Source organism: Dipodomys spectabilis, unplaced genomic scaffold (genome assembly GCF_019054845.1).
Source record: "Dipodomys spectabilis isolate Male_0828 unplaced genomic scaffold, ASM1905484v1 ptg000092l, whole genome shotgun sequence".
Classification (NCBI taxonomy): Eukaryota; Metazoa; Chordata; class Mammalia; order Rodentia; family Heteromyidae; genus Dipodomys; species Dipodomys spectabilis.
Genome location: NW_024870769.1, coordinates 4,281,140 through 4,423,968, shown reverse-complemented (window position 1 = coordinate 4,423,968; position 142,829 = coordinate 4,281,140). Strand labels below are relative to the sequence as shown.

Here is a 142,829-nt window from a genome sequence, read left to right as displayed (position 1 = left end):
TTTTTTTTTTTCTTTTTGGGTCCGGTAGTGGGGCTTGAACTCTGGGCCTGGGCGCTGTCCCTCAGCTCTTCAGCTCAAGGCTAGCGCTCTACCACTTGAGCCACAGCGCCACTTCCGGCTTTTTTCTTTTTGCTTATGTGGTGCTGAGGAATCGAACCCAGGGCCTCATGCATGCAAGGCAAGCGCTCTACCACTGAGCCACCTTCCCAGCCCCCCACCAAAGTTGTAAAGTTTGTTTTTGACATAACAACTTGTACATATCATTGTTGCAATGGGTCCACCTGTATCCCTATTTAAAGGATTTGTTTTTTCCCTTCCCCTACACAAATTATACCAACATCAAATACAGTGAAAGCAGGGGTTATACCGTGGGGGAGGGACATACAAAGCAATAAAGAAATAATCTTATAAATGTGTTAGAGGACTGGGAAGGTGGCTCAGCGGTAGAGTGCATGTCTTGCAAGCATGAGGAGGCCCTGGGTTCGATTCCTCAGCACCACATAAACAGAAAAAGCTGGAAGTGGTGCTGTGGCTCCAGTGGTAGAGAGCTAGCCTTGAGCTGAAGAGCTGAGGGACAGCGCCCAGACCCAGAGTTCAGGCCCCATGACTGGCAAAAAAAAAAAAAAAAATTAAAAAAAAAGTGTTAGAAACAATCTCATGAAAGGAAAAAAAACATTTGAATACATATCTTAGGGTTCATTTCCCTAGCATCACCTTATCTGGCCTTTTCTGCTTGACTCAGACATATACTAGTTATTGCAAATAAGGGAAACCATGGGACCTATGTTTCTTTGGGCCTGGCTTACTTCACTTAATATAATTTTTTCCAAGTCTTTCCATTTCCTAACAAATGGGGCCATGGCATTCTTTCTGATGGAGGCATAGAATTCTATTGTGTATATATACCACATTTTCTTGATCCATTCATCTACTGAGGGGCATCTGGGTTGGTTCCATATCTTAGCTATGGTAAATAATGCTGCAATAAACATAGTCATGCTGGTAGCTTTAGTGTGATCTTGTTTGTGAGTATTTGGGTAAATGCCCAAAAGTGGGATTGCTGGGTTATAGGGGAGCTCTATGTGGAGTCTTTTGAAGAACCTCCACACTGCTTTCCAAAGTGGTTGAACAAGTTTACATTCCTATCAACAATGCAGTAAGGTTCCCTTGTGTCCACATCCCCTCCAGCATCTGTTGTTATTAGAGTTCTTGATTATAGTCATTCTAATTGGGGTGAGGTGGTATCTCAATGTTGTTTTGATTTGCATTTCTTTTAGGTCTAGGGAGGTTGAGCATTTCTTTATGTCAGCATGGTTTTCTGACTGAGTCTAATTTACTCTAACAGACAGCATCCAGATCCTGCGTTCAAGCCCTAGAATAGGCACACACACACACACACATACACAGCACTCGCTCTCTCTCTCTCTCTCTCTCTCTCTCTCTCTCTCTCTCTCTCTCTCTCTCTCTCTCTCTCTCGTCGGTTGTGGCCTTGAACTCTGGGCCTGGGCGCTGTCCCTCAGCTCTTCAGCTCAAGACTAGCTCTCTACCACTTGAGCCACAGCACCACTTCCAGCTTTTTCTGCTTATGTGGTGCTGAGGAATCAAATCAGGGCCTCATGCATGCAAGGTAAGCACTCTACCACTGAGCCACCTTCCCAGCCCTGCTTTCTCTTTCTTTAGTAGACTCTTGGCTTACACATTACATTTGTGTGTATGTACTCATTTGATTTTTTTTGTTGGACTTGCCAAGACTGATGGAAAATGACTTACACTAAAGCCATTCACCATTCCCCCCAACCATGCTTCCCACAGCCGCATCTTAGAACTGTCCTTGCTTTCAGTCCTCACTGAATCGTCTCCTCTCCTCTTCCCCTTCCCCAAACACATTCTGCGGCTGAGGGACATACTGTTAGTGGACTTGTCTGCGGAAAAACAGATCCTGAAAACAAAACAAAAAAAATAACCCAAAAAACTAAAAACAAAACAAAAAACATTCTTTCCCAATAAATCAAGATACTATTCCATCTCTGCACAGAGAGGCCCTTTCCCTGGTCCCATCCAGCCCCCTTCCATGACAAACTACCCCAAACTCCTTTCCCAGAAAATGCGAAACCTCTCTGCCTAATAAAAAGAGACCTTAATTGTAAGAACAAGCTACTGTCTTGACTCTGGCATTCTTCTCAGGCTTTTACCCCCAAAATAAAAGTCTGTTGGTCTGTTGGGTTCACTTCCTTTCTTTATTCTGATACTCTCATGACTCATTTTACTTACAAAGACTGGAACTTCCACCTCCACGATCACTTACTGATAACAGTTTATTCACTACCTAGTCAGGTTTTTATTCTCAGCAGTTTAAACCCAGCCTTTAAAACCAGCTCAGTCTTTTTCAAACTAATTTTGAATTCTTTTTTTTTTTTAACCGGTCTTAGGACTTGAACTCAGAGCTTCTTTGTGCTCAAGGTTAGAGCTCTATCACTTGAGCCACAGCACCACTTCTGGCTTTTTTTTTTTTTTTTTTTTTTTGAGTAGTTTATTGGAGATAAGAATTTCACATACTTTCCTGCCTGGGCTGGCTTTGACCACAATCCTCAGATCTCAGCTTCCTGAGTAGCTAGGATTACAGGTGTGAGCCACCAGCACCTGGCTTTGTTTTGAATTCTTGATGTTCTGGTCAGTTCTCAGTTCCCTAACTGGTAGGCAAAGAAAACTGAGAAGGACAAGAAGGTCTCATACACCTAAGTAAATACAGAGTGGCCGCCACCCACACTCAGTGCTCTCCACAATGAACCACTCTGCTAGAGGATAATGTTGTAATGGCAGCTCATATTCCTCCTCCTCTCCCATTGTGACTTGTCACCCTATCCTACCCCATTTAAGCAAAAATCAGAAATACCAGTGCATCTCCTGGATTCCGTTTCCCAAATCTTAAACTCACTTAAAGGAAGCTAGAGATCTCCAAGTCAAAACACCAACAGGAGAAAGTGAGACTTCAAAGAAAGCCCTTAACCCACACAATAGGTTTAATAGGTTTGGTTTTGTTTTCTCCTCACCCTAAGTCACTTTGCTTTTGACTCCAGGGCTATAGGACATTAGAGACCCGAATCAGGCGAAACCTATTGTGTAGGGGAAAGTCTGCCGTAGTCCCACCCAGCTACACTATTGCCCACAGGCTAAGTCTGTAAGCCACAGGGCCTCACGCACTAATCTCCCCTCCCAGATTCAAAGTTACAGCCACCACCTCTTGTGCAGATTTTGGTCAGTACACATCTCACAGTACAGCCCTCATGCAGTAGGTCAGGAGCTGAGGACCCTGATCCTGCCCTTGCCCATTGTTTCCCACATGGAGTATAGTGCAGTTGATCACAGTGGAATTTTCCTTGATATTTCCATCTTTCATTGACTTTTTCCCTTTTTCTGTCTCACTTTACTCCTCTACCATTGTCTCCTAAGAACATCTTCCCAGGGCTGGGAAGGTGGCTCAGTGGTAGAGCGCTTGCCTTGCATGCCTGAGGCCCTGGGTTCGATTCCTCAGCACCACATAAGCAAAAAGAAAAAAAAAAGCCGGAAGTGGCACTGTGGCTCAAGTGGTAGAGCGCTAGCCTTGAGCTGAAGAGCTGAGGGACAGCGCCCAGTCCCAGAGTTCAGGCCCCACAACCGGACCCAAAACATAAAACAACAACAACAAAAAAAGAACATCTTCCCAGTAAATTTCTGAACAAAAGTCCTGTATGTGTCTGTCCTTGAGAAACTCTGACTAAGACAAAGAGCTAGCACCCATAGCAAAGCAGGCTTTCCCTCTCTGCTGTCTTTATTTTTTGTTGTTGTTGGTCGTGGGGCTTGAACTAGGCTTGGGCACTGCCCCTGAGCTCTTTAGCTCAAGGAGAGCACTCTACTACTTGAGGCACAGTGCCACTTCTGGTTTTCTGGTGGTTAGTTGGAGATAAGAGTCTCATGGACCTTCCTGCCTGGGCTGGCTTTGAACTACAATCCTCAGATCTCAAGACTCCTGAGTAGCAAGAATTATAGGCGTGAGCCACCGGTGCCCAGCTGCCTTTACTTTTGACTGGAAAGGGAATTGGTTTTTGTTTTTTTTCTCAAAGCTCTTGTTCAGATGCCTCTCACAGCTTACTGACCCAGCTTTGATTGTGAGTCAACCTTGGTGGGAGATGAGGAAGAAGAAAGAGGTTGGATTTACCCAGTGTACTAGTTATGACTAAATGATGAAAGGGATAACACCCCAAAATGAAATATGGATACTGGGTCTAAGTAACGCCGTGTTGTCCTCACTCTCATCTTGGCATCTGAATAGATGATGACGACTTTTCACTCAGTTCCAAAAAGTGCGGGTGTGTCCAGGGTCCTTAGGATTTAGGAAAGTCTTGCTCCAGGGAATTCTTGCCTTGGATTGACTGATGGTTCCCTCTAGATAACCTTTAACTAGCTTGCTTTACTTCTGTAAACACCCTTTTTCTAGGTTTAGTTCTTGATACCAATCATAGGATTTTTGCCCTTATAAGCTTTGTATTAACTGCATTCAAGACTGTGAGTTCTTTTGAAACGTGAGTCCACTCCTTTTTTTTTTTTTTTTGGGTCCGGTCGTGGGGCCTGAACTCTTCGGCCTAGGCGCTGTCCCTCAGCTCTTCAGCTCAAGGCTAGTGCTCTACCACTTGAGCCACAGCGCCACTTCCGGCTTTTTTCTTTTTGCTTATGTGGTGCTGGGGAATCGAACCCAGGGCCTCATGCAGGCAAGGCAAGTGCTCTACCACTGAGCCACCTTCCCAGCCCCGAGTCCACTCCTTTGTAATAAGGACAACCAATTCAACCTTTCAAAGTGTAGCTTCTCTGTATCTCACTGATCAAATCCCTGTATAACAAAATAAGTGTGGATTGAACAAGAAAGAAGTGTTTATCACTCATAAATACTGAGGTGGGCCCTGGGGATGTGGCTTAGTGGTAGTGCTTGCCTAGTATACATGAAGCCCTGGGTTCTATTCCTCAGAAAAAGCCAGAAGTGACGCTGTGGCTCAAGTGGTAGAGTGCTAGCCTTGAGCAAAAGAAGCTCAGGGACAGTGCCCAGGCCCTGAATTCAAGCCCCAGGACTGGCAAAAATAAAACAATAAAATTAACTGAGATGGCTGGGCTAGGTAACATACACTAGAATTTGGAAGGCTGCCAGAACTTGTCTCAAAACAAAAACCAAGCCAGGTACTGGTGGCTCATATTTGTAATCCTAGTTACTTAAGAGGCTGAGATCTGAGGATTCTGGTTCAAAGCCATCATGAGAAGAAATCTGAGACATTAACCAGCAAAAAGCTGGAAGTCGAGGTATGGCTTAAGTGATAGAATGCCAGACTTGAGCAGAAAAGGCCAAAAGAAATGGTGAGGTGGGAGCTGGGAAGGTGGCTCAGTGGTAGAGTGCTTGCCTTGCATGCATGAGGCCCTCAGTACCATTCCTGAGCACCACATAAGCAGAAAAAGCCGGAAGTGGAGCTGAGGCTCAAGTGGTAGAGTGCTGGTCTACAGCTCAAGAGCTAGGGGATAGGGCCCAGGCCCAGAGTTCAGGCCCCACAACTGACAAAAAAGAAAGAGGAAAAAAAGAAAAAGAAATGATAAGGTCTTAACTTCAAGTCCAGTGGTGGCACAAACACAAAAAGCAAAACTGGGGGCTGGGAAGTTGGCTCAGTGGTAGAGTGCTTGCCTAGCATGCTAGCCTTGAGCTGAAGAGCTGAGGGACAGTGCCCAGACCCAGAGTTCAAGCCCCATGACCGACAAAAAAAAAAAAAGATGCTGATCACAAATATGGTATATAACATGTGAACACTGTTATATATTACAGACTGTGGTAGACAATTTGCTCCAGGGAAGTTAGAATGAACTTGTGACTTTGAAATTATGTAATCATTTAATCACAATCAAAAAAAAAAAAAAAAAAAAGAACCTCGGGGAAGGGAGGGAGGGAGGGGATGGTAGGGGGAAAACAATGGAGGGGGTAACAATGTTCAAGAGGAAGTGTACTCATAACCTCACTCATGTAACTGTAACCCTCTGTATAGTAGCTTTACAATAAAAAAAAAAAAAAAAAAAAGAAAAGAAAAGAAAAGAAAAGAAAGCAAAACTGTTAGTATTTTGCTCACCTTTGGTCCTCAGCTTCCCTCAGACCTGAACCCCTCCCATCCCTGGAGCTCCTGACATACAGCTGGCGCCTCCCTCTCTCTGCCCAGACCCACCTGAAATCCCATCTACCTTACTTCCTACCCCCAGACTCTGCTGTTACCTGATAATGGAGGTCGCCATGTGCTCTCTCTTGGGGGAAATATGGCTCCTCTAACAAACCTTGTAATAATCTTTCTCCTGTGCCTGCCTGCCTCTGCATGGTCCCCTGGGGTGGATGTGACCGATCCTTTAAAAATGAAACTCCTCAAACCTGAGAGGTGATTAATAAATGAAAGATGGACTATCATTCAAATCTTAAAAGTCCCTCAGAGGCCCTTGTCTTAAAAGCTAGGTCCCTGGCCTGGAGCTATGAGGAGATGGGGCCTAGTAAGAGGTCCTTAAGTTATTGGGGACCCACTTGTGAACAGGGTATTGGGACCTCAGCCCCTCCTTCCTCTTCAGCTTTGGCATGAAGCAAAGTAAGCACTAAAATAGCCAAAAGTAAGCCGGTCGCCAGGGACTCATGCCTGTAATCCTAGTTACTCAGGAGGCTGAGATCTGAGGCCTGGGCAGAAAAGTCCATTGGGGCTTATCTCCAATAAACCACACAAAGAAAGCCAGAAGTGGTGATGTGATTCAAGAGGGAGCGCATTAATCTTGATACAAAGAAGCTCAGGGACAGAGCCCAATCCCTGAGTTCAAGCCCCAGGACCAGCAAAAAAAAAAAAAGCTGGAGTTGTGGCTCAAGTGGTAGAGTGCTATGACAGCACCCAGGCCCTGGGTTCAGGCAGAAAGAAAACATGTTGGGTTGGGAGTGTGGCTCAGTGGTAGAGTGCCTGCCTAGTAAGCATGAAGCCCTGAATTCCATTCCTCAGTACCACATAAACAGAAAAAGCCAGACGTGGCACTGTGGCTCAAGTGTTAGAGCATTAGCCTTGGTACAGAGAGGCTCAGGGACAGAGCTCAGGCTCTGAGTTTAAGCCTGAGGACTGGCAAAGAAAGAAAGGAAGGAAGGAAGGAAGGAAGGAAGGAAGAAAGAGAGAAAGAAAGGACAGACAGAAAGAAAAAAAAACATGCTGAAATAAACTGTACAACTCATGGGTAGGAACAAGAAGGAAAAACTGGGAGAAAGTGAGGGAAAGGGTGACATTGTCCAAAAAGAAATATACTGTTTACCTGATGTAACTAGCCCCTCTGTGCATCACATTTATAGTAACAATTTTTAAAAAGCTTTAAAAAAAAAAAAAAGAAAATTTATCTTGAGGGGTGGGGGTGGAAAAACGCTTGAGAAAAATGTTTCTGCTTGGCACAAAACATGTTTGAAAGTACCTGTCTTGTAGGAAGCTTGAGGCTGAATCCATCCGTTGTTTGAAGTGATGCGTAAACATCAACAACCCAGGTTTAGGAAGCAGGGCAATCTTGAAGTCTGTGGGTCCAACTGATAAAATTATAAGAACAAAGGCTGGGACTGTGGCTTAGTGGTAGAGTGCTTGCCTAGCATGTATGAAGCCCTGGGCCCCATTCCTCAGTATCACATAAACAGAAAAATGCAGAAGTGGTGCTGTGGCTCAAGTGGTAGAGTGCTGGCCTTGAGCAAAAGAAGCTCAGAGACAGTGCCTGGGCCCTGAGCTCAAGGCTCAGGATTGGAAAAAAATATATAAGAAAAGAAGTGACAGAATGAACCAGGTGTCAGAACTAAAGGTTAACAGTCATCCTGATGTGAATTTGAGCCAAAATACAACCTACTTCAGTGATGTTCAAGTTCTCATTGCACCTGTTATCAGATTTGCCTCCGCTCATCTCTGGATAGTTTGCTATCTCTCTATCTTTTCTTTACTAATAAACATTCTTGGTGTCTACCTCTTTTATTTTCTGGTCTGGGACTTGAACTTGGGGCCTGGCTCTGTCCCTGAGCCTCTTTGTACTCAAGGCTAATGCTCTACCACTTGAGCCACAGCACAACTTCCATTTCTGGCTTTTTCTGTTCATGTGGTTCTAGGCATTGAACCCAGGGCTTCATGCAGGCTAGGCAGGCACTCATTCCCAGCCACATTCCCAGCCCTGTGTCCTCCAATTCTTTATTTTGACTCCATCATGAACTTGGTACCCAAGGGCCAGGCAGAGGGCTCCTCCCTTTTGGAGACCCTCTTTTCTGGATCACAGGCCACTGATTTGAAAGCACCTCCATTTGGCAGTAGGGGTACACATCATAGGATAAAAGGGAGAACAAGGCACTATGTAAAGGGAAGCAAATTTGCACCTAGCTGGCAGGGTCTGTGGGTTCATAACCATGGCAAGGTACAAAGCAGTCTACCCAGTGAGGATAAGTTAGATCCCTATGTAAACCCTGTCACACTGCTGATCATAGACCTGCATATGGAACAAAGCCTCTATTCTCCACAGACTGACTATATCTGTAGCTACTCACCCCTGCACCTGAATCATATCTCGGACCACTCACTTATATGTTCTGAAGCCTACTTGTCCCGACCCGCAGGACGTCAATGAGGGCAGTGAACCTAAGCTAGAAGGAATGAAGGGACAAGAGACACAAAGAATGACAGCAAGACAAGGATTCTGATCAAGCTGCCCAAGCTGCTGCTAAATTTTGTTTTTCACACAGCTGTATTTATATGCTTGGAATAAGGAAGCTTTTTCATTGGCCGAAGCAGCTGTAGGATGTTTGCTTAGGGCAAGGTGAAAAGGTGGTCTTTAGCAGCTGCAGGGTGTTTACTTAGGGCGTGGTGAAAAGGTGGGATTCTGTAAACTCAGCCTCAAGACGTTCTAGTGAGATAGTTAAACCTATTATGTTGAGAGACTCAACTTTTGGCTCCCAACACCTACTCACAAGCCCATCCATTCTGCAGGCCCAAGTTCAATGGATGCAGCTTCTCAAGGTGGCTTGTTTCTGCCAGTAGGAGACTATGGACCAACAGTCCTACTTCCAGGACCTCAACTACCCAGAGCAGAAGGGCCAGCCACTACCCAGCCTTGTGTCCAGAGGCCTGGCCTGGGTCTTCTCCCTGGGAAGCAGCAGCGGTGGCCTGTTCTTCCTACCACGGTACACACAGCCCCGCACTCCCACCTGGAGAATGGCAGCATATCTAGCTTCAGCTGCTATCCTAGCCACCACTCTGTATCAGTGACTGCCTGGACGGACAGCAGCTGCAGCAGCAGCAAGTCCTGCCAGGGTGACAGTTCCTCTAGTGACTGTATAGTGCACCACACTGAAATCAGCAACCAAGGTGTGTACAGCAGTTACCCCACCCTCCACAGCTCCCTCAGTAGAGATTATGACCCCTTCATCTACCACAATCAGAGCCCCTATCCTATTACACAAGAGACCCACAATTGTTTTTTGTTTTTTTGTTTTTGTTTTTTTTTGTTGGTCGTGGGGCTTGAACTCTGGGCCTGGGCGCTGTCCCTCAGCTCTTCAGCTCAAGGCTAGTGCTCTACCACTTGAGCTACAGCGCCACTTCCGGTTTTCTGGTGGTTTATTGGAGATAGGAGTTTCATGGTCTCTCTTGCCTGGGCTGGCTTTGAATCGAGACCCTCAGATCTCAGCCTCCTGAGTAGCTAGGAGTACAGGCATGAGCCACCAGCACCCGGCGAGGCCCACAATTGTGTCTGTAGGCTTCTCTACAACCTGAGGAGCTCCTAGCAGTCTATGGTCACTGTGCTGGGCAGGATCAGCCATGGCCAGACCCTAGCCTCTCCGTTGGGGGACCACCTGTCCATCTAGACCCAGTGCTGGGCACCCAGTGTCTCATTCCTGTAATTCTAACTAATCATAGCTACTTAAGAGGCTGAGGTCTAAGGATCCTGAGGGGTACAAAAGTCTTCCCCAGCAGAAAGCTGGAAGTAGAAGTATGGCTCAAGTGCCAGGCTAAGCAAGAGCTCAAGGCCCTGAGTTCAAGCCCCCACACACAAAGCAAACAAAAAAAAAACCTTATCATCAAATGACCCCCCTGGGTGATGGCCAGTACTTTGGTGAGGTCACAGCATTCAGAGTCTTCAGTCTAGATCTGTGACCCTAAAAGTTTGTTTTTCTTCATATTCCAGAACTAAGCAGGCAGACTCTGTGTGTGTGTGTGTGTGTGTGTGTGTGTGTGTGTGTGTGTGTGTGTTATGTTGATTTGCAATGGAATCAATGTCCTCTCACTATTTACTCATTTTCTGCCCCACACGCAAATATGCTGAACGAAAAGCTGCCAGGAAGAATGGAATTAGTATATGAACCACAGAGACTAGACCAAAAGTATTATTTAACACCCTCATACACTTCTGATAGGACCACAGAGCAAACCGCTTTTAAAGAGATGTTAAGAACAATCTATGAGGGCTGGGAATGTGGCTTAGTGGTAGAGTGTTTGCCTTGCATGCATGAAAGCCCTAGGTTCCATTCCTTAGGACCACATACACAAACAACGCCAGAAGTGGTGTATGGCTCAAGTGGTAGAGTGCTATAGCCTTGAGCAAAAGAAGCTCAGGAACAGTGCTCAGGCCAGGCATCAGTGGCTCATACCTGTAATCCAAACTACTCAGGAAGCTGAGATCTGAGGATCTTGGTTTGAAGCCCCAGCAGAAAAGTCCCTGTGACGCTCTTATCTCCAATTAACCACTCAAGGAACAGAAGTGGTGCTGTGGCTCAAAGTGGTAGTGTTAGCCTTGAACACAGAGAGGCTCAGGGACAACAGCAGGCCTCGAGTTCCAGCCCCACAACCAAAACACACGTAAAAAGAATTTCACTCAGAAAAAAATACTTTATAGCCAGGCACTGGTGGCTCATACTTGTAATCCTAGCTACTCCAGAAGTAGAGATTTGAAGATAACAATTTCAAAGCTAGCCTGAGCAGAAAAGTCTATGAGACTCCTACTCTAATTAATCAGCTGGAATTAGAGGTGTGGTTAAAGTAGTTAAGCCATAGCTTGAGAAAAAAAAAAGCCAACCTAGAGCAGGAGACCCTGAATTCAAGCCCCAGTCCTGGCATGCACTCATGTGCATGCATGTGTGTGTGTGCACACACACACACACACACACACACACACAATTTCTCTACAAGGAATATCAGGTACCACTTGTGAATAGAACATATGTCTATTGTTTGTTTTGTATACAACTGCCAGATGCTGATGGCTCACATCTGTAATCATATCTATACAGAAGGTTGAGATCTGAGGATTGTGGTTCAAAGCCAGGAAAGTCTGTGAGACTTTTTGCCAATCCTAGGGCTTGAACTCTAGGCCTAGGCACTGTCCCTGAGCTTCTTTTTAATTTGAGCCACAGTGCCACTTGTAGTTTTTTCTGTTTATGTGGTACTAAGGAATCGAACCCAGGGCCTCATACATGCTAGGCAAGCACTCTACCACTGAGCCACATTCCTAACCCCTGTGAAAGACTCTTAACTCCATTTAGCTACCAAAAATTTGGAAGTGGTCAGGTGCCAGTGGCTCATGTCTATAATTCCAGCTACTCAGGAGGCTGAGATCTGAGGATCACAGTTTGAAGTCAGCTGGGGCAGAAAAGTCAATGAATTCTTATCTCCAATTAATCACAGAAAAAGCCAGAAGTGAGCAAAAAAAGCTAAAGGACAGCACTCCAGGTGCTGCATTCAAGCCCCAGGACCAACACACACACACACACACACACACACACAAGTGTGCAACCTTGACCAAGCTATTCTCATTTTTAAAATAAGGATTACAAACAACATGTATTCATATTCAAAACTTTTAAAAGATTTGGATGAATTAATATATAGAATAATTTAGCTTCTGGGCTGGGAAGGTGGCTCAGTGGTAGAGCGCTTGCCTTGCATGCCTGAGGCCCTGGGTTCGATTCCTCAGCACCACATAAGCAAAAAGAAAAAAGCCGGAAGTGGCGCCTTGGCTCAAGTGGTAGAGCGCTAGCCTTGAGTTGAAGAGCTGAGGGACAGCGCCCAGGCCCAGAGTTTAGGCTCCACGACCAGACCCCCCCCAAAAAAAAGAATAATTTAGCTTCTGTCAAATAACTATCACTTTCAAAAAGTGAGCTGTCAGTATTAAACTTAGAGAGAAGAGAGAGAAAGCAGCCTTTCTAGGCATTTTAAGACTTGCTTTTCAGCCAGGCACTGGAGGCTCACATCTGTAATCGCAAGCCAGGCTGGGCAGGAATGTTTTATCTCCAATTAACCACTAGAAAACCAGAAGTGGCACTGTGTCTGAAGTGGTAGAGTACATGCCTTGAGCTGAAGAGCTCAGGGACAGCGTCCAGGCCAGAGTTCAAGGCCCATGACTGACAAAAAAAAAAAAGTCTCACAGACTTTTCTACCCTAGCAGGATTTGAACCTTGATTCTCTGATTTTAGCTTCCTGAGTAGCTAGGAATACAAGTGTGAGCCACTGGCACCCTGCTGATTTTTTTTGTGTGTGTGGGGGGGGGTCTGGTCATGGGGCCTGAACTCTGGGCCTGGGCACTGTCCCTCAGCCCTTCAGCTCAAGGCTAGTGCTCTATCACTTGACCCACAGCACCACTTCAGGCTTTTTTTTTCTTTTTCTTTTTTTTTTTTTTAATTTAATTTAATTTTATTTGTGAACATACTGTACAGAGGAGTTACAGTTACATGGGCAGGATAATGTGTACATTTCTTACCAAGCATTGCAGCCTCCTCCTTTGTTTATCCTTCACATCCCTTCCCAGCCTCCCCCCTCCCCCCCTAATCCCAATCCTTCTCCTTCCTCCCTCCCCCCAGCCCCCCCCCCCCCCACCAACATTGTAAAGTTCGTTTTGGACATGACAACTTGTACTTCTCATTGTTGCAACAGGTCCACCTGTATCCTTAAACAACTGGTTTTTCCCCATCTCTTCCACAAGTTATACTGACATCAAATATAGTGAAAGCAAGGGTTATACTGTGGGGGAGGGACATACAAAGCAACAAAGAGATAATCTTATAAATGTGTTAGAAACACATGCATGAAAGAAAAAAACATTAAAATACACATCTAAGGGTTCATTTTCCTGACATCACATTATCTGACCTTTTCCGCTTGACTCATACATATACTAGATATTACAAATAAGGGAAACCATGGGACCTACGTTTCTTTGGGCCTGGCTTACTTCACTTAATATAATTTTTTCCAAGTTTTTCCATTTCCTAACAAATGGGGCAATGTCATTCTTTCTCAGGCTTTTTTTTTCTTTTTGCTTATGTAGTGCTGAGGAATCGAACCCAGGGCCTCAGGCATGCAAGGCAAGCGCTCTACCACTGAGCCACCTTCCCAGCCCTACCCTGCTGATTTTTAAAAAATCTATATACATTATTTCTTTCAGGGAAAAAACTATTCTGCTGGAAAAAAAAAATTCAGCTGGGTGCTGCAGGGTCTTGCAAGTCTTAGGGAGAATGAACAAGTGACAGAGTGGAGATAAAAATTTAGGACTTTGTGTCACTTGCAGATTCCACCTTCATACCAGCAGACATCTCTGCTCCTGGCACATAATTACAGAACAGTGAATGACTAAACTGTTGTATGCAAACAACTGTCAAATGTTTTTTCAAAGACATTTTCTTTTTCTTCCTTCCTTCTTTCCTTCCTTCCTTCCTTTCCTTCTTTCTTCCTTCCTTCCTTCCTTCCTTCCCTTCCTTCCTTCCTTCCTTCCTTCCTTCCTTCCTTCCTTCCTTCCTTCCTTCCTTCCTTCCTTCCTTCCTTCCTTCCTTTCTTTCTTTCTTTCTTTCTTTCTTCTTGCTTGCTTTCTTTCTTGCTTTCTCGACTGAAACTCTGGGCCTGGGCACTGTCAGGGCTGGGAATGTAGTAATGTGCTTGCCTACGATGCATGAAGCCCTGGGCTCAATTCCTCTGTACCACATAAACAGAAAAGGCCAGAAGTGGTGCTGTGGCTCAACTGATAGAGTGTTAGCCTTGAACAAAAGGAGCTTAGGTCAGTGCTCAGGCCTTAAGTTCAAGCTCCAGGACTGGCAAAATAATAATAATAACAATAATTAATTAAAATTAAAATAAATAAATTTAAGAAAAAGAAAATCATTCTCCAAAACATTTCTAACATAACTTTTTCAATGACAAGGGTAGTGTGGTTCTTTATGAGGAAGAAGGAAAAATAGAAGAAGAAGAAATAATCAGAGCAAGATCATGAGTGGTTCAAGTCTGTAATCCTAGCTACTCAGAAGGCTGAGATCTGAGGATTGAGGTTCGAAGGCAGCCCAGGCAGGAAAGTCCATGAGTCTCGTATCTTTCCAATTAACCATCAGAAAACTGGAAGTGGCACTGTGCCTCTAAGTGGTAGAGTGCTAGCCTTGAGCAAAAAGAGTTCAGGGACAGTGCCCAGGCCCCAAGTTCAAGCCCTACATACACATAAAAAGTATAAATCTCAGAAATGGATTAAATCAAATAGGGCCAGGCACTGGTGGCTCACATCTGTAATCCTAGGTACTCAAGAGGCTGAGATCTGAGGGTTGCAGTTTGAAGCCAGCCAGGGCAGAGAAGCACTGAGTTTCAGTCCCACAGCCAACCAAAAAGAAAAAGAAAAAAACCTTTGTATCATGGTAGATTGAAATGAACTATCCAGCTGCAACACTGCAGGAGATCATTCATTCATTCATGACTATCAGGCCAATTTCTCTTTTCTCTCCATAGAAATGGTTGAATCTCAGCTGAGTGCTGGTGGCTCACTCTTGTAATCCTAGCTACACAGGAGGCTGAGATCTGAGGATCACAGTTCAAAGCCACCTTGGACAAGAAGTTGTGAGACTCTTATCTCCAATTAACCACAAAAACCTGGAAGTGGAGGTGGGGCTCCAGTGGTAGAGTGCTTGCTTTGAGCTGAAGAGCTGAGGGACAGCGCCCAGGCCCAGAGTTCAGGCCCCACGACCAGACCCAAAAAAAAAAAAAAAAGAAAGAAAGAAAGAAAAGAGCCAACTACATAGCAGGAAGCTAAACAAAAGTCACAAAAAAAAAAAATAGCCTGGATCGGGGCTGGGAAGGTGGCTCAGTGGTACAGCGCTTGCCTTGCATGCCTGAGGCCCTGAGTTCCATTCCTCAGCACCACATAAGCAAAAAGAAAAAAAGCCGGAAGTGGCCCTGTGGCTCAAGTGGTAGAGCGCTAGCCTTGAGCTGAAGAGCTGAGGGACAGCGTTCACGCCCCATTACTGGACCTCCCCCCCAAAAAAAAAATAGCCTGGAACATTCAGTGGTAGAGTCTGTGCCCAAGCCCTCCCTGGATTTGATCTCCAGCACCACACTAAAATTAGGAGGTAGTTAAATAAATTGTCATGTCTCTATGATGAAAAATGTTGCCATTGTATTTTCTGAGATTTTAAAGAATGACCCAGGCCTCCGGGTGTTTACTACAGGCTGTGTTCTTACACTAACTATAAAGAAAGAGGAGGCAGAGTAAACCTATTCCATATACATCTCAGCCCAGGCCCTGTGCCTGGTCTGTATTGTGAATGAGGAAACATGGGAGAGAGGAAGAAAGAAAAAAAAAAAAGAAAGAACGAAAGAGGGGCTGGGAAGGTGGCTCAGTGGTAGAGCGCTTGCTTTGCATGCATGAGGCCCTGGGTTCGATTCCTCAGCATCACATAAGCAGAAAAAAGCCGGAAGTGGTGCTGTGGCTCAAGTGGTATGAGCTGAAGAGCTGAGGGACAGCGCCTAGACGCAGAGTTCAGCTCCTACAACCAAAAAAAAAAAAAAAGAAGAAGAAGAGGGGCTGGGAAGGTGGCTCAGTGGTAAAGTGCTTGCCTCACATGTATGAGGCCCTGAGTTCAATTCCTCAGCACCACATAAGCAGAAAAAGCAGGGAGAGGCGCTGTAGCTCAAGTGGCAGAGCGCTTGCCTTGAGCTGAAGAGCTCAGGAACAGCGCCCAGGCCCAGAGTTCAGGCCCCACGACTGACAAAAAAAAAAAAAAGATTGGCCCAATAGCTTTGATGCTGGAAGCTCATAGCTCATGTTCATAATCCTTGCTACTCAGGGGGCTTCCTGGGCAGGGAAGTCTGTGAGACTCTTATCTCCAATTAAAGGCTGAAAGTCAAGTTGTGGCTCAAGTAGTAAAGCACTAGACATGAGAAAAAAAGCTTTAGGACAGCATCCAGGCCCCAGGCCCTGAGTCAAGCCATAGGACCAGCAAACAAATGAATAAATAAATTTTAAATTTAAAAAAGGGCCCAGCATATTCTAGAACTCCTTGTCATTTCCTTCTTTCCTTATTCAGTAGATGGTAATTACTGAATCTGTAGAAAAGAAAAACACCTTTAAGAGAATAATGTAATAATATGTTATAGTTCTTTTTTTTTTTGGGGGGGGGGTCCAGTCGTGGGGCATGAACTCTGGGCCTGGGCGCTGTCCCTCAGCTCTTCAGCTCAAGGCTAGTGCTCTACCACTGAGCCACCTTCCCAGCCCATATGTTACAGTTCTTGCACAGCCAAGTTTATATTTAATTCAATTCTGAGATTTATATTTTTTAATGTGCATATGGAGCTTGACCTTGGGGCCTGTAATCCTAGCTATTCAGGAGTCTGAGATTTGGAGAATCACAGGTCAAAAACAGACTGTGTTCAAAGCTAGCACTCTACCATTTAGAGCCACAGTGCCACTTCTGGTGGTTAATTGAAGATAAGTCTCATGGACTCTCCTGCCTGGGCTGCCTTCAAACCTCAATCCTTAGATCTCAGCCTCCTGAGTAGCTAGGATTACAGGCCTGAACCATTCGTGCCCTGATCACTTCTTCTTCTTTTTCCCCCTTCTTCCTCATAAAAAACCACACTACCTTTGTCACTGAAAAAATTATGTCAGAAATGTTTTGGAGATTACTTTCTTACTTTCCTTTTACTTACTTATTTTTGTGGTACTGGGGCTCAATCCAGGTATTTTGCTCAAAGACAATGCCCAGGCCCAGAGTTCAAGCTGACAAAAAGGAAGAAAGAAAGAAAGAAAGAAAGAAAGGAAGGAAGGAAGGAAGGAAGAAAGAAAGAAAGAAAGAAAGAAAGAAAGAAAGAAAGAAAGAAAGAAAGAAAGAAAGAAAGAAAGAAAGAAAGAGGCAGGAAGAAAAGAAAGAAAAAGAAAAAGAAAATGTCTGTGAAAGAATATTTGACAGTTGGGCTGGGAATGTGGCTTAGTGGTAGAGTGCTTGCCTAGCATGCATGAAGCTCTGAGTTCACATGACCAGAAAAAGCTAGAAGTGGTGCTATGACTCAGTGGTAGAGTGCTAGTCTTGAGTAAAAGACGCTTAGGCACAGTGCCCAGGCCCTGAGTTCAAGCCCCATGCTGGCAAAAAAAAAAAACCAAAAAACATTTGACAACTGTTTCCATAGAGTACTTTAGTCTTTCACTGTTCTGTAATTATGTGCCAGGAGAAGAGATGTCTGCTGGTATGAAGGTGGAATCTGGAGGTGACACAAAGCCCTAACTTAAATTTTGATCTCAACTCTGTCACTTGTTCATTCTCCCTAAGACTTGCAAGACCCTGTTTTCTTGCACAGACCTGGCAAAGTCTCACACTGATGAGAACAGGGCCAATCATATGGATAATGCTATTTAACAAGTCTTTTAGAACCTTTATTTAATTTGTGTGTGTGTGGGAGGGATGTGCATGCATATGCTCCTGTGTCAATCCCAGGCTTGAACTCAGGGCATGAGAACTTTTTCTGAGCTTTTTGTTCAAGGCTGATGCTCTGTCACTTGAGACACAACTCCACTTTTGGTTTTTTGGTGGTTAATTGGAGATAAAAGTCTCAAAGACTTTCCTGTCTGGGCTGGCTTCAAACCACAGTCCTCAGATCTCGGCCTCTTGAGTAGCTAGGATTCTTGGCATGAGCCACTTATGCCTGACTTTTCATTTCAAGTTCTTTTGTCTTTCTCAGTTACTTACCTATTCTCAGAACAAGGTAATTTATAGATGGTAAAGTTAGGAAAGGAAAAGATTAAAAGTTGACCAAGGGGGATGGGAAGGTGGCTCAGTGGTAGAGCGCTTGCCTTGCATGCCTGAGGCCCTGGGTTCGATTCCTCAGCACCACATAAGCAAAAAGAAAAAAGCCAGAAGTGGTGCTGTGGCTCAAGTGGTAGAGCGCTAGCTTTGAGCTGAAGAGCTGAGGGACAGCGCCCAGGCCCAGAGTTCAGGCCCCACGAACAGACGCAAAAAAAATAAATAAATAAATAAATAAAAGTTGACCAAAGTCCTTTCAGCTGGATAGACATAAAATGAGAGCCAATGGATTACACTTGTAATCTTAGTTACTCAGGAGACAGAGAACTGAAGATCATGGTTCTAAACCAGCCCAGGAAGAAAAATCTCTTTTCTCCAGTTAATTAGCAAAAAGCCAGAAGTGAAGCTGTGAGATAAGTGGTATAGTGCCAGCCTTGAGCTGAAAAGCCAAGGAAAAGAGAGAGAGAGAGAGAGACCCTGAATTCAAGCCCCAGAAACATATCCAGAGTGTCCAGCCTGGAACACTCATCATTCTAGGAAAAATACACAAGGAACAAGAATTTGTGAAGAGCCCCCCACGAGCAAGCCCAGAGGCAGTACAGTCTCACATTCCATTATCTATTTTTAATGTTTGCTATTCATAGTCTTAAAAAAATAGACCTTGGATTTAAACTCGGGTCTCAGGTTTGTTAGACAGGTATGCTTCCATAAGCCACATCCTCTTAGAAAATTGCTTTCTTTTTTTATTTCAATACTGGGAGTTGAACTCAGAGCCTTACACTGGCTAAGCATATTCTTTCCTAACTCTCTTCACACGTGGTGCTAGTGTGAGTTCCAGGAGGCAGTCATTAAGGGAGAATGAGGCTGGCTGCCTCAACACCAGACAATACCTCATGCAAGCCTTCTGAAGATGAGTAGACACAAAAAAAACAGTTCACTTCTAAACAAGGAACTTTCTACTTCTTCTCTCCAGGAACATCCAATTCACCCATGGTTTGCCAAAATCCTATGTAGTTTGCAGAGGTGTGGCAATTTCTCTGGTCTCTTGGTGGTATTAAGTTGGTATTTTGTCATGTTTTCTGTTGTGCTTATCTGACATCTGGTCATTGTCCACAATGTACTTTTTTTCGGGGAATGGGGGTGCCAGTTGTCGGGGTTGAACTCAGGGACTGGGTGCTATCCCTGACCTTCTTGATGTTCAAGGCTAGCTTTCTACCACTTGAGCCACATCTCCACTTCTGAACAATGTACTCTTGGTAATAGTTACTTCAGGGGCAGGGAAAGTGGCTCCGTGGTAGAATGCTTGCTTTGCATGTATGAGGCCATGGGTTCGATTCCTCAGCACCACATAAGTAGAAAAGGCCAGAAGTGGTGCAGTGGCTCAAGTAGTAGAGCACTAGCCTTGAGCTGAAGAGCTGAGGGACAGTGCCCAGGCCCAGAGTTCAGGCCCCACAACTGACCAAAAAAAAAAAAATTACTTCATTACAGGTTTTTATTTCCCCCACGGAAGCAACTAATTAACATTCTATCAGTTCTTTACTTAGGAGATTACTGGTGGCTTTTTTTTGGGGGGGCGGGGGGGGGGGAAGGTCCGGTCTTGGGGCCTGAACTCTGGGCCTAGGCACTGTCCCTCAGCTCTTCAGCTCAAGGCTAGTGCTCTGCCACTTGAACCACAACACCACTTCCGACTTTTTTCTTTTTGTTTATGTGGTGCTGAGGAATCAAACCCAGGGCTTCATGAATGCAAGGCAAGCACTCTACCACTGAGCCACCTTCCCAGCCCCTACTGGTGGCTTTTATATCAAAGGCTTTTCCCCCTAGAGGCCTGCCAACTTTATACTAAAAATTATGACAACTTGTTATAGTCTTTATTTTTCTGCAGGGTTCAACTCACATAGACCAGCAAATATTAGGAAAGAAACACACATACTGTTGTGAATATAAAAATGAAGCTATGTAATTTATATTTGCCTGTGCCTCAATAAAAACTTCCATTAGTTAAACCATAATTCAGTTTAAAAACCTGTGGAGGGCTGGGAAGGTGGCTCAGTGGTAGAGTGTTTGCCTCGCATGCATGAGGCCCTGGGTTCGATTCCTCAGCACCACATACACAGAAAAAGCCAGAAATGGCACTGTGGCTCAAGTGGTAGAGCATTAACCTGGAGCTGAAGAGCTCAGGGACAGTGCCCAGGCCCAGAGTTCAAGCCCCATGACCAACAAAAAACCCCAAAACAAATAAAATCTAAAACAAAACAAAGTAAGATCTTATTACTGACATCCTTTAGGGTATTATTTTAAAAAAAAAACCCGTGGATTACAAGTATTTTTAACTGATATTCTGCAAAAAATGATGAAAATATCCTGGAGAACAATTTCTGTTTTCACATTGTATTATATGGCCCTACTCATTCAATTTCTCAATAAGGGATGCAAATGCCTGGTGAAAGACTTCAGTTGTGCAGAACACCAATGGGTCACATCCATAATCCTAGCTACTCAGGAGTCTGAGATCTAGAGGATCACAGATCAAAGACACCTGTGAACAAAAATCAATCTCCAATTAGCCAACAAGGTAATGAACTGAAGGCATGGCAAGAATAGTGAAGCTCCAGTAAAATTAAGCAAGCCCAGCAAGAGTCAAAGCCCTTGAGTTCACATTCTACTAATAGTGTAAACAAACCTTAGAAATTAACTATAATGAGCAATGTTAGGCAATTGCTCTTTATGATTAAAAAAGAGCTAAGGAGAAATCAATACTTTTGGGGATTTATGGGTAAGTTTTATCTTGTTCTTCCTAAGATTAAAGCATGACTTCTTACCTTCTAAAGGATACTAATACTATATATACTCACTATGGCCAGACAGAAGGAATTTTCCTTTTTTGTTGTTGTTGGTGGTGGTGGTGGTTGTAGGGCTATGAACTCAGGGCCCGGACTCCAGGCTAGCATTCTACCACTTGAACCACAGCACCACTTCCAGTTTTGAGTGGTTAATCGGAGATAAGAATCTCACAGGGAGCCCGGCGCTGGTGGCTCACGCCTGTAATCCTAGCTACTCAGGAGGCTGAGATCTGAGGACCGCGGTTCAAAGCCAGCCTGGGCAGGAGAGACCATGAGACTCCTATCTCCAATAAACCACCAGAAAACCGGAAGTGGCGCTGTAGCTCAAGTGGTAGAGCGCTCGCCTTGAGCTGAATTGCTGAGGGACAGCGCCCAGGCCCAGAGTTCAAGCCCCACGACCGACAAAAAAAAAAAAAAAGAATCTCACAGGGACTTTCCTGCCTAGGCTGGCTTTGAACCACAATCCTCAGATCTCAGCCACCTGAGTATTTAGGATTACAGGTGTGAGCCACCGCTGCCCTGCTCCTTTCCTTGGTTTTTATGTAAACAGAAAAAATACTGATTTAATTTTCTTTCTTTCTTTCCTTTTTTTCTTCTTTTTAAAAATTATTTTATTGATTTTTTTTTTTTTTGGGGGGGGGGGGGCGGTGTCCGGTCGTGGGACCTGAACTCTGGGCCTGGGCGCTGTCCCTCAGCTCTTCAGCTCAAGGCGAGTCTACCACTTGAGCCACAGTGCCACTTCCGGCTTTTTTCTTTTTGCTTATGTGGTGCTGAGGAATGGAACCCAGGGCCTCAGGCATGCAAGGCAAGCGCTCTACCACTGAGCCACCTTCCCAGCCCCGGATAGGTGATTTTCTATACCCAGAAGGCAACTTAATCCAACTCATAAGGGACAAGAATGGAGAGGAAAAATTAGATTAACTATATGCTGAAGACACTATGTCTCCAGCAATTATTTATTTATCAAATATTTACTAAGCATTTGTTTGACCTGGTGCATCTGTCTGTTTGTCTCTCCGTATGTTTCTCTATATACATATGTTTCTTTCTTTGTGTGTTTTTTTTAATTGTGAAAATACCATACAGAGGGGTTACAATTACATGGGCAAGGTAATGAGTGCATTTCTTACCAAACATTGTTGCCTCCTACTTTATCTTTGTGTTTTTGAGGAAGGATCTTGCTGTCTATCCCAGGTCAGTCCTAGAACATACAATCCTTCTGCCTCAGCTTCTTGAGTGTTGTAATTCCAAACAGATGCCATCATCACTACCTGAGTTTCTTCTAGGGAATAAAAATATATCAATGAGGGCTGGGCATGTGGCCAGTGGTAGAGTGTTTGCCTAGCGTACACGAAGCCCTGGGTTCATTTCCTCAGTGCCACATAAACAAACAAAAAAAGCCAGAAGTGGCACTGTGGCTCAAGTGGTAGAGTGTTAGTTTGAGCAAAAGAAGCTGAGGGACAGTGCCAGGCCCTGGGTTCAAGTCCCAGGACTGGAAATGAGGAAATCAGCGAGATATGAGTGGAGTCTGCATTCTAGTAGAGGAAAGCAGATAACAAGTACAAATTATCCACCTAATGGAAGCTGCAGTCACCATCAGCTTTTGCATGGACACCTCCTCCAACTCAGGGCTTAGGAGCTTTCCTTTAGCTTTGTTCACTCAAGAGTGGTGTCCTTTCATTTGAGCCACAGCTCTACTTTTTGGTGGTTAGTTGGTCTCATGCATTTTCCTGTCCTGGCTAATTTTGAACCAGGTACCCAGATCTTAGCCTCCTTAGTAGCTAGGATTACAGGTGTGAGTCCAGCTGCATTTTGGTTTCTAGTGATTCCAACCATATCTCCCTCCCGAGTCAGTGCAATGATTAACCTGAAAATACACAGAACACAGAGATAGGAAAGATTTTAAAAATAAGACCTTTAAGAATGAATGAGATTGGATAATACAATCTCCAAACCCTATTTACTAGAGCTTAAAAAGCCTCAATAAAGATTTTTTTAAAGCCTTGCTAAAATGCTCTATGAAGAAATAGCAGTAAGCCATGGCACTCTTAGGCCTGTACCTAAAAATATTATATATTCAAATAATTCATCTTCCCTCCCAATCTGTCTTATTGAGTGGAATTTTTATAACTTTTTGAGCATCCATCTTATGTTTATAAATGACAGTTCTTCCTGAGCAATGATTTCTGTATGTAGGAACAAAAGGCCTGTGAGTGATTGAAATGGAGTCAATAATCACCAGACTTGTGCTTCCTCTGTTGCTATGATACAATAACACTGTGATACAAACGGACTATTGGAGACATTTAAAATATTATAAGGTGTCATATACATATAGGAACTGCATCTGCCTAGAACTGATTTGCAAAGTGAGTTGAATTCTTCTTCAGTGGTGGGTAAGATAAGGACATTGCAAAGAATGAACCTTTGAATTTAGGTGGAAATCACCTCAGGAAGCACATAGATTTGTGTAGAGATCACACAGTTAACTAGTGACTAGGGGACTTTTATTCAGCTCCTCATCAGATGGTTGATCTGAACCAGCTAGTAGTATGCCAGGCACATAAGCCCAAACAGGGAACAAGACAGTCCTTGCCCTAGGCTTTTGTCAGAGAGGAAGACAAGCAAATTGGCCACAATTAAATACTGTGAGGTAACAGATCACAGGCAATACAAGTTCATGGGAGAAAGTCTAACTCAAGCATTTCCTTTTATTTTTATTATTAATTAAAACAAACAGACTCACAGATGAACCCAGCCCTGCTAGCTGGGCCAGGGAGATAGGAATCTCCCAGGCAATCTCAGTCAGTCCTCAAACTCCAAAGGCTAAGGCTGACATGTTCATCTAAGAGACAACCTCGTTTCAGTTGATTGAAAGTGTATTTGTAACAGGTACTTACAATTTTTGCTGAAAAGCGCTGACTCTTTACTTGGACCCATGAATTAAAGGGAGAAAACCTAAGCATATCTGCCTCCATTTTGCATTTGCTTTTACTAAGTCACTCTCCCTATAATCAATGTGCAATTACCTTGGGTTCCATGAAAGAAAGGAGGGATCAATAACATCCTTATGACAAGGGACAGAAACTCCACCTGGGGAACAGTAGAGCCTTAGAGGACAAACCAGTCCCAAGTGAGGACAGTTACCTACAATGGCCAAGCTGTGCGCTGGAGCTGGAAAATCCTCTCATGGAAACCAGATTGCACTCTCTAAGTGATGACAGCAATAAAAACGTCTGGAATATAGGAGACACAGGTGACCAACTAGATCACACCTTTAGCTGACATTCTTAAACTATGTATATCTTTGCCCCCATCTCTTCCTCTACTTAAACCTAATGTTCATGCCCATACGCAAAAGATGGCCAAGGTGACTGGAGAGACATCCTCTGGTAGCATTTCTGGGCATCATAATAAACATTCTTTTTCTGCCCTTCATTATGTCTCTATTTGGTGTATTGGGTAAGTGCCTCCTCTCCCCCCCGCCCCCACCAACACATTCCATTCCAAATGCACCTTCCTATCACTTCCACTAGTTTTGCCTCTTGCCTGAACTCCACAAGAGGCAAGGACCCAGATAGATAGCCACACTGACTCTGGTATCAATCTCTCTTCCTTAACTTCAGGAAATTCCATTTTTTTCATAATGCACCTAGGAAAGTTTCTCTGAGAGCCCTCAGTCATATTTCATTCTATGTTAAGAGTAAGTAAGTGATGGCCAGGTACTGCTGGCTTGTGCCTGTAATCTTAGCTACTCAGGAGGCTAAGATCTGAAGATCAACGTTCAAAGACCGCTAGGGCTGGAAAATCCACAAGATGCCAAGGAGACTCTTATCTCCAATTAACCAGCAAAACAAACAAACAAACAAACAAACAAATGTAGAAGTGGAGCTATGGCTCAAGTTGTGGCAACCTTGAGTGAAAAAGCTAAGGGGCAGTGCCCATTGTTCAAGCTCTAGTACCAACATACACACACACACACACACACACACACACACACACACACACACACACACACACAGAGTAGTGGTAATGATGGGGTAAACTAGGCCAGGGGCAATAACCTATCCCAGAAGCAGGCACTAGAACCTAGGACTAAGCAAGTGTGGGAGGGGACCATCCATAGTGCCCAGGGACCTAGCTCTGCTGCTGCTGCTGCTACACCTGCCACGGAACAGGACAGAATCCACAGAATCCTTGACTCTGAGAGAGGCAGAAAACAGGACAGATGGATCTGAAGAATATTGAGGCTGTAGTGGATTCAAACCAACTTTTGATCAGTAATTAGTTCTTTGAGAATATGCTACAATTATGACGCCAGCCCCACCTCTGCAACGTTCTGTGTTAGGTAACTTAAATACCAGATCTCCTGACTCAAAGCACGGACTGGGCAGCCTCCAAGTAGTTTCATGGGCGGAGATCTTGGGCAGGGAATCCAGAGATGGAAGGGAAATCTCTAGAAGACGGGCAACTAAAAAAATAATCTCACAATTTCCTACTCATTGCTCTGCCAGGAAAGAGTGTATATGGTAGGCTAAAAAGAAGTTAAACTGTGTTGATATTGGCAGGCAACAATTCTTACCTAATCTTTTAGACTCCAGAGAAAAGGTTTATCTGAAACCTTAATTCTGTACAATAGGGGTTGTCAAGTTATATACAGTCCTTGAACCAAATCCAGATCTCTGCCTATTTTTATAAGATCAACTGCTTATATTCCTGTGAATGACAAGGTAAAAATGGTATTTTACTTTTTCTTCTCTCTCTCTCTTTCTCTCTCTCTCTCTCTCTCTCTCTCTCTCTCTTCTCTCTCTCTTTCTGTACTGGGGCTTGAACTCAGGGCTGTCTCTGAGCTTTTATGCTCAAGGCTAGCCTTTTACAACTTGAGCCACAGCACTATTTCTGGCTTTTTGGTGTTTTTAATTGGAGATGGAAATTAGATTTGGTGTTTTTAATTGGGGGGCTGGAAAGGTGGTTCAGTGATAGAGTGCTTGCCTTGCATACATGAGGCCCTAGGTTCGATTCTCAGCATCACATAAACAGAAAAAGCTGGAAGTGGTGCTGTGGCTCTAGTGGTAGAGCTCTAGCCTTGAGCTGAAGAGCTGAGGGACATCGCCCAGGCCCAGAGTTCAAGCTCCATGACTGACGAACAACAACAACAAAGAGTCTTAGGGACTTTCTTGTCCCAGCTGGCTTTAAACTGTCATCCTCAGAGTCTAGCTTCTTGAGTAGCTAGGATTACAGGCATGAGCCCTCCCTTCCTCCCTCCCTTCCTCCCTCCCTTCCTTCCTTCCCTTCCCTTTCCTTCCCTCTCTTCCTTCCTTCTCTCTCTCCTTCCCTCTCTTCCTTCCCTCTCTTCCTCCCCTTCCTCCCTTCTTTCCTTCCTTCCCTCTCTTTCTCCCTCCCTTCCTTCCTTCCTCCCTCCCTTCCCTCTTCCTTCCTTCCTTCTTCCCTCCCTTCCCTCTTCCTTCCTTCCTTCCTTCCTTCCTTCCTCCCTCCGTCCCTCCCTCCCTTCTTTCCTTCCGTCCCTCCCTCCCTTCTTTCCTTCCTTCTTTCCTTCCATCCCTCCTTCCTTCTCTTTTTGTTTATTTTTGTTTTTTTGTGGGGGAGGATCCGGTCATGGGGCCTGAACTCTGGGCCTGGGCACTGTCCCTCAGCTCTTCAGCTCAAGGCTAGCGCTCTACCACTTGAGCCACAGCATCACTTCCAGCTTTTTTCTTTTTGCTTATGTGGTGCTGAGGAATGGAACCCAGGGCCTCAGGCATGCAAGGCAAGCGCTCTACCACTGAGCCACTTTCCCAGCCCCCCCCCCCTTTTTTTTTGGTGCTGGGCCTAGGGCTTGAACTCAGGACCTGGAAGCTGTCCCTGAGTTGAATTATTTTATTTTATTTTTTACCAGTCCTGGGGCTTGAACTCAGGGCCTGGGCACTGTCCCTGAGATTCTTTTCTTTTCTTTTTTGATTGGTCGTGGGGCCTGAACTCTGGGCCTGGGTACTGTACCTCAGCTCTTTAGCTCAAGGCTAGCATGCTAGCACTCTACCACTTGAGTCACAGCGCCACTTCTGGCTTTTTTTTCCTGCTTATGTGGTGCTGAGGAATCGAACTCAGGGCCTCATGCATGCAAGGCAAGCATTCTACCACTGAGCCACTCTACCAGCCCCTTCCTTCTTCTCTTTCCCAGGGTCTGGCCCCATGTTGCCCAGGCTAGCTTTAACTCTTATATTCAAGTGATCCATCTAAGTAGTTGGGTTAACAGTCATACACCATCAACTCCCCTGGTTCTGTATTTTTTAATGGTTGGAAAAAATAACAGTAAACAGTAAAACAATAACATGTAAAAATTACATGGAACTAAAACTTAAGTGACATTCAACTTTTAGTGTAATATAGGCATGCTCATTTGCCTGTGGCTGCTTTTGTGCTGTGGTGGCAGAATGATAATGACAACAGAAACCTTATGAGGTACAAAAGGCAAAATATATGTCACATGGTAGTCCTTACGGAATAATAAACTCATAAGCATCAAAAGGTCTAGGTAAGAATGTAAGTTGTCTAGGTCAAATGTCAATGATATAATTATTATCATAAAAAGATATCGGGGCGGGGAAGGTGGCTCAGTGGTAGAGCACTTGCCTTGCATGCATGAGGCCCTGGGTTCGATTCCTCAGCACCACATAAGCAAAAAGAAAAAAGCCAGAAGTGGCGCTGTGGCTCAAGTGGTAGAGCGCTAGCCTTGAGCTGAAGAGCTGAGGGACAGCGCCCAGGCCCAGAGTTCAGGCCCCACGACCGGACTCCCCCCCCACCCCAAAAAAAAAAAAATATCACTTAATTTTTTTTATTGGTCAGTCATGGGGCTTGAACTCAGGGCCTAGGCCCTATACTTGAGGTTTTTTGCTCAAGGTTAATGCTGTACCACTTTGAGCTACAGCTCCACTTCCAGTTTGGGGGTGGTTAATTGAAGATAAGAGTCTCATGGACTTTTGTGCCCCAGGGTCTCTAGATCTCAGCCTCCCAAGTAGCTAGGATTATAGGCATGAGACACTGGCATCAGGCTGCTTAATTTCTTTTATGCCAGTTAAACAAGACACAGATTTTAACAAAGATCTAACTTACCATCGACATTTAGATTGATCCTTAGGAAACATATCACTAAAGCTAAGATAATGGAAAATATACAATAAATCTATTAATTGAAGGCTACTTTTTTTTTTTTTTGTCGGTCGTGGGGCTTGAACTCTGGGCCTGGGCACTGTCCCTCAGCTCTTCAGCTCAAGGCGAGCACTCTACCACTTGAGCCACAGCGCCACTTCTGGTTTTCTGGTGGTTTATTGGAGATAGGAGTCTCACGGTCTCTCTTGCCCGGGCTGGCTTTGAACTGTGATCCTCAGATCTCAGCCTCCTGAGTAGCTAGGATTACAGGCGTGAGCCACCAGCACCCGGCTTGAAGGCTACTTTTTTGAGTATAGGGGAAAATAAGTGATATAGAAGTTCAGATTTTATACTAGCACACCATAACTTCTATGCCTTACTAGAATTGCCCATTCAGTAGGTGGAATATATAGCCCTTTTGCTAAATTTTAGGGCAGTTGTAGTTAAAGATTAGCTAGTATCCTTTTTTTTCTATAAATAAGAGCACTGTGAAAATTATGGCAGTTTTTTATTTTCCAAGATTTAGCTAACCATTATCGTGGGAAAGTATTTACTATGAACATAAAATGAGACATGGCAAGGAAACTCCTGGAGGATGCATCAAGGAGGCAGAGTGGTTTGCCTAAGGATTTGTGTCAAGTGCTAGATCAGCAGCACACCCCTCCCCCTCAACCCTCAATTTTTTGTACTCAGTTCTAACGATTCTTTTAAGATTTACAATCTTCTCATTAGAGTCTTTATCCTAACGATATTTGTTTTGTGTATTTGAGAAATCAACTACTGGCTTTTCATTACATAAGAACAAGTTGGTGCCAGGTGATGACAGCTCATACCTCTAATTCTAGCTACTCAGGAGGCTAAGATCTGAGGATTGCCGTTCAAAGTCAGCCTGGGCAAAAAAGTTCGAGAGACTCTTAGCTCCAATTAACCACCAGAAAACTGGAAGTGGCACTGTGGCTCATACCTTGAGCTGAAAAGTTCAGCAACAGTGCCCAGGCCTAGAGTTCAAACCCCATCACTGAAGAAGTTGGTGTAATGGTAATCCTTCTGTACATTTTTTGTTTGTTTGTTCTTGTTTTGGTCAATCTTGGGGTTTGAACTCAGGGCCTGGATGCTGTCCCTGAGTTAGCGTTCTACCACTTGAGCCACAGTGCCACGTTTGTCTCTTTTTGAATGGTTTATTGGAGATAAGAGCCTCATGGACTTTCCTGCCCTGGCTGGCTTTGAACCAAAATCCTCAGATCTCAGTCTCCTGAGTAGCTAGGATTATAGAAGTGAATTACCGGCACCCAACTTTGTACATCACCTTTAAAATAACAGTTAACAAAAGAACAAGTTGGTAATAAGGATCACTAAAGACATGAAAGAAATTATTCTAAAACTTTACCAGTTTATCTTAGTAATTTATCTTGGAGTTTTATTTTAGTAATTTGTCAAGAGCCATCTGAGGCCATGCAAAATTATCAACACAGCAGATGACCAAGGGCAGTGGACAAGTGTCTGTCTTACTATGTACCAAATAATTTTCAGAGACTTTTTTTTTGGTCCAGTCATGGGGCCTGAACTCTGGGGCCTGGGCACTGTCCCTCAGCTCTTCAGCTCAAGGCTAGCGCTCTACCACTTGAGCCACAGCGCCACTTCTGGCTTTTTTCTTTTTGCTTATGTGGTGCTGAGGAATCGAACCCAGGGCCTCATGCATGCAAGGCAAGGGCTCTACCACTGAGTCACCTTCCCAGCCCAAATTTTCAGTCTTATACCAGCCCAAGTGCTAGATATTCCTTACTATTGCTAGAAACTTCTTTGCATTATGATTTTGGAATTTACTGACCATATTTTTTTCAGCAATGGGTGCAAGGAAAACTCAGTAAAACTCAATCAGTAAGCAAATCTTTAAAAATGAATTTTAACTACAATTTTGGTTTTACCCCCCACCCCAAACTCTGATTTCATACAGACAAATTTCTCTTGACTAATAGGTATATTTAACTACAACCTCAGCAAGGTTAGCCCCAAAATGACTTGGAAGCTGTAGCAAAGAATGTTAAAGGCTGGGCTGAGGAGGTGGCTCAGTGGTAGAGCGCTTGCCTTGCATGCCTGAGGCCCTGGGTTCGATTCCTCAGCACTGCATAAAGAAAAAAAAGCCGGAAGTGGTGCTGTGGCTCAAGTGGTAGAGTGCTAGCCTTGAGCTGAAGAGCTGAGGGACAGCGCCCAGGCCCAGAGTTCAGGCCCCATTACCAGACCCCTCCCCCCCCCCCAAAAAAAAAAAAAGAATGTTAAAAGCAAGGTGAGCATTGGCAGCTCACAACTGTAATCCTAGCTACTCAGGATCAAGATCTGAGGATCTTGATTAGAAGTCAGGAAAGTCCAAGGTATTCTTATCTTCAAATAACCATCATATAGACTTAAGTAGAGCTAAAGAGGTAGTGCACTAGTCTTGAGCAAAATAGCTACCAGACAGCATCCAGGCTCTAAGTTCAAGCTGAGGTTAGGGCTGAGAATGTGAAACAAAATGCAGAGTCCTCTTTTACCAGTACCTCTACATAGCACCTGCATTCCCTGGGGCACAAGCCACCAGAGAGAGGAAATTACATGCTGCCAATAATTGACTTAGAAATGTGGGTGGAGTACATTCCAGACTCTGGCCGTTTACCCAGTCCATTTCGTACCAAACTCTCAATAATTATTCTGTTAACTTTAAGATGGACAATGTGGTCATTTTGATGTTATATAACAGAAGTATGGAGGAATAAAAACCCAGATAGAATATTATGAAGGTCTCAAGGAGCTGACAGAAATTCTGGCATTCTCAAGGAGCTGACAGAAATTCTGGCATGATCTGATCAAAGGGTCTAGGGGAGAGAACAAGAACAGGTTTGGCTTTTTAATTTTTTTTTTTTGGGGGGGGGGGGCTGGTCATGGGGCCTGAACTCTGGGCCTGGGCACTGTCCTTCAGCTCTTCAGCTAAAGGCTGTACTCTACCACTTGAGCCACAGCGCCACTTCCTGCTTTTTCTGCTTATGTGGTGCTGAGGAATTGTTCCCAGGCCCTCATGCATGCAAGGCAAACACTATACTACTGAGCCACTTCTCAGTCCCCATGAGACTTTTATTTCCAATTAACCTCCAAAATTAAAAAAAAAAAAAACAAAAAACTTTTTATTGGCTGGCGCCAGTGGCTCATGCCTGTAATCCTAGCTACTCAGGAAGCTTTGATTTGAGGGTCATGGTTCAAAGCCAGCCAGAGCAGGAAAATCCATTCTTATCTCAAAAAACCAAAAAACTGCAAGTGGCACTAAGGCTCATACAGTAGAGCACTTTCCTGGAGCTGAAGAGCTGAGGGACAGTGCAGAGTTCAAGCCCTACCAACAAAACAGCAACAACAAAAAATCTTTTTTATTGTTATTATAAAGGTGATGTACAGAGCAGTTAGTTTATAAATCAGGTAAAGAGTATATTTCCTTTGTACAATGTCACCCCTTCCCTCACTCTCTACCAGTTTTTCCCTCCCATCCCTACCTACAAGTTGCATAGTTCATTTTCAATATAGTGTCTAGTGAGTACCACTGCTGCATTTGTTTACCTTTTGTCCCTCCACTTCTGTGCCCCCACTTCAATCCCAAAGACAGATAATGAATAAAACAAAAGGAAAACAAAAAAAAAAATAGAGAAAAAACAATAATAGAGAAAAAACCCTCTTGTTTTTTCCTGAAGTTCATTTTGATAAATATTATTTTATATGATTAGAGGCACAATGATATTGCACCTTTGTGTTCTCCTACGAATATCCTCCTTTGGTCTCACTATGTGTGAGTGCCTACAGTCTTTGTAATTTATCATGTCTCAGAGTATTTTATATCTACCTTCTGCATATGAGAGAAAATGTACCATTTGTCTCTGTGAGCTTGGCTTAAGCTTAATTATTAAATTATTAGCATATTCAGCACCTCATAATCTTTTTTTGGGAGGGGTCCAGTTGTGGGGCCTGAACTCTGGGCCTGGGCACTGTCCCTCAGCTCTTCAGCTCAAGGCTAGCCCTCTATCACTTGAGCCGCAGCGCCACTTCCAGCTTTTTTCTTTTTGCTTATGTGGTGCTGAGGAATCGAACCCAAGGCCTCATGCATGCAAGGCAAGCGCTCTACCACTGAGCCACTTTCCCAGCCCTGATACCTCATAATCTTAACATTTTTTTTGTGGCAAGAATACTTAAGATCTAATCTCTTAGCAATTTTCAAGCATATATACATTATTAACTATATAGCCACTATATCGATAGTAGCTTTTCAGACCATATTCTTCCTGTCTAGTAGTTTAACTGAGGGCTGGGAATGTGGCTTAGTCGTAGAGTGCTTGCCTACCATGCATGAAGCCCTGGGTTAAATTCCTCAGTACCAGATAAACAGAAAAAACTGGAAGTGGTGCTGTGGCTCAAGTGATAAAGTGCTAGCTTGGAGCAAAAGAAGCTCAAGGACAAAGCCCAGGCCCTGAGTTCAAGCTCCAGGACTTGCAAAACAAACAAACAAACAAAAAACCTTTCCATCCACCTATACCATCCATGATCACCATTCCACACTGCTTACACTATGTCCATCTTGATAGATTCCACATGTAAATGAGATTCTGTAGTATTTGTCTTTCTGTGTATGTATTTTTTTTTTTTTTTTGTCAGCCGTGGGGCTTGAACTCTGGGCCTGGGCGCTGTCCCTCAGCTCTTCAGCTCAAGGTGAGCGCTCTACCACTTGAGCTACAGCGCCACTTCCGGTTTTCTGGTGGTTTATTGGAGATAGGAGTCTCACGGTCTCTCTTGCCCGGGCTGGCTTTGAACCGAGATCCTCAGATGTCAGCCTCCTGAGTAGCTAGGATTACAGGTGTGAGCCACCAGCGCCCGGCTTCTGTGTATGTATTTTTTTTAACCTTAGCAGAGTGTTCTCCAGCTTCACCCACATTGTCACCAACAATAGGATTTTCTTATTTTTTTTCTGGATGAACAGTTTTTTTAATTACATGCACATCACTTTTCTTCATCCATTCATTTGATGGTCATTTAATGGTAATCCTGTATCTTGACTATTCTGTATAATGCAGCAATGAAAATAGGAGTATAAACCCTACTCAGCCTCTTGAGTAGCTAGGATCACAGGCATGAGCCACCAGTGCCTGGCTAGAATATCTTTTTTTTGGGGGGGGGGGGGGGGATCCGGTCGTGGGGCCTGAACTCTGGTGCTGGGCACTATTCCTCAGCTCTTCACCTCAAGGCTAGCGCTCTACCACTTGAGCCACAGCTTTTATTTTCCGGCTTTTTTTTTCTGCTTATGTGGTGCTGAGGAATCGAACCCAGGGCCTCACGCATGCAAGGCAAGCACTCTACCACTGAGCCACCTTCCCAGCCCCTAGAGTATCTTTTTTTTAATACCCAGTTTTCATGTAAAACAAAAATAATGCCTACTGTAGGGATTAAGCATATGGTTCAGATAGCCTCTCAATTTTAAGACACACAGAAATTTAAAAGAAAATTAAGTATTTGCGTTTATTAGTTGTAAGCCCAATAAGCTCCCTTGTGATGGCTTAGCACTCTCCTTCCCCTCTCCACAGCTTAGCATGCTCCTTTCCTAGGCAATACTAGGCCCATTTAGTAAAGGTAGTACATAATCAGCCTCCTACCTTCCTTTACCTTGAGATGGCAGTCCTCTGGGGCAGCTACCACCATATAAGACAGCAAGAGCCCCTTAGAGTGACCTTCAGGTCTGGGCAGCTGCAGCCCCTTATCTACTACGTGGGCAGCAGCCATAAATCCTAATCCACCATGATGAAGCCCCTGGTCCACATGTCCACACACACCTCCTAGCCCCTTCTAGCCCCTCCTAGTCTCAGTAGGTTATATAGGTCACTTCAGACAATAGCCAGCACTTCTTACTCTTCGTTTCCCTGGGGGTACATACCGGCCAATATGCTCTCTCTTTACCTGTCCTCATGTGCAGGTGCCTCATGGATCTGTACAACTGAGCATGACCTAGGGAGCCCATCCAAATGGCCGCTTAACGGCACCTTTAACCCTGTCATTATTCGGGATTTATACAACTCCTGCGAGTGCTCAGAAAATGGAGCACATCCAGGACTTCTCATTTCTTCTCTCTCTCTCTCTCTCCCTCTCTCTAACTACCTCCCGATAACAATCATCCCTCTCCAAACTAGAAATCATTTAAACTCTCCCTCTCAAGGACAAACTGTCTTCACACTCCCTCCTGCCTTCCCCGCTGCTCCCATCGCCACGGCCGCCATTGCCTCTGACTTCTCAACTCCTCCCCTTCCACCTTCGAGGGGTATCGGCCTGCACCGGCGGCCTCCCGGCTTCCTCCCCGCACGCCCGCACTCCAGCTCTCCCGCTGGCCCCTTCCTGCTTCCCTTCAGCAGCTCCTCCCATGGGCAGTAATTATTTCAACCCCTTCGCCCTCTTCACTTCCTGCCATCTTCTCAGCAGTTCCTCCTCCCCTTCAAGCTCTCAAGACCAAAGCCCTCCTCTTTCTCAAAGCTAACTTGTCCGTGGCCCTGCTCCTCAGGCCAGGCCTCGGCCACCCCTCCCCTTTCCAAGCCCTCCTATACTCACTGTACTTCAACTTTGTCCTACACTGCCCACTAAGTCCTCTGCTATAAATCTCCCCGCCATCTCCTCTAACTTTTCTTGTCTGGTATCAGCCCCCCCCCCCCTCCCCTCTCAGACTGGAGATCACATCCCACTAAATTGCCTCCACTCCTGCTGACAGCCATTTGACTTGTGCCCTGAGAGTGAGATGCAGGCAGGGTCCCAGGACACCCCCTTCCCCCCAGATTCCCTCTCAAGGGCTAGCCATCCTGGATCAGCCGTTCCTCTCGTACATTCTTCCTCTCTGTAGCCCGTTCATATTCTAAAACTAAAACTAAAACTGTTGGTCTACTGCAAACTTCTGCTAACCTCTGTTCCTGAATCCCTGCCTGCCTCTCTATGTGGGCATACATACATTTCCCAACCCCCTTCTCTGGCTAACACCTTCTTCCCTTCTAGACCCTAAATTAATGGGCCTCTGCCCTGTCTTTGTCGTTAATCCATTGCTGACAGTGGCTGGCTGGCTAACACACTGGACCAGCTTCTCTCTTTTACTGCTTTTCCTTTTACTGCTCTTTTTCCCACCCAAAAATGTCTCTGGGACTCGGACCATAATCCAATTATTTTCTCTTTCCTAAATCCACTCACTTTGGCATCTAAATTCTTAATTTCTCCCTTAAGCCAAACTCCTCTAGGAAGCTACAAAATAAAAATCCCTACCTTTCACCTCTTCCCTGTGGGATACCTCTATCCAATCTCCTCCTCTCATTACAAACTAGCTCAGTCACCCCTCCCCCAATTCTCTTTACAGACCTTGGAGACTGACACCTAGAAAGAGACAAAAGACACATGGTAGGTTTTCTATAACCCCCCATTCTAACACCAAGCTTATTCTTCTTCACTCTTCTAGGTGTTAAATGATCAATTCATAGTCTGATAAGCCTTGCTAACAGAATTACTGCCTCTCTTGCCATGTAAACTGAGACCCTAACATCTAATATATTTGTTAGCAAAGATGTCTAAATCTATTCTATTGTTGTTTCTAATTCTAAGTAACTTCTTGCAGCCATCCTGGTACCTCTTGCTGGCAAAAAAAAAAATCACCCAATCCTCTAATTCTACATTAATTAACTCCCTAAATGCCTAAAAATCACCAGCCAGTATACCCTATTTAGGCCTGGAACAGCTCAGGCACCAAGCCACCATGCTATGGTCTCCATGTTCATGTCCTGTGGCTTGACTCCTGGCTCATTCTTCTCTGGTCACCATGACATCCCACTTCAGCGCTCCATTTGAGTTGAATTGGTTTGTTGGTATTGTTTTTGTTCCTTCTATCCACTCTGGCCTATTTCTTAACTGTATTAAGTGTATCAATGGGCTCCAAGATTCAATTCTTCAAAATGTGGCTTCTTCTTTTTCCCATCTTATTATAGAAGTCCCACCCAAATCCCAATGCCAAGGTGGCCATCTGGGTTCCTTAAAGCCACTGGCAGATAACCTCAGTGGGCCGGCTGCCAGGCGGTGGAAATCCCTACAGGGGAGGTGCACCCTCTGACAATTCCAGGTCCCTGTGGTATTTCCACTGCTCCCACAGTCAGCTCATTGACATTAGACATGCCATCCAAACATCTTTTTGGAGGCACTCAAAGTCTTCCAAAAATCTGTTTCTTTGTTCTGTTTTATGTTTTGTCTAAAACTTAGGAATCAATCCTTCTGTTTGGACTTATATCTCTAGAAAAAAAAATCATAGTCTATTATGTGCTATGTCCCCTTCTGCAAGAAGGCAGTTGGGAATATGCAGGTAGCTGAGAACCTAATTCAAAAAACTAACCAAATGCCTTGTTAGCTGACACAATCAAACCCTGAAAAAATGAGCTCCAGCCAAAGTACTTTGTTAAAAAAAAAAAAGTTTTTGTCTTAAATCTTGGTCATCTACAAGAATATTATTGCCAAAAAAATCTCTTGCCACTAAAAATTATTCACAAGTGTGTGTACATATTCAAGATGGAAAACTGTCAGCCTGGTTTAAAAAAAAAAAAGAGGGAGTCCAACCAGCTGTGATTAAAAAAAAAAAACTAAGAAAAAATGTAAATCAAGAAGAAAGTTAGTAAAAAGGCCTTGGAAAGGGAAGCTGGGGAAACACCTTTGGATAAGAAAGTATTTGGAAAGTAAGAAATGTCTTAAATGTTTGTTCCAAAATGGAAAAGGTAAAAATTAAGACAAATTCCAGAAGGTTCTAGTAGGTGGCAGATGGTATGAGTATGTCATAAATTCTTACAAGATAAAGCTTATTAAAATTGTTATGTAAGTTAGCTATGACTTAAATACTGATGTAAAACCAGCATGTCATTTTTTTATGTCCATCTAAAGTCAAGTATCTTTAACTAGTCTATGTATAAATTTGTAAGCACCCATGGGCTAGGAGATGGCTCAGTGGTAAAGCGCTTGCCTTGCATGCCTGAGGCCCTGGGTTCGATTCCTCAGTACCACATAAAGCAAAATGAAAAAAGCCGGAAGTGGCGCTGTGGCTCAAGTGGTAGAATGCTGGCCTTGAGCTGAAGAGCTGAGGGACAGCACCCAGGACTAGTGTTCAGGCCTCACGACCGGACGCAAAAAAAAAAAAAAAAAAAAATTTGTAAGCACCCAAGCAGGAGATGTTACAATCCATCCGAGGGATGCGGTCTAACCCAGATTCTGCCTGGACCATCCTGACTACCTCCACCATGGTAAAAGTAAACTGGACTCCTGCCTGATTCCATCACTCCTGCTTAACTCTATCACACAAAGCTGATTCCTGGTGAAAGACTGTTTTAGATTTACAAAACTCTTGTGAACTTTGGTTGTCAGGTTTTCCAGGCAGCCAAGCTATACTATATCTATGCTAAAACTCTCACCCCATCTATTGAGTTTTGTCATTGCAGAGTTCTGGCAAGTATTTGTTGGTCAATCTTGACAAGGTGCAGGTAAGCTCTACTTATTTTCTATTTGATCTCCTTGTTGTTTTAATTGGAAATAATAAAGGGTTTTTATGGCAAAGATTGCAGTTCAAAGCCAGCAAAAAAAAAAAAAAAAAAATCCCTCTGAGAGTTGATCTCCTAACTAACCGACAAAGAGACAGGCTAGAGCCATGACTAAAGTGGCACTGTGACTTAAAGTGGTAAGGCACTAGCCTGAAGCAGAAGTGCTCAGGGAATGTGCCCAGGCCTTGAGTTCAAAGCCCGTAAATGCCAACTGGGATGAGTTATCCCAGCAACAAGCAAACGCAGGATGAGACCAGTCCTGACAACAAGGAACCATGGAGAGGAGTAAGAGGAGATGATGTCACATCAGCCACTTTGTGCCTGCCCTTTCAAAATTAACCAGAGCTGGGAAGTCAATAGAAATAAGTTAAGAAGCTTGTCCATCTAATGTCCATACCTGCCATCTGGACAGAAATTTACATTGTTGCTTTTGTTACCTGCTATTTAGGGCAGTTACCCTTGGCAGCTTTCTGGGTCCCTCAAAATACTCTCCAATTTATTAAGGCCAACATCTACCAAGGCCTCCCCTCAAGCCCCTTAACCACTCCAATCCAGCCCCAGCTTCTGACTGCTTGCCAGTCTATCCTCTCCTCTACCTAGATACCAGATGTCCAAAGTAGCTAGGGACATTTTCCACCAACTCCAGGACTGCCTGGAACACAGGAGATAAGAACTAGCAGATTTAGCCAAGTCATCCAATTTAAAATTTTCTGCCCCAAATCCTTCCTTTTGCTGTTTGTGTGCTCTCTAATATTTTTATTATTGCCCCACCTCTGCCACATGAGACTTTTTCCAAACTTCATTTAAGGACTCGTGTCTACCACCAAGGGACAGCTGCTGCTTGCTGTCTCCACCCAGAGGGGACCACATCTTCACATCTCTACCTTTTACCCCTAATGTCAATGCTCCTTGCCAGCAGAAAGAGTCTGTGTCCTCTTTCATATCAAAGGGCTGGAGATGTTAGATTCACCGGGAAGGGCCCTGGGTGAGTCCCTGTCAGTACAAGTCTAAGGCTGCCCCCCTACTGATTCCACCACCAGCCTAACCAGCCTTCTCACTTGTCTACCAGATCAGACAAGCCAACTTGGATTCATCCAGTTGCCCGCATGTCACAGAAATGTCAGGTGCTAAGGATATCGAGGGCAAAAACAACATCATCAGCTATCCTGTCCACCCCAAACAAGTAATCTCTAACCCATTTTTTCTTGGGGTGGGTTTAGAAACAGCAACCCTGACAGACTGGCCCATGTCTCATCAGGTATTGGCAACCTAAAATACCAATAGGGAGGATCCTCCTTCTCGGAGACCTTGCAGGACCATGTGTACTATAACAACTGGTTATCTCCTGTCCCAAACTTTTGTCTGAGGCAGGAACTGGAGATGGGACATGTGGTTAGGCCCTGCCTGCTTCTGGTTTGCAATCCTATGGCAAATATAAATACCATCTATGCTGGCTCCTAAAATAACACGTGCCCAGTTCAAAATTGAACCCATGTCTGTATAAAATTAAAAAGGGGCAATTTTACTTGTGCCAACTATGAACACATTTTATATGCAGAGGGCCATGTCTCCTTACCTAATGGCTGTTTTTGTTGTTGTTTAACCTGTAAGTTATATTTTTAACTATATCCCTGCCAATCTTCTTCATAACTCCCAATACTGCCTAGGCTGTCTAGCTGTTGTACAACCCCATAAGGAGCTCTTCCAGCTTCAACAACAAGAGCTCCAATGCTGGATGAAAACTGTACCTTGCCCTCACTTTCTTGATAGGGATACCAGGGCCAGTAGGAGCCTACTCTTATTCTACCACCAAGGGTGTGAGATTAAAAACATGTGCTGCTTTAACCATAGCAGCTATGCTATCAAGGAACAAGTCAAACATCTCAGGTCCAACAGAATGAAGTGGGATGGGACCTATTCAGGTGGCTTACTCCATTGGCGCATGCCTATCTTGAGTCCTTAAGTACAATTTTTTGCCTTATACTGATTGTGCCTTGCCTATTGAGGTCCATGCAGAACATCCTCATGAGAAAGAGGAGACATCACTAATTGGCCAGTCAATCAAATGTTCCTAGGAGAGTACCTGGTTGAGTGGTCCCCAATGACTACTTCGCACCCTTCTCAGCAGGAAGCAGCTCCAGAAAAAAGGACCTTCACCCATACTCCTGACCTGATGCTCCCATTCAATTATTAAACCAGAGAGTGGGGAATGTAAGCCAATAAGCTCCTTTCTGATAGTTTAGCACTCTCCTTCCCCTTTCCACAGCTTAGTATGCTCCTTTCCTAGGCAATACTAGGCCAATTTAGTAAAGGTAATAAATAATCAACTTCCAACCCTTCTTTACCTTGAGATGGCACTCCTCTGGGGCAGCTACCACCATATAAGAAAACAAGAGCCCCTTCAGGTCTGGGAAGCTAAGCCCTTTATCTACTATGTGGGCAGCAGCCATAAATCCTAGTCTGCCATGATGAAGCCCCTGGCCCACATGTTTACATATGAGGGTCTCCACTCCTAGTTGCTTCTAGCCCCTCCTAGTCTCAGTAGTTTACATGGGTCACCTCAGACAATAGCCAGCACTTCTCACTCTTCTTTCTTGTCGGTCCCTTTCCTGGCAATAAACCTTTTCTTTGTTCTTTGTACCTGGATGTCGGCATGGTTTTCTGGCAAAGTCTAATATGCTCTAACATTAGCCTTCTGGAATATAGTCATATGTGTAAGAATGGTGTGGCAAAGACATGTAGCACAAACCTGTGTATTCTTCATTCTGAATGTTGCAACCATTACCTAGGACTACTGTACTTTCCTTGATTTTTATTCTTTTCTACCACTGTCCATATTCTTTATCACACATAGGCCTTGTATTGTATCTGTCAATTAAGAACTTTAAAAATTAATTATTAAGATATTCATTACCTCATAATTGTACCACTTTATTTTTTGTAGTGAGAATACTTAAGATCTAATCTTGTAGCATGTTATCATGCCCAGTTACCAAAACCCATGATGCTTGCCTATAAATAAGGGGTATCTGCTGTTTTGCTGGTGGCTCATGCCTGTAATCCTAGCTACTCAGGAGGCTACTCTGAGGATTGCAGTTCAAAGCCAGCCTGGGCAGGAAAGTTGGTGAGACTCTTATCTCCAATAAACCACTCACAAAACTGGAAGTGCACTGTGGCTCAAGTGGTAGAGCACTAGCCTTGAGCTGAAGAGGGGAGGGACAACGCCCAGGCCCATAGTTCAAGCCCCATGACTGACAAAAAAAAGAAAAGCACAGTTGGGTGTTGGTGACTGTTACCTGAAAATCCTAGCTACTTGAGATTCGAAGATTGTGGTTCAAAGCCAGCCAGTGCAGAAAGTCTTATGAGCTCTGTTTAATTAGCCAGCAAAAAGTTGTTCAAGTGGTGCAGTACCAGATGACAAGCAAGCTAAACAAGTAGATCCTGAGTTCAGAACCTAGTACTGGGTGTATGGTCCACTCCTGGATGGTGAGCAGACTCCAACTCCACCCTTCTTGCAGCAAAGTCTCCGCCCAGTACCTGCATTACCTAGGCAACTGGCACACCTGGAAGAAGTCACATCTGCATCTGCTGTGGCCACACCTTTCTCCACCCATACCCTAGATAAGGACTAGCCCAGGCCCAGACGCTCTTTTTCCCAGGTCTTTCCCAGTCTCTTGGAGGGCCAGCATGGCCTGGTGCCAGCCAGAACAATGAATAAATCTACCTACCCCTTACCTGAATACCACGTGCGTGGTGTGGTTTTTACTCAGCTACCTCTTTTTAAAAACCTAACACTGAGGAAACAATGAACAGACATGCAGTTGGTAGCACAAGCTTCTAGAACAAATATGCAGGAAACAGAGGTTGGTAAATTCCCAAGTTGAGGCTAGCCTGGGCAAAAAAGTCCTCTTAATCAACAAGCTGGCTATGGTGATCCCATTCCTATGATCCCAGATAGGCAAAAAACACATACTTGAAGAAATCTTTGAAAAGCATAAAGTGCTGGAGGTGGGGCTCAAGTGAGAGGCTGCCTAGCAATGTGAAACTGAGTTCAAACCCTATGACCAGGAAACAAACAACAAAATTAGACATGCAAATAAAGGCAATATACCACTTGAAAAAATTTGTAAGACTTAGGTTATTAATTTGTAGTACTAATGAAGATATGAGAAGTGAAAGTAAAGATGATTGATTGATAGAAGTGTAAATCAGTGCACAACTTTCACTAAAGACTGAGTTCATCTACATCTACCCAGTGGCACCTTACAGAACAGTAGTCACATTTATCCAATAGCAAAAACTTTAAAATACACCAAGTACTCATTATCTCTACTCTACACTAAGAGATTAAAAAATAAAATAAAATATACTTCAAAGCCTGGTGCTATAGCCAATGCCTGTTATCCTAGCTACTCAGGAAGCTGGGATCTGAGTATCAAAGTTTGAAGCCAGACCAGGCATAAAACTCTGTGACTCTTATCTTCAATTAAGTAACAAAAAGCCAGAATGGAGGTGTCGGCTCAAGTAACAGAGCATTAGCCTTGAGCAGAAGCCAAGCAAGAGCTCCTAGGCCCTGAGTTCAAGACCCTGTACTGGCATTAACCTCCCCCCACCAAAAAAACCACCCAGTAAACCCCAAGCCCCAAACCCATACCTCTATCGCTATACACAAAGAGCTGTTCTAAGTGTCTCACATGTCCAAAAAGAAATGTACTCTACCTGACTTATGGAACTGTAACCCCTCTGTACATTATCTTTGTAACGAAAAAAAATTAAAAAAAACCTGTCTCAATAGTTATTCTGGGGGGAAAAAAGTATTCTTTTCTTATCTAACTGTAACTCCTCTGTATAATTATTTATGGCCAGGCATCCATGGCTCATATTTGTAATCCTAAGCACTCAGGAGGCTGAAATCTGAGGATCATGATTCAAAGCCAGCTCAGGTAGGGAAGGCCATGAGACTCAATAAGCTACTCAGAAAAAGCCAGAAGTGGCACTGTGGCAAGTGGCAGAGCAAAAAAGCTAGGGACATTGCCCAGGCCCTGAGTTCAAGCCCTAGGACCAGCAAAAACAAACCAACAAAAAACACCAACAAAGTTATCTTTATAAAAATGGGCTCCTATGGAAAAATTATTGGCTGATTCCTACATTGTTAGAAAATGTGTCAAATGGGCTGGGAAGGTGGCTCAGTGGTAAAGCGCTTGCCTTGCATGCTCAAGGCCCTGGGTTTGATTCCTCAGCACCACATAAGCAAAAAGAAAAAAGCCGGAAGTGGCGCTGTGGCTCAAGTGGTAGAGCGCTAGGCTTGAGCTGAAGAGCTGAGGGACAGTGCCCAGGTCCAGAGTTCAGGCCCCACTACCGGACCCAAAAAAAAAAAAAGAAAATGTGTCAAATGCTTCAGGGAGGTAATTTCCACTGAACCTACCAAAGTTAATTTCTACTTCAGGACCATCCACAGGAAAAAGAATTTTGCTATTAGAACTTAGTTTAGTGCTTCAATAATTTGAAGCATTTAAAAATGGCTTATAATGCCTTAGTAAAACCTAACTATTGTGTTCTCATAGTTCTATTTTTCTAATTTTTTCCCCCAAAATTCTTTCCTTATTAATTTTTTAGTATTTTTGAGGACAATAAATATATTTGTAATTAAAAATGCAGCTCACACCTGTTTTCCTGGAGGTTGAGAGCTGAGCATTGTGGTTCAAAGTGAGTCAATGCATAGAAGCTATGAGAATCGAATCTCCATTTAACCACTAAAAAGCTGGAAGCAGAACTGTGGCTCAAATAATAGAGCATTATCCTGGAGAGAATGGGGCAGTGCTGAGGCTGAGCTCAAGACTGGCACAACGGTGTATACACACATACAAAATTAAAAATGCACTTATAAGCTGGGCTCTTGTGACTCACACCTGTAAACCTAGCTACTCAAGAGGCTGAGGTCAAAGGATCACGGTTCAAAGCCAACCCAGGCAGAAAAGTCGCCCTGAGACTCATCTCCAATTAACCACTCAAAAACTGAAGTGGCACTGTGGCTCAAGTGGTAGAGCACTAGCCTTGAGCACAAAGAGGGACAGGCATCCAGGGACAGCGTCCAGGCCCTGAGTTCAAACCCCACAAACAATTAAAAAAACAACCCCCCCCCCCTTTATATGTAAGATGCAGGGGTGGCAAGTATATGACAGCAGATTCTTAAGTATCAAAACTTCGTTCTAATGAGGCAAGTACCTCTTAGGGAATCACATAAAACCAATTTTTATTTTCCCAGTAGGAACCATCTCTGTATAAACTCAGTAACTGTTAGGATGTTTTCCTGCTCATTATAAAAAAAAAAAAATCAGGTAGTATAAAAAGTCTCATCACATAAAGGAATATAAAACTATTTATTGACCACTGTTCACCATTATTTACAATAAAGTAAACAATATACAGTTGGGTAACATTCTGATTACTACAAAGTTGTTTCTCTGGCTTTTGTGGAACCAGTAACCCAATACTGAAAAAAATTGAACTTACATGTAAGGAATGAGTTGGGGTAAAGAAAAAGCATGCAGGTCAATAATTATAAAATTTTGATCATTTAGGCCAGCAGGTCCTAAATAGTTGAAATCCCTAACCAGTTGATTTTACATTTTCATGAGCTGAGACTTAGATCATGACCCATGAACTTTTAGTATACAGATTCCAATATTCTGTTAAGGAATGCTCACTACAGAAACTTTTAATGAAAGGAAATAAAAACGTCTTAGTTTTTTCATCTGGATAAGGAAAGTTGTTGGTAGTGATAAATTTTTTCCTTTCAATAAGTTTTGCAAACCTACTGCATTTGTATATCTATGGCAGAGGCAGGAGGACCTAAAGTTTGAGGCTAGCCTGGCTACCTAGTAAGTTCAAGGCCAGCCTGAGCTGCCTAGTGACCCTGTCTCAAAAAACAACAAAAAAAACTAAAACAAGGGCCAGGAATATAACTCAGTGATACATCATTTGCCTACATATGCAAGGCTCTGGGTCTGATGCCCAACACCTCTAAACAAGCAAAATCTCCAAAACAAAAAACTACCTATGTATTTTGTTTACACGCACACAAACACACACAAAAAAAATACAGGATGGTCCTTCAACATAGCAGTTAAAGACAAGCTGTTTTGATTAATGACCAAAAAAAAAATTGCCTAATATTAAAAAAAAACACAACCTGTTCCTGAATGCAGAGGAAATATACCATGGAATTAAATATTCTTTTCTGATAAAAGAAGCAACTACAGAAAGCCTTTATTATATTTGTTCAAAGTAACCAGTGCTATTGAGGAAAAAACCCAAAAAACTCAACAACTCCCCCAATACTACTTTCAAAACCATTATCAAACTTGATTTTTAGAATGTAGTTATTGTTTCACACCATTAATTCAAAAACCAAGACTCAGATTTTATATATATGTATAAATATATATAAAAAACAATGCAAACAATTATTGAGCTTCATCTTCTGGACAAGAATGCCAAGTTAGTCTCTCTTCATAAAATGCAATTACAATCTGAGGACATTTCATATTCGCCTCTTTTGCCAGCACCAAGTCAGCTTCATCCGAATCTTTCCTGTTGCAAGGAAAAAATAAAGTTAAAAAAATTAAAATTGTTTATGATAACAGAATCATTCACTTAAAATGGAAGTGGCTCTGTGGCTCAAGTGGTACAGTGCTGGCCTTGAGCTGAAGAGCTCAGGGACAGCACCCAAGCCCCAAGTTCAAGATCCATGACCAAGCAAAAAAAAAAAAAAAATTTTTTTTTTCATTTCAGAGTACTGGGAATGTGGCTTGGTGGTAGAGTGCTTTCCTAGCATGCATGAAGCCCTGAGTTCCATTTCTCAGAACCACATAAACAGAAAAAGCTGGAAGTAGAGCTGTGGCTCAAGTGGTAGAATGCTAGCCTTGAGCGAAAGAAGCTTAGAGACAGTGCCCAGGCTCTGAGTTCAAGCCCCAAGATTGGCAGAAACAAAGAATAGAAAAGAAACAATTCATTCAAAAGGTATTTAAGAACAAGGCATTGGTAGAATACACCAGTAATCCTAGTTGCTCAGGAGTATGAGCTCTGGAAATCATCAGCCTGAGCAGAAAACACTCTCCATGTGAGTTCACACCCCAGTTCTGCATCAGCCCAAAAGAGGGTGTTTAATCTTAATCCCTTTGGAAAAGAAATGTGGTTGGTGGCTGTTGCTTATGTTTTAATAAACTTTATTTCCTTTAATAGGCCATAGGTTTGCTGATGCTTGCTATAAAACACTGCTATCCAAACTAGAATTATCCTTTTAGCGCATGGTTTGTAGTTTCAATCTCCATGCCACCTCCCAGTCCTAGGACTTGAACTTAGGGCCTGGGCTCTGTGGAACCTCTCTGTGCTCAAGGCTAGTGCTCTATCACTTGAGCCACAATGCCACCTCTGCTTTTTCTGAGTTGTTTATTGGGGATAAGACTTGGGGCTGGGAAGGTGGCTCAGTGGTAGAGCGCTTGCCTTGCATGCCTGAGGCCCTGGATTCAATTCCTCAGCACCACATAAGAAAAAAGAAAAAAGCCGAAGTGGCACTGTGGCTCAAGTGGTAGAGTGCTAGTCTTGAGCTGAAAAGCTGAGGGACAGCGCCCAGGCCGAGTTTAGGCCCCATGACCTGACCCCCCCCCCCCCGAAAAAAAAAAAAAAAAGGAAAAAGACTTTCCTGTCCTTGGCTGGCCTTGACCTGCAATCCTCAGATCTCAGCTTCCCAAGTAGCTAGGATTAAAGGCATGAGCCACCAATGCCCAGCAAGTCTCAATTCTTACAAGAAAAACTACAAAACCTTTCAGACATGGCTCTACAAAAATTTACATGTATTGATTCTCATTTTAAAATAAAACTATTGCCTGAACACTTACCATTTCATGAGAAACATCAATTCTCCACTGCTGTCTGTGGCACCAATTATTCGTTCTGGATCTAGACCCCTGGCAAAACCTCTTGGTTTGTCAGCCTTTTTGGAAGAGGATAAGTGATTGCTTACATTAAGTGTTTCCATACAATTTTCCACACAGCAAACCTAAAACATTACTTTCTAATGTCTTCACAAGATATACCTTCATCAAGACCTTCCATAGTGAAACAAAAAGATGAGTCCTTATTTGGTACTAAAACATGTTGTCATTTCCATTAATTGTACAAGCAGAAAATCAAGTTTGATATTTAATGTAGAATGTTTAGTCCTAAAAACATCCCAAATTAAAGCAAATTTCCAATCTCATCATGGGCAAAATTATGTGAGATAATAGAAAATCTAATTCCTTTATTTCTGGTAATAAATTTTAAGTTTTTTTCTCCTCCTGTCAAGAGACAGAGCCTTATTACATATTGGGAGGTGGAGGCAGAATTACAGAAGGTAAGGCAGAAGGTTCAAGGCCAGTCTGTCATAGTGAGACCCTGCCTACAAACAAAAATCCAAAACAAAAAAAAAAAACAAGAAAATCAAGCTATTTCTAGGAATTAAGTCTAAATCAGTCACATATTTAAAAGCATAACCAGAATAAAGAAAAAATGTAGGTACAAAGCAGTGGTTCTCAAAGTATGGTCTGAGGAAAACTGACTGAGATCTTAGTCAGGGCTTGTAACAGGCTAGCTATTACTATCAAAAGTATATACCTATAAATGTGATTTCAGAACCCAATTTGTAAGTAGTTTTGTTCTTTCCTTCTATAAAATAGAAACCCTATAAAGATCCAATAAAGTATCTGTAAAGGTCTCATCTAGTTTAAATGACCAAATATCTAATCCATATCAAATCTATAATTCTTTACCAATATATATAAAACATACTTGGAGCTTGACCCTAAAAACTAATTCAGTACTAATTCAAAGATCTATCCCTACATTACCATGGTAGTCCAGTAGGAGGGCAAGTATAGTGAGTTTTTTATAGTCAAGGGTATTAAGTTACCAGACTTGTTCCAAACTATAGTAACATTAGTGAGACAAATACTAGATCAACATATAAACAAATCAAACTTTCTATTCACGTCAATAAATTATAAAATTATAATACTTCAAAAAATAAAGTATTTTTTGGTACATAGATCACGTGTAATAGGCCTGGTCAGATATCAAATCCAGGACAAAAATAGGACTAGCACATCTTAAGTGGCATAACTACTTATTGTAGTCACACAATGTAGGCTCAATCCTGCTTATCCTTTTTGCCGTGCATTAGCAAGTCATTTATAAAAGGCTTCCTAATGTTATTTTAGAAGTCTTAAAATTTGAATAATATCTATTAAAAAAAATTCAAGTCATCAATCTTTTTAGTGCCAATCTTCTTGTTGGCATTTTATACTTACAGTATCTCTTTTCTTCTTTGATTTGCTATCATCAGATTCACTGTCTGATAAAGATTTTCTTTTGGTACCATCCTTTTCTTTACCAGCTTTTTGAGAGTTAAGAAATGCTTCAATTAATTCTGGACAATCTAAATTTTCTTCAGGTTCCCAAGTATTATCAGCACTGTGTCAAGTAAAATACATTGATTCAGTTATACATGGTTCATCACCATCATCTGGAACTTTCGTAATTATCTGAAAGTAAATTTCCATTGTGCCTATATTCCCAGCCCTAAATGGGCAGTTTGTTATTTTCTCAAAGTTAACTGCACTTGACGACTTTGAAGGAGTAACTGAAGCTAACATCTCCCTCAGTTTAATAAACAACCTTCTTTAGAATGTGTTTAACTAGACACTATGTTGGAAATGAACCCTACAACTTGGGGGCGAAAAGACCCAGTGTGGGGGAAAGGTGATTTGAAGTGGAAGAAAATGACAGAGGGGCTAACATTGTTCAAAAAGAATGTACTCATAAATAAAAAAGAAGTATATTCGTTATCTTATGTAACTATAACCACTCTGTACTCCACCTTTACTGTGTGTGTGTGTGTATTTGCCTGTCCTTACTATGTATGTACGTGTGTGTGTGTCTACATATATTTACCTGTCCTCAGGGCCTGGGGCACTGTCCCTGAGCCTCTCTGTGCTCAGGGACTAGGGCTCTTCCACTTGAGAAACAGCGCCACTTCTGGTCTTTTCAGTGTATGTGGTACTGAGGAATCGAACCCAGGGCTTCCTGAATGCTGGCCAAGCACTCTATCACTGAGCTACATTCCCAGCCCCCTACAGTAATTGCTTTAAAAAAGAATGCGTTTAAAGTTTTTTAAAATTGTTATTAAGGTGATGTACAGAGGGGTTTGTTACATAATCAGGTAGAGTGCATTTATTTTTGGACAATGTCACATTTCCCTAATGTGCAAAGCTCTAGGTTCAATCATCAATACTGCAGAACTAACTCAGATTCTGATTTCCATTCCAAATTATTCCACACACATTATGCCCAGAGTTAGGCTAGTTTCAGATGTACAAGTGTTTTTGATTTCTAGTATGTTCTGAATTAGAACCAAAAGCCTAATCTAGCCTTTTGTAATGGCCTGTAACCAATGTTTTTTTATATGTTGTAAAGGATGGGGGGAAAATTCCAAAATAAAAATTGTATTTTAATTTCAGAGCTCAGTGTTGTCGGTATTGGGCACCAACAGCTCACACCTTTAATCCTAACTACTCATGGGGCTGAGACCTGATGATGGATCAAAGTTTGAAGCCAGCTTAGGCAGAAAATTAGAAGTATGGTTCAAATGGGAGAGCACCATCCATGAGCAAAAAAGATGAGCAATAACACTTTAGGCCAGAGTTCAAGTCTCAGTATTTGTGTACGTGCACATACATGCACAGACATCACAAACACAAAAGGAGTTAATGGAATATAGCCATGCTTATCTGCTTAATATATCATTTACTGCTTCTGTACTACATCTACAGAGAAGTTGTATAGATAGACCAATCATAGTACATAAAGACTAAAATAGTTACATATGATGTTGTAAGGCTGAGAGGATAATTGCCACGTTTTCTAGAAGAGCTGTAAAGATGAAAATGATCATCAATTAATAAACATCTTATACTGATTATTAAAAATTAATGGTCGTCCTGTATTAGTGATAAGCTTGACAATTTTCCCCCAAAGCCTTTTCAGAACTAGAATTATTTTAGGGATGTTAGGAAAGGTACTATTAACTTCATTGGTTGATATGCGGACCCTGAATGGGCAAACTTATAAGAACAAAGGCCTGAAGTTCTAATGTGCTGTTATTTTCAGTATAGATGTCTACATTATCTTGTATCTCCATTTAACTAACTCCCACAAAGCTTGATTCTTTGGGTGGGGATGGTGGTGGTGGGGGGGGGGGGAGGGAGTTCAATCCTGGGGTTTGAACTCAGGACCTGGAAGCTGTCCCTAAGCTTTTGTGCTCAAGGCTACTGCTCTACTACTGAGCCACACAGCTCTACTTCTGGTTTTCTGGTGGTTGACTGGAGATTAGGCTCATGGCCTTTCCTGCCAAGAGTATCTTTGAACCATGATCCTAAGATCTCAGACTCCTGAGTAGCTAGGATTTTAGGCATGAGCCACCAGTGCTGGGCTTTAAGTTGTTTCCTTTGAGACAGTTATTGTCTTGTGACCAGGTAGCCTGGAAAGTAATATCTTTCCACCTCAGATCCCCTAGTACCAAGGTAACGGGCACTGGAGGCGGCTTTAAAATTGTCAGCTGGGGAAATTTTAGATACCAAAAACTTAATTACTTGACAATAACATACCTACCTCCACCAACTATTGAATGCCACTAATTTGTAACTATCACTGACCATGGAGCTTTATGGTATAAAGCAGGATACAGTGTTAACACTTCTATTCAAGACACTCTTGTTTCAATTTTTCAGCTCCGTATTTGGAGGAAAAAATGTAAATATTTTGATTGCATTATCCAACTACATTAAGCTCTGTAATTTCATAATTTCCTTTTTAAAAAACAAACAAAAGGGTATGTATTGTTGGTTCACGTGACTGAAAAGTCCAGGAGATATGCTGGATCCAGCAGCATAAACATTGTCACTACAACTCAAGTGTCTCCATCTTTTGGTTTTTGCCCTCTGCATAGGCTTTATTTTCTAACAGACTCATTCAACATACTGATTTCAGTTTTTCATTCCAAAGCTAAAGCATTATCAGTAAAGAGAACTTTTCTTCCACAATTCAACAATTCTCCTAGGGCTGAGTATCACTAAACAAACTTCAGTCAAAATTTGGGAAGAAACAGTTGATGGAATGGATGCTGGGCAACAAAAAAAAATAATGTCCAACAAAAAAAAATAATGCTGGGAAGGAAGCTCAGTGGTAGAGTGCTTGCCTTGCATGCATGAGGCCCTGGGTTCAATTCCTTAGCACCACATAATCAGAAAAAGCCGGAAGTGGCCCGATGGCTCAAGTGGTACAGCACTAGCCTTGAGCTGAAGAGCTGAGGGACAGTGCCCAGGCCCAGAGTTTAGGCCCCATGACCGGCAAAAAAAAAAAAAGTCCAAGTTAAGCCTAGATACTGAAAAGGTCTAATATCTGATCTGATCATGAGATTTAGTGGTAATAGCTGGCATATTTCTTCCTTAGTACTGGAATTATGCTAAAAACAACTCTGAGGATCTCAGGAGTAGTACTCATGTCAGAGAGCATGGGAAAACACCATAGTGTCTCAGCACAAGCAAACACAATTGAGGATGAGAACTTGTCTTGGCATTGCAAAACAAGCCAGCCAGCCTTGGTGAATAGTTCTGAGGCTGTGTCAGTTGTAAATGGTATTCAGTGGAAACTTCCTTGTTCTCCTGCTAATCTTCTGCTGCCAAATAATTATATATATTTGTCTCTCCAGGGCTAAAGTCTAACTACCTGGTATCAATTTTATCCCAAGTCTTGGCCCTTTTTGAAAACCCCATCACATTTGGGGTTTGAAACTCATAACTGCAAACTTATTAGGCAGTCAGTTCACTGCTGAAGTATATTTGCACTAATTATTTTGAGACAGGGTCTCCATTTCCGCTGCCCCCAAGGCCATGAGTAGACCATAGTTCCTCCAATAGTTGGAAGACAGGTGTACGTCTGACTTCTTGCATTGAGCTAAGGTCTTGTACACTTTTTTGCCTGTGCTGGCCTGGGACTATGGTCCTCAGAATTTCAGCCCCCCCCTAGACAGCTGGGAGCCAGTGGTATCTGACCTATCCTTGGCCTTAAAACAGACTACAAAACAACCTAGAACTAAAGAAGTTTTAAAAATGTTAAGGTTACTGTGTGAAACTAAAGGTAAAAGACAAGTTTCTTACTCTGTAAATCCTTTCCACTTCAGGAAATATTCTACTTTCCCATTCACTACACGTCGGTCCAGTACTTTTTCCACAACAAATTCTTCAGGCTCTGCTTCTTCAACTTTTTTACTCTTTCCATTTTGTTTCTTTCCCATTTTTTGCTAAAAAAGAAATTAAGAAACATTTTTAAAAAGACTTGGAGTATATTTTAAGGGCCAAATCACATGTACTGTCACACTGTGTACTTATTTATAACTCAAAAGTATTAGGAAATGATAAAAAAAAATAGTAGTGACAAGTCTTACTACATATGAAGATCTAGTAAACAGGTTAAAACTAGCCCTAGGACACACATGCTTTCCCAATCCAAGCACGAATGTTAAAAGCCTCAAGGATATAGAAAAAGATTAACAGCAGAATGAAAACACAGGCTTAGAACTCTTATGATGTAGGGTTCTGAGAGCCAGCTCACCCAGGCAGTTAGGCTAGAGACCCTATCTGAAAAATAAATTACAAGTAAAATAATGGGGGTGGGGAGGAAGGATGGAACCACAGGGAGAGAGAAAATTAACTTTAAGACCAAAACTAACCATGAAGAAGCCATAGGTAAGTTAAAAACAGGACAAGAATATTATTTCATAATTTTTATCTATATATTTCTCTTGACCACTCAAACTGATAATTAGGCAAAAATTCTGGGTCCTTTTATTTCTTGAAAGTACAAGGAAAAAAACCCCCCACTTTTCTCCTGGTTACTGAAGAGACATCATGTAAACTGGTAGCCAAATAAGTTGACTTTAAAGAGGGGCATGTTGTTCTATTCCTTTTTGTTTTGGCATATTACTTAAGTAGGATCTTAAACCAACTGTTTCTAATAGACCAAAAGATATTTGCTATGGAAAGAATAAAATCAGGTAAAAAAATTAAAACCTGACATGGCTAATTCCCTAATACAATGTGCTTAGTCATCTCATCTAAGCCCTATTCCAAAAAATAAATAAATAAATAAAAATCAGGGGCTGGAAATGTGGCTCAGTGGTAGAGTGCATGCCTAACATGCATGAAGCCCTGGGTTCAATTCCTTAGTACCACATAAACAGAAAAAGCTGATAGTGGCACTGTGGCTCAATTGGTAGAGTGCTAGCCTTGAGCAAAAGCAGCTCAGGGACAGTACCCAGGACCTGAGTTCAAGCCCCAGGACTAGCCAAAATAAATAAATAAGAAAACAAAAACAAACAAAATAAAAGCCCCAAATAAACCTCCTAAATTGTAGACAGGAAAGCCACAGTGTGCAACCAGAGATTTTTTTTGGTATACTATTTTTGAATCAGGCTTAGGACAGTTTTCATTAACCAAGCATTTTAGGACTTAGCCTTCTGTCTCAATTTAGTACAAGAAAGGTAAGAGATAATGGAAGAACAAAGCAACTGGAACTGACAAATTTTTAGTAGATATTGGTCTTAAGTAAAAAAATTAGCTACTGTCCCTGAAGAGAGGAGACTAAAGGACTTTAAAAAAAGAAAATAAAAAAATAACAAAAACCACACATCCTTGAAGAAACAATGAAAAAAGTGACAAAAAATAATGAATTAAAACAGCAGGAAAAGAAAGGCTGCTTTTACTCCAGCACATTCATAAGCTACTTTCACTTTTTTCTCTTAAATGTATGTACTTGGCTCAAGCTTCATGCACGGGGTGGAATTCGAAGCCAAAATATATTCCAGTTCCTAGTTTAAAAGATACTCAGTGTCCTATTAAAATTCTATCACTAATTATTTTAAAATGAAGTTAGATTTGAGAATCTTTAAACGGGTCAATCTGTGATCCTTTAAACCAGCAAATAGACACAGAAGACTACCAAACAGTGTGCAAAAACAACTTAATTTTAGTGAGTTTCAATTGGCTTGCTCTCTGTATCTTCATGTATACTCAAAGCCTCATGGACAGCTAAATCCTTCCTTATCCAATACCTGAGTAATACTAGTATCATATAGTAAAGGCAATTGTCTTCAGTTTGTTTTGCTGACTGTGAAGATAAAGGTGAAAATCCTGAAGAAGCATAGAAGATGCTTGATGCCTTTTTCATTATTGATGTCTTAGATCTATATGAGAATCTACCAGACACTCATCAGACAGGCTTTAACATTACACATCCCAATCTGTTCTGCAAAATATTGGACTTCATGTATAATCTAAGGTTGGATACAAATAAAAATTTACCAACTTGTCCTTTTTAGTGTTAAACTCTGAATTACTAATACAATGTGGCAGAATTAAAAACTGTGAGAACCATACCTTAAGAATTCCATGATTTCCATGGAAATACTGATTTAAAAAAAAACAACTTTAAACTTGACAATGGAAAAGCATGTCACTATACATTTCTGTAATTTTTTAGAAAACTTTTAAAAAATGCAAACTGTGGTTTTAATAAAGTCCTGGAAATGAATTGCTCTGAAGACATAGATTCATTCTTTTCCTGGACACATTTGTGATTTTTGATGATATAACACAATAATATTTAAGGTTCTTCTGCAATTTACAGTAATGAAGTTTGAAGACAGGATAAAGGGGTCAAGGTTAGTAAGGCTTTTTAAAAATGCATTATGATTATTGACTTAGCTTAAGGCATTATTTGTCTCAGGTTTTTGTCTCTAATTTCCTCCCACCCCTCAAGTATTATGGGGGTAGCTTGGAAATACAGGAGTGCAAATTTCTCAAGAGACGTATTATAATTTCTGTCAAGAAAAAGAAAAAACCTCCAGTAAGGTCCTTATGTACTTTCATATACTTACCAATGTAGTTTTGTTAGAGGCCATTTTTAATTGTAGACTTGAAGAGCTATTACTAGAAAAATGCATGACAGTTAGAAAGTGTTCTTGACACATAAGACACAGCTAAATACAAGTACTGTTTGGATATCAATCTTCAGGCAGGGGGTGGCACATTTCAAACGGATACAAATCCGAAAGGCAGGTCTGACTTCTTGCATTAATCATTACTGTTATTAATACACCCAAGCATATATTATCAAGGGTTCTAAACCAACTTTAGACAACAAAAATGTTGTTAGGCGATTGAGATGCTATATGGCCCTCAAACGACAATCCTATTTGCAACGCAAATCTTGTTTATAACGAATTCAATATTCAATTAAAAAAAAAAAGGCATTTCGCTTCAAAACCAGGCACAATTACAAAATTAAAATCGGTGAATTCCCATGCATCTTTTTCTCTAGACTTCTGGACGAGTCGGAACTTCTCTAGAAAATTCCAACTTTATTTCTTTTCAGAAGCCGTCTCCCCCCCCCCAACCCCCCCACCCCTTCTCAAATCAGTTAATAATGAAAAGGTACCTCCCCCCCCCAACCCCGCCCTCCGAAGACTCGGGCCTCCCAGCTGGATTCCAACGCCTGAAACCCCGGGGCCTGGCGCCCGCCAGCGCGGGCCGCGTGGTCAGCGCCTCCGCGGGGAGAAACAAAGGCGGCGGCGGCGGGGGCTCAAGGGCACTGCGCCACAGGCCCGCGCTCCCCCTCCCGCCGCGGCCACGTAGCGGAGCGCGCGCCGCAGCCTCCGTCCGGGCAGCGGGCCGCAGGCCTTCCCCAGGCAAGGCACATTCCGCCCTCCCCGGAGGCCTAAGTCGCCGAGCCGAGCGAGGCGGCGGGGCGGGAGTGCCCCCCTTCCCGCCCGGGAACGGGGGAGGGGAGCGCCCGCTTTGTCTGGAGACGAGGCGGGTGTCACACCACGGCCCTCCTCCTCCGCCACAGTCCCCGGCCTTCCTCTCGGTTAACCGCCCGCGCGGCGCCAGGCCCGCCTGGGGGAGGGGGGGAGGAAAGCCCGCTCGGCCGCACAATTGTCCCTGCAGCTCCTGACACTCCACCGGGCGGGGACCGGAGGAAATCAGGGATCCCGAGGGGTGCAAGTGGCGTCTTAAAGCACGACCACCGAGCAATACGGTTACCAGAAACCAAAACACAAAAAACAAGTCACCGACTTCACCACCTCAGATGCTCCGGGTCGCGATCCTGCAGCAGCAGCAGCGTCTACGGCCCGCGGGCTTCCAGCTCCAGTCACATCCGAGGGGAGGGGGCTGGGGCGCCGCGCCGGCCGTGGTGGGGGAGGGGTGACGCCGCCCACGCCGGGCGGCCGCGAGGGGCGGGGCGTGGCGGCGGGCGGGCGCGCGCGCCGGTGGGCGGGGCCTCGCCCGCCCGTTGGGAGTCCGAGCCCGCGAGGGGTGGCGGCGACTGCGGCTTTTAGCGTTCGCGCCTCCGGGGTGTGGTACGGGTGGAAGGGGTCCCCGTGGGGAACGACCTGTGTGAGGAAAGAAGGGAGACGAGGGCCTCGGCCGGAGACCCGGACCGAGGATTCTAGGTGTCGCAGCCGCCGCAGCGACTGGCGCCAAAACAGGACTCCGCCCACTTCCTTGGCCCTAGGCTGGAGAAAACGGGGGGTTGAACAGTAGGGGGGCGGCGAGAGGGGCTCTCGACCGGGTTCGCCTCGGAGCGGTGGGCCCCGACCCGCCGGGCCGCGGGGACTGATTTGTTGACCAGAAGTCGCTCGGGGAGTGTCCGGAAGGGATAAGTTAGTCCCCTCGGGCTGGTGAGGTACTCAGAAAGGGAAAGGATTTTTAAGGCGGGAGACAAACGGGGGTAGGATTGTCCACGGCGTAGCTGCCGGGAGCCGCGTGGGTCCCGGGGCCGGACCTCGGGCTGCCGACTAAGCTCCACCCTACAGCGTTTTTTTCAAACTGCGCGACCGTTTCTCACCTGCCCTAAAGGCGGGGGCCGGACCCTATTCCTAAAGGAGTTAGGCGCAGGACTCGAGCTTTCCGCAATTCACTAGCCCGCGTTTGCGCAACTGACGTAGAGTCCTCTTGCGAACTGGGAACGGGGAGGAGCACGTAGTTGGCGTACGGAAGGCGCAATACGTTCCCGCCAGTGGCGGCGGTTAGGGCGTTTACGTAACGTCCTGACGTAAGACGCGTTGGTCGGGGGGGAAGGTTCTAGAAAAGCGGCGGCAGCGGCTCTAGCGGCAGTAGCAGCAGCGCCGGGTCCCGTGCGGAGGTTCTCTCGGCGGTGTTTCTCGAACAGCTGCAGTTCTCACTACAGCGCCAGGACGAGTCCGGTTCGTGTTCGTCCGCGGAGATCTCTCTCATCTCGCTCGGCTGCGGGAAATCGGGCTGAAGCGACTGAGTCCGCGATGGAGGTAACGGGTTTGAAATCAATGAGTTATTGAAAAGGGCATGGCGAGGCCTTCGGTGCCGCAGCGGAAGCCGGCGGGGCGCCTCCGCGCGACCGCGGCGGGGCGCCGGCCGCCCCGGGGCCGGTCGGCCCTGAGATCGTTTCGAGCGGGGTGGCGAGCGAAGGCCTAGCTGTGCAAGCGCCTTCCCCGCCCTGAGCCTCTGGGCGCCATTTCCCTTTCCCGGGGTGGGGGATGGGGAGTTGATCGGCGGCCGCCGCCGGCCCCGCTGTTTAATGAAGATAGGGTGTAACAGCGGGACATCGCACCCCCCCTTTTTAGAGCACGCTTTTTGGGGCGGGGGCTGGGGCGGGCGTCTCGGCGTCGGAGCGTTGCGGCGGGCACCGGGTCCGCGGGAGCGAGGCTGCGGAGCCTCCCCTCCCCCCTCCCGGGAACCGGATTTGGCGGCCGCCATTTTCCCGTCTGTCTCTCCGCGCAGCTTTTTCCCCTCTAACTCTCGGAATTCTCCTAGTTTTGATTCTTTCGTGGCAGCATCGAAGCGGATGACTATTTTTCTTTCTTCTCGGGCTCTTTTGGTATCGTTTCGAGGTGGATTTGGAGTGTTTTGTGAGCTCGGATCTTTAGAGTCCTGCGCACCTCGTTAAAGGCGCTCTGCCTTCCCCTCGATGAAATGGCGCCATTGCGTCGAGAAGCCACCCAGAAGAGGGAGGGAGGAGGGGGAGGGTTCCACCGCGCCGGCTGGCTCCAGCGGAGAAGGTATCGCTGCCGAAGGCCCGCGGCCGGCGTTGGCGCGAGCCACGTTGCTTGGAAAGAAACCATTTTGTTTTCCTGCCCCTGGTTCTTGTGATTAGCGGTTTTATCGGGGTCTGCCGCAGTTAAGCTAGCAGAGTTGCAGGAAGTTCAAGCGGGGGGAAAAGGGGGAGCCCTCAGTAGTAGGACGCCCCGGGAGGCGGGCGCTCATTTTTTCGCGCGCGCGGAGGGGGGGGATATTCGCAATATGCTGAATTGTGGATCTTGCTTAAAAATTTTTTTTTTACCAGGAAGCTTAACACAGTATAAGGCACGAGGAAGGCGAAATAAAAAAGGGCCCTGTCTTGCCTGTACTTTAAAACATGGCACGATACCTTACTACGTGTATTGCTATGTAAAAAACTATTGGGTTTGGGCCTACTACGTGTTTGAACCTTTGTTACTCTTGTTTGTAATCGTGGCTATTACATTGATAAATATAAGGTGTGAAGGGGGGAGTCTACCTGATTATTTTTCTGTGACTCTAAGCACACTTAAAAAATAACGATTGTTTATAATCGATAGTGGACATCGGTAAGTTTGGGAAAAAAAAAGAGGTAAGTAATGAGTTTTTGCTATTTGTTAATGATTTGTAAGAATTGTCTATATTTCTAATTGAGTGCTAACAAATTACCATCTGAAAAACTCGAGCTAGTTTGATAGTTTCAGTAGTATGTAAAAAATAAATATTAGACTGCCCGTTACTTGAAACGTATATTAAATTTTTAACAGTTGAGAACTCACGTTGAGGGATAATCTTTGGAGCTAGATTGAACAGCAAATGGCTTTACAATCAAGTGGTTTCTGTAGTCTTACAATTTACACTTCCAGTTTTATGCAGTCATGGCTGATAGTTGGGCCTTGAATATTATAGAAAGTTCTAGTCAAATTGAAAACAATGTTTTAGCCTCACTACCTGAAAGCCATATTTATTAGCCACTCACTGGCCCAAATAAAAGAGTTGGTTGGTTGCAGCATATTTGCTTGCTGATAGGCAAAAACTAAGACTTCAGAATTTTTTCTTTGTTTTTATCTGGGTAAAATTTGACTACTATGCTGTACAGTTAAGTAGCTTTGTATGATGAGAAACTTCAAAAGTGAGATGAGACTAGTATGTTGCTGTACATTTTGACCCCTGTAGATTCATCTGAATGGGATTTGAGTTTCAGACATTTATGCTTCAGATGCTGTTATGCTAATAAATCTGGGTTATATGAAAATGGTTTTAAGTTATTTTTATATATATTTTAAATGCTTAATTTCTTAACAGTTTCTTTGGGGGAAACGTTAGTTTTTTTTTTATTTTTTTGTTTTTTAGATAACTTTGAGTCACCTAATTTAAGTGAAACCACCAGAGGGGGCAGTAACAAGGAAGTAAATTGTCATTTCAGATAGTGAATCTTGAAATAGAACATTGGATTCTAAGCATAAGGAAACAAAACGTTTTATATTTTAAAATGCATAGTTCAAGTAACAATTCTGCGCTTAGGATATAGAATTGAATGAAATTTCTAGTAGATCAGTAAATATAGCCCTTCAGTGACCATGAAATAGATTTATTTTTATTTCTCCTCCAAAGGTAGTTTAAGATGATACCAAGTAAATTTAGATCAAATAGTAGTGACTTTGAAACTTGTATAGTTCAGCTGACGCGGTTTTTTTTTTTTTTTCTGTAACACAGCTATGCAGTTTTAACATATGGTTTAAATTTGATGTAAGTTTTTTTTTTCCCCCCAGAAAACTTTAGAAACTGTTCCTTTGGAGAGGAAAAAGGTACTCTGCCAGCAGGTCACCTCATATTTAAGAATTTAATTTCCTGTATACAGAGAGGAAAGGTAAATAAAAATTGAAATGGTGTTTTCCTTTACAGAGAGAAAAGGAACAGTTCCGTAAGCTGTTTATTGGTGGCTTAAGCTTTGAAACCACAGAAGAAAGTTTGAGAAACTACTATGAGCAATGGGGAAAACTCACAGACTGTGTGGTAAGTTGACTGATTACAGATTTTAGGCATTGAACTTTTGTTTACATTTTTAAGTAAATCAGCCAAAAATATCAGTGCCCATTAAAATTAGTTTTTATGTTGTTAGTGTACACAAGTCCTTCAAGATCTCTTTTGTCTTTAAAGGTTATGAGGGATCCTGCAAGCAAAAGATCAAGAGGATTTGGTTTTGTGACTTTCTCCTCCATGGCTGAGGTTGATGCTGCCATGGCTGCCAGGCCTCATTCAATTGATGGGAGAGTGGTTGAGCCAAAACGTGCTGTAGCAAGAGAGGTAAGCAAAACATGAGTTCTTTGTGGTAAACAATTTTTAAATTAGGTACTAGCTGAAGAGTTCTTGAGGTGTATTTCTAGTCTTATGTTTTTGCTTATTAAGATAAAGTTGGTTTACTGGGTTAGTTGTTGAAGGGTAGGTGGAAGCAAGAGATCGGTGGGAAGAAAATTTCAATTATGCCTGTTGCTACTGGGATAACATTTCCCCACTATATTACTGCAGGAGTCTGGAAAACCAGGGGCTCATGTGACTGTGAAGAAGCTGTTTGTTGGTGGAATCAAAGAAGATACTGAGGAACATCACCTTCGGGATTACTTTGAAGAATATGGAAAAATTGATACCATTGAGATAATTACTGATAGGCAGTCTGGAAAGAAAAGAGGCTTTGGCTTTGTTACTTTTGATGACCATGATCCTGTGGATAAAATTGTATGTAAGTGTCTACAGGGACTAAGTGTATGGCTCTACATAAAATTTGGGTATGTTAACATCTACAATATGAGAGAATTTCAAGTGGCTTTTTATCACTTAAGGGAATCTCATCTTTTCATTTCAGTACAAAAATACCACACTATCAATGGTCATAATGCAGAAGTAAGAAAGGCATTGTCTAGACAAGAAATGCAGGAGGTCCAAAGTTCTAGGAGTGGAAGAGGAGGTAATATAATTTTTCTTTTATCCTTTTTTTTTCTTCTTCTTCTTTCTTGTTGCTAACCAGACATTGTATTTCAGGGAACTTTGGTTTTGGAGATTCTCGTGGTGGAGGTGGAAATTTTGGACCTGGACCAGGAAGTAACTTTAGAGGTGGATCTGGTAAGTTCAGTTTTTTTTTCTTTTTGGCCAGTGCTTGCTTCATCTCAGGGCCTTGGCACTGTCCCTGAGCATTAGTGTTCTATATTAGTGTTCTGCACTTCAGCCACAGCTCCATTTCCAGCTTTTTGGACTTTGTATCCTGAACTGACTTGAAACCAAGATGCTCAGATCTTGGTTAGTTAGGATTACAGATGTGAGCCACTGAGAGCTATCAGGTTCAAAGTTCTGTTTGATGGTTGAAATGTGTTCAATTAAAACATGTGAATGGTTTGATTAGAGTATCCAGAATAAAAATATAAATAACTTTGATTCTTTTTCTTAGTGAGTTTTCCTGACTGGCTGGTTAGGAGAGTCAACTGATAATGTACTTAATTGTAATCAAGGATAATCATTTAAGGGTTTTTGTGTTAACCAGTTTTCAAAGTAGTCATATTGCAGCAGCCTTATAAATAAATGAGCTCCAAATAGTGAAATTACCCACAACCATTGCTTGTAGGCAATGGGTAGATCACAGAACAAAGGAAACAAAACTATAGCTTAAAAAGTAGCAGGAAGTATCCTGAGAAGGAACTATGTCTTCATAGGAGAGTGATATCTTGAGTTCAAACCCCATACCACCAAAAAGATGTGACCAAAAAATGGTTGAATTTTTCCTTTATGTCCTGGTGTATTTATCTGAATCAATGAGGTATGAAAGAAATGTCCTGGGTGGACCAGTGCATTGTCATTCCTTTGTGTAACAATATTTATAGGTTGCCATGTGTATAATTTAGTAATGTATATTTTTTAGGTTGCCATGTGTATAATTTAGTAATGTATATTTTTAAGGTCACTGATTATTACTTTGAAGTAATAGAGATTGGGGGAAATTTCAGTATTGAAAATGATGAACCAGGGGGCTAGGAAGGTGGCTCAGTAGAGTGCTTGCTTGGCTTACATGAGGCCCTGGGTTTGATTATCAGCACCACATAAGCAGAAAAGGCTGGAATGGTGCTCAAGTGGTAGAGTACTAGCCTTGAGCTGAAGAGCTTAGGGACAGTACCCAGGCCCAGAGTTCAGGGCTATGACTGAAAAAAAAATTGAACAGGGTATGCTTATCACACTTTCTTGTTCCTTACAGATGGATATGGAAGTGGACGCGGATTTGGGGATGGCTATAATGGGTATGGAGGAGGACCTGGAGGTCAGTTACTTTTGAATTTTAGTTTATATACTTAAGATTTAGTCATATTTTTCATTGTTCAATGGATTTATACAACACTAGACTTTCCATGAGGCTTTTTAAAATTCCAGTGGGTCAACTCTTTGACATTTTTGATTTCATTTTAAGTAGTTTAAGCTTTAGAGGTTTTAAATGAGATGCCATAATGGGTTTTACCTTTACTTAAAAAGGTTACAAGTACACAAGTATGCTTCTGGCTACAGATGTTATGAGCTGTCATTAGCATGTCAGATGTTAGGTTTTAATCATATTGGAGTAACAACTGAAAAATTATACTTTTAGCTTGAGACTTCCTAATAAAGGATTATTTGAAAATATGAGCTAATAGACCTGATTTTTGCCACTCATCAGGTATGACTTCTAAGTCTCACTGCTAGATATAAACTTGATTTGAAAGGTTTTTTTTTTTGGTGCTTTTTGTTTTTGGGTCAGTTGTGGGACTTGAACTTTGGGCTTATCAGCTTAGTGTTCTACCACTTTGAGCTCAAAGTGGTGGTTTGGAGAGTCTCCTGGACTTTGCTGCTCAGGCTGGCTTCTGAACTGTGATCCTCAGATGTCAGCCTCCTGAGTAGCTAGGATTACAGGCATGAGCCACCAATACCCAGCTCAAATTTAAGTTTGAGTTGGGACTTATTCCAAAGGAAAAATTATGAACCACAGTAGTTCCTTCTCTACTTGAGGGAATGGATGAACCACGTTGTTAGAGGTAGACAGTAATTTGATAGACCATGAATGAGAAACTTGAGTCTTTAAGTATCAGTAGTTAGATATAGATGACCCTTTTGCACAATAGCCCATAGTAGTATAATACCTATTTTTAAACCCAAAATGTATTTCAAGCAGCATTTGAAGTACCCTTAATGATTAAGGGGATTAGCGGGCATTTCAGATATTTCGAGTCTGAAAGATTTTAACTAGTCTACTATAAACTGTTCTAAGATGTCATAGAGCACATATTTCCCTCTTAAAAAATACTTGTTTTGGAAATGGGCATAATACGATGATTCAAACAGCATTAAAATAATAATTACTTAAAAGAGGCTTATTTTATAATAGGTGGCAATTTTGGAGGTAGCCCTGGTTATGGAGGAGGAAGAGGAGGATATGGTGGTGGAGGACCTGGATATGGCAACCAGGGTGGGGGCTACGGAGGTGGTTATGACAACTATGGAGGAGGTAATAAATTCACCTGCAACCTTTATATGGGAGTGTGGATTGGAATTAATGACTTGCTATAGTTTGTTTCAATGTTGTGACTAGATGGCCTTAAAAATTATAGTTACAGATAGGTGTTATACATTCTAGTTGGTTTTTGTGGGAGCTTTGTGCACATACTTTTAATAATTTGGTTTAATCTGAGAGCCACTGTGCTGATTTCCCAATTTCACAGGAAATTATGGAAGTGGAAATTACAATGATTTTGGAAATTATAACCAGCAACCTTCTAACTATGGTCCAATGAAGAGTGGAAACTTTGGTGGTAGCAGGAACATGGGGGGACCATATGGTGGAGGTAATTAAAACATTGAAATTTTAGATTTTTGTTAAATGATTAGATTAGCCTTTTATTACTTGATTTTTTTTTTTTTAATCTGGAAATTCTTTGGTACACAGTGTTGAAAAGAAATTTCAGAGAAGTGCTTCAGCCCATAGCTAAGGTTTTTTTGTTCTTTGGTGCCAGTCCTAGGAACTGAATTCAGAGCCTGAGTGCTGTCCATTGTTAGGTTGGTTCCCCCCCCCCCCACCCCCCCCCACCCAAGGCTAGCACTCGGGGTCATACCTCCACTCCCAGCTTCCAGCTTTTTGGTGGTTAATTAGACTTCACTGGCTAGAACTGTGATACTCAAGATCTCAGCCTTCTGAGTAGCTAGGATTAGAACGCATAAGCAGCAAGCATCTTACTCCAAAATGGGTGATGACTGAGGGCTTTTTGACCATGAGGTCATGAGGAATGAAATCAGCTATACTAATAGCTGATTACAGTTAAGTAAATTACTTTGTTCTTTCAATTCTAGGAAATTATGGTCCAGGAGGCAGTGGTGGAAGTGGTGGTTATGGAGGGAGGAGCCGATACTGAGCTTCTTCCTATTTTCCATGGGTAAGTAGTTTTTGAGTTTTACAATCATTATTATCTTGGGAATCCTAGCTGCAGGAGTAAAAAGCTTTTTAGGATCATGTTATCTTTCCTTAAAATCTGGTTAGATGGATAATTTCATAACCTATTTTTTTTTTACTCTTTACTTCTGTTGAAACAGGCTTCACTGTATAAATAGGAGAGGATGAGAGCCCAGAGGTAACAGAACAGCTTCAGGTTATCGAAATAACAATGTTAAGGAAACTCTTATCTCAGTCATGCATAAATATGCAGTGATATGGCAGAAGACACCAGAGCAGATGCAGAGAGCCATTTTGTGAATGGATTGGATTATTTAATAACCTTACTGTGGAGGAAGGATTGTAAAAAAAAAAAACAAATGCCTTTGAGACAGTTTCTTAGCTTTTTAATTGTTGTTTCTTTCTAGTGGTCTTTGTAAGAGTGTAGAAGCATTCCTTCTTTGATAATGTTAAATTTGTAAGTTTCAGGTGACATGTGAAACCTTTTTTAAGATTTTTCTCAAAAGTTTTGAAAAGCTATTAGCCAGGATCATGGTGTAATAAGACATAACGTTTTTCCTTTAAAAATTTAAGTGCGTGTGTAGAGTTAAGAAGCTGTTGTACATTTATGATTTAATAAAATAATTCTAAAGGAAATTTGTGTAATTATAGACTTTTTATTTTAAATAAGTTAAGGAGTGGGTAGTATAATTAAGGTCCATTGCAAAGCTGGTGTTATATTTGTGTAAGATAAATGCTGGTCAGATGTAAGTGTGTTGTCTGCAATTCATCAGGATTAAATTATCTAGATAACTTAAGGGATATCTCTGCAAGGAGAAACACCTTTTTAGATCTTTTAGATGCTGCTTCTTCAATGCAAGGAAAGGAAATAACCCCAGCGAGGTACTCTTCAGGGACACAGGTCTAGTACAAGAGAACTTGACGGCTACTAAATTCAGCCAGTCTTAAAAAACTGTGCTGTTTCTACAAAGCTTTTACTACAGTAGTTTATAAGGATGCCAACGAAAGCTGAGGGTGTAGAGCAAAATAGTTCTAAGCTTCAGTTAAACTCCTTTAGGTAAGATCTTATTTACTTTTTCTTTCTTAATTTTCCTCCCTAAAAGATAAAACTAATAACTCTTCAATGGTCTTTCATCAGTATAGTGGTTCTTACGTAGTTTAACATAGCTATAAATTGAGTTTAACAATGTATAAACTCAAGATATTTAATTTTATAAACCCTGTTTTCCAATCTGTCATATACTTAAATTATTTTGGTTGTTTTTCCCTTTTTTTCCTTCTTTTCCCCTCCCCTCCCCTCTCCATGAAGATTCGGGTGCTTAACATATCATTTTTTTCCCTGCTGGAATTTTAGCATTGATATGAACCATGGACAAGTATATTCTGCTGCCACAAAGACTGTAAAGTGCTTCATTTCAACAGCTGAGGCAAGCCAAGTGATCATTAATAAAGCTTTTCTTGGTTCCTTCAGTGGTGTTGGTAGTAAAATGGTAGGTAAAAGTTAGGCTGAAAGTTCAATAAATGAGATTTCCCATCATTAACAACCTTGTGCATTCATTCACATTTCTTGGATCAAGCATTTTCAGTGAACCAGGGTTTTTATTAAAGACATTTGTACTATTTATGGTTTTAGTTTTACATGCTTATCAGGATTGAGGCTGAAAGAAGGTAGGGTAAAATTTGTCAAATGTTTGCAGATGAGTCTTAACATATCTGGTACTAAATAAATAATTGGGTTGAAAAGTAATTTTCCCCCAGTGTACTACTTCTAAACAGCTGTAGGTTGTATGCTGAAATTCATTTCTGAAAAACTATCCTGAGCTTGAATTCCTGGCTTTATTGCCTTTTTCAGGAATGTGAGATTCAGGGCTTATTCTACTATATGCGCCAGTGAGTCTTCTTTGATCCTAAGACCACCACTGAAGTTATTTAGGTTCTTTGGACAAACATGATAAACTTCTTCAGATACTTTTTTTTTCCTTTGGCAGGAAGGTGTCTTGCTGCAGGTAACTAATGAAGAAGTGGTCAACCACAGAGTCTTCAAGAAATAAGAAATTCTGTACCATCTGAAAGTAGTTCTTGTTGGTGCCTTCATTTAAGAAGCACTCTTTAAGAAAAGGGAAATGCTTTCCTGATAAAAACAAAAACTTGATTTTAGTACAGGTTCTTGATAAAATACAAAATGAGTGTTGTTTGTAAAGCATAGCATCAAATAAGTTAGAGAGATAAATGTATCATGTTTTAAATTAGGTTTTGTGAGTAGACAGATTAAAGTTCTATTTTAAATATAAATTTTATAAAATAAATACTTTTGTATCCAAATAACTTCGTGTAATGTTTACACACAGTGTGAATCTTGTTCTATCAACATTCAGTTGTCTACAAGATCGCCATCTAAATTTTAAAACCTCACTAAACTGCATATCAGATTTTCCTGGCATATTAACAAGTGAAAGAAGCATTGTGGACATTATTGGCTGTCCCTAATAAAATGCTATATTTATCACAGCATACACATTAAGCGTTTGAATAACTTTCTACAACTTCCTTTGCTTTAACTGGTGGCATTTTGAAACAATTTTTATCAGCTAGGGTGGTCTGATAGCTAGCTTGTGCAAAAGCACTGAGTATCTGGTATACTAGCTTTTCGAATGTCAGTTTATTTCCATGTGTAAATGGAACACATCAGTATTGAACTGTCAGTGCTCGTGTTTTAGGGTCAAGCTTGGTGGGTCAAATGTAATAAGAACTTTGGACTAGTACCTGAATTTAAGCAGAATGGGAATTGTTGGTCATTGTGACTTAATTTTACTGGTCATAAGTGAATCTCATCAATAAACAACTTGGCTTACATTTCCACTTGAAGGGTTTACACTAAAGTTGAATTAAATGGGTATAATGAATGACCAGTGATCTCAGCTTAACTTAAAAGATGCCAAAATCAAGGGTAAAACTACAACTAGGTTGGGGGGAACAAATGGGACAATTGAAGATGGTTTCATTATTGGAGATGAAACAGATGGCAAAGCTCTACTTACTAGCATATTCCCCAAGAGACCTGGATCCATTTGGAAACCTGGGTTGCAACTGCTTTGAAATAGCTTTACATAAAGACTAGAAGTCTACCATCTTCCAAGGAGTCTTGGTTCATTTTGCCAGGCTAGTCACATGGCAAGTTTAAATCCTGAATACCAATTGGGTCAGAAACGTTAACAGGACTTAATGAAAATCCAGAAAGGTCTTTTCAAGAGGGGAGAATAGGTGTTTTCTTTCGTAGTCACCAGTCAACTAACAACTAAGTGCCACAGAAAACTGGCATCACAGTATTTTGGGCCACAAATTGTGAAAAGTGGGATTTAACACATTTTAACAAATTCGGTGGTTTTGCATTCCAAAGGTCAGTGCTTACGGCATATTTAAGCACACCCAGATTTTCATTGTGTTTGTATACTGGTTGTGGATAGCTTTAAGAATGATCTGAAGTAGAAATATTCTGTGTGGTTGACTTTCTCCAGTAGCAAATGCTGTGAAGGATCATATAGGATTATGACTTGGGAAAAATTCAACATAGTCCACATTACCAGATAATGAGTGTGGTTATTACAGGTTTTAACTGCAGATCTTGAGGTTTCTAGCCTATGCTGTAAGTGAACTACAAGATACTGGGGAGGAAGGGCTTGAACTACAACCTATATACTGCTTGCACGAAGCAGTTTGTCAATAGGTTGAACCAGGGGTAGTTAAGTACCTGGAAGCATTTACTGGCAAATGTCTTCAGGTCTAAGAATATACATTGAAAAGTGTACCCAGTCTGTAAAAACATTTCTGTGCATTCACTATAGTACTATGGTTATGGTATGTATAAAAGTGGTTCCTACGGTGGAAATGACACATCTAATGAGATTTTTACTACAGTAACGTGTGTTACTTTGGTTTGGCCACCTCGGTCAGATTACAGCTATCTAAAGACAATTGGTCTGTTAATGGTTCAGTGATACACTTTACTGATTTTCAAATCTACCTGCTTAAGTGCCTTCTGGATGACTAAGTTATTTTAGTTTCCTTAGGGCTTTGTGTTTTGATAGCTGATGTTTGATGAGATCAAAATATTTTAGGCTGGTTTTACTACTGCCAGGGACACTGGGTTAACTATAAACAAAATGAGCTTTGTTTAGCCTGTGTAGGTGGCTCCAGCAGATTCTACTTTATAGGAGGGGAAGAGTGGCCTAACTACCTTTACCTATAACTAGGTCTCTGCTTTCAGGAACTCTTGGGCTGAAGGTAAGGCTATGGTGAAATGACTATCTCCCCATTCCCCCCGCAAAAGCACTTGATAGTTTAAAGCTTTGTATTTAGCACATAGTAACTTCGTCATGAGTCTGATCAATATGCATAAATTCACCAGTTTGCAAAATACTAATTTATACTAAATGTAAACTAGATACAAGCCTTTGAATTTCTGTATGGAAGGCAGATGTTAAACAAATACAAAATTTATTTTCACCCAAGTTTTTTTTTACAAGTTAAATATAAAAGTTACCATGAAGCACTGTACTTTAGTGTGAAATGAAAACATAAGCAGAAATGTATCATAAGCCGTTCTCCAGTGTTTGGTTTCTGGCCAGTTGCTGCCAAAGTAGAAGTCTAAGAGGTAAGTTACCCTGTATGGATACTTTATTTGTATAATGATAAGCTTTTATGAAAAACATCGGTATCACCTGTGTAACCTTTAACTCAATAATTCAAGTAACAGCATACATATGAGTAAAATTTCCAAGTTAAGATCTTAGTCCTATACAAAACTTCAGTGGTTTGTGATCCAAGTAATCAAGTTTCTGGACATTATCTACACAAATGGAATCCACCTTTAACGTCTCTCACTCTTTCTCTTTCCCTTTTGGGCTTCCTTTTTGTGACCTGACATCAGTTCTTTGGGTACAATCAAAATGGCTCCATCATGGCTGCATTGAAGTGTGTACTGATTTGGATTGACTGGCCTACCTTGGTCGTCTCTTAACATACTAAAAACATCATGGTAAAGGTCATGCAGTTTCTTTTTCATTATGTCAATAGCTTTGTTGCATTGAGCTCTCTCTCTCTTAAGGGTTTCTTTCTTTGCCTGTAAGTTACTTACATCATCTTCTAGATTCACAATTATGTCCAGTTTGCGTTTACGGCAGTTTTGAGCAGCAACCTTATTTTTTCCTCTTCGTCTGATATCACGGATGAGTGAAACCTGTAAGTCGGTGAGGTAGTGCCTGCTTAACATGCTGTTGAAAGAGTCAACTGGCATTCGGACAATTTCATCTACAGAAAAAGGAATATGCAGAGCTTTAGCACGTCTTTCATCACGGCTTAGATTTCTGTCTGTGTCTTCGAGGTGTCTACTCTTTTTCGGTGACTTTCCACACCATGAAAAAGATTCAGAAGAGGGTTCTGGTACACTTGGCTGTAAGTGGTAAGTATGGTTGTGAAGTATATGTTGGAACTCAAGATTTTCATGAAAGCCAGAGTCATTCCTATGATCTACATGACAAAGTTTAATAGATTCTGGGTAGCAGCCCCCTACTGCCCCTTCTAAATCCTGAGATTCAAGGTCACTACTGTAACCAATAGCACCTTCATCATATGTAGAGTGAGAAGAATTAGACTTGGTGGTAATATATGTGCTATTGTGACTTGAATTTAGTGAAAGGCCAGAATCAGAATCTGGTTCTTCAAAAAGCTGAGAGATTTCCAGTGGGTCAAAACTTGTGGCCAGTGACATTAAGTTTATCTCATCTAATATGTTTGCATCAAAGTCATACAAGAGGTCTTGGCTTGTTACATTCCTCATTTGATTGTCAACAAGTGGAAGAAATCCTGTCAAATCACTTCCAGGAAGGGCTTGCTCAGGATTGGTATGAGAATTTAACTGAAGAAATGGTTCTGGTACCTGTGAAGTCCTTGCTACTGGGTTTCTTCTAAATGTGTTGTTGGAACACACCAACATGGCTTCATGAAGATTCACATCATGACTTATAGCCTGGCTAAGATTTACATTCCAATCATAGGCTGAAGAATTCATGCCATCACTGATATTGCCTGGTAAAGGTGGGATATCTTCAAATGAGATTTCCTGAAAATGTGGGAGGAAAAAGATAAATACAACTTCAAAAGCAGTTACATCTGATAGTTTTTCTGCTTCACTAATAGGGTTGTAGTATTGGCTAAAATACAAAACAATGTGATTCAATCCCAAATATCCTATATTTGGGGGGAAATAACAGGGAAATTTAAGAAAATTTAGGCTAGGGAAGTGATTTCTGGCTGGGAATGTGGCTTAGTGTAGAGTGCTTGCCTAGCATGCATGCCTGAAGCCCTAGGTTCGATTCCTCAGTACCACATAAGCAGAAAAAGCTGGAAATAGTGCTGTGGCTCTCAGTGGTAGTGTTAGTCTTGAGCAAAAGAAGCTCAAGGACAGTGCCTAGGCCCTGAGTTCAAGCCCCACAACTGAAGGGGAGGGGAAGCCTTGGGCTGATGCCAGTGGCTTCAGGAGGCTGAGATCCAGAGAATCAAAGCTTAAAAGACCCTTGGTAGTAAAGTTCTGGAGATTCCCATAACTAAAACTCCCCAACAAAACACTGGGCTGGAGTAGATTAGCAGCTGAGCAAATAAGCCTAGCAAAGTGGGAGGCTGAATTGAAACTTTGGTATGAGGACTGAGGGAAATACTGGCTGGCTCAATTGGTGGCTTGCTGCCCTAGCAAGTACATGGACCTAAGTTCAATCTGCAGTACTACCACCAAAATAAAGTGCTGCTTAATGCATTCTGTGGTATTGTGAGGTTAAGGTACTGTATCATCCAAATAAAGAGTTCCATTTTTTCACATGAAAGTCCATTGCAGATTTGTTCTTGTAATAAAAGTCAGGGTTCCAATTACCTCCAGGGAATACTCAGCCTGTGATGAAAGCAGCTGAAAAAAGTCTTCCAGAGAGAAAGATGTATCTGTCCAATTTAGATGTCTCTGTAGAAAAATGGCTAGAGTTACTTGTGTGTGTGTGCTGGTACTGGGGCTTAAACTCAGCCTCCTAGGTACTTTGAATTTTTTGCTTAAGGTTGGTGCTCTACCACTTAAGCCACAGCTGTACTTCTGGCTTTTTGCTGGTTAATTAGAGATGAGTCTTGTGGACTTCCCTACGTAGGCTAGCTTCAAATGGCAATACTTTGCCTCCTCAGTAGCTAGCATGACAGGTTGAGCAACTGACACATTGCTAGGCTTAATTCTGTAAAGGACAACTAAGTCTTTTTTAATTCCCATGCTGAAATCCATTTTCCTCTGTTGGTTGGGAATTTTACATTCTATTTTTTTTTTGTTGGCCGTGGGGCTTGAACTCTGGGCCTGGGCACTGTCCCTCAGCTCTTCAGCTCAAGGTGAGCGCTCTACCACTTGAGCTACAGTGCCACTTCCGGTTTTCTGGTGGTTTATTGGAGATAGAAGTCTCACGGTCTCTCCTGCCCGGGCTGGCTTTGAACTGCGATCCTCAGATCTCAGCCTCCTGAGTAGCTAGGATTACAGTATCTCCATTTCTTTGTTAAACAAGTACTCCAAACTTCTTGGCCATTGTTGCACTCTATTTTTAGTTCTGGCTTCTACCATCCTAGTTTGGTTACAAAGTTACTTGCTATTATTTTTTTTTTTTGGTCTGGTCATGGGCCCTGAACTCTGGGCCTGGGCGCTGTCCCTCAGCTCTTCAGCTCAAGGCTAGCGCTCTACCACTTGAGCCACAGCGCCACTTCTGGCTTTTTTCTTTTTGCTTATGTGGTGCTGAGGAATCGAATCCAGGGCCTGAGGCTTGCAAGGCAAGTGCTCTACCACTGAGTCACCTTCCCAGCCCTACAAAGTTATTTGCAATTACTCATGTCTTCACCAGTTCACTGCTTCATCTCCTGCCTTTAGGATTTGTTTTGTTGAAATGACAAATTTGATAGGATCTGAATAACAAACTTGGTATTTTGCCTTCATGTTTAATTGGGAGACCAATATACCAGACAATGTTTTTCTTCGATACATTCTATGAGTTTGTGCTATGAATTTTATAGTGAATTTTAAGTCTTAACATTTAATTTTCAGATTTTATAATTTTTAGTTCTTAGTGTTTTTTTTTTGGGGGGGGGGGTTGTTGGTGTGGGCCTGAACTCTGGGCCAGGGCATTGTCCCTCAGCTCTTCAGCTCAAGGTTAGCCCTCTACCACTTGAGCCACAATGCCACTTCCGGCTTTTTCTGTTTATGTGGTGCTGAAGAATCGAACCCAGGGCCTCATGCATGCAAGGCAAGCACTCTACCACTGAGCCACCTTCCAGCCCAGTTCTTCGTTTTTGATAGCTTTACTTTGATATGCCTGTGACTTTATTTATTCTCTGTGGAGCTCTTACATAATCTAATTTGAAGATTCATTTTACTTGTAGAAATACTGCTTTTGATTCACACATTCTACTTTCTGCTTCTGAAACTTTGTATTTTTTTATTTTTTTTGTGAGTCGTGGGCACGTGCTCTTCAGCTCAAGGCTAGCATTCTACCACTTGAGCCACAATGCTACTTCTGGTTTTCTGGTGGTTAATTGGAGATAAGAGTCTTACGGACTTTCCTGCCTGGCTTTGAACCGTGATCCTCAGATCTCAGCCTCCTGAGCAGCTACGATTACAGGCATGAGGTACCAGCTCCCGGCTGTATATGTTCTTATAGCTACTTATTTCTTCATGTGATCTGTAATTTAAAAAATTTTTTTTTGGTCGGTCATGGAGGCTGAACTCTAGGCCTGAAATCTGTCCCTTACCACTTGAGCCACAGCGCTGCTTCTGGCTTTTTTGTTTATGTAGGTGCTGAGGAATCGAACCCAGGGCCTCATGCATGCAAGGCAAGCACTCTACCACTGAGCCACCTTCCAAGCCCCATGTAAAAATATTTTTTTAAATAACTTTTCAAAGTAATATTAGAATCCATGAGGTGACATTGGCTCATGTCTGTAATTCTAGCAACTCAGGAGATTGAGATATGAGGAACAAAATTCCAAGCAATTCCGGGGAAGGAATATATTGTCTTCCTTGGCTATTTATGTTAAAACATACGGTTATAGGATGCTGTTGGCTCAGGCTTGTAATCCTAAGTACTCAGGAGACTGAGATCTGAGGATTGCAGTTCAAAGACAGCCAGGGAAGGAAAGTCCATTAGACTCTCTCTTTTTTTTTTTTTTTGTCGGTCGTGGGGCTTGAACTCTGGGCCTGGGTACTGTCCCTCAGCTCTTCAGCTCAAGGCGAGCGCTCTACCACTTGAGCTACAGCGCCACTTCTGGTTTTTTCTGGTGGTTTATTGGAGATAGGAGTCTCACGTCTCTCCTGCCCGGGCTGGCTTTGAACCGGGATCCTCAGATCTCAGCCTCCTGAGTAGCTAGGATTACAGGCGTGAGCCACCAGCGCCCGGCTCAGAATAAGACTTTCTATGCCTGGAAAACTTATTTTTTAAATGTCAGTTCTGGAACTCAAGGGCCTAGGCCTGGAAAACTTATTTTTTAAATGTCAGTTCTGGAACTCAAGGGCCTAGGCACTGTCGCAGAGCATGTCAGCTCAAGGTTAGTGTTCTAACCTTGTGGAGCCACAGCTCCACTTCCACTTTTCTGGGGGGAGGGGTGGTGGCAAATTGAAGTCTCAGTGGACTTTTCTGCACAGGCTAGCTTCAAACTTTGCTCGTATCTCAATCTTCTGAGTAGCTAGGATTACAGGCCACTGGCATTTGGCAAAACCTTTTTTTCCCCTTCCATTTCCTGCAGTTTATTTCAATAATTATCATTTTGCAAGTCCTGGGCCTTGAACTCGGCCTGGGTGCTATCCCTGAGCTTCTTTTGCTCAAAGCTACCACTCTACCACTTGAGCCACAGTGCCACTTCCAGCTTTTTCTGTTTATATGTACTGAGGAATCAAACCTAGGGCTTCATGCATGCACGCTAGGCAGGCACTCTACCACTAAGCCACATTCCCAGCCCATATTATTTTTATATAATCAGATGCACATAGGCATTGAGCCTGTTCCTTTTCTAAGAGTATCCTCCTCTGGTCTTAGTGTGTGTTAATGCCCAGATACCTGTATAATTTATTATGTCCTGGTATTTTAGTCTAGCTTCTGCATATGAGAGAAAACGTGCTATTTTGTCTCTCTGAGCTTGGCTTAAAGCCTTACTTAACAGGATTTGTTCTAGGTCCATCCATTTACTTGCATGTGACATAAAATTATTCTTTCTCATGGCTGTATAAAATTCCACATTTTTTGGATCCACTCATCTATTGTAGGGCATCTGGGCTTTTTCCATAGTGTGGCTATTGTGAATAGCTCAGCAATGAAGATGGATATGCTGCTTGGTAATACCTATTTTAACTTTAAAAAGTTGCACATTTAGTGGATAGTGAGCTTTACCAATTGGATTGTTTAAAACAATTCCTCATTTCTTCTTAATTTTTGGGAATATTTTATTCTATTCATGTCCCCAAACTTGGACTCTCTGGCTAATTATTGACCAAAATTCCTGATCACAGATGAGAGTGGATGACAATAGGATAAATCTACTTGGACTCCTGTAAATATCCTTACTAGTGGTTAAATATTTCTATTCTTTAATAAAACAAAAGTGTGGGCATGGTATCACTATTTAAAGTGAATTATGGACCAATCCTTTGTCTAGTCAAAAACATGTTTCAGAAGCAGGTGTGATGTATGTCTATAATCTCAGGAGGCAGAGTCAGGAGGTTTGTGAGTCTGAGGCTTACTTGGGCTAAAAATAATCATATAATAATAATAATAGTTAATTTTTTTGTTGTTGCTTCAGAATCTAGAAGGAAAGCTGAGGCCTAAGCTTGTTCATCTGTCTGAAGTCTGGGTTGGTGGTAGGTCCATAGGAGATGTAAGTAAAGATGGGAGAAGAGAATGATTTCCTTAGGGATAATTGCTAAGTAGTCAATTCCAGTTCCTACTAGGCTCTATAACCTCAGATTCCCTTCTGTCCTAATAGTGATAATGACTTCATGTTGCTAGTTCCTGGTCTTTCCCTTAAACTTACCCATTCTCTACTAACAACAATAGATCACAGGCCAAGTATGGTGGTACACCCCTATAAGAAGCCCCCCCCCCCAAAAAAAGAAGCCCAACACTTGGAAGGCAGAGGCAGGACAAGTGCTAGTTCAAGGTCAGCCTGAGTAGTGTAGACAAACCCTGTCTCAGAAACAAAAACAACAAAATTCCATTCAGTCCTCTTCAGAATCCCATAAGGGCATACCTTATACTTGAGGATCATAACTGGAAAGTGTTGTGTTTGGAAATGTGTACAGTAGGTTTTCTATCTACAACATCCACAAATAAGAAAAATTCTGAGCCAGTGCCGGTGGCTCATAGCTGTAGTCCTAGCTACTTAAGAGGCTGAGATCTGAGGATCGCAGTTCAAAGCCAACCTGGGCAGCAATTAGCCACCAGAAAACAGGAAGTGGCACTGTGGCTCAAGTGGTAGAGTGCTAGCCTTGAGCTGAAGAGCTCAGGGACAGTTCCCAGGCCCAGAGTTTAAGACCCATGACAAAAAAAAAAAATGATAATTGATAGTAGGTTTCAAACAAATTGGCTGTTTTAACTAAGTGCTTATTTTTCTTTGCCTGCCCAAGTGCATATAAATGGACAGATGCACATTAAAAATAAAATCCATGGGCTGGGAAGGTGGCTCAGTGGTAGAGTGTTTGCCTTGCATGCATGAGGCCCTGGGTTCGATTCCTCAGCACCACATAAGCAAAAAAGAAAAAAAAATGGAAATGGCACTGTGGCTCAAGTGGTAGAGCGCTAGCCTTGAGCTGAAGAGCTGAGAGACTGCGCCCAGGCCCAGAGTTCAGGCCCCACGACCGGACCCAAAAAAAAAAAAAATCTATGGCCTGTATCATACTTTGAGTTCCATTTAGATTGCCAGAAAATGAAGTCAAACTTTAAATAGTGGTCCTAATTGTTATTTCAGGATTTCACATAAATTGGGAATGCCAATGATTCAGGGATTCCTAAGTTATTTTACTTCAACAAGCTGCAAGAATATCTTAATAAAATAATACTTATTCAGTAATATCTTGATGAAAAGGCAAATTCAATGTCAGGGTTACTTAATAGGGTGAAGCTGGAAGATTAGTTAAGCTCAAAAATATCAGCAAAAGCAAATCTCATTGCAAAAAACAAAGTAGTATGATGCATAAAATATAGGACGACATAAATGCTAATGGAACAAAACTGATAGGTAGGAACCAGAAGGTTCAGAGCTGAGCCTGATAAAATGCCTCCCTCCACCCTTCTAGGCACCTACCTAGATTTAAGACGCAAGAAGCAAAGCAATAAAGTTGATTGTGTTGACCTGTATTAGGGGTACCCCTACATTTAGGGGTACCCCAACATTGAGGGCTCTGCTAGCAGTTTTTGATAAAACTAAGGCATAAATGTCTTGCTTTAGGTGACTTAGATGTTTCCGTAAAGTTCTGTCTAAACTGATGCTCATCCTACATTGTTATGTTTTACAGAAGTGGAGGTGTGGCTCAAATGGTAGAGCACCAGCCTTGAGTGGAAACAGCTAAGTTCAAGTCCCAGTGCTGGCGTACACAAACACAATTCTTTCAAAAACAGTTCCATACTTCCTAGTTCATGTAATTAACATTTAGTAAATGTCTACTGTATGTCTAGCGGTCATCTAGTTATACCATACATATCACAAAGAAAAGTTCGTACCCAATGGAAAGACATTTTACATACCCAGGAAAAAGAGTAGCCAGTAGTATGAGGCAATATCCAATTAAGTGTTAAATAGGTAGGGTGTGGTCAAAGTATCTTTTCCCCTCAGCTGTGAAGTACTCAGGGAAAGTTTCCTTTAAATATGGATCTTTCTAGAAAGGTACCAGTGGTTCAACCTGCACTCCTAGCTAATCTAGAAGCTGAGATCTGGAAGATGGAGGTCTGAAGCCAGCTCAAGCTAAAAAGTCAACTAGTAAAAAGCTGAACTGGAGTTGTGGCTTAAGCAGCATGGGGCAGCCATTAACGGGAGAACATGTGGCCCTGAGTTTAAGCCCTGGTATAAGCACAACACGAATAAAGGTATTTCAGTATTTCAACATGGCAGTCTATAGGAATTCATTTACAAAATAGTACATATATATGTGGTGGGGGGGGTAAGGAGTGGAAAGTAAAGCTATAGAAAAAGTACTTTATGAGGAAATATGAAACATAAGTGACAGGAACTGGGGCGAGTATCAGCTGAGAAAAATGGTGAAAAATTTTTGCATTTTAAAGTGAAATAGGGGGCTGGGAAGGTGGCTTAGTGGTAGAGTGCTTGCCTTGCATGCATGAAGCCCTGGGTTCGATTCCTCAGCACCACATAAGAAAAAGAAAAAAAGCCGGAAGTGCTGTGGCTCAAGTGGTAGAGCGCTAGCCTTGGGCTGAAGAGCTGAGAGACAGCGCCCAGGCCCAGAGTTCAGGCCCCATGACTGGACCCCCCCCCCCCCCCAAAAAAAAAAATTGAAATAGGGGCTGGGCACTGGTGGCTCATGCCTGTAATCCTAGCTACTCAGGAGGCTGAGATCTGAGGAGAGCAGTTCAAAGCTAGCCCGGGCAGGAAAGTCTGTGGGACTCTTATCTCCAATAAATCACTAGAAAACCGGAAGTGGCACTGTAGCTCGAGAGGTAGAGTGCTAGCCTTGAAGAGCTGAGGGACAGAGCCCAGGTCCAGAGTTTAAGCCCTATGACCGACAAAAAATAAAAAATAAAGTGAAATAGGTGGGAGGAAGGTTTGAGGCTTTAGTAGATGGACTCTACTCATATGAAGAATGGCAAAAAGGCCTCAAGAGCACAACTTGTCCTGAAGTCCCCATAAAGAATGTGTATGCAGGGCCACATGCCAGACAGCCACCTGGAAGGTGTGAGCAAGCTAGTGAATATTGAGGAACGAATCTGTGTGTGTGTGAGAGAGACAGAGAAAGAGAGCGCTCTGGGCCTGGGGTGCTGTCCCTGAGCTCCTTTTGCTCAAGGATTCAAGGATAGAACTTTTAACACTGAGTCACAGCTCTACTTGGAGATTAATTGAAGAGTCTCAGGGACATTCCTGCCTGGGATGGCTTTGAATAATGATCTTCAGATCTCAGCTTCCTGAGGAGCCTAGCTTTGAGGGATGAATTTTTTTTTTTTTTTGGCCAGCCCTGGAGCTTGAACTCAGGACCTGAGCACTGTCCCTGAACCTCTATGTGCTCAAGACTAGCACTCTACCACTAAGCTACATTCCCATCCCTGATGACTGAATCTTTACCCTCATTTGGGATAGAGATGCATTTCCCTTGTGAAAAGAAGGCAAAGTAGGGGCTGGGAAGGTGGCTCAGTGGTAGAGTGCTTGCCTTGCATGCCTGAGGCCCTGGGTTCCATTCCTCAGCACCACACAAGCAAAATGAAAAAAGCTAGAAGTGGCGCTGTGGCTCAAGTGGTAGAGCGCTAGCCTTGAGCTGAAGAGCTGAGGGACAGCGCCCAGGCCCAGAGTTCAGACCCCACAACCGGACCCCCTCCCCCCCCCCCCAAAAAAAAGAAGGCAAAGTAGAGGACTCTAGCTAAGGGGACTCTGTCCTAAGGATCCTACAAGATGAAAGTGCCCATCTGAAATGTATTCCTTGGTTAAAGGATAAGAGAATGTTGGGTTAGAACCAGTCAACACTTGTCCTGAGTTTCTAAATCCATAGGCCCAAAGAAAGCAACCTAATTAGTAAAGAACAAAGGAGAAATCCAGGAGGCAGCCACTTTTGACACTGCAATGTGATTTGTCAGCTTTGTGGGTGCAGCAATGAGATGGGAGGAGAGAAGCTGCATTTTTGTTGTTGAGATATTTTGGTTATTTAGAATTTGGAGTTTTTAAGAATTATACTAGATTGGTCTTAATTGCTGCACTAGGATGACCAGGTGTTTGTTTTGTTTTGATTAAATCTGAATCATAGATCCTGCCCAAGATTTTGCCTTTTTTTTTTTTTTTTTTGGCATGGGGCTTGAACTCTGGGCCTGGGCACTGTTCCTGAGCTCTTCAGCTCAAAGTTAGCGCTCTACCACTTGAGCCACAGCACCACTCCAGTTTTCTAGTTGTTAATTGGAGATAAGAGCCGGGCGCTGGTGGCTCACGCCTGTAATCCTAGCTACTCAGGAGGCTGAGATCTGAGGATCGCGGTTCAAAGCCAGCCCGGGCAGGAGAGACCGTGAGACTCCTATCTCCAATAAACCACCAGAAAACCGGAAGTGGCACTGTAGCTCAAGTGGTAGAGCACTCGCCTTGAGCTGGAGAGCAGAGGGACAGTGCCCAGGCCCAGAGTTCAAGCCCCACGACCGACCAAAAAAAAAAAAAAAAAAAATTGGAGATAAGAGTCTCACGGATTTTCCTGCCCAGGATGCTTTGAACCTTGATCCTCAGATCTCAGCCTCCTGAGTGGCTAGAATTACAGGTATGAGCCAATGGCACACAGCGAAGAGTTTACTTTCTAAGCAGGGAAGAACTACTTTCCCTTGAGCGGGTTAGAACTGGTTAGAAGGGGCAGTAGATAGGCAAACAGAATTAAGAAAGCTATTTCTGACCTCACTTCATAAAATCAAGTAATATCTGATGTAATGTTTCAGTGTCAAGACTGCAGTAATGATTGGCTGTCTGAGAAGCACCTGGCATGGTATTTTCCATCTTCTAAGAGAGTTCAAGGCTCAGTCACAAATTTTAAATCCTGGGGAAGGGTCATACTGAAGTAGATCATGGAGAAATCCACCTGGACAAGAACTGAAAGAGTGCATCTTATAGGTTGAAATGCCACATGGTTAGAAGTCTGAACTTCCAAGCTTGTCTCTGGAGCACCTATTTTTACTAGAGTTTTGGCCAGCACCTCCACAGGCTAAGTAGAAACCAGAGTATCATTCCATGTGAAAGAAGGGAGAAATACAAATGCAGGAAGGATTCATCCTTTAAGCTTGACTCCTTGAGTTCACAGTTCTATACCTAGTCTCCCAGATAAACAGTGTGACTAGAAAATTAGGAAATAAGATAGTCGAATGGACCTAGCCCCTTATTTAAGGACAGAGGTAAGAAAAGAGCTTTTGGGTGCTAATGTCTTGGATTGACACAATGGCTGACTCAAGATTTGAGTCCAAGCCTGCAGGATCAGTCCTCTGACTTGCTGCCTCTCCACATAGTAAGCAAGGATTCCTGGGTTCAAAATGCCAGTCAACTCTATCTCTTGTCATAGCAAGCACAACTAGCAAAGCCCACTAACAAGTTCTTCAAGAAATATGTGTGCATATACACATAAAACCTAAGCAGAGGAAACAATTCTATGGGATAATTCTTATAAGTTCAGTAACCACTCCCACAATGAAAACAAAATGTACTTCTCTCTGTTAGATTTTTTGGCAAGCAGAGCACATTTAGGTACAAAATTCATTCTCTGGTGTCTAAGCATGAAAATAATGTAAGGTAACTTGCTAATGGCATTATGAGGATGGGGTAAAAGAGCAATAAATGAGATTAATTTAAATTATATGTATGTGTACATTACTATGGTGAAAAGTTTTTCTGTAATTAGTATACTCTTTTTAAAACAACAACAAAAAGAATCACAGGAAAGTGAAACAGGCTATGTTGGGGAGTGAGTACCAGTGGGAAATGTGGTCAAATACTTTATGTGCACATATGAAAATAAAACAATGAAACCACTTGAAATTGTTTCCAGGATGGGGGATGAAGGAGAAAGGTGGAATTGTTATGTTTGATTGGGGCAATATGTCATATGTATGCATACATGTGTGTCCATGTGTATGTATGCATGTAAATGACACAATGACATTTCCCCTTATGTAGCTAATATATGATAATAAAAAACATTTTTACCTGGGCATAGGTGGCTGATGCCTACGATCTTAGCTACTCAAGAGGCTGAGATCTCAGGCCAAACTATTAGATTTATTTATTTATTTATTTTTGGCCAGTCCTGGATCTTGAACTCAGGGCTTGAGCACTGTCCCTGAGCTTCTTTGGCTCAAGACTAGCACTCTACTACTTGAGCCACAACACCACTTCCAGCTTTTTTTGTTTATGTGGTACTGAGGAATTAAACCCCAGGTTTCATGCATGCTAGGCAAGCTTTCTTCCACTAAGCCACATTCCCAGCCCCTATAAGACTATCTCCAGGGGCTGGGAAGGTAGCTCAGTGGTCCAGCGCTTGCCTTGCATGCATGAGGCCCTAGGTTCAATTCCTCAGCACCACATAAGCAAAAAAGAAAAAAGCCGGAAGTGGCGCTGTGGCTCAAATGATAGAGCCTTGAGCTGAAGAGCTGAGGGTCAGTGCCCAGGCCCAGAGTTCAGGCCCCATGACTGGATCCAAAATAAATAAATAAATAACAATTAATCACAAAAAAGCTGGAAGTGGATGTGTGGCTTAAATAATAGAGCACTAACCTTGAGTAAAAAAGGTCAGGGTGAGTGTCCAACAGTGAGTTCATGCTCCAGGACCACCACACAGACACATATACAAAATTACACACACACACATTTAAATTCATTCTCAACATTCTAATGTGCTTACCTCATTTCTAGATTCAGTGGTCTTTTCTGCCTCCCAGTCAGGTTTATCTGCTATTTTGTCGTCATCCTCATTACTCTGCTGGAGTGATTTCTTCTTCTGGGTTGACACTCTTTCCTCATGTTGAGAATTGCGATCCACAGTTTCATTCTGCTGACTTAGTACTACCTCAGTATCCTGTAAAAGTACCCAAAAATGTACTTCATAAGAGATCCACTATTCCATTAAGTACATAAATCTTTAAAATGGCACTTTGCTATTTGTTTAGTGACCTACAAGTTATAAGCTAAGACTAGCATTTCATTATTTTGTATCAAAGAAACATTTAATTCTGAAACACAGGTCAGTTTTATGTACTGTCTTGTTTTCTGAAACAGACTTTCCTACTCTGCAGAATTTGTTATGTGCATTCATAAGGCCCCTAAATTAATATTTGCAAATTTAAGATTAGATTTGGGAGTTAATGTTCTCAGCAGGCAGTTTTTACTTAGTTCTCTAAGTTGGAAGTATACATTGATCAAATATAAATGTACAAATGGTGGCTCATACCTGTAATCCTAGCTACTCAAGAGGTTGAAATCTGAGGAAAACATCCAAAGTCAGCTCAGGCAGACAAAATGGAGAGACTCTGATGTCTAATTAACCAGCAAAAACAAAAGCCAGGCTAGAGTCATGGCTCAAGTAGCATGCCAGCTGTGGGCAAAATGGTTGTGCCAGAATTCATGCTCTGAATTCAAGTCTCAGCACAAAGAGAGAGAAGGGAGAGGTTGGGGGGGGAGGAGTAAGAGAGAGAGAGAGAGAGAGAAAGAATTTGGGAAGCAGTTATAAATTCTTAGTTGTAGTTCTCTGTAGAATGGGTTGGGATAGGCTGGGATACAGCTGACTTCACTTCTTTTTTTTGACAGTACTGGGGTTTGAACTCGGGGACTCAAACTTGCCAGACTGATTGCTCTACCACTTGAGCCATACCTTCAACCTTGCTTTTTATTGATTATTTTAGAGATGGAGGCTAGAAAAGATTTTTCTTTTTCTTTTTGGTCAGTCATGGGGCTTGAACTCTGGGCTTGGGCGTTGTCCCTGCGCTCTTCAGCTCAAGGTGAGTGCTCTACCGCTTGAGCCACAGCGTCACTCTCGGTTTTCTAGTCGCTTATTAGATATAAGAGTCTCACAGACTTTCCTGCCCAGGCTAGCTTTGATCCGCGATCCTCAGATCTCAGCCTCCTGAGTAGCTAGGATTACAGGCATGAGCCACTGGCGGCCGGCTAGAGAACATTTTTCTGCTGGGGCTAGCCTTGAACCTCTATCTTCCAGCCTCCCCAGTAGTTAAGTAGTTAACTTAAGTAGTTAAGTTCAAGCTGGGGTTTGAACTCAGGGTCTCAGTACTGTCCCTGAGCTTTTTTGCTCAAGACTAGCAAAAAAAGCTGTGGCTCTACCACTTGGGTCACAGCTGTTTTTGGCATGTTGGTGGTTAACTGAAGATAAGTGTCCCATAAGAGTCCTATCTGGGCTGGTTTTGAATTGTGATCCTCAGATCTCAGCCTCCTGAGTAGCTAGGATTACAGATGTTAGCCTTCTCATTTTTAAACAATATTTTTCTATTTATTTTATACTGGTATTTGAACAAAGGACCCTGTACTTGTTAGCAGACACTACTTACCATTTGAATCATCCCCCATACCTTCCTTTTTGCTTTAGTTATTTTTTGCATAAACAAGACACAGCTGATGCAAAGAAAAATATAATCTCTCCAGTTTTCCTGCCAAAAATTATCTCAATTCAGTCATGAGGGAGAATCATAAAAGGGCCATTTTACAAAATATCTGACTGATATTCTTCAAAAGTACCAAGACTTGGGCTGACTACAGAGACTTGTCACTGAGTTGCAATGTGTGATCCTTGATTAGTTACTGATCCAGAAGAAAGAGTTGCTATAAATCACATTACTGGGGCAACAGGCAGATTCTGAGTATAAAAAGGTTAAATAATAGTGTCAGATTCATCTCAAATTTATTTTGGTAACTAGCTACGGAAAATACTCATTGTTCTTAGTAAGATATCTGGGTATTATTAGGGGATAGAATGGCTTATTCACTTGTCATATGTGTCAGACAAAAAGAATTACACACGAAGTATATGTAGATACAGTTAAAAAATGAAACCAGATAAATCTGAGCAAAGAATGTATGTGGTATTGCCTTTGTTTTTCTTTTTGAGACCATATTTAGAGTAAAAGATTATCCTAAAGCTGGGCACTGGTAGCTTATGTCTATAATCCTAGCTACTGAGGAAGCTGAGATCTAAGGATCATGGTTCAAAGACAACCCGGGCAGAAAAGTCTATGAGACTCTTATCTCCAACTAACCACCGCAAAACCATAAGTGGCACTGTGGCTCAAAGTGGTACAGTGCTATCTATGAGCAAACAAGTTCAGGGATAGTGCCTAGGCCCTGAGCTCAAGCCCCATGACCAACAACAACAACAACAAATTACGCTAAAAATCCTTGTATGCCAAAAATCACTTTGGCAAAGTTCCTAGGAAAGGGTTGTTTAAGAAGTACAACCTGAGCAAAGATAGTCAAGTTGGTGATGCCTGTCTCTTAACCATTTGTGCATTAATAAAATTGCAAGAATAAAATAAAAAAAGAAGTACAATCTGTTAACCTGTATTTTCACTAGATTTATGGTATGTACAGTCATATCAGTACTTCAACAATCATTTTTGCCTCTTTTGCAGTTAAATTTCGTACTTTCTTTTGTCTAATTGCTTTGGCTGAGCTTCCAGGAATGGTAACACACAATGGTGATAACTGATTTTCCCGGTCATGAATTACTGAGAATGCTTTTTTTGGGTGCCGGTCCTGGGGCTTGAACTCAGAACCCAAGTGTTTTCCCTAAGGACTTTTTTTTTTTTTTTTTTTGCTCAGGGACAGTACTCTAAACCTTGAGTCACTTCTGGCTTTTTGGTGGTTAATTGGAAATAAAAGTCTCATGGACTTTACTGCCTACGCTGGCTCCAAACCATGATCCTCAGGTGCTTTTTTTCATTGTTTCACATAATAAAGATGCCATGTAAACACATGAAAAATACAATCATTTTTAACCAAAGTGCCAAATACTACCTGGGATGCCAGAAGATAAAACAGTAGGGGGGAAAAATCCATTTAGACCCTGTTCCAACTGTTCCAATCTTCCATTCTGAAGAGGGATGAAACAAAAACAAGTGAACTAACAAAAATAACTGCAAACCAGGCACCAGTGGCTCACACCTGTAATCCTAGCTAGTCAGGAGGCTGAGATCTGAGGATTACGGTTCAAAGCCAGCCCGGCAGGAAAGTCTGTGAGACTCTTATCTCCAATTAACCACCAGAAAACTGGAAATGGTGCTGTAGCTCAAGTGGTAGAGCACTTGCCTTGAGCTGAAGAGGTGAGGGATAACGCCCAGGCCCAGAGTTCAAGCCCCACGACCAAAAACAACAACAAAAAACCCTGCAAATTATACTGCAAGGTCAAATACTCAAGGCAATAAACACCCAGTGTGCTTTTCTACTTGTTGCCATAAAATATTTAATTATCTCCTCAGTGATTGACATAGAGGTGTTTCCAATCAGTTATTGCAATAAGCACTATACAGAAAGAACCTCTTCTCTTTTATGTCCACAAATCCAAGAGTAAAAGTCAAGTCGACAGGTAAGGAAGCCTAACTACAGGAAGTTATATGAACAGAAAAGTCTGTAAAAGAGTGTTAACAACAGATACGGAGAGAAGTAAAGGAATCCAAGGGATGGCTTGGGAAAAAAAAAAAAAGGTTGGTAGAAATGGAAGATGCAGGAAAGAGATAATGAAGAACTTCTAGATTTCTGACTTGAATAAATTGGGTGAACACTATGAGGAGAATAGCTTAAAAAGGAAATGGGCCAGGCTCTAGTGGCTCACGCCTATAATCCTAGCTACTCAGGAGGCTGAGATCTGAGGATCGTGGTTCAAAGCCAGCTGGGGCAGGAGAGTCCGTGAGACTCTTATCTCCAATTAACTACCAGAAAACTGGAAATGGTGCTGTAGCTCAAGTGATAGAGCACTTGCCTTGAGCTGAAGAGCTCAGGGACAGTGCCCAAGCTTAGAGTTCAAGCCCCACAACCAACAAAAAAAAGGGGGGGGCAGGGGAGACAAACAGATCTTGTATTTTGAGTAGGTTAAATTGAAAATACAAAAAGTCAAGTAGGCATCAATAATGATGAATGAGAAAGGAATCTGGAATGCTGAGCAAATGCCTGAACTACAGAACACATCTTCTTTTTTTTTTTGGGGGGGGGGGGTCCAGTCGTGGGCCTGAACTCTGGGCCTGGGCGCTGTCCCTCAGCTCTTCAGCTCAAGGCTAGCGCTCTACCACTTGAGCCACAGCGCCACTTCCGGCTTTTTTTCTTTTTGCTTATGTGGTGCTGAGGAATCGAACCCAGGGCCTCATGCATGCAAGGCAAGTGCTCTACCACTGAGCCACCTTCCCAGCCCAAACACATCTTAAAAAATAGATAAAGCCTCAGGAACTGATAATATTCTCAGCGAAAGTAGAGAGAGCAGGGGGCTGACCTGCATTAAAACAGGCAGAGAAGACCAAGGTAGTGTGTGGGGTGGGACGGCCAACTACTCACTGGATAGAAATGTTTTCAGAATTCAAGAGGCTTTCCAGTGGGGTTGCTGGGAGATTGAAGTGCTACTTTGAAGGGATACAAGACAAGCACCAAAATATTTTGCCTGGAACTGGATATTAGAAACAGCCGGGTGTCGGTGGCTCACGCCTGTAACTACTCAGGAGGCTGAGATCTGAGAATCGCAGTTCAAAGCCAGCCCCAGCAGGAAACTCCGTGAGACTCTCATCGCCAATAAACCACTCAAAAAACTAGAAGTGGCGCTGTGGCTCATTGGTAGAGCGCTCGCCTTGAGCTTAAGAACTGAGGGATAGTGCCCAGGCCCAGAGTTGAAGCCCCATTACTGACAAAAAAAAAAAGAAGCAGTTAGTACTATAATCAAAAAGCAACATTTCTAATATACAAAGAGCTGAAGAGATATGTCACAAAAGAGGCAACTAATAAATGTGTGAAACATTGGTCACCCAAATATACAAATTAATGAGACAATGAGATACTATTATATGCTCATCAGAATGGCATTTAAAAACCTAAAAAAAAAACCTGCTTTAGTTAAGGAATTAAAATGAAACTCTCACAAATTACTAACAGAATATGTGGCCATATTATCACTTTAGAAATTATTTGCTGGGGGGCAGGGGCGGGGTGGATTGGGTGGGGGGGGAGGGGGGGAGGCTGGGAAGGGATGGGAAGGGGAAACAAAGGAGGCTACAATGATTGATAAGAAATGTACTCATTATCTTGCTCATGTAATTGTAATCCCTCTGTACAGTATTTTCACAATTAAAAAAAAGAATAAAAAAAGAAATTATTTGCTATTTTCTACCAGAGATAAGTATATGTTTGTTCCTGTGATGGTCCAAAAAGAATCACATCTTACATGCACAAAAACAATCAAGTAGGGGCTGGGAAGGTGGCTCAGTGGTAGAGCACATGCCTTGCATGCCAGAGGCCCTGGGTTCGATTCCTCAGCACCACATAAGCAAAAAGAAAAAAGCCGGAAGTGGCACTGTGGCTCAAGTGGTAGAGCGCTAGCCTTGAGCTGAAGAGCTGAGGGATAGCGCCCAGGCCCAGAGTTCAGGCCCCATGACCGGACCCAAAAAAAAAAAAAATCAAGTAAATGTACCCTCCCCCCCAAAAAATCCAGAGTAGTCCCCCTTATAACAGCCCCAATTGTTTAAAAAATAAAATAAAAGCTGTTAGTGGACTTCAAAAACGTTTTAAGCCAGACGCCAGTGGCTCATGCCTATAATCCTAGCTACTCAGGAAGCTGAGATCTGAGGATCATGGTTCAAAGCCAGTCCGGGCAGGAAAAGCCATGAAACTCTTATCTCCAATAAACCACCAGAAAACCAGAAGTGGCGCTGTGGCTCAAGTGGTAGAGCGCTTGCCTTGAGCTGAAGAGCTGAGGGACAGCAACCTGGCCCAGAGTTCAGGCCTCATGACCAACAACAACAACAAAGAATTCTTTTGAAAGTACTGTGTCATGGCTCAAGCTGCAGAGTGTGAGACTTTTGAGTTTTGTACTGGGACTGAGGCTTGAACTCAGGGTCTTGCACTCTATCACTTAAGCCACCTCTCCATTTCTGGCTTTTGCTGATTAATTGGAGATAAGAATCTCTTGGACTTTTCTTCTTGGGCTGGCTTTGAACCATGACCCTCAGATCTCAGCCTCCTGAGATGGTAGGATTATAGGCCTGAGCCACTGGTACCCAGCAAAAATCTTTTTAGGATATACAACGGGGGTTGACAAATTGTGTTTTCTTTGTTTATCCTGCCCCTCTCCCAGCCATTTCTTTCAAGAATTCTGACTATGGAGGGGAATGAGATTTAGATGAGGACAGTGCTTTTTGTTTTGTTTTGTTTTTGTCAGTAGTGAGTCTTGAACTCTGGGCCTGGGCGCTGTCCCTGCTCTCTTCTGCTCAAGGCAAGTGCTCTACCTCTTGAGCCACAGCCCCACTTCCTTGTTTTGTTTTGAAGATGGGGAAATGCTAGGGCATGTCTGCAAGAAAAGATAACTATAAAGCACCATCCTATGAAATTCAACCAAGGATAAATTCCAAAGTATGAAATGGCAGAGCTGACTTTGAAAAAAGGAAAATAAAGGCTTTATGAAGATAGAAGAAGGAAGATGATACCAAATCTTGAAGCATATTTTTGCATCCAAATATTCCATTTATTTTTGATTCAAATATATTCTTTAAAACATTGCATTGTTATTATAAAGGTAATGTACAGAGAGGTTACAGTTACATAAGTCAAGTAATGATTACATTTCTTTTTGGACAATGTCACTCCTTCCTTTGCTCTCTTCCAGTTTTTTCCTCTTATCTCCACCCACAAGTTATATAGTTCATTTTCAACATAATGTCCAGTGAATTGCTGCATTTGTTCACCCTTTGTCCTTCCATTTCTGTGACTCCCCTTATATTCCCAAAGACATATAAATAAGCAGAACAAAAAGGGGGGGAAAAAGACAAAAACCTCTTATTTTCATTTCAGGGAGTTCATTTCAATAAATTCATTCAATAATATTCATCAGGGGTAGGATGTAGCTCAGTGGCAAAGTGTTGCCTAGCAAGTGCAACATCCTGGGTTTAACCCCCAATACTAAAAAAGACAAAAATAAAAACAATTAAAAAGATATTTTGTATGATCAGTTAACACTATTCTTTCTAATGGCTGTGTGAAATTCCACTGTGTACAGGTACGTTTTTTTGGATCCACTCATCTAATGTAGGACATCTGGGATGTTTCCACAACTTGGTTATTGTGAATAGTGCAGCAATGAGTTTGGATGTGCAAGTGTATGGTATCCTGGCTTGTAATGTACTGGGTAGATGCCTAAGAATGGTATGGCTGGGTTTTAGGTAAATCTCTGTTCATGTTTTTTGTTTTTATTATTGCCAGTCCCAGGGCTTGAACTTAGGGCCTAGGTGCTGTTACTGTGCTTTTGTGTTCAAGGCTAGTGCTCTATCATTTGAGCCACAGCTCCACTTCTGGATTCTTTTTGTCTGTTGTGGTGCTTGAACTCAGGACCTGGGCACTGTCCCTGAGCCTCTTTTTGCTCAAGGCTAGCGCTCTACCACTTGAACCACAGAGCCACTTTTTTTGAGTGCTGGGGCTGGCTTTAAACTGTATCCTCAGATCTCAGCTTCCTGAGTAGATAGGATTGCAGGCATGAGCCACTGGGCACCCAAGTTATGTTTAGTTTTTTGAGGTACCTCCAGACTGCTGTCCAGAGTGATTGTACTAGTTTACATTCCCACCAACTGTGTAATAGGGTTCCTTTTCCCCCACATTCCCACCAGTATTTGTTGTTCAAATTTACAATGTTGGCCAATCTAACTGGGGTGAGATGTTTTGACTTGCATTTCCTTTATGACCAGGAATGATGAGCATTTGACTTTCTTAGCTATTCTGAAATGTCTCTCCTTAGCTCTTTTGCCCATTTAGTAATTTATTAGCTTTGGGAGGGATTAGTTTCTTGAGCTCCTGGTATATTTTGGATATTAGGCCTTTGATATATTGCTGGTAAAGATCTTCTCCCAGTCTGCTGATTGTCTTTCTAGTTTAATATCTATGCTCTTCGTTGTGTAGACATTTTAGTTTGATATAATCCATTTGTGAAGTCTCTCTCTGATCTGCTTATGCTATAAGTTTTGGTGTTTCTCCTACTCCATCTTGCAGTAATTTCAAAGTTCCAGGTCAGGCCTGAACAAATATATTCTCGAATATAAGAATTAACTAGCCAAGAGCCAGTGGCTCACGAATGTAATTCTAGCTACTCAGGAGGCAGAATTTTGAGAACTGCAGTACAAGGCTAGCCTGGGTAGGAAAGTCAATGAGAATATTATCTCCAATTAACACCAAAAAGCTGAAGTGGACTGTGGCTCAAGTGGTAGAGTGCTAGCCTTGAGCAAAAAAAGCTCAGGGATGGTACATAGGTTCTGAGTTCAAACCCCAGAACTAGCACCAGAAAAAAAAAAAAAAGACAAAAAAGACTAACTGGGAGCCAGTGGCTCACATCTGTAATCCTAGTTACTCGGGAGGCTGAGATTTGAGTGTCAAGGTACAAAACCAGCCCTGGCAGTAAAGAACTTGAGATTCCCTTGAATTGCTCATCTGCACCTAACCACAAAAAAGCCGAAAGAGTACTAGACTTGAATGGAAAAAAAAAGCTAAGGGACCGTGTGCAGGCCCTGAGTTCAAGCCCCAAAGCTGGCTAGCATACATGCACACAAAAGAACTAGACTTAAGAATATATTTGATGGCTTGGTAGAAGAAAAAACCATCTATTCTTATTCTTATTCATAAAGGAGAAATGGATATAGATCATTAAATTGATTTTAAAATGTGCCTATAGAAGTGTACTCATTACCTCACTCATGTAACTGTAACCCTTTGTATAGTATCTTTACAATTAAAAAAAAAAAAAGAAAATGTGCCTATAAAGTATTTGACATTATCTTCCAGGAGGTCAAGCTGAATTTTGGCCGGACAGAGTAAAGTGGAAATGATGGTGTACACAGGTATTTGGGCGTCCCTGGGTGCCCTCTTGGCGCTTTCTCTCATCACTTGTGCTAATGAAAGCCAGCCCTCCTAAGGGACACTCAAGCAGCCCTATGCAGAGGCCATGTGACAAATCCATGGACAACAGCCACTCCATTCAGCTGCTCTAGAATTTCTGACTCACAGATACTGTGGGATAGTGTTCATTGAATTAAGTCAGTGAGTGTTAGGACAACTTGTTTTGCAAAAATAAATAACTAATATAAACATTTAAAAACTGCTTTGGCATCTTTTTCCTTTGTATACCTTGCTAATTGTCTAATATTCTTGCATGATTATTTGTAAGAATGATTTGCAGTTTTCTTTAAAGTATTATTTTTAGGTCTTGGCATCACTGTCACCGTCATTCTGATAAAGGAAGCTTTCTGGAATATTAAAATTCCTTATTACTCCTTCTTTCACAGGTTTTACTATGTATCTCAGAAGTCAGCTTCAAACTTATGACCCACTCTCCAGCCTCTCGAGTGCCAGGTTTACAGGCGTGTTCCACCACATCTGGCTCTAGAATTCCTTATTCTTGTGAAACTTCAAAGAATTCACCTTGAGGTACATGCAAAGAATTGCTGGGGTCTTTTGAAGAAGAAAAGTTTTTCTAACTTTTTCAATTTCCTTTATAGTGTATGCCAAACTGTTTTCCAAAAGGCTACTCTTAACTTCCATTGTCTTCAGGGCTATTTGAACATATCCATTTGCTCATCTACCTACCCCTTTCTTTCTCTTCCTTCCTTCCTTCCTTTCTTCCTTCCTTCCTTCCTGTTTCTTTATTTTTATTTTTTTTGTTGGTATGGGACTTGAACTTGGGGCCTGGCTCTTTCCCTGAGCCTCTTTGTGCTCAAAGCTAGCACTCATTTGAGCTACACCATTTGAGCACACCATTTGAGCCACAGCATCACTTCTAGCTTTTTCTGAGTAGTTTATTGGAGAGAAGAGTCTCCCGGAGACTTTTCTCCCTGGACTGGCTTTGAACTGTGATCCTCAGATCTCAGCCTCCTGAGTAGCTAGGTTTACAGGACGCTGGTGCCCAGCCCCTACCCTTTTTCCTACAGATGTCAATGTATGTGTGACTGAAGAAGCAGAGATAGCTCTAGACTGATGTTGGAGGCTGATTTTAAATGTAAGAGAATGCTTGAAGCCAGGAGCCAGTGGCTCACGCCTGTAATCCTAGCTACTCAGGTAGGCTGAGATCTGAGGATTATGGTTCCAACCCAGCCAGGGCAGGAAAGTCTGTGAGACTCTTATCTCCAATTAGCCACCAGAAAACCGGAAGTGGTGCTGTGGCTCAAGTGGTAGAGTGCTCGCCTTGAGCTGAAATGCTGAGGGACAGCATCCAGGCCCAGAGTTCAAACCCTGCGACCGACAAAAAAAAAAGAAAAAAGAGAAAAAAAGAAAAAAGAGAATGCCTGAATATCCTTAATAAGGATTCAGAGTAGAGGGAGGAAGTCATGGTTATAATTTACATTTTTGCTGCCTTGGGTATTTTCCTCTTCCTTTTTGGCCAGGAAGAGAGGCAGGAAGGCAAACAGAAGGGCTTGGGGTTATTCATCTCATAGGTGAAAACCCAGTTTCTTCAAAAAGCCTACTCAATAGGCTTGGCACTCCAAGGACCTACTGAATAGTGCCCATAAAATATACTACCCAGGGGCTGGGAATGTGGCTTAGTGGTAGAGTGCTTGCCTAGTATGCATGAAGCCTGGGTTCCATTCCTCAGTACCACATATACAGAAAAGGCCAGAAGGGGTGCTATGGCTCAAGTGGTAGAGTGCTAACTTGGAGCACAGAGAGGCTCAGAGACAGCACCCAGACCCCGAGTTCAAGCCCCAGGACCAGTAAAAAAAAAAAAAAAAAAAGAAAGAAAGAAAAATACTACCCAAACCAGTTTACTTTTGAATGACAGGAGACGACTGCTAGTACTGACTAATCTGGTCCAGAAGCATAAACCAGAACTATCTGGTATGGCCATTACCCTTGGAGTCACAGGGAAATGGGGGACCCTGCCCCAACTATGGAGAATCTTGTAGGCAGACTGAATTCTGAGATTTTTTTTTTCTGATCTGAGATTTTTTTTTTTTTTTCGGTCATGGGGCTTGAACTCTGGGCCTAGGTGCTGTCCCTCAGCTCTTCAGCTCAAGGCAAGCACTCTACCACTTGAGCCACAGCGCCACTTCCCGTTTTCTGGTGGTTTATTGGAGATAAGAGTTTTACAGACTTTCCTGCCTGGGCTGGCTTTGAACCGCAATCCTCAGATCTCAGATCCTGAGTAGTTAGGACTGTAGGTGTGAGTCACCAGCACCCAGCATATTTGAGAATGGTATTCACTAAATATTTTCTTTGCTGGCTCTTCAATCCATGCAGCACATTTATTGATAGCCTATCAATAAGTCAGCAGGGCCATGTATAAGAAGCCATGCAAAGAAGAACTTGCCTGGCTAATGAGAAGCCAATGGAAATATGCACCAGATCCCCTGCAAAGAAGGACTTAAAGCAATTGCAGAGAACCACCTCACCTTTACCTACTTTTCCTGGAGCTTCCATGTCCTAAGAATGGTGAGGCTACCGTAGAGAGGCCTGACCATCCTGGCCCAGTATGGGGCAGTTCTGCTGTAACTGTATTATCCCACATCACAGTTGGCATCTGCTGTCTAGTCCTGCTCCCTTCTTGTCCCTTCTCTCCAGCTCGCTATATAGTCTCCAGCATGTCTCAGAGTCCAGCTTGGAATAGTTAGCAATGGAGTGTGGGGAGAGCAGATCCCAAAGCCTCAAGGCAGAGAGGGATGTATTTACAAGTGAAAGGGGCTGTGCCATCTCTAGTAGACTTTGTAGTAAGAAGCATTGTGTATAGAAGGGCTCTTGCTCAAACCAAATGAGCAAGGAGGTTTACTCTAAGCAAATGGCCTTGTAACGTTGGGCCATTTGCTCAAACTTCTCTGACCCTCTGTTTCCCCAACTGAAATGAGACTGTACCATCTAATTCACAAGACTGCTCTACAAATGTTAGTTGCTATTCCTTCCTGATTCTGAAATGTTGCCATTAATGACTAGATTGGAAACAAACCCAATCAGTGTTGGCAACATTAGTCTACTCTCTCTTTTCTTTTTCTCAATCCAGTGACACAAAAGCTGAGATGCAGGAATGTTTTACAAGTGTGGTAGTATATGCTAGAGGTTTATGATCTATGAGCTTACTGAACAGGCAAGCAAAACCCATTATTAAGTTACCTTTTATTTGTGTGTAGGTGATCTTTAACCTGGTGGAACTAGGACCCAGTTTTTTGTTGATTTTTGTTTTGTTTTGTTTTTTGAATGGAGGAAATATTCCATGCTTGTCGTTGGAAGCCGCTGTTGTACCACAACTAAAACCCTGGCGCCAAGGAGAGGCTCTCTATGTGGGGAATGGACCTTCCTAATTTGGCCCATTGGCTCCAAATGGTTTCTGTTTTTCAGATCTATAATTGTTTGTTTGGGTTTTTTTCTTCCTTATGGCACATATTTTATTCTAGCTAGAATAACTACTTGGGCCTTTTCTTTCTACTCGAATGCTGCTCCCAGCATTTGCCCTGGCAGCCCAAGTAGAAAGCAGTTTTGCATGAAGGTTTCTCAATCAGTAAAGGGAAGAGAGGAACACAGCTCGTTTTTTCTCCTTGGAGTCTCTGAAGCGCCTGTGCACTGCTATATGTACTTATTATGCTGCATAATGGGGACCTGAATGATTGGGCTGGGATTCTGCCCCCGAAAATATCCTTTGTGAGCAGTCCCAGCTGGCCTAACCGGCCCTTTCATTTATGCATGTGGGGGAGGGGGGTGGAGACCTGCTTTGACTTCGAGTTGGAGGAACCTTCAAAGACAAAGAACAGTGTGGTGCCTGTGAGTAGGATGACATCAGAGGCAACCAGTGGGGAAAGGGAACTCTGAGGCTTGTCTGTAGGCTGGAGGGCAAGCTGGAGTCACCAGGTCTCCAGAGAAGCAGGGAGCCAGATAAAGAGAGTTTGTGTCCTGTTTGGCTTGTGTGGCTTTTAATAGCAGTTTACAATAATTACAGTTCTCATTTATTGAACACTTGCTGTTGGCCCAGCACTATGAAAACTGTCTCTTTTAAGTCGTTCAGCATCCTTACAAGATAGGTGTACTTTCAGAAGAGTTAACTGAGGTACGAGGCTGAACACTTGCCTTATATAACACAGCTAGTGAGGGACCAAATCAGGATTTAGCTGCAGAGACTTTTATTTCATGTCCATCTCTCAGCCTTGGTACTGGCTGTGTGTGTGTGTGTGTGTGTGTGTGTGTGTGTGTGTGTGTGCATGTGTGTGTGTGTGTTGGTCCTGGGGCTTGAACTCAGGGCATGGGTGCTGTCCCTGAGCTTCTCTTACTCAAGACTAGCAGTCTACCACTTGAGCCATGGCTCCACTTCTGGCTCTTTGGAGATAAGAGTCTCATAGTCTTTCCTGCCCTGGCTGGCTTGGAACTTCAATCCTCAGATCTCAGTCTCCTGAGTAGGTAGGATTATTAGTGTGAGCGCCCATCCTGGTATTGGTTCTTGTTTGTCCTCCAGATCTATGTGTCCCACCAGCAGCTTACTCCTGTTCATCTGAGGCTCCTCCAATGCTGCCTGGTGTTCAGTTGTGTTCACCAGAAGGAATGGGAACAAAGAAATGCAGAGTAAAGCCAAGCCCAGGTGGTTCATGCCTATATAATCCTAGCTACTTGAGAGCCTGAAATCTGAAGACCACAGTTTGAAGCCAACCCAGGCAGGAAAGTTTGTGAGACTCTTATCTCCAATGAACCACCAGAAATCTAGAAGTGGCACTATGGCCCGAAGTGGTAGAGCACTAGCCCTGAGTGATAAAGCTCGGAACAGTGCCCAGGCCCTGAGTTCAAGCTCCACAACCGACAAAAAGAAAAAGTGAAAAACAAAATGCAGAGTGGGCAAAGAAGAGGCCAGATGACCTTTCTCCTCCTTGCATGCACCTCTTCCCACGAGGGTCCTCTGAGTATAACATCATCTCAGTCTGTTCGCCCACACAGCTGTATGAAGTCATTCAAGTCTCTCCATTTGAGCCATCTAGGAGGAATTTTTCTTCCAGCTAACCCCATTACTCACAGAGGCCCTGCTTCACACTTTCAGGTTCCTGTGGGTAACAGGCTCCATGCAGAGCCATCCATACAGTGCAAAAAATCTGCACCTTACTTACTCCATTGTGCAAAACAGCTGCCGAGGTACAAGGGGTATGGCTTGTTTGCACTGTGCTTAAAACAAACCATGAGATAAGTAGGAAAAGTTGAACAGAGGCTATGTTTGATGTCAATTTCTAAAGAATGTGCTAATAGCATTGTGGTTAGGTTTAGAAGAGTCCTTACAATTCAGGAATATATAATGAAATATTTACATGTTTTCCAAGCCAAGGAAATAGTGGGAGAAAAAGAGCCTTTTTCTCTCTGCTAAATCCTGGCAAAGAACTAAGCTAAACACACACACACACACACACACACACACACACACACACACACACACACACACACTAGCAATCATATTTGGACTCTGTTTCAAACTACCAAGAGGGTAGGGGCTTAGTAGGCGCATTGTGTGAAACCCAGTTTTCATCCTGAGGGCCTAAGGAAAGGAGGGGGGGAGGGGTATCACCAACTGAAGTTAGTAGGAGAGGGAGCTAAAGATGAAACAAGACCAGTCACGAACTGAACCTGCTGAAGCTGATGACGGAGACACTGTTCGTTTTCCTACTCCCTAAGAAGAAATTCAACTTCCAGCTAACAGGTGCCTCAAATGTCTCAACTCAATGCTGCTAGTGTGTGCTGGTTCAATTCAAGGTATGCTGAGTTGCCAGGGTTTGTATGGCTGCCCACTCTACTGAGTCTAGACTTGCCAGCCTCCACAAATGTGTCGGCCAGTGCCTGCAAATAAATCTAGGTGTGTGTGTTTATTCCCTCACACCTTACACACTCTGTTTTCCTGGCCAAGTTTGGTATATATAGAAGGGAACCTAATTCTGGCCCAGGTCAAAAAGTCATGTCTTGCTTCTAAGCCATAACCATATCCTGCCCTGCAACCTGACAATCGCCCAAGCATATGCCTTGGCAAGCTTTAGCTGTATACATGAGTTCTAAAGTATAGATGAGTTCTAACACAGATCCTTCACAAGTATATCTGAGAAAGAGCTGCCACTCTACAGGGCTGCCACCCTGGGAGGAGGCTGTGTGAAGCGTGACAATGGGCTAGAGATGTGGCTTCTTCAGTGCTAAAGAACAGCGACGTGTTCTAGTCCAAGCAAGGTCACTAACTTGCTCTATACCTTTAGGCAATCCCACATTTCATCACCTGATTAATTATAATGCCAACCTGAAAGCCTGCTCTCCACTTCCCCCATCAAGTGGTTAATATTAAGTGGTAAGGATTTCAGATCTGACCTACTTTCTGGCTGGGACTCTGGCCTTGAAGTTCAGGGTCTTGGTACCAGTGGAAGCCCTGCAAAGCCATGGAGGTTGAGCGCTCAGCACACATTGACAGCACCAGCATGAGCACTGCTCTTAGCCCTGTCCCCAGCGGTGGCAGGTTAAAGACAAGACTCAGTTTCCACACTCCCTACACTGCAATTTGGAGCAGAGGGTGCCAAGTCCTACAGAAGAAAGGTTACAGGTGCAGCCGGCCTCAAGGAAAGAAAAGGAAATGTTCTGTAGATGAAGTGATAGCTGAGCCAGTCAGAATGTAATAGAGACGGAAATGGGAGGAATAAAATAAAGGCATTTCAGGCAAAGGAGGTAAAGGATAAGAGTGAGAAAGAGTTTAGGGAAAGGAAGGAGTTTCGGATGGAAAGCAGGCTATAGCAGAGGATCAGTGGGCAATGAGCTCAGCAAGGGCAGGTAAGGGCCACACTGGTTCATTTATGTTCTTATTATTTTTATTGTACAGATTAATGGTTTTCATAGTGATACTTTCCTACCTATATAATGTATTTTGTTAATGTCCACACTCCCCAGTCCCTTCTTCCTTCCTAATAGTTCACCTTGTACTTTCATGTTTTGTTTTTTACACCCCTAGAGTCTCTATGTAAGAGAAAACCTGAGAAATTTGCCTTAAGTCTGGCTTATTTTACTTAACACTAGTAATCTCCAGTTTCATCCATTTTCCTGAAAATGACATAATTTCCTTTTTCAATAGCTGAAGGAGGGGCTGGGAAGGTGGCTCAGTGGTAGAGTGCTTGCCTTGCATGCATGAGGCCTGGGTTCGATTCCTCAGCACCACATAAGCAGATAAAGCTAGAAATGGCGCTGTGGCTCCAGTGGTAGAGCATTCACCTTGAGCTGAAGAGCTAAGAGACAATGCTCAGGCCCAGAGTTCAAGCACCATGAACCCCACGACCGGCTAAATAAATAAATAAATTTAATTAAATATAAAATATACTTAGAACTAAAAAAAAAATAGCTGAAGGAAATTCCACTGTAGGGCTTGGGCATGGCCCAAGTGGTAGAGAACCACAAGCACAAGGCCCTGAGTTCAAACCCCAGAACTGCCCACTCCAACAAAAAAAGAGCCTCTATTGAGTACATATACCACATTTGCTTTATCTATTCATCTGTATATGGGTGCCTAGGTTGATTCCACAGCTTGGTTATTATAAACACTGTTGTTAAAAACATGGCTGTAGGGCTAGGAATTTGGCTAGAATATGATAGAATGCTTGTCTAGCATGCATAAGGCCCTGAGTTCAATTCCTCAGTACCACATAAATAGAAAAAGCCGGAAGTGGTGCTATGGCTCAAGTGGTAGAGTGCTAGCCCTGAGCACAGAGGCTCAGGGATAGAGCCCAGGCCCTGAGTTCAAAACCCAGGACTGGCAAAAACAAAAAACAAAAAAAGGATGTGAGCTGGGCACTGGTTGCTCACACCTGTAAATCTAGCTACTCAGGAGGCTGAGATCTGAGGATCATGGTTTGAAGCCAGCCTAGGCAGGAAAAGTCTAAGAGACTCTTATCTCCAATTAATCATTATCTCCAATTAATCACAGAAAAGCCTGAAGTGGAGCTGTAGCTCAAGTGGTAGAGTGTTAGCCTTGAGCAAAAGAGCTAAGAGACAGCACCCAGAACCTGTGTTCAAGACCCACAACTGACAAAAAAAAGGGGGGAGGGGAATATGGATATTGCTACTACATGCTATTATATTCCTTCTGATACATGACAAAGAGTAGTATAGCCGGATCTATGGTTGTTCTGTCTTTAACTTTTTCAGAAACCTCTACACTGATTTCCAAAGTAGCGGCACTAATTTACATTCTCACCAACAGTGCTAAAGTGTCCTCCGAAGCCACATTCTTGGTAATTATTCTGACTGGGGTGCGATGGAACCTCTTCTTTGTATTTCTCTAATAACCAAAATTGTTTTTCATGTATTTATTGGCCATTTGTACTTCTTTGAGAACTGTCTATTCAGTTCATTTGACCATTTGTTGGTTGGATTATTTGTTCTTTTTTGTGTTTAGCTTCTTTTAGTTCTCTATTTATTCTGGACTGCTAATCCACTGCGGATGGAATCTTTGAAAGAAAAAATGTGGAACTGGTACATAATAAGGAGGTACTGGAGGCCCTCCAAGTAGAAGCAGAAACCTGCACTTGGTGCAGAATGAGAGATGACTGGAGGTATTTATTGCTGAGCCCCAGCTGGATTGTCGACAGTGGCTAACATGGAAAGCCCACAATGTACAGACCATGCCCAGCCTTACAAGCACTGTCTCACTTAACATTCTTCAATTTACTCAGCAATTCTCTTACCATCTCATTTTATAGAAGAGGAAACAGAGGCACAGCAAATGTGTGCAGCTAAGATCATTCAGCTGGCCTGACTCTAGTACTAGCACTTTTGACTGAAAGATGGGCCTGCACTGAGTTCCAGACTTTGGCAGACTGGTTTTCCATTGTGAAAATGGGAAGCAGGAAGGCTCAGAAGCAGAAGAAGCCAATGATTCAAGAAACAAGCAAAGAGAAGTTCTCCATAACCTACAATAAAGTTCCCAGGTTTGTACAACCAGGCAGCAAAACTCTAGGTTCCCTCGTAAGCATACAACCCAGTCTCGCTGCAGTGGTCCTAACACATAGACCAGCTGTTCCCACTGGATTTAGCTTTTAATGACTGGAGCTTAAGCAAATTGAGTACCCTAACAGCTGACAGAAGAGTGACTGTTTCAGGTTAAATTTTGTCCCTTAAAATTCATATATTGAAGTCTTAACCCCCTAGAATGTTAGAATTTAATCTTATTTGGAAACAATGTCATCGCAGATGTAATTCAGTAGGCAGAGACCTCAGAGTGGACCCTTATACAACTGACTTAAAAAGGGGAATTTGATGTCTGGCATTGTTGGGTCACACTTGTAATCTTACTGAGGAGGCTGAGGTTTGAGGATAGAAGTTCAAAGCCCAGGAAAGACAAATCTGAGATTCTTATCTCCAGTTAACTGGCAAAAAGCTGGAAGTGGAGTTATGGCTCAAGTGGCAGAGTACAATTCTTGAGCAGAAAAAGCTAAGTAAGAGCATTATGAGGTCCTGAGGTCAAGCTCCACACACACACACACACACACACACACACACACACACACACACACACACACACACACACACACACACACACACACACACGATACTGGAAACAGCATAGGGAGGATGTCATGGGAAGATGGAGGCAGAGAACTGGGCTGATGTACCAAAAGCCAGGGAAGGCTAAAGTCTAACCACAAATAACCCAAAAGGCTAGAGGGAATTGTTCACAGATTCTCTCTCACAGTCCTCAGAAGGAAACACCTTCATCTTGGACTTCTTGCCTCCAAGCTGTGAGACAGTAATTTCTATTCAAGCCACCAGCTTGTAGCAGTCAATAGTAGCATGCTAATACAGGATTCATGCCATCCGTTCCTGGGAGAAGACCAAAATACATTTCTACAGCCTCCTTTAATAAGCAAAATGAAACTCTACTGGGAAACTTCATCAAACTGCAATGAATGGAATTGTATTTGTGTATCATAGCTGTTGAAATCAGGCAAACATGTTTCTTCATCTTTTTCTAACTGCTCACATGTTCAGGATTATGTTTGATTATGAAGCACAAATGATTTTTACTTTTAACAATAAGGACGGTCTCTCTCTTCCCTTTATTCTTAGAATCAAATAACTGTATAGCAATCTTTGTGTGACCTGAAGTAACCAGCCCTTAGGGCAGTAAGTTAAGAGCCCCACGGACTCTCCCCCAGCTGAGGGTTGCTGTGACAAGGCATGAAGCAGCATCACCATGACAAGCCCTCTCTCAGTGTCAAAGCAGCGACAGCTCTCTGAAATACAGGTGGTGGCTTTTTAGGCAGTCACTCACTGTCAAATACGTTCACCTATCCAATGCTACAACACTATTCTGACCTAGTTTAACCTGTACATTACCATGCTTCACCACTTCTAAAAGAGGGGTATGTAATGAAGAAAAGCTTGTCAGCTCTGGGGAATTCCAGAATCTTGTTTTCAGATAATTATTAGCTGGATTAAAAAGTGAAACCAAATCAGTACTTCTTTTGAGACTTAAGAAAAATCTGCTATCCCAAAATACTTTTGCATCACACAAAAATTATAAAAAGTTATACTCTAAAACCAGAATCCCCTACAACTCAAATGTAAGCCACCTAAAGTAAAACAAGCCAGGTGCCAGTGGCTCATCCTTATAATCCTAGCTACTCAGGAGCCTAAACTCAGAGGATTATGGTTTGAAGCCAGCTGGGGCAGGAAAGTCCATGAGACTCTTATCTCCAATTAACCACCAAAACAGTCAGAAGTAAAGCTGTGGCTCAAGTGGTAGAGTGCTAGCCTTCAGCTAAAAAGCTTGACTATACAGCCCAGGCCCAAGCCCCAGGACCAGCACAATAAGTAGTAAATAAATAAATAAATACAAAACACACATGATGTTTCCATCAGGCAAAGTATTCCCTCTCCTTCAACTTAACATTTATTTAGTGTTTAAAAGATGACAGGCATATTTCTATGCCCTTCATATGGATTTTTTTTTTTTTGCCAGTCCTGGGGCTTGAACTCAGGGCATGTACCCAATCCCTGAGCTTCTTTTGTTTAAGGCTAGCACTCTACCACTTGAGCCACAGTTCCACTGTAGGCTTTTTCTGTGATTAATTGGAAGTAAGTCTCACAGACTTTGCTGTCTAGGCTGGCTTCAAACCATGATCCTTAGATCTCAGACCCCTGAGTAGCTAGGATTACAGGCTTGAGCCACTAGCACCTGGCTACGAGGTTGGAATCTTTATTATTTCCATTGTGCAGGTGAAAAGAAATGCTGGAAGGTTGAAGAATTCACAAGATCACAGAGCTGTACAGTAGAAGGAGAGGGAGGGGTTCAAAACCAGAAGGCCTGGTCCTACATGCCCCACCCCCTTAACAACCAACCAAGCCAGACAAGGAGACAAACAAGCCAAATAAAACAAATTGGGGTTTGTATGTGTGTGCAGGTCAAGGACTGAGAATGGAAGACAAAAGAACACTATAACTCAGGCACTGTGCAGATACTTCACACATGATTTTCTCACTTAATCAGCACAATACCTGTGAGGTAAACAGAACCCTCCCACTTGACATATGAGACACTAGGACTTGGCGTGATTTAAATAACCTGTGGAGGGAATTCTAGTAAGTGATAAATTCAGGCCTAATTGTGAAAAATAGTGGTGTTTTCTAGCTCATTTTCCCTCCAAGTCATGATCTTCATTATGTATCTGCTTTTCAAAAATCTGCTGCACAATCTGCTTTTTTTTTTTTTTTTAACATCTATCAAGTACATGCCCTTCACTTGGAAGGCTGGTCAAATTGGATCACAAGTTCAAGATCAGCCTGGGTTACATTACGAGACCTGTCCCCAAAATCCAAATCACTTAATCAATCTAGCACCACAGACTGGTTATCTTAGGCCCAGGAGGTAGGCTGAGTGGAGGACTGTGTTATCCCATTCCAAATGCATAATTGTCCCAAAAGCCTGACCACAGTGCAGTTGCTCGATTAATCTGCTAGTCTAGGAGACCGGAGATGAGGCTCTGGTTTCACTTCTGGCATTAACTAATGTATGACCAGCCAAGTCCTCTAACCTTGCTGGGCTTATTCCCTTAAATATTGTGTTCTAACTGAATGTGAAAGCACTGGGATGCTCCAGCAGGCAGATCACCGCTAGACTGCACAGAACCAAGTCACCCACAGCTAAAGCAGTCCAACAGCACACAAGCCAGTCCAACTGGCTCCTCTGCCCAGAGAACAGCCCTGAATGGACTTGACTCTCTCCTCTAGGAAAGAGAGATTCCAGGATTCCAAGGTGGTCTGGCTGGATTCAGGCCCCATAGTTGGCTCCAAGGCCAGCCTTCTAGTCTAAATAGGTATCATCCAGGTGATGCTAGGAGGGAAGGACTGAGGGTGAACAGACTCCCTCTCACTAAGTCCCTGTACACTTCGCAAGCAGAATGGCATTCAGCAGGGAAGGGGACAGGGTGCCACCTGCTATGGCATCCAGCTGGCATTTCAACTCTGTATTATACAACCAGGAAATGTACCAAGGTACCCCTACCCCAGTGTGCTTAGGAAGGGGGAGGGGAGCTCTTTGTTCTGAACAGACAAGAGTCCACCCATGAACGCCTCCTCCCCCCCACCCCCCTCCCACCATTAGGTCAGGTCCTCAGAGAGAGGAAGGGATCAGATCAGCATAACAGTGAATCACTAACACTTCACACAATGACCCCTACGAGAGAGGGTGGAGAAGCCCGTCTAGCAACTGCCTACACAGACTCTCTGGAGCTGCAAACAAACCAGTTTAGCCCCAATTCCCATTTTGCATATGACTGCACTTCACAAAAACAACATCCCAGGAAGCGTGGGGATCCTCAGCAGTTAACTCTCAAGTTTCCACCCAGGAGGAACTGTAAAAGCTTTCCTTCCCTACCTCCCCCCCCCCCCCAAGCAGGAACTCCAGATGTGTACATCGTCCGGAAGACACTTTAAGCCCTAGATCTTGGCGAGCTTTATTTCAGAAAAAGAAAAAGTGAAACGGCTGCAGGAGTTGAGCACCTAAACCAAAGGGAACTGGCGGGTCACGGGCGACTGTCAAAGTCTCGGGTTTCGCTACCCTAAGATGGGGTGACGACCTAAGTTCCAGGAGGAACTTAGGCTGGGGAGGGAGGGGTTGTTGGATCGCAGAGGGACCGAGTGGTTACTGATCAAGCTCCTCATGCCAGGGAGGAAGGCCAAACAACTGGGTTAAACTCAGGGTGAGGGCCCTGCGCTAGGCCTGGGGATGGGGTCAGCCTTCCACGGTATCTTTCACTCCCGCACAGGTTCGGGGGAGAAAGACTTCTCCGCGCACGCGAGCCAGAAAATCAACACCCTCCACCCTTCTCCCTCCTCCCCACCCCAGCCATCAAGCATCCAAGCGGATAATGTCACCCCGAACCCCAGCGATAGCACTAACGATCTCCATTCGGATTCACAAAAGAGGGGACAGCGGGGGCGGAGGAAGCAGAGTCTAGGGGTTCACAATGGAGCGCCTGGGTGAGCCCTCCAGGGTTCCCAGCTGGTCCCCTCTTGGCTCCAGAAGGGTCAGGCGTGGTCCCTGCCCCCCGATCGCGTCCCGCTCTCCAATTACCTGGCCAGCGCGTCCACCCGCGTCCCGCACCTGTGCCGTCGGTTCGGCCGCTGCCTCCGCCTCCTCCTCCTCCTCCTCCTCGGTGGCGGCCAAAGGGCTACTGAGAGCCTCTCGGGGGTCCCCGCCGCCCCCCGGCGCCGCTTGGCTGCTGCTGTCCGCGCTGGCGCCGACTGCTCCCGCCGACGAGGCGGCGCCGAACAGCCCGCGAGCCCCGTCGGCGTCTCCAGCCGCCACGCTGTGCACCAGCCACGCATCCACTCGAGTGCGGGGGATGAAGGGGACCCCCAGGGCGCGCACCTCGCGGAGCAGCTGGCCCTCGAGGGGTGCCCCGGGGTCCGACGCCCGGCCTTTGGGGTGCTGCGGGCCGGTGCGCCCCCACTCTCCCAAGGCGGGGAAGGGGCTGAGCGCGTGTGCCGGGCGGGTCGGGCCGCCCAGCCACAGCAGCTCATCCCGCAGCGGGGCGGGCGGCGGCGGCAGCAGGTAGAGGTCCAGGTCCACGCGGAGCCCAGCCAGGCTCAGCAGGAGGGTGAGGTGCAGGAGGCCGCCGTCCGCCGCCCACCACGGCTTCAGAAGCTTCATCTCCTCCTCCGCGCGCCCGCCGACGCCCCGGCCGGCGCCCGCGGGTTCCGCTCTGCAGCCGCCTCGCTGGCACGAGCGGTTCCCCAAGCCGCTGGCACCTGCCGCGAAAGGACAGGGAAGAGAAACAATGGACGAGGGCTGGCAGCGGCCGTAGCGGGCTCCCCGCGAACAGGGCACAAAGGCACTCGCTGGGCAGCCGGGCACAGAGCCTGGCGCGGCCCCGGCTTGGAGAGGCGAAGGAGGAGCCACCTGTACGCCCGGCCCGCCGGACAGCCCGCCCCGGTTCCGGCCCCGCCCCGCCCCGCCCCGCGGGTGTCGCTGCGCGCCGGCCGCCGACCCTCGGCTGTCCTGGATCCACGCCCCAGCAGAGCTGCGCGGGAGGGGCTCCCGAGTGCCGCACCCCAGGGTGGGGGAGGACGCAAAGCTTGCTGGGAATAGAAGTTCTGGACACCCTGTGGCCTCTGGCAGCCCAGTGGCCACGAGCCTGGAAACTATTAAGGAGAAAGGCGAGAAAGGGAGGGAAGTGAGAAGGAGAGAGGAGACTGGATGTGCTGGCCATGGGAAAATAACTGGGCCGCTCTGAGGCCACCGGTGTCTTGCTAAGGGCTTGTACGTGGCCTGGCCGTGGCCGGGACAGAGGGTAAGCCTCATTATAATGGGCTTAGGAGTCTAACCCCTGGATTCAGATCTAGGGCCACCAGAAGCCAGTTGGGTGACTTTGTATGAGTTTCTTAACCTATGTTTCAGTTCCCTTGCTAGTAAAATGGAAATAATAGCACCTGCCAGATAGAGATACATGAAGTCTGAAATTTTAGGTACATTCCACCCAACTATAGAGATCAAACAGTATTACACCCATACCTACAGAGAGAGAGAGAGAGAGAGAGACAGACAGACAGACAGACAGACAGACAGACAGTCTCAGTCTGTTCTGAGACAACCTCAGTCTCTTCCTGATGCTGTTCTGAAATTTGCCAGATCTCTTTGCTTAGAATCTAAGTGAGGATAGAACACTAGCTCTACAGTAAGTATTCTTAAAGGCCTCCCTCCCCTGCTTCTTAGGCTGGACCTTGGACAATAGCTGATACTGGCTCAGTGCTTCCATTTCCTTAATGTGAAATGAGACAAATAATAGCATTAGACCTTTGGTGAGCTCCAGATAGTGCTTGCAAACCACCAAACACAGAAATGGATAAGGTAGGGAGTTTTGCTTTATTGCTCATCCTCCAAAGCTTAGCTCAAAGCTACATCCTTTGAATATTCCCTGTTGAAATTAATCTCGCTCCCATCTGTTCTCCTACAGTGCTTTCTCCATCTGCTAGCATTGTAACACTTGGCCCATTCTACTTTGTATTTTCAGTAGCAGAGGATTAGTCTGATCGGTCTTTTCTGAATTCCAGAGCAAGGAATATGTTTGGTTCACGTTTTGTACCTCTCTTACAAATGGAGGTTTTATTAACCCTTCCTTTTTTGGTGGAGAAGGATGGATTGTCCAAGTGAGGATTGGATGGGCAGCAGTTGGGCAAAGAAGCTGAGTAAGACTTTGTTTGTTGCCTGTGTGTGTAAGAGTGCACGCACACGTGGGCATGACTACTAGAGTTTGAACTCAGGGCCTAGGTGCTGTCATGAGCTTTTGTGCTCAAGGCTGGTGCTCTACCACTGGAGCCATAGCTCCACCTTTGGCTTTTGGATGGTTAATTGGATAGGAGAGTCTTCCTGACTTTCCTGCCTGGGCTGGCTTTGAACCTTAATCCTCAAAAATCAGACTCCTGTGTAGCTAGGATTACAGATGTGAGCCACCAGTGCTGGTCAGTGTAAGTTTATTTTTTGCTTAATTCACAATCCAAAGAAAAAGGTAGGATAGAGAGAGCCAGTGCTCTTCAGGGTCATTTAGGGACATAGAGGCTTTTATATTGTGACTGTCCTTTAGATTCTCTGAATCCCTTTCAACGTAAAGGGTATATGGAGTGGGTGAGGATCAAGCATGGGAGGATCTCATTGGCCAGGCCTGGACATGTTTCCCATGGCTTCCATTTACATTCCACTGGAAAGAAGCTGGCTAAATAACCACAACTAACATCAAGGTGAGCTGCCCAAGACCAAGATTAGAGCATAGGTGCCTCCCTTTGCCAGTTGTGGTGGACTACTGCCCCTTGATTTTATTCTGCATTCCATTCTTTTAAAAATCACTTGTCTGGCACCCTTGAATAGCTTGCTCTTCCAGCCCGTGCGTGCGTGCGTGCATGCCTGCGTGTGTGTGTGTGTGTGTGTGTGTGTGTGTGTGTGTGTGTGATTAATTAGAGATAAGAGTCTTACAGATGTTTCTGCCCAGGCTGGCTTCAAACCAAGAACCTCAGATCTCAGCCTCCTGAGTAACTAGGATTACAGGCGTGAGCCACTGGCACCCAGCTTCACTTCTGGTTTTTTTTTGCTGTTTGGTTGGAGGTAAGAGAATAACAGACTTTTCTTTGTATAGTGATCATCAGATCTCAGCCTCTCGAATAATTAGGATTACAGGCACAAGGCCACTGGTGCCTGGCTCTAGCTTCGCTTTGTAACTAAAATTAAGTTATCCATCCACAATAAACTAGTATAGAGTAGCTTGTTCAAAGAAAAGTAACATTTACCCTGCTCATGTAGGTTGTTTGGGGAGAATGGTCAAAGCAGGTGGCTCATATCACAGAAAGAGCTTTGGATTTCTGAGCCTGATACTAGTTTGGCCCAAACAAGTCATTTTAGAAAGAGTATCTATGCCTCTAGACCTTGGGGCATGTTAGATGCATAGAGAGAACAACTGGACAGATTTCTACATTCTTCCCTTACCCTTGTGTGTCTGAAAGCCCCGGTGGTAAGTAAGGACGTAGATTATGTTATAACTAAATTCCAGTGTTCTTGGTCAACTCTGTGGCTTTCAGTTCTGAAAGCAACTCCACATAGCTTTGGAAAAGAAAGCAAAAGATAACATACTAGACTCTGGGTTAACCCTCAGTCTGGAAGAAGAATCTGGAAAGATACTGTAGCTTTGGGGTGTGTGTGTGTGTATAGTAATACTGAGGATCGAGTTTAGGACCTCAGTCTTGATTCATGCCCCTAGTCCTTTTGCTTTTAGTTTGTTTTTCAGATAAGATCTTGAACTTTTGCCTGGGACCAGCCTCAGGCCATAAACCTTCTATCTTGGCTTCTGGAATTACAGGCCTGCACTTCCAGGCTGGGCTATATCTTCCTTTTTTGTTGTCTGCCTGGTGATCTAGCATTCATCTGGCTGTGGGCTCTAATTCCTAATTCACAGTTTGTTGAGAGAAAAGTAGCATGTGAGTAAGTTGGGACACAGGCAAAGTCACTGATTAGCCACAGAGTAGAAAGTATGAGTACCATCACTGAGAATTAATTAAATACAGTTTGAAAAGGCCCAGTTTATTACAAGAAGAAAGTTTACATTTAAGGACAATGACCCTGATCATTGTTTTTTTTTATTGTACAGAGGGGTTACAATTAGATGGGCAAGATAATGAGTACATTTCTTATCAAGCATTGTAGCCTCCTCTTTTGTTTCTCCTTCCCATCCCTTCCCATCACTCTCTTCCCCTGCCCCCCCAATCCCCCCCCATCATTATTTGATAGAGTAGATGGGTATTTAGTATTGGAACTGACCATTAATTTAGCACCTGAATTTTTTCATTTGTTTAATCATCTCCCTCAATCTCTTTTATATTTTCAGGTTCAACTATAATGTTCTCTCTTCTAATTCACGTCATTAACCAAATCCTTTTCAACTGCCCCTTTGTTCTTGTCAGTTTTCACCAATTCCTAATTCTATCCTTATTTCTCTGGTGTCTTCATCTTAGCTTTGGTAGCTGCTTTTGGGCTACCAGACTGCAAGAGTGGACCCCCAAAGCTAGTTTGCTTAGCTCACTAGGCCTACTTCAGAGCCCCTGTTGTGATGTATGTTTTGCTATGTTAGTATTCTTGTGAATCTCACTAAATTGGTATTTTAATTATGATTGATGTGACTCTGCTTTGACAGCACTAATTCCATTTTGAGCTATAACTCCATTACAAGCTGTAATTGAGAAGTGGCTGGCTGATAGTCACCTTGATAACTGCATGCTGATATGCAAATAAGATAGTTGGCGGGCTGGGAAGGTGGCTCAGTGGTAGAGCGCTTGCCTTGCATGCCTGAGGCCCTAGGTTCAATTCCTCAGCACTACATAAGCAAAAAGAAAAAAAGCCAGAAGTGGTGCTGTGGTTCAAGTGGTAGAGTGCTAGCCTTGAGCTGAAGAGCTGAGGGACAGCGCCCAGGCCCAGAGTTCAGGCCCCACGACTGGACCCCCCCCCCCCAAAAAAAAAAAAAAAGATAGTTGGCATCCCAGACTTTGCCCTCTCAAACTGGCATCTTGAAGCTGAGATAATATACCTCTTGGAACTGTAAATGCTGGTGCCTTCAGACTGCCATTAGGGACACATCTTGTGTGACTCTACCTTTTGCAGATATTCACTCTGAAATAATACCTGCTACTTGAGGCTCAGTCTGAATCAATAATTCTTTGCTTCACTTCTGATGGCTTGGTGGCATTTTGGCTTCAGTAGAATGTCAACTTAAATAACAAAATACCAAGATGTTTGACAATTTTTTCTGTGAATTCATTGTACTTGGTTTGTTACTAGACTTAAGTGCTTAAGTGACTTCTTTCTTTTACTTGTTTTTGTTCATGCTTTTTTTTCAAAGGTAAGCCTTCATTTAATCTCCACTTATCTTTTTTTTAATGTTTTTTTATTGTGAAAATACTGTACAGAGGGGTTATAGTTACACGAGCAAGGTAATGAGTACATTTCTTATCCAGCATTGTCGACTCTTTTTTAAGCTATTTATCTTTGTTTCACTTGACATCATTTGGTTAGAGGATAAACAAGCTATTGTTGGAGGAATTATAATTCTTTTTTGGTGGTTGCAGTACTGGGATTGAACTTGGGGGTTCATTTGGCTTTTTCCACACAAAGCTGGTGTTCTACCACTTGAACCACTCCTCTACTTCCAGCTTTTTGCTGGTTAATTGGGGATAAGAGTCTGGGCCTTATTTGCCTGGGCTAGCTTTGAACTTGGATCCTCAGATCCCAGCTTCCTAAGTAGCTGGGATTACAGGTGGGAGTCATCAATGCCTGGTAGAGTTACAGTTCTTTTTTTTTTTTTTTTTTTGGTCGGTCGTGGGACTTGAACTCTGGGGCTTGGGCGCTGTCCCTCAGCTCTTCAGCTCAAGGCGAGCACTCTACCACTTGAGCTACAGCGCCACTTCCGGTTTTCTGGTGGTTTATTGGAGATAGGAGTCTCACGGTCTCTCCTGCCCGGGCTGGCTTTGAACCGCGATCCTCAGATCTCAGCCTCCTGAGTAGCTATAGAGTTACTGTTCTTGAAGATAATTTATCACCAGGTGTTAGAGAACTGAGCTGCTCTTGACAGTCTAGTGGGACAATTCCCTTTTGATTTCTGCCTGCCTTCTATCTACCTTCTAAAAATTTAGTCACAGTTTTACTTGAATGAATGTCTATGAAATTGTAGTGGGTTGAATGTATCTAAAATTTAATCAGCACAAACCTCAGGATATCATCTTTTTGGGAAATGGGGTCTTAGAAAATATAACAAAAGTAATATGAGGACAAGATTACATCAGTATCTGAGTGGGCCCTAAATCAATGAGATTGGGGTGCCAATGTCTTACATCTATAATCCTAGCTACTTAGGAGGCTGAAATCCGAAGATTGTGGTTCCAAGCACCTGCACAGAAAAAGACTCTGTAACTCTTATCTCCAGTGAACCAGCAAAAAGCTGGAAGCAGAGCTGTGGCTCAAGTGGTGTAACACCAGTCTTGAGTGAACAAGCCAAGCAAGAGTGCCTAAACCCTGAGTTTAGGCCCAAGCATGGGCATGTGTGCATGCACACACACACACACACACACGAATTCAATAGGAATACCTTATAAAAAGGACACATAGAGACACAGAGGAAGGGCTGAGGAAGTAGCTTAGTGGAAGAGTACTTGCCTAGTACCACAGGGTCCTGGGTTTGATCCCCAGTGCCACTCCAACTCCTTATCCCCCAAAAAAAGAAAAGGAGGAAGAAGATACTGTGAAGATGGAAGCAGAAGCTAGAGAGATACCGCCACAAATGTGGGAATTTCAGGAATAACCAGAAACTAGAATAGGCAAGGAAGACTCCTTCTCTAGAACTTTCAGAGGGAATATGGAATATGAGCCTGCAGAGTTTTGATTTCAGAATTCTGCTCCCTGGAATGGTGAGAGGATGCATTTGTGTTGTCTTCATCTGTGATTGTTAAGGCCTTCCTAGGAAGCTAATGCAGATTCATTTTATTTTCCTTTCCTTTTAGTTTTGTTCTTGGTATATAAGAACTGTTTTTCATAGAACAATATTCAGCCACAAAAAAGAGAAAGAAATTCTATCTATTTGTCCACATGGACAAATCTGGAGGAGATTATGATAAATGAATAAACCTACACACAGAAAGAGAAATGCTGTATGATCCCATTAGTGTGTTCAATCTAAGCCTCAAAGTTATAGTTCTAGAGGCAGAATAGCATGGTACTTACCAAGGATGGAGAGGGAACATGAGAAGTCATTGCTTGAAGCATACAAACTTTGCTATAAGATGAATGAATACATTCTGGGGCTCTAATGTGCAACATAGGGATTGTATTGTTTCATTGAAATTCACAAAGAGTAAAAGTTTACGCACACACACAAATGGTAACTAATTTGGGTGATAAAATTGTTAAGTTGATATGGTAAAAAAAAATCTTGTAATATGTACATATATCTAATCATCACATTGTACCCCCTTGAACATACACATTTTCTGTAACCTTTTTTTGGGGGGGGGGTCTGGTCGTGGGGCCTGAACTCTGGGCCTGGGCACTGTCCCTCAGCTCTTCAGCTCAAGGCTAGCGCTCTACCACTTGAGCCACAGCGCCACTTCCAGCTTTTTTCTTTTTGCTTATGTGGTGCTGAGGAATTGAACCCAGGGCCTCGAGCATGCAAGGCAAGTGCTCTACCACTGAGCCACCTTCCCAGCCCCTAACATACACATTTTCTTTGTCAACTGTATCTCAATAAAGCTAGGAAAAAAATAGACTTTTCCTCCTGAGTAAAGCTGGGGCTGCTGTGGGTGCTATTGAGTTAGAGGTGCCCTGGGAGGTCCAGGGTGGCAGACAGATTGGTGAACTTGGATTTTGAACTATGGATACCTTCAAGACCTATACTTGTCCTTGTGGTGTATCATGGAAGTCAGACGAGTCTGCTCAGGTGGGCAGTTGCTGTTCTGAGGAGACTCCCGCCATCCTTTCCTTGACTCCTGTCATACCTTCTGGCTCATTGGCACCTGTTCTTAACTTACCCTGTCTTCTCTTCCATCTGCTGCAAGGCTCCAGCACCATGCCACCTCAGGCTTTCACCAAAGAAGCTGATGAAACACAGCTTGTGACTTGCTTTCCCAATTGGGAAATAAATTTATTTTCCTCCTGATTTTAAATTATATGCTCATTATATATAGCAGAAAAGAAATCAGAAATTAAATTGTCTAGCCAGGTACTAGTGGCTCATACCTGTAATCCTAGCTATTCAGGAAGCTAAGAGCTTAGGGTTGCAGTTTGAAGCTAGCCCAGGCAGAAAAGTCTGTGAATCTCTTATCTCCAATAAAGTATCAAAAAAGCCATAAGTGGCCAGAGTTCTGGTGTCTCACACCTGTGAATCCTAGCTACTCAGGAGGCTGAGGTCTGAGGATCACGGTTCAAAGCCAGCCTGGGCAGGAAAACCCATGAGATCTTATCTCCAATAAACCACCAGAAAGCTGGAAGTGGCGCTGTGGCTCAAGTGGTAGAGCACTCACTTTGAGCTAAAGAGCTGAGGGACAGCATCCAGGCCCAGAGTTCAAGCCCCATGACCGACAAAAAGAAAAGCCAGAAGTGGAGCTATGGTTCAAGTAGTAGAGCATTAGCCTTGAACAAAAGAAGCTCGTGGACAGTACCTAGTCTTTGAGTTCAAGCCCCAGGACTGGCACACATACACAGACAACACACACACACACACACACACACAAACACACACACACACACACACACTACCCTCTTGGGTTGAGTCCATCTTCCATATAAACACAATTCCACATTGTCATCAACACAGGTTGCAAAATATCCCATAATATGTATATACCTGTCTTAAGAGCTAAACAATTTCTTACTACTAAGTGTTTAGGGTATTATTAAATTTTTACTGCTATAAACAACTGTGATAAATTCCTCTTACACCCGTATTTGGGTACATATTATAGTATAAAGTCTCCAAAATTTCAAGGAATGAACATTTTTGGAGTGAGAATTTTTTTTTGGCCAATTTCTCTCCAGAAAGGACCATAGATGATGATTTTCAGTCACTTACAAACAAATATATCCCATTTCTACAGTAAATATTCCCTGATTTTCTCAGTAAAACTAGTATAACTTACTATTATTGACATCTATTTTAGAAAGTACTTAATTTTTATATGTTTATTAGAACTTTTTTGAGACTACTTTTCTTCCCCATTTCTATCTTGCCTCATTTCTGTTTTTTTGTCTTTTTCTGTGTCAGTACAGGGCTGGAACTCAGGATCTTGGCTTTTGTGGTCAGGGTTGCCCTCTACCCCTCTACCACCTGAGCCACAGCCCCACTTCCAGCTTTTTGCGGATTCATTGGCGATAGGAGTCTCTGGTTTTTTCCTGCCCAGCCTGGCTTCAAACTCAGATCTTCAGCTATCAGCCTCCTGAGTAGCTAGACTCATTTCTGTTTGACAGTGTTGGAAATCACCATCTCTCAGTATTACTTATTACTTTGTCACGTTTATAAGCACCGATTAACCAAGAACATTACTCTCTTGGATTTATAATTTAGTGCTAAGTATATTTTTCCAATTCTCTTGAAGTAGATCTCTTCAGGCCTGCAGGGTTGCCAAGATGGGTTAGAAAGAAACAGGATCTGGATCTGTTTTCTATAAAAGTGTCAATATTTGTTAAAACAAAGAGCTGGAAGCATCCCAGTGAGGTGCCATCTGTCCTTGTCTTTGAGAGCCTGCCAGGAAATCTTTTCACAGCCGAGATGATTATTTGGCATAGCTGATATTGAAATTCAGCAAGGTGGTTTGCAGATTTGAAACTGGTGTGTGTAAGGGATACTTGCTGTATCAAACTGCAATTCCAGGAATACATTTTACTTTTGAAGCTATACATTTTTGCCGGCACTGGTGGCTCACACATATAATCCTAGCTACTCAGGAGGCTGAGATCTGAGAATTGTGGTTTGAAGCCAGGTGGGGCAGAAAAGTCTCCATGAGACTTTTATCTCCAATTAACCCCTCCAAAACCAGAAGTGGCACTGTGGCTGGCTCAAAGTGGTAGATTGGCTGCCTTGAGCAAAAGTAGCTCAGAGACAGTGCCCAGGCCCAGAGTTCAAGACCCACAACCAGCAACAACAATAACAAAAAACTATAAATTCTGGATTGTTTATTTAATCCAGTACTTCCCATAGGAAACTTTTTGTGTGTATGTTTGTGTGGTTCTGGGTCTTGAACTCAGGGTCTAGGTGCTATTCCTGAGATTTTGTGCTCAAGGCTAGTACTCTATTACTTTGAACTATAGCTCTGTTTCTGGCTTTTTGGTAGTTAATTGGAGATAAGGGTCTCACAGATTTTTCCTGCCAAGGCTAGCTTTTATTTTCAGATCTCAGGCTTCTGAGTAGTTATGATTATAGGTGTGAGGCACCAGCACTTTTTTTTTTTGGGGGGGGGGGGTCCGGTCGTGGGCCTTGAACTCTGGGCCTGGGCGCTGTCCCTCAGCTCTTCAGCTCAAGGCTAGCGCTCTACCACTTGAGCCACTGCGCCACTTCTGGCTTTTTTCTTTTTGCTTATGTGGTGCTGAGGAATCGAACCCAGGGCCTCATGCATGCAAGGCAAGCACTCTACCACTGAGCCACCTTCCCAGCCCTTTTTTTTTGTTGTTGTTATTTGTTTTTAAACTAGGGCTTGAACTCAGGGCTTCTTGCTCTACCACTTGGGTCATACCTCCATTTCCAGCTTTTTGCTAGTTAATTTGAGGTAGAGACTTTTATCCTGTGTTAGCTTAGAACCACTATCCTCAGATCTCAGTTTCCTGAGTAGCTAGGATTAAAAGCATAAGCCACTGGCTCAGGCTCAGGCTCTGTGGCAGTTCTAGGGTTGACTTAGGACATTACACGGGGTATCAGATCACAGCCTGGGGCCCATGTGGTGCTCTGTTTCAGTCACGGGTAGTCCTCTGATGAGGCAGTGTGTCCAGCCTGTCCTGTGTGTGGTCAATGACCTAACCTGAGTTTCTGAGGAGAGACTTAGCCACCTGCATTCCTTTGCAGAAAACTCAGATTTTTTCAACTAGTATCCTGACAAGTCATTCACGAGACCATTTTTGTCCTGTAGGAGTGACATTCTGGTATGAATTCACCAGCGAATTCACAACTTCAGGGCCTAACTCTCCTTCAGTATATTACTTGTATTCTTAGGGATGCTTGTCACTTAGCATTTATATTTATAAATATATATATACATATATTTATATACAAATATATAAATATATACATATATTTATAAATATTTATATTTATACATATATTTGTATCATCCATTTCTTCCTTGAAAATGATTGGGAAACCTCAGATCATCTGTGGAATCTGACTCTACAATATTCTTTTTTTCCCCTTTTTTTTTTTTTCCCAATCCTGGGGCTTGAACTCAGGGCCTGGCACTGTCCCTGAGCTAGCACTCTACCACTTGAGTCACAGCATCACTTCCAGCTTTTTCTGTTTATGTGGTATTGAGGGATCGAACCCAGGGCTTCATGCATGCTAGGCAAGCACTCTACCACTAAGCCACATTCCCAGACCTCATTTTTCTTTCTACAATATTCTTTTTTTGGGGGGGGTCCGGTCGTGGGGCCTGAACTCTGGGCCTGGGCGCTGTCCCTCAGCTCTTCAGCTCAAGGCTAATGCTCTACCACTTGAGCCACAGTGCCACTTCCAGCTTTTTTCTTTTTGCTTATGGGGTGCTGAGGAATCAAACCCAGGGCCTCAGGCATGCAAGGCAAGTGCTCTACCACTGAGCCACCTTCCTAGCCCCTCTACAATATTCTTATCACCCCCAAAACACTCCACTTAGCAAAGTAATTCCTTCCAAGCTAATTTCCAACAGATAATGCAAATCCTCCTTTGGACCTTCATTAAATCTTGCTCTTCTTTGGAAAAGAATGGTCAGCCAGGCCTCAACCAGGAGTCTAGACAAGTTCCCTTCCTTATTTGCTCCTCCTCTCCCTGCTAGGTTGGAATGCACTAGGGCAGTGTAGCTTGTCTCTCTGCAGTCTACAGGTGCTCTGCATGTAGCTCTGCCTAGCTGAATTAGATGTATCTAGAGAGTCCAAGAGGATCTTGGCCACTGTGTACACATCATTCCTGCCCCTAGAACTGCATGAGCACATTTAGCCAATGAGTTTTTAGTATGGGTTAAATTGATTAAATTATTAAATATTTAATGAGTACCTACTGTATATCTGGCATGCTTCTGAGAACATTGCTCTGTAAGTAAGACAAAGAACCAACCTAATAGAGCTTGCAATCTATTTGTTAAGAGACAGGGAATAAGCAAATTGTCAGGGGACAATAAATGCTAGGAAGAAAACTAAAGTAGGGGATAAAAAATGGGGTGGGGAAGGCATGTGTATGAGCACACAGCAGTGTATTATACAAAAGAGAAGACAGGAAGGTGGGCTAACACTTTATCACGTTAACCACAGCTGCACTCCCAGCCTTTTCTACTAATTAATAAGGGATAAGAGTTTGACATACTTTCCTGGGCAAAGTCAGCCTGGGCTGACTTTGAACACAATCTTCAGATGTCAGCCTTCTGAGTAGCTAGGATTACAGGAGTGAGCCATCAGCATCTGTTTTTTGTAAGTCTCTTAAAGTCTGACTTCACCTTCCTCTTATTTTCCCCTTGTCATGTATTTGTTGAAGAAGCCTGGTGATTTGTTTCTTAGATGATCTTTTTTTTAAATTGTGAAAATACTGTACAGAGGGGTTACAATTACATGGGCAAGATAATGAGTACATTTCTTATCAAGCATTGTAGCCTCCTCCTTTGTTTCCTCTTCCCATCCCTTCCCAGCCTCCCTTCGCCCCCCCACCCAATCCTCCCCGCCCCGCACCAAAGTTGTGAAGTTTGTTTTCGACATAATGACTTGTATATCTCATTGTTGCAATGGGTCCACCTGTATCCCTATTTAAAGGATTTGTTTTTCCCCTTCCCCTCCACAAATTATACGGACATCAAATACAGTGAAAGCAGGGGTTACACTGTGGGGGAGGGACATACAAAGCAATAAAGAAATCATCTTATAAATGTGTTAGAAACAATCGCATGAAAGAAAAAAAAAACATTTGAATACATATCTTAGGGTTCATTTCCGTAACATCACCTTACCTGACCTTTTCTGCTTGACTCAGACATATACTAGATATTGCAAATAAGGGAAACCATGGGACCTATGTTTCTTTGGGCCTGGCTTACTTCACTTAACATAATTTTTTCCAAGTCTTTCCATTTCCTAACAAATGGGGCAATGGCATTCTTTCTGATGGAGGCATAGAATTCCATTGTGTATATATACCACATTTTCTTGATCCATTCATCTACTGAGGGGCATCTGGGTTGGTTCCATATCTTAGCTATGGTAAATAATGCTGCAATAAACATAGTCTTGCTGGTAGCTTTAGTGTGGTCTTGTTTGTAAACATTTGGGTAAATGCCCAAAAGTAGATGATCATTTTTTAAGGCAAGATCTAGATAGTTAGCCCAGGCTGTCCTTAAACTCTTGATCTTCCTTTCTCAGCCTCCCAAATGCTGGTATTACAGGCATGTGCCACCATGTCTGGTTATTCATTTTAGATTTTTCTGTATATATCCCAATGAAATTTCTGAATGTATTCCATTGCCTCCTGCATTTCCCATAGACAATAGTTAGCTCCAGTGACATTATCTGATGGAGGTTTTGGCCAAGACCATCTCATAGGAGGCTCTGGGAATTTCTTGTTGTCTCAGGATGTCTATCATGAAGTGTAGAATTTTTCATTCTTATTTATTTATTTATTTATTTATTCTTTTGCCAGTCCTGGGGCTTGAACTCAGGGCCTGGGAACTGTCCCTGAGCTTATTTTGTTCAAGGCTAGTACTCTACCACTTTGCCACAGTGCCACTTTCTGTTTATGTGGACTGAGGAATGGAACCCAGGGCTGCATGTATACTAGGCAGACACTCTACCACTAAGCCACATTCCCAGCCCTGGCTGCTCTTTCTGAGATGTTAGGACCAACGGGCACTGTCCCTGAGCTTTTATGCTCAAGGCTAGAGGGGCCACCTCTCTTCTCTCAACATTTTTGGGAGCTAATTGGAGATACGAATTTCACAGGCTTTCTTGCACAGGCTGGCTTTGAACTTCTTAGACCTCAGCCTCCCCAGTAGCTAGGATTGCAGGTGAGAGCCAGTGCATCCAGGTTGGGTGGGTTCTTTTGTTGTCCTCCTGATTAAGTTGCCGTGGGTCTTTTTATTTCGTAGTCTCAGTGGCAAGAGTCCTTGTTTTGGCTCTGCTTTTCCCATTGGGATTCCAACAGCAAGCTTTGCATAAAGGTCATAGTAATCTAGCATTTTCCCTCCAGACAACATTAACACGGCTCTGTTCTGCCCAGACATGCGCTTGAAGGGGAAAAATGAGTGGTAGATTTGGGATTGGTGACTGGAAAGTGAGGACAGCTGCTACTGATTGATAGACTCTTCTAGTTGTTTGTTCTACTCACATGCTAAAGCCTCAGAAGCTCTATGCAAAGAAGCATTGTTCAATTCCTGCTTTGTTTAACTGTGTCTTCCTAGTTCATTTGAACAGCATTTTTCTTTTTTTATTTTGTTTCTATCTTCACTTTTTCTTTATAGTATTTCTTCTTATCCATTGCTTTAGTGAATGCTATTTTAGTGTCTAGGTTAGTTAAAAGCATATCACTTGTTAATATGTACATTTTTGTATGTAGTAGGATTTGAACTCAGAGCCTTGGACTTGCTAGACAGGTGCTTTAGCTCTGATCATGTATCCAGCTCTGTTCTGAATCAGTTATTTTTGAGGTAGGGTCTTGCTTCAGGTATACATGCACCTGGATCCCGATTCTATTTTATGCTTTCCACTGGAAATAGTAACAAGTATGCCACTACACCCAGCTTCTTCCACTGAGATAGTGTCTTTCAGACTTTTCTTTTTGGGCTGGCCTGGAACAGAGGTCCTCCCCATCTCAGCCTCCAAAGAGCTGGAATAATAGATGCTCAAGACTGACCAGCTATTGGTTGGGAAGGGGGTCTTGGCTGCAAAACTGACTACATCCTTTGAAATGCTTTGGAGTAGATAGTAAAATTGTCAATATTTCTGGCAAAGTCTCACCTGGAAACTTGTTTTGTTTTGTTTTGTTGGTTGTAGGGTTTGAACTCTGGGCCTGGGTGCTGTCCCTGGGCTCTTCAGGTCAAGGCTAGTGCTCTACTACTTGAGCCACAGCCCCACTTCTGGATTTCTGAGTGGTTAATTGGAGATAAGAGTCTCATGGACTTTCCTGCCAGGCTGGCTTTGAACCATGATCCTCAGACCTCAGCATCCTGAGTAGCTAGGATTACAGGTGTGAGCCACCAGTGCCTGGCTCACCTGGAAACTCTGAATTGAGATTATTTCCCTAGAAATAAATGCTTGAGCCAAAGAAGGAAATATTAACTTCCCTCATCACTGCGACCTTGCAGTTTTGGTGGGAGCCTATGATAAAACTTCAAGAAATACCACAATGTCCTGAAAGAAGCCAGGGGACAATCTCTTTCCCTCCTTCTTTCTTTCCCTCCTTTTCCTCTCCCTCCCTCTCACTCTGTTTCTCTCTCTCTTCTCTCTCTCCCTTTGCCTCTCTCTCCCTGGTGACCTCTCTCTCTCTCCCTTTCTTTTTGTCTCTTTCTTTCCATTGCTGTACCTCAAGATAGTCTCCAAACCATGTCTCAGAGGCTCATCCTCACCATATTTCTTCTCCAGGATCACATGGCTGTGGGTTCTGTCTCCATGTACACAGTACAAGTTGGTTAGTTGAGGTCTTTGAGGATTCATGATTGACCTTCCAAGGCCATGGGTCTGACACTACTTCTTCCACGGGTCTTTAGGAAGAAGTGTCTACTTGAATTGCAGTTCACTTATTAGCTCTGTGTGTGTGTGTGCGTGCGTGCGTGCACATGCTCACGCACATATGTGTGCATGTGCACCAGTTGAGACTTATATGCAGGGTCTGGGTGCTGTTTCTTAGCCTTTTTGCTCAAGACTGGCATTCTACATTTGAGTTACAGCTCCACTTCCAACTTTGTTGGTGGTTAACTGGAGATCAGAGTCTCATTGACTTTCCTGCCCAGGCTAGCTTTGCATGGCAATCTTCAGATCTCAGCCTCCTAATGAATTAGTAGCCACCGGCGCTGGCTTTACTTGATTGCTTTTAAAGAGAGCTCACCAAGTGGTCACTGTGCAGAGTTCAGAATATGATCTGCACCTTCAGGTCAAAGGTGAAGCTTAGCCCTTTTCTGAGTGAGAGGTTCAACCTCATCATAATCATCATAACCTGGAAGGCTCAGGATGGAAGCAGGAGTAGGTTTTGGTGAGGATGGGATTAGGGTGACGTCCCAGGATGAGTGGAGACCTTGAGTTTTTTCTTCTTTTTTTTTTTTTGGGTCCGGTCGTGGGGCCTGAACTCTGGGCCTGGGCGCTGTCCCTCAGCTCTTCAGCTCAAGGCTAGCGCTCTACCACTTGAGCCACAGCGCCACTTCTGGCTTTTTTCTTTTTGCTTATGTGGTGCTGAGGAATCGAACCCAGGGCCTCGAGCATGCAAGGCAAGTGCTCTACCACTGAGCTACCTTCCCAGCCCCGAGACCTTGAGTTTTCACCCACTATCCAGTGTGCTGCCATCCAGGATTACATACACAGGTGATGCTTAAATCAGCCAAGGATAGCACAGTGCTTGTGTGTGTGCATGTGTGTGTGTGTGTGTGTGTGTGTGTGTGTGTGTGTGTGTACTTGTACTGGGACTTGAACTCAGGGCCTGGGCACTGTCCCTTAGTTGTATTTATTAAACACTAGCATTCTACCAAGTGTTAGCAACAGCCCTACTTCCAGCTTTTTGATGGTTAATTAGAAATGAGTCAGATGGACTTTTCTGCCTGGGCTGGCTTCAATCCTTGATCCTCAGCCTCCTAAGTAGCTAAGATTTGCTCTCAGTAGGACCCCAACCAGTGGGAATTAAGAGTCAGGACCATGATTAGGTGTTTAGGACTCTAGGTGGTGAAGCTAGGGTTCAAAACCTATCTCTGTTACTCACCTCAGATTGGTCTACCTCCCTTAGTTCCAGTCTCCCTCTCTGTAAAAAGGAGATCAGAGTAACATCTCTCTCCTAGGTTGGTATGAGAATTAGAGTTAAAATATGTAAAAACACTTAAGGTAATGTCTGCTGGGTAGTTTATTACTGTTTTCCTAGCAACTAGGAGAAATCTGAAGATCCTGGTTTAAGGCCAACTTAGGCAGACAACGCCAAGAGACTCTAATCTTCAATTAATCAGCAAAAGATGGAAATGGAGGTGTGGCTCACATGGTAAAGAGACCGTCTTGAAGGGAGGGGAGGAGCCACACAAGACAGACAGGCCCTGAATTCAAGCCCCATTACTGACTAAATAAATACACAAACAAATAAATAAGTAGTAATGCCTGGCCCAAGCTGAAGTGCTGAGCTCATTACTAGGAAACGGTGGCCTTAGAGAGCAGACCAGTGGCTTTAGTCTTATGAATTCCAAGGGAAGGGCTGCAACTTCAATAAGACCTCCAGATCAGAGTATGAATTGCTTAAGCAGGGGTAGAAGGAAGTACTTGCACCATATAGGAGGACAGGATCTAAGTGGGGATGGAGTGGACATAGCTGGTCGAGAACTCTGGGAGGGACAGCCTGACCTTATCCTCACATAAACATGACCATTTGAAAACAGGGTTTACAATTCCCCTTCCCAGTACAATAGGCCTGTTTGCTCTGTCTTCCATGTAAGGAAGACTAGGCCCAAATCTGGGTCCCTGTGTCCCATGATTCCCACCTCAGCTCCTCTCTAGTGGCTGCAATATATCTCTCAACCCATTCTATTGTACATATGTGTGTGTGTGTGTGTGTGTGTGTGTGTGTATGTGTGTGTGTGTGTGTTGGTGGGGGGGGAGGTATACTGGTACTGGGGCTTGAACTCAGGACATTGTACTCTCATTTGGTGTTTTTGCTCAAGGCTGGGGCTCCACCACTTGAGCCACAACTTCATTTCTGCTTTGTGGTAGTCAATTGGAGATAAGAGTCTCATGGACTTTTCTTCCAAGGGTGGCTTTGAACCACGGTCCTCGGATGTCAGCCTTGTGAGTAGCTAGAATTATAGGTATGAGCCATCAGCACCCGGCTGTAAATTTCAACTAAACTTAGGACCAGGTTTGAATGTTCTTTTTTTCATCACTCTACTTCTTATTTCTTTCTGTTTTCTCCACATGATTGAGCTTATTATTAAAGGTAGGGAAACCTGCCCTAGGATCACTGAATACTTTATTTTTGGTGCTGGTCCTGGGGCTTGAAATCAGGGCCTGGGTGCTGTCCCTGAGCTTTTTTGCTTAAGGCTAGAACTCTACCATTTGAGCTATAGCTCCACTTCAGTCTTTTTTTGGTGATTAATTGGAGCAGAGTCTCACAGACTTTCTCACCCAGGATGGCTTTGAACTGCAATCCTCAGATCTCAGCCTCCTGAGTACCTAGGATTACAGGTGTGAGCCACCAGCATCTGAACTTGGTTTAGGCATTTCTTTTGTAAAGGCAAACATCATCTAGAAGCTTGAGTGTTTCTAGCACACTGCAGCCTCAGCCACTGTGTTACTCTGAAAGCCACTCTTCAATTTATCATCCCTGGAAACCTGAATCACTGTGTGCCTGTCAGAGTAGCTTCATGTTCAGTCTACTTAGAAAGCATGAGCTGCTACAGTTCTTGCCAAGTTCCTTCTTGTGAATCCAAGCCAGGGGTCTTTTCTTTAATAGTTTCCACAGAAGTGTACGCTGTTTCTCTTGGCCTTATGCACAAGGAAAAAGGTTGTGAGAGGCCTAAGCCACACTTAGCACCTGCCTCTCTTTCATGACACTTTCTAGACATAATCTCAAACCAAGCCTAGGTACTGTCTCAAATATACAGTATCAGGGGAAAATGACTGACAAGGAGAAGCTACTGAAGGACAAAAGGGCAACTTCACACAGGCTATGAATATGTAATGAAGCAACCACTCAGGTCGTGCTGGGTATCCAGCTGTTCTCAAGTGGAAAATACCCAGCAGCTGACCAAAGGAAGCCCTCTGAACTAATCCGATCACCCCTTCACAATTCCAAGGTGGACTCACAGCAGTTGCTTCATGCCTGTACCTGATCTGACTCAGCAGACATGGACAAGCAAACCAAGATTCAACAGGATGCCATGTAGGCAGCAAAAATGAAAATGTTACTGTAACACTGTCTTAGTCACTTTACATCCTGGTGACATAAGCAACTTAAAAGGAGGAAAGATTTATTTTGGCTTGTAGTTTTAGAGGTTTCAGTCCATGGTTGCTTGTTCCTAGCACTGGAGTCCTGTGGCGAGGCAGAGCATCATGGCTGGGAGCATGAAGAAGAGTGAAGATGTTTACCTCTTGGTGGACAGGAAGCAGAGAGGAAAAAAGGGCTGAGGAAGAGACAAACCCTTCAAAAGGCAGGGCCCATGTGACCTTCTTCCAGTTAGATCCGCCCACTTCCTAGGGTACCACCCATCTAGGGGCTCATCAGTAGGTTGGAGGAGGATACCAAGGCTTCAAACACACAAACCTTATGGGGGGAATTTCATATCCATACCACAATAGATACTCCTCCTCCTCTTTTCCCAAGGAAGAGAAAAGAGCTCTGCAGGCTCTCCCATCAGTCATAGAGGGCTTTCTCTTTATTTGTGCTGATACTGGGGCTTGAACTCAGAGCCTAGATGTTATCTTTTAGCTATTTCTGGTCGTTGCTCTATTGCTTCAACCAAGCTCTATTACTTCCATCTTTTTGGTGATTAATTGGAAATGAGTCTCATGGATTCTCCTATCCAGGCTGGCTTTGAACCATGATCTTCAGATGTCAGCCTCATGAGTACCTAGGATTACAGGCGTGAGCCACCAGTGCCTGGTGTGAAGGCCTTTCTATAAAGCCTTTCTCCTACAATCAGGATGTCTTGGGCTACCCCAGAGTAGATTCCAAAATAAACCATCATGCACCAGATACTTTAAATTTGCCAGATTGACAATTTAAATTGCAGTTCTGATTTCAGGATTGTGAGAAATATTGTTGAGCCACCACATCAATTTTCACTGATTTAATTACTGTTTAGAAAGAAGTTGCCAAATTTAGGAAAAGTCACGAGCACTGTACATCACATTAATCATTTAAGATTATTGGCCAAAGTCCTTCAGCAGCCTTTAATCTATATGCAGTAATTTTAAAGAGATATGCAAGGTATGTGAAAATGCAACTAGATAACTTGAAGGGATGGGTGAAATTAGAAGAGATGGTGGAAAATGATGGCAGGCGTAATTGTATTGTACTCATAAATGTATTGTACTCATAAACTGACACATTGACTTGAAACCCCATTGCACAACTATTTATAGATTAAAATAATATAAATTAAAAAAATCTTTTTGTATTTAAAAGAAAAAGTGGCTGGGTGCAGGTGGCTCATGACTATAATCCTAGCTACTTGGGAGGCCAAGACCTGAAGATCACAGCTCAAGGCTAACTCAGGCAGGAAAGTCTATGACACTCTGACCTCCAATTAACCACCAAAATGTTGGAAGTAAAGCCATGGCTCAACTAGTACAGTAGACCAGCCTTGAGTGAAAAAGCTAAGGGACAGTATCCAAGCCTTGACTTCAAGCCTCAGTACACACACACACACACACACACACACACACACACACACACACACACACACACACACACACACACACACACACCAAAGAATGAAAGAAAAGGAAAATGTGATATGCAATGATTTGAGTTGTAGCTGAAGCCCCAAAGTGCTTACCTAGCTAGTATGAGGCTCTGAGTTCAAATCCCAGTACTTCCAAAAAAATAATAAAGTTTATTTGATGTCTATTGGATGTCATCAAAAGAAATCTGTCTGTAGCTGTATATATAAATTTTTTTAAATTTAATTTAATTTTATTTGTGAACATACTGTACAGAGGGGTTACAATTACATGGGCAGGATAATGCGTACATTTCTTACCAAACATTGCAGCCTCCTCCTTTGGTTTACCCTTCACATCCCTTCCCAGCCTCCCCCCTCCCCCCCAATCCCAATCCTTCTCCTTCTCCCCCTTCCCCCCCCCCCCCCCCACCGACGTTGTAAAGCTCGTTTTGGACATGACAACTTGTACTTCTCATTGTTGCAACAGGTCCACCGTATCCTTAAACAACTGGTTTTTCCCCATCTCCTCCACAAGTTATACTAACATCAAATATAGTGAAAGCAGGGGTTATACTGTGGGGGAGGGACATACAAAGCAACAAAGAGATAATCTTATAAATGCGTTAGAAACACATGCATGAAAGAAAAAAACATTAAAATACGTATCTAAGGGTTCATTTTCCTGACATCACATTATCTGACCTTTTCCGCTTGAATGTATATATAAATTTTTTTAAGTTTGGTATTTTTAGGCTTGTCTAAGAGGTAATGGAAGAACTTATGTTTATATAATATGGAATTTCTTTCAGGTTTTTGTGGGAGAAAATCTTGAAAAAGTAGATGACCCATTAATAGGGGAGGTAGCAAACTATGTCCTATGTGCAATAAGAAAGAAAGAAAAAAAGATGGTCAAGCATCATTTACTCATGCCTATCCTATAATTCTAGCTACTCAGGAGTCTGAAATCTGAGGATCAAGCTTCAAAATCAGCCTGGGAAGAGAAGCCCAGAAGACTTCATCTCCATTAGCCAACAAAATACAGAGCTGGAGGCATGGCTCAAGTGGTAGAGTACCAGTTACAAGCATCGGGCTGGGTTTAAGCCCTGTCTTGGCACAAAGAAAAAGAATAACAAAACAAAACAGATTTATGCATGTTCTCTAAGCAGATTTTGTGAGAGGACTACATAGCTTCCTTTATAAATAGTAAGACATAAACCTTGGCAGCAGTTTTAATACTTAAGAACTGAAACTTTTGTGAATAGGACTAATTTGATTCATAAGATCTAAATAAGTTGTAGAAGAATGAGAAAACCCAAAATAAATGTTGGCTGAGTAATTCTAAGATTCGTCACTGGCAGGTGCGTGCTGTCTGTATGTGTTTGAGTCATGCTATCAACTATCAGAGTGGGTAAGCAAGAAACGCAGCTGTTATCTCCTCTGGTCTCGCCAACCTCCGGTACTGAGATTGATTCTCACAAGCTAGGTGGTTGAATAGGTCCAGGACCTCACAGGCCTTCAACTCATGGGTGCAGCCCAGTTCTGTTTATGAAATTTTCTCATAACCTCTAACTCCTAGGCTTGCTCTCCAGGATTTCCCAGAGCAAATCCCACGTGTGTGTGTGTGTGTGTTGGTACTGGGTCTTGAACTCAGGGTCTCACATCCTTACTTGGCTTTTTCACTCAAGGCTGGTGCTCTACCACTTGAACCATACCTCCACTTCTGGCTTGTTGCCTGTTAGCTGGAGATAAGAGTCTCTTGGATTTATTTGTCCAGACTGACTTCAAACCACAATCCTCAGATCGCAGCCTCCTGAGTAGCAAGAATGATGGGTATAAGCTACCAGCACCCAGTTGAATCCCATTTCTGTAAGATAATATTGTAATATTTCGAAGGGGATTCCTGTGTTCCCTATATCATCTGTTACCTTTTCCAAGCAGATTCTGCCCATCTGGATTCAGCATTGCTCATGTACTGAGAAGGCACTTCTTGGAGAGAACAATTTGGTCAAGCAAAAAACAATAGCCATGCTTCTGAACTAGAAGCTCCATTTCCACGTTGATATTCAGCACTTCCTCCATGGCAGTTTCCAGAGCAATCAACATCCTACAGGATCGTTCATCAGGTAGCTTTAGGAAGCCCCAAGTTATCTCCCTTTTCTCCATGTAGGTCCCAAGTCACTGTAAAACATGTGATATTCAGAAAAGGAAGAGACCTGCTGGGACCAACCCAGGCTCTGCTCTGGAGGCCCTTAGAAACAGAATGTTTTTAGTACTTCAGCCCAGTGACTATAAAACCCAAGGCAGCTCCTTTTTAGCGTTCTCAGCTGTGGACAAGTTAGCACCTGTGCTTCAGGCCATTTTCCTGAGCCTTGGGGAATTTTCTTACAGGTCTCTCAGTTCCTGGCCTTCCTTTATTCCTTGCTGCCTTGCTGTTAAGAAACCTGTAACTTGTGTGTGGGTGCTCTGTTTCATCAGACTCAGACAAGTTGACAAATAGGGTTCAATAAACCTATTTACACATCTTGGGGGGGTCTTCCACTGGAGGGTGTCTGTTAATCAGTGGTCTCAACCTAGATACCCAGAAAAAAAAATGGTGGAGTATGGCAGGTATTGTTGATCAAAGGTCTCTTTTTCTGGCAATAAAACTCTTCTTTCTCTTCTTCTTCCTCCATCCTGGGGCTTGAACTCAGTGTCTAGGAGCTGTCTCTGAGCTTTTTTTTGCTCATGCTAATGCTCTACCACTTTGAGCCACAGCTCTGTTTTCAGCTTTTTGGTAGTTAATTGGAGATTAAGAATCTCATGGACTTTCAGGCATGAGCCACGGGCACCTGGCCTTTTAATCCAACCTTCTATATTTCCAAGTAAATTGAGAGATTCGCCCATTTTCTTGTGCTGTAATGCAGCATTTCATGGATGTCTTCTACAATTATTATTATTTTTTTTTTTGGGTCCGGTCGTAGGGCCTGAGCTCTGGGCCTGGGCGCTGTACCTCAGCTCTTCAGCTCAAGGCTAATGCTCTACCACTTGAGCCACAGCGCCACTTCTGGCTTTTTTCTTTTTGCTTATGTGGTGCTGAGGAATCAAACCCAGGGCCTCATGCATGCAAGGCAAGCGCTCTACCACTGAACCACCTTCCCAGCCCCTACAAATATTTTTTTTAATGACATATAATACAATACAACCATTCTGGAAATATTTTGGCATAATAAAGTTGACAAAGCAATTCCATTTTCAGTGCTATCTATTCTACAGAATTTCTTGCCCATGTGTACCAAGGGAATGAAAGGGAAGGTTTACAGTAGCACTGTCTGCAATAGCAATTAAAATGAATAACTAAATAAGCAAAACTGAAAACATCACAATGGCCCATTGTAAAAAGTAAATGAATTACTCATTCTTTTTTTCTATTATTAAAATATAAAATTCATTGTTTTCACCATTTTCTAGTGCAAATTTCAGTGTTAATAAATACATTCACCATTCTCTATAACACCACGATCCTCTAGCTTCAGAACTTTTTCATTTTTCTTGCCAGAAACGTGGAGCCCATTAAAGAATAATTTCCTACTATCTTTTTTCCTGTTTTCCTGTCAATCTCCATATTTGCCTTCTGTTTCACAGATTTCCCTTTTCTTGAATCTTAATAAAATTAACATCACCTGGTAGTTGTGCTTTGTGACTGGCTTACTTTGCTGAGCATACTGCCTTCAGATTCATCCAGAGGAAGGCTAACTCTCCCCACCCCCACTCTTTATTTATCCATCCATTGGCATTTGGTTTCTTTCCACTTTTGGGCTATTCTGACATTTAAAAGTTTTCTTGAAGTGCCTACTCTCATTTCTCACAGGTCTATACAGAAAAGTGTAATTAATTGTATGGCAGTTTTATGTTTATTATTGAATAATCTACATTTTTAGCAAGTTTTCCAGGGACTTGGATGCTAGTGGCTACCCTTTGAGAAACCTTGTTATTTGTGCTATTCTCCTTCCAAATGCCATGACAAAACACCTGGGTTAAACAACTTATAAAACAGGAAAGATTTATTTGGGCTCATGGTTTCAATCTATAGTCACTTTGCTCCATTGTTTCTGAGCCTGTTGTGGCAGAACACTACGGTGGAATAAAAATGCTCATCTTATTGGCTTCTAGGAAGCAGAAAGGGAGAGAGAAAAAGAGAGGAAGAGCTCATTTTTATTACAAAGTCTCTCCCCCAAACTCATGACAGTATGACTCCATCAATGAGCAAATCTACATGAGCCAATCATCTCCTAAGTTCCCTGCCTCTGAAAAATGCTACACTGGGAGCCAAGCCTTCCTGTGTAGAACACTTGAGGGCCATTTCAAACCCAAACCATGACAGGGAGCATCTTTAGCTCTCTTTTGTCTTTGCTTTCCAATTCCTATTTTAGAAGGGACTTGAGAATATTACTTTGTGTGTGTGTGCGTGTGTGTGTGTGTGTGTGTGTGTGTGTGTGAGTACTAGGGCTTGAACTCAAGGCCACATGTATTCCTTTAGCTTTTTTGCTCATGACTGGCTTTCTACCGCTTGAGCAACAGCTCCATTCCTGGCTTTTTGCTGGTTAATTGAAGATAACATTCTCATGGACTTCCCTGCTTGGGCTGGCTTTGAACCTTGATCCTTAGATCTCAGCCTTGGACTAGCTATGATCATAGGTATGATCATCAGTGCCCTATTGGGCTCCTACTATTTCTCATTTTCCTACCTCATTGCCAGCTGTGAGTCTCAGGGGTGATTGTGTGCATGTGTATGTTGAGTATATGAAACGTGGGGAGTAGGAAGATAGGAATTAGGTGTTGGGCTGTCAGATGATCCCAGTCTTTGTACCTGCTTTCTACTTGCTGGCCAAGAACACATCTGGAAACTTTGCCAATCAGGCACTTAATCGTGGATTCGCATAAGCATGTTGGAGTTTAATGTACAGGCTTGGTACTCAGATAATTTGGTTGAAGTCCTAGCTAGCTCTGACTTTAGCACAAAATCTTGAACATTTTGCTGAAACCCCTTTGAGCTCTTCTCTTCTGGTTTATAAAACTGAACTTGCTCCTTGGGCTTCTGTGTGGCAATATTACAGAGTAATAAATGAGTGTCTGGTACAGAGGTGACATAGCAGGTGACATGAGACATAGTTCTACGCCTTGTCGTGGGCTGTGAAGAGCACCAGGCAGACATCTCTTGCCCTGTACTCTTGCTCCAACCATTGTGCTTTTTTCTCTTATTTTCCCTGAAATAAATTCCCACTGGCCCTAACTCCACATTTATTTTCAGAGCTCAACTAAAGTCTCACTCCATCTAAGAAACCTTTCAATGAAGCAGTAACTTTGACTTTCAGCCATGTTTTCTCTCTCTCTCTCTCTCTCTCCCCCCCTCTCTTTCTCTCTCTCTCTCTCTCTTTAACTAGGGCTGGGAAGGTGGCAAGGTGGCTCAGTGGTAGAGTGCTTGCCTTGCATGCATGAGGACCTGGGTTTGATTCCCCAGTACCACATAAGCAGAAAAAGCCAGAAGTGGTGCTGTGGCTCAACTGGTAGAGCGCTCGCCTTGAGCTGAAGAGCTGATGGGCAGTGCCTAGATCCAGAGTTCCAGCCCCACAACTGACAAAGTCCCGGGGCTTGAACTCAGGGCCTAGGCACTGTCCCTGAACTTCTTTTGCTCAAGGCCAGCTCTCTACCACTTGAGCCACAGCACTACTTCCAGCTTTTTCTCTTTTCGTGGTATTGAGGAACTGAACCCAGGGCTTCATGTATGCTAGGCAAGCACTCTACCACTAAGCCACATTCCCAGGCTTAAAAAATATTTTTTATTGTTCTTGTAAAGGTGATGTTCAGAGGGGTTACAGTTACATAAGTCAGGTAAAGAGTACATTTCTTTTTGGACAAGGTCACTCCTTCCCTTGTTCTCTTTCAGTATGTGTTTTTCTTTTTCTTTCTTTTTTTTAGGAAAGTAAATCTCAGATCAGATTTTATTTTTAGTAAGTTTTTTATTGTGAAAATACTGTACAGAGGGGCTACAGTTACATGAGCAAGATAATGAGTACATTTCTTATCAAGCATTGTTGCCTCCTCCTTTGTTTTCCCTCTACCATCCCTTCTCTCCTACCTCTACAACTACATCCACCCCCCCTGCCTAAATTGTAAAGTTCGTTTTTCCACATAGTGTCTTGTACATCTCATTGTTTCAATGGGTCCACCTGTATCCCTATTTAAACACTTTGTTTATTCCCTCCCCCTCCCCAAATTATACCAGCATCAAATACAGTGAAAACAGGGGTTATACCATGGGGGAGGGACATACAAAGCAACAAAAAAAAATCACGTGGTACCTTATAATACGTTAGAAACAATAGCAAGCAAGAAAAAAACCACTTGTGTCCTATCTTGGGGTTCATTTTGCTTAACATCATCTTATCTGACCTTTTCTGCTTGTCCCAGATGAGTATTGTTATGACTTCTATTTAGATCTGCATTAGTTAGGCTCTGATTATATTCTGCCGTGTACTGATCTTCAGTCATTACATGGGTGTGTTTTATCATCTCATCTAAAATAAAACTCTTTCAGTCATGGTAAATATTTGCTTCTAATAACTTCAGGAAAAACCTGTATATATGTCAGAGAGAGAAGGGGAGACTGAGAGAGAGAAATTGTATCAAACAACTCTGAAGTAATTTTTCCTAGCCTAATAAAGATTCAAAGCTCTGGATTTTTATATAATTTTCACATATGAATTCTCAAAGCATCATGCACTCCTTGGTTCTATTTATTCAACCACATATTCTTTTTTTCCCATTTCCTGGAATTCACTTTGATAAATATTATTTTATATGGTTAGAGGCACATAGACATTGTGCCTTTGGGTTTCACCCCTAAGAGTACCCTCCTTCGGGCTCATTGTGTGTGAATGCTTAGAATCCTATATAATTTATCATGCCCCCGTGTATTTTAGATCTAGCTTCCGCATATGAGAGAAAACATGGGCCTTTTGTCTCTCTGAGCTTGACTTACCTCACTTAATATGATTTGTTCTAGGTTCATCCATTTCCCTGAGAATTCAATCACATGCTCTTTTTTTTCTTTCTATCGGTTGTGGGGCTTGAACTCTGGGCCTGGGCACTGTCCCTTAGCTCTTTAGCTCAAGGTTAGGGCTCTACCACTTGAGCCACAGCGCCACTTCCGGTTTTCTGGTAGTTCATTGGAGGTAAGAGTGGACTTTCCTGCCTGGGCAGGCTTTGAACCATGATCCTCAGATCTCAGCCTCCTGAGTAGTTAGTGCCCGGCTCAATCACATATTCTTTGCATTGTAAAGATAGAAAGTGGGACATTCGTTACTAATCTCTACCTCTTTCCTCTCAATTCACTGAGGGGAGGAGGTGAACAGTCCAGGGTAAGATTGTACCTGTCTGTCTGTCTATCCATCCATCCATCTAAACAATGAAGATGTTGATTTGGGGACGCTGATCTCAGCAGTGTCCACGGGTGGAGGCGTCCTCTCTCCTCTTATGGGCTGCGGTGCCCTCAGTGCGGTTGTCAGCCCAGGCCCCAGCCCTCCCCTGGTTCCTGTGGCTGGCTACGCAGGCTGCTGGAGCCTGCGCAACTCAAGCTCCCACCCACCCCTTGGCTCCCCTCTGAGACAGAGCTGTGCATCGCTGCTAGGATCACGCTGCTTACAAACTCCTCTTCTCACACACAACGGAAGGACCCCCTTTTCAAGCCGCCGGGCCTTCAGCCTCTGGGGAAGGGGAGCTCAGCCGCCCCGGGGCTGAGCTGGGGCATCGGTGCGCCCCGCCGCGGGGTCCCCCCGCCGCAGGGCCGCTGTCTCTACTTTCTTCTTTGGGGCTGAAGCAAAGCACTCGGCTTGCAGATTTTTTTTTAATACTTTATAGTGTCCTCTATACGGGTGCACTGTCTCCACGAGGGCAGCCTCAGGGGTCTTCACCCGACGGGCTGGGGCTGGAGCTGCGGTGCCCGGCCCTTTCGCTCCTCCTCCCGGAAGCTGCAGCTCGGTCGAGCACAGCGCCCTCTAGAGGCTGCTCCGTTCAACTGCGGTTCCCGCCACACCTCACAGCCTTCCTGCTGGAAGCAGGCTGCAGAGAAGTAGGTCTGGACTTCCATGGCTAAAGGGAGCTTTAACAATCATTTCTCTCAGAAGACGAAGAAGAAAAAACTCAGCTGGGACTCTGACAACCAGTAGAAACTGGCGTCTTCCGGAGAGTTTCTCTAGTGCACTTTCACCTGAAGGTAAACTAACCTGTCCTGCAACTTCTGAGAACTGAGAATACTTCATTTTCAGTCTGAAATCCTTGCTTGAGAGGATCTTTCCACGAATTTGTCCAGCCTCCGAAGACCTTCGTGCTGGTTTGAGTTTATTTGTATTCTTTGCAGAACATTATTCGATTTGCGATGGGAAAACAGTAACCTCAAGCTCTTGTTTGTTTTGTTTTTGTTTTTGTTGGTAGTGGGGCTTGAACTCAGGCTGGGTGCTGTTCCTCAGTTCTTCAGCTCAAACCTAGTGCTCTACCACTTGAGCCACCATGCCACTTCCGGTTTTCTGGTAGTTAATTGGAGATAAGAGTCTCACAAACGTTCCTGTCTGGACTGGCTTTGAACCGTGGTCCTTAAATCTCAGCCTCCTGAGTAACTAGGATTACAGGTGTGAGCCACCAACGGCCAGCAACCACAAGCTTTCGTGGCCCTGCAACACCTTAGCCTTTTTGTTGAAAGCTGGCACTCTGCCACAGCCACACCTCCACTTCTTGGAGATAAGAACTTCACAGACTTTCCTGCCCAGGATGGATTCCAATTCTGATCCTCAGATCTCAGCTCCCTGAGTAGCTACAACTCAGATGTGAGCCACTTGTGCCCAGCAGCTGATACTTTTTGTTTGATTCTGTAAATTGATTATGAGAATTTCCTGTTCCTTTCTTTCCTTCACTTTGTAGCTTTGCAATGGTGTTAAGAGGCGTCCACATTTCCAAAACATACCATTACCTATGTAGTAATTCACAGCTAGTGCCCAAAGACTTGTTTGGTCATATGAAGTAGCTTACACCAAAGTGGCCAAGTGTCTTAGGTTGGTTGATACTCACCTGAGAGAAAATTTCACATTCGTTTAACCAACACCATAGTCTTCCAATTCAATTAAAAAGATGAAACACTCTCCCTCCACCCATGCCAAACAGAAACATAGGCATTTATTCATTTCTCAAGTAGCATGAAATAAAATTGATTGCCTGTAAAATATTTATCAGACTAGGCTAGTGTTTGAATTATGTTATCTCCTGCAGGCTTTAAAGTGTCCTCCCTCCGCTTATTTCATTATTGATTAGGCAGAAATTTTTTTTTCTTAATGTAGTGACACTACAGGGTTTACTGAGATTAATTTACTTATCCTTGAGGATTTATTTAATTCTTTTTTTGGGTCTGGTCGTGGGATCTGAACTCTGGGCCTGGGCACTGTCCCTCAAGGCTAGCGCTCTACCACTTGAGCCACAGCGCCACTTCTGGCTTTTTTCTTTTTGCTTATGTGGTGCTGAGGAATGGAACCCAGGGCCTCAGGCATGCAAGGCAAGCGCTCTACCACTGAGCCACCTTCCCAGCCCCCAGTGGGAATTCTTGAGGTCTTATGGTCATCTAGAGGATGTGAACTAGAAGGGGAAGGTAAGACCATCAGACCTTCTTTCTTCTTTTTCATTTCCACTTCCTAGCCATGAGTTGAATGGCTTTGCTCCAATCCATACTCCCCACTGTAATGCACTGCCTTGTCACAGGGCCCAAAGCAACGAGGTCAATTGACAATGGACTAAAACCTCCGAAATGATAAGCCTTTTCTCTATGTAAGTTGATTGTCTCATGTATTTGTAATAGTGATATAAAGTTCACTAACACCATCCCTATAGACCCATAGGCACCCAGCAGAATTCATCATGTTCAGTGATTATAAACCTGGCTACAGGACTCCATAAACGTTGACCTATAAAGTTAATTGACGAGTAAAGCTATAGTTGTCCTATTTTAAAGTGGTGAGTACTAAGACAACTGCAACTATACCAATGACAAACTATAGAAGGAAAAGTGCCAAAACCCCCACAAAACTAAGATTTTGCTTTTTTCCTTTTTATGTTCAGGAAAAGGGTTTTCCTTACTGAACAAAAGTCATCCATCTATTTAGAATTAAAAGTCAATCTTCTGAGCTGGGTACTGGTGACTCACTCCTGTAATCCTAGCCACTTAGGAGGCTGAAATTGGGAGAATCACAGCTTAAAGCCAGACCAGAAAAACAAAGTTTTCAAGACCCATTTCCAACCAATAGCTGGATCCCTGATTGGCTCTGTCATTCCAAGCTATAGTTCCAGGCTGGCTTGCATAGAAAAGACATCGAGACTCTATTTTAACAGAGGAAATCTTAGATACAGTAGCTAACGTCTGTCATCCTAGCTACTGGTGGGAAGCCTAACATAGGAATATCATGATCCAGCTGTGCATGGGGAGAAAAAGAGACCCTATCTCAACAAAACAAAACAAAACAAAACAACCCAAACCACCACCAAACAAAACTAATGCTTATTGGTGGGAATGTAAACTAGTATAACAACTCTGGACAGCAGTCTGGAGGTTCTTTATAAAGCTAAACATAGATTTTCCCCACAACCCAGTCATATCATTCTTGAGCATAAGGACATGGTTGTGCAAGGGTCTTTATACTAACCTGGAGTGCACATCCATGTTCATTGCTGCACTATTCACAATAGTGCAGCCCAGATACCCTACAATAGATAAGTGCAGAAGATGTTGGGTGCTATTTATGTTTTGTGTATGAGGTGACTTCCCAGTTTCTGGAATTTTCTTTTTTTTTTATTGTGAAAATACTGTACAGAGGGGTTACAATTACATGGGCAAGATAATGAGTACATTTCTTATCAAGCATTGTAGCCTCCTCCTTTGTTTCCCCTTCCCATCCCTTCCCATCCTCCCCCTCCCCCCTCTCCAATCTTCCCTGCTCCCCCCCACCCCACCAAAGTTGTGAAGTTCGTTTTCGACATAACGACTTGTACATCTCATTGTTGCAATGGGTCCACCTGTATCCCTATTTAAACCATTTGTTTTTCCCCTTCCCCTCCACAAATTATACCGATATCAAATACAGTGAAAGCAGGGGTTATACTGTGGGGGAGGGCAGTTTCTGGAATTTTCTATGAGCCCACACCCCTCCTTAGTAGGAGCTTATTCCTGCTGAATGGTTTTACTCCTGCATCTAGGAGATTCATGTAAACTTGTATATTAGTTGTTCTCTGAATATAGCTCACAACTCCAATCTTAGCAGACAGGAAACCCTTTTGGCCTTGTGCTGGCTGATAGGGACTCACGAAACCTGGATGAACAATAGGGAAATGATTTAATAAATTATGGCCAAAAGTTGGGTAGCTTAGGCTTTTGTTATAAATTATGATTATGAAATCTGTAGCAAGAGAAGAAAACAGCAAATGAACAAATCATGCACATGATTTTGACTTTTCAAAAATGAAAGTGTTGATTAACAAGGTAGTTGTAACAGAGCCATTTGGTAGAGTGGTGGCTTTTCTTAATAATGACATTGCATCAGTTTATTTTGTTTTTAAATTGTATTTTATATTTATTTATGTATTCACCTTTTTTTTGTGCTGGTCCTGGGGCTTGAACTCTGGGCCTGGGTGCTGTCCTTCAGCTCTTCAACTCAAGGTTAGCACTCTATCACTTGAGCCATAGTACCACTAGTGGTTAATTGGAGATAAGAGTCTCACGGACTTTCCTGCCCGGGCTGGGTTTGAACCGTGATCCTCAGATCTCAGCCTCCTGAGTAGCTAGGATTACAGCCACCGGCACCTAGTCTATATTTTCATTTTTGATTAAACTCAGCGCCTCAGCCTTGTTGGGCAGGCACTCTATCACTTGTATCATGTCTCCAGCCTCCTTTTGCCTGATATTTGAGGTAGGGTCTAACTTTATGACCTGGTTGGCTTAGGCTGTAATCTTCCTACTTATGTTTCTCTCTGTTTCTGGGGGTGACAGGCATGTGCCCAGCCATTGGTGAGATGGAGACCCATGAACTTCTTTTTGCCCAAGCTGGTTTGTAATCCAGGTCTACCATTTCCCAAGTAGCTAGAATTACAAGCTTGAGCCACTGTTTACAGCTAGTGTGGATTATGAGGGGAAAAAAAAGAAGTTGTAAAAAAAAAAGGTTTTTTAAAAGTCCTTACATAAAAAAGAGATAAAATGTTTTCTTGTTTCCTTTCAATGTCCTGATATGGAAAGGGAAATATTCAGCCCTAGCTAAAATTCAAGGCAATGCTACTATTCAGAATGACTCTTAATTTGTACTTCCAAGCACATGAAGTAACTTCCTATTATATCCAGGTTGAGTCCAACCCTGGGAATAAAATTCCATCATGAAGGGACTCTGCTTAGAGCTTCCTGAAGAATGGCTGCCATGGGCTGGGAAGGTGGCTTAGTGGCAGAGTGCTTGCCTTGCATGCATGAGGCCCTGGGTTCGATTCCTTAGCACCACATAAGCAAAAAGAAAAAAGTCGGAAGTGGTGTTTGTGGCTCAAGTGGTAGAGCGCTAGCCTTGAGCTGAGGGACAGCGCCCAGGCCCAGAGTTCAGGCCCCATGACCGGACCCCTCTCCCCCTGCAAAAAATGGCTGCCACCAAGGCTGCAGTTTAGACCAATGTATGGTTGCATTTATCATTTGCAAATGATCTGCCTTGGTGTAAAGTATGAACTGTCCTCTTGGTGGATGTAAACTATTTTTTGCATGAGACAGTTGTTTAGCAACTTAAGAGAAAGCTTAGGAAATTTTCCCTGAATGTTCACATTATTTGACTGCGGCAACTCTGATTTGACCACCATTATTGGACAATATATTTACCACCTTTCATTGTTTACACATGAATCTCTCAACTCATTTGGTAAACAACACTGGTCTTTGCTCAGTAATTACTAGGCATATTAGACAAGACCCAACTGTGTTGAAATTCTTTTTTCTCCCCTATCCTAAGAGAAGAAATAATTTCCAGAGGTCATTCTATTTCTCCATCTTTCCAGGGCATGAATTATATGGGTAGCCAAAGCACCAGCTTCCTTCTGGTTGGTGATTAATGACTTTGCTGACTGCTACCAGAAACTGGCATCAACTAGAATTAACCTCTTCCCCCTCCTGCACAGTGTCCTCTCAGACAAAAATGCTTTTTGTGAAATGATTGAGAGGGAAGTCTTCACTCCTGAGCCTTTATGGGTTTATTTTGCTTTATTTTTTTGAGGGGTGCTAGAGTTCAAAGCCAGGGTTTTGAGTATACTAGGCAAGTGCTTTCCCCAAAACTCCCTAAGTTTAGTGAATCTATGATTGCAAAATTATCTACATTGTGGTGGGGGAGGCGTAACCCAATCAAGCCTACACCCTGATCTTGTATTTCCAGTTCCTGAAACTGTGGGGAAGAAATTTCTGTTGTTGATAAACCACTCTGCCTGTGGTGCTTTGTTATAGCAACTGAAGTGAAGACAGGCAGTGTATGAAACCTCTGGGCAATGGACTTTGAGGGTTAGATTGTTTGTGTTAGAAATTCACCTTTGCCATCTCCTAGGTAGGACCCTGGACAAGTTAACTATCCTCAATATGCCTCAGTTTCTTTAGAGTATATTTAGGGATAGTAGTCCTTTATAGGGCTGTTGTTATGTGAGCTAATGCAAATGTATTAGCTGAGGTCTTGTCAGGAAACAGGAACCCCTCTGAAGATTTTCATTAGGAAAAGGAATTTGATGCAGGCTAGAGAAACACCCTGCAGGCTGAAGGTTTCAGGAGTGGAATCTAGGACACATTTCTGAGCTGGCCTGCCTAGGAGCTGCTTCCTTTATCACCTCAGGTCACCATTATAGGAATCATGACTTCAACAACACACTGGGATAGCTATGGCCCAGGACCACACTTGGCTTTTACTGTAACCACCTCTCATCATTAAAAAAGCTGGAAATTAGACACTCTCCAGAACTCTATCCAAGAGACTCAAGATCACTGAGGTTCAATGTTCAATGTTGACATAATGGCTAATAGTGAGAGTGCTTGCACAGTTAAAAACAAGTGAGGCCACATGCACCAGAGAAATCTGACTCTGGGGATCCCTTAGGTTCCATAATGCAGTGTTCTCTTCTCTTTAGAGGAGAGCAAAATCATTTTTTTCCTTCTTCCTTTTAAATCAGAAAAGGAATTCTCTCCAGCTAAAATTTGGATTAAATACTATATTGTTATACTTAAATATGTAAAAATATATAAACTTTTGTGCATGGCATTTATATAATTTTATCTCTGTGTATGTATGTATGTATCTATCTATGTATCTATCTATCTATCTGAAGTGGAGGAATGATTCAAGTGGTAGAGTATCTATTTAGAATGAAAAAGCCAAGTGAGAACTGGGGGCTGGTGGCTTATACCTGTAATCCTAGCTATTCAGGAGGCTGAAATTTGAGGACTGTGATTCAAAGCTAGTCTAGGCAGAAATGTCTGTGAGACTCTTATCTCCAATCAACCAGCAAAAAGCCAGAAGTGGAGCTCTGGCTTAAGAAGTACCTAGCCAGCCTTGACTAAAAAAGCTAAGGGACAGCATCTAGGCCCTGGGTTCAAGCCCTAGTACCAGCACACACAAAAAATTATGTATGAATATATGTTGGTAGGTATGTACTAGGTAGGTATGATGTAAAACTTTTTTTCTCCAAGATTTTTGAAATGCTGATTTTCGTGAAATGCTACTTGGCAACTCTATAACAACTATTTTGTTTATTTGGAATTAAGGAATGTTGACACATCCTGGAAATCTATGCTGAATCTTGCTGTGGAAAGAGGAGTAGAGAATATCTTCATTGATCATAAACTGCTATAGTCACAATAAATGAACTTTGGCAAGTGGGAAGGCACAAGATGGGTTCATGAGCCCAAAGAGATTCTGATTGCTACAAGTTTTATTTGACTTTGGATCCCCAAATACCAAGAGTTCAGAATACTTAGCTCCATTCAACTGATTTTGGACTATAATGTGTCACTTGGGTTTTACTTGATGAGTACATATTTACACTCTGAGTTTGAAGGCAAAATGTCATTAAAAAAGATAACTCTGAAAGTGAAAACAGAAAATAGGAAGCGTTCTTGTGGGGTTCAAAGCCACTGGCACTTGCATAACCCCGGGCACATTAAATAATTAGCCACTCAGTGAAGGAAGAAGCCATCTGTTCATGTCACTGGGTTAATATGGGAGGGCAGCTAAGAGACTTGTGGCCTCCCCGGACTCACCTCTAACACTCCAGGGACCACGTTCAGGACACAGGTTAACAGCAGGAGAGATGCACTAGGAAAGAATCGGGCCCTGGTATCAGGTCTGAAAAGGATGACTTAATTATAGCTAGGGTCTGAGGTCCAGCCAATAGGATTGTGCCGGAAACTGGGGCTGCCCCTCTCTGCAGCTGGACTGAAGTAGTCACATAGAAAAGGGGGAAACTGGTACACTGTGGAGGTGGGCAGAATTCCCTGGACAGTGGGACAGACCACCCAGGATGCATTCATATGAATACTCATCACCTCCATTCGGTTCAATTGGAGAGAAGTCAATTGGACCTGAAGTTCAGGGCAAATATATGCAACTACCCTATAATTTTCCCCAATAGAGGATCCAAGAGGTCCTCAGTCAACAACAGCTTTACTCATAGAGATGTGCAGATTTCTGGGTCTGGCCCACAGAGGTTAGAATCCATTAAGTTTGTTAGGGAGCCCTGGTCTGTGTATTTTAAACAAGCTTCACAGGGAATTCTGACACAGCAGGTGCTGAGGGCCAGATTACATGCACATGCACCCACAGTTTCTTTAAGGACTCCACAGACCCAGCTAAATAAAACATTGAGTTAGTTAATTAAACAGTCAGCCTATCTTCATTGATTGCCTACCATGCCAGGCCTCTGCAGCTGGCTTTCAGCAAGGAAGGCAATTGTTCTACTTGGTCCCCATTTCTTCCCTCCCTTTGTGCCCCACTCCCATTGACTGCCCTCGTCTTCCTGTAATTAAGCCTTCTGCTTGTGCCCCACTTTTGCACACTGGGTACCTGCATTGTTCCTGTATTTCAGAATCCATGCTGGTATTTGTCTCTGTTCATTTGGCATGGAAATTCCAGGCTGCCCTTGGGACATAGATCCATTGTGAGGCCTGCCAGCCCTCTACCTTAAAACTTTCTAGAGCTACAGGGATCATATGACTGTGACACTTGTCTGTCGTCAGCTCTGCTGTGTTAGCTGCCATATTGCATCCCCACCCCACCCCACCCCAAGCTCTGTTCCTTCCCTTGGCAGCAGCTAATGGGGCAAGGCTGATCCAAAGTCATCCCATCCTAGCCAGGCTGGTAGCAAAGGTGGTCAGGAGAGATAAGATGGGTAGGAATTTGGGAATTCAGAGCCCAGTTGTGGTACTAAAAGACTATGAAGGATGTGGGTGCTAGGCTGTGTATGTGTGTGTGTGTGTGTGTGTGTGTGTGTGTGCGTGTGTGCTAGTGCCAGTCCTGGAGCACTTAGCCAGTGTTAGCTTTGTAGATTTGTTAATCTCAAAGCTGTTTAATGTAAAACCAAGCTTCAAAGACCCCACTAAGAAGTACAGAGAGATTTGTACCACACAGCAAAAGCTAATATGACAGTAATGCTTTGACAAGCCATTAGCAGCAGCAGTAAGAGGACTAACACAAGATCCCACCCCGGTTATAATGTGAGTGCAAGTCCCACCTGTAATCTTAGCTACTTAGGAGCCTGAGATCTGAGGATCATGGTTTAAAGCCAGGCAAGCTGAGAAGTACTCTTGTACTCTTAAGTACAATTCGCCACTAAAAAGATGGAAGTGGAGCTCAGGGACAGCACCCAGGCTCTGAGTTCAAGTCTCAATGCTGGCATCAAAGGAGCGAAGAGAAACAGTGTGGCCAGTTCTAAGGAACCTGAGACCCTAAGATCTGGTTGCTTAGCTTGTTCTGAAATTCTGAGCATGTATGTTCTTCCCATAAGCCTGTTTTCTAGGGAAGTGCAGCTGAAGCTCAAGTGGTAGAGTGTTAGCCTTGAGTGAAAAAGCTAAGAAACCTTCTTTCCCAAGGTAACAAGTCCTGACTAGCATAGCCATCTGTCTTTAGTATGCTAAGTCCTCTCCTGCATGGACAAACTCTAAGTCTACTCATCAGCACTTCATGTTTATTTATTCCTTTTATTCATGTACACTTTCCTCACATGGGTGGGATG

General features: G+C 43.0%; 3 protein-coding genes and 1 non-coding gene across 20 annotated transcripts; 2 read left to right on the top strand and 2 right to left on the bottom strand.

The window, feature by feature from the left end:
- The first annotated feature begins 15,480 nt into the window (after positions 1-15,480).
- LOC122112251 lies at positions 15,481-15,612 on the top strand. The gene has a single exon (XR_006148146.1). It is a non-coding gene; the product is annotated as a small nucleolar RNA SNORA51 (small nucleolar RNA).
- Positions 15,613-44,013: 28,401 nt separating this feature from the next.
- Cbx3 (chromobox 3) lies at positions 44,014-56,003 on the bottom strand. 4 transcript variants are annotated; one of them, XM_042684952.1, is made up of 6 exons: positions 55,891-56,003; positions 54,685-54,736; positions 51,908-52,050; positions 48,002-48,164; positions 46,553-46,647; positions 44,014-45,245 (listed from the first exon to the last, which is right to left on the bottom strand). In XM_042684952.1, the coding sequence occupies exons 2-6, from the start codon at positions 54,706-54,708 to the stop codon at positions 45,119-45,121; spliced, it is 552 nt and encodes a 183-aa protein (XP_042540886.1). In that variant the 5' UTR covers positions 54,709-54,736; positions 55,891-56,003; the 3' UTR covers positions 44,014-45,118. The 4 variants fall into 4 exon arrangements, with proteins under 4 accessions (XP_042540886.1, XP_042540887.1, XP_042540885.1 ...); XM_042684953.1 differs by having other exon boundaries at positions 55,879-56,002; XM_042684951.1 differs by having other exon boundaries at positions 55,883-56,001.
- An 866-nt stretch (positions 56,004-56,869) lies between these two features.
- Hnrnpa2b1 (heterogeneous nuclear ribonucleoprotein A2/B1) lies at positions 56,870-66,623 on the top strand. Of its 10 annotated transcripts, XR_006148106.1 has the most exons (13): positions 56,888-57,093; positions 59,614-59,649; positions 59,747-59,857; positions 60,002-60,148; positions 60,371-60,581; positions 60,705-60,806; positions 60,881-60,961; positions 62,082-62,144; positions 63,240-63,359; positions 63,574-63,696; positions 64,199-64,281; positions 65,653-65,788; positions 66,287-66,623. XR_006148106.1 is itself a non-coding variant. In XM_042684942.1 (12 exons), exons 1-11 carry the CDS (start codon positions 57,088-57,090, stop codon positions 64,258-64,260), a joined length of 1,062 nt encoding a protein of 353 aa, XP_042540876.1. In that variant the 5' UTR covers positions 56,889-57,087; the 3' UTR covers positions 64,261-64,281; positions 66,287-66,623. The 10 variants fall into 10 exon arrangements, 8 of the variants coding, with proteins under 8 accessions (XP_042540879.1, XP_042540882.1, XP_042540884.1 ...); XM_042684942.1 differs by lacking the exon at positions 65,653-65,788 and having other exon boundaries at positions 56,889-57,093; XM_042684943.1 differs by lacking the exons at positions 65,653-65,788; positions 66,287-66,623 and adding an exon at positions 64,439-64,934 and having other exon boundaries at positions 56,889-57,093.
- Nfe2l3 (nuclear factor, erythroid 2 like 3) lies at positions 66,398-105,596 on the bottom strand. 5 transcript variants are annotated; one of them, XM_042684939.1, is made up of 5 exons: positions 104,803-105,596; positions 81,928-82,101; positions 71,221-71,304; positions 69,716-70,416; positions 66,398-69,685 (listed from the first exon to the last, which is right to left on the bottom strand). In XM_042684939.1, exons 1-5 carry the CDS (start codon positions 105,379-105,381, stop codon positions 69,166-69,168), a joined length of 2,058 nt encoding a protein of 685 aa, XP_042540873.1. In that variant the 5' UTR covers positions 105,382-105,596; the 3' UTR covers positions 66,398-69,165. The 5 variants fall into 5 exon arrangements, with proteins under 5 accessions (XP_042540873.1, XP_042540872.1, XP_042540871.1 ...); XM_042684938.1 differs by having other exon boundaries at positions 66,398-69,782; positions 69,813-70,416; XM_042684937.1 differs by having other exon boundaries at positions 66,398-70,416.
- Positions 105,597-142,829: the final 37,233 nt, after the last annotated feature.

What these genes read in the sequence shown, in the direction of transcription:
- Cbx3 (XM_042684952.1), bottom strand. Translation starts at nt 54,708, where the DNA reads ATGGCCTCTAACAAAACTACATTG. An exon ending in AAGTGGAAAGGATTTACAGA is followed by an intron (nt 48,165 to 51,907) that starts GTAAGAAACTTG and finishes TACTTGACACAG; the next exon opens with TGCTGATAATACTTGGGAAC. An exon ending in TTGATGTTTCTCATGAAATG is followed by an intron (nt 45,246 to 46,552) that starts GTAAGTGTTCAG and finishes TCCTTGCAACAG; the next exon opens with GAAAGATTCGGATGAAGCTG.
- Hnrnpa2b1 (XM_042684942.1), top strand. An exon ending in TCCTGTGGATAAAATTGTAT is followed by an intron (nt 60,582 to 60,704) that starts GTAAGTGTCTAC and finishes TTTTCATTTCAG; the next exon opens with TACAAAAATACCACACTATC. An exon ending in TAACTTTAGAGGTGGATCTG is followed by an intron (nt 60,962 to 62,081) that starts GTAAGTTCAGTT and finishes TGTTCCTTACAG; the next exon opens with ATGGATATGGAAGTGGACGC.
- Nfe2l3 (XM_042684937.1), bottom strand. Translation starts at nt 105,381, where the DNA reads ATGAAGCTTCTGAAGCCGTGGTGGGCGGCGGACGGCGGCCTCCTGCAC. An exon ending in CCACTGAATCTAGAAATGAG is followed by an intron (nt 71,305 to 81,927) that starts GTAAGCACATTA and finishes ATTTTTCTACAG; the next exon opens with AGACATCTAAATTGGACAGA. An exon ending in AGGCTGAGTATTCCCTGGAG is followed by an intron (nt 70,417 to 71,220) that starts GTAATTGGAACC and finishes CCACATTTTCAG; the next exon opens with GAAATCTCATTTGAAGATAT.